Source organism: Peromyscus californicus, unplaced genomic scaffold, assembly GCF_007827085.1.
Source record: "Peromyscus californicus insignis strain IS unplaced genomic scaffold, ASM782708v3 Scaffold_9__1_contigs__length_137607984, whole genome shotgun sequence".
NCBI classification, from domain to species: Eukaryota; Metazoa; Chordata; class Mammalia; order Rodentia; family Cricetidae; genus Peromyscus; species Peromyscus californicus.
The window spans coordinates 104824906-104944823 of NW_026294617.1; the positions used below are offsets into that span (position 1 = coordinate 104824906).

Here is a 119918-nt window from a genome sequence, read left to right on the forward strand (position 1 = left end):
ACACTGGATCCAGCAAAGGGAGGAATGGGAAGTAGAGTCACAGTGGATTGGGGGATAGAACTGGTCCAGATCAGCATGGCTCTTGGCTATGTGCCCTGAGTAGAGACTCCATCTGCTTCCCTACAATGAGTCCCTGGGTTGGCAATTGAGGGATGTCTGGATCCCATCAGCAGCTGATAGTCCTGATGGCCTGGAGGCTTTGGGATAAAGTTGTGAAATAATCCTTTCGTACACTGTGAAGATGTGTCACTTGGATTGGTTTAATAAAAAGCTGACTGGCCAGTAGCTGGCTGGAAGTATAGGTGGGACAGCCAGACACAGAGGAGACTGGGAAGAAGGAAGGCAGAGTCAGAGAGAGAGAATCTTTAGCCAGACAAAAAGTAAACAAGGCATGCTGGAGAGGTAAATGTAAATGGATGTTTCCCATTCCAACTGCCTGGTCCCAAATAATTGACTCAGAGGCTGAATATGAACTATAAATGCTTGGTCGATAACTCAGGCCTATTACTAATTAGCTCTTACACTTAAACTAATTTATAATTCTTATATGTGTTTAACCATGTGACTTGGTACCTTTTCTCTGTATGGCATTCTCATGCTGGCGACTCTCTGTCTCCCCCTTCCTCTTCCCAGAATTCTCCTATCTGGCTCTTGAGCTCAATCTCTTCCTGCCCAACTATTGGCCAATCAGCTTTTCATTAGCAAATGAAAGTAATACACATTCATAGTGTAGAAAGGGATTGTTCCACAGCAAGTAAATGACATGAACCTTGGGGTAGCACACAGATTAATAGAAATGGGCTAATTTAAGTTGTAAGAGCTAGAAAGTAAGAAGCCTGAGCTATTGGCTGAGCATTTACAATTAATATGAAGTCTCTATGTTGGTTATTTGGGAACTAGTAGGCAGGAAATAAAATCTGCCTACAAATGGCACCCAATGTGGGACAACTACATCCACATAAAACCTGAGAGAACCTGGGAAAGGGTTCTAGAAACACAAAAATGGAGCCAAGAGTGGCTTCCTAGTCTTGTGTCTCTCATGCCAGCTGCAGTACATGGGTGAATCTCCTGGCTTAGCAGTTTAATGGTTCATTCAGTCAGAAAAAGATTATAGATACACAGTAAAGACAGATTCAGACCAAAAAAAAAAAAAAACCTCTGAATAGGTTACAGTGTGTTTAAAAATATACATAGGCTTGGGAGAGAGAAGAGAAAGAGTATATATATTATTAGATTAAATTTGTCAAATACAAATGAACTGGATCTTGTAACTGTAATTCTTACTTGATAATTTTTGTTATATACAATTTTATTATGTTAAAATTAAAACTTTCCTTTTTAATTAGACAAAAAGGAGGAAATGCTGTGGAATAATCCTTTTGTGCATTACAAAGATTTGTCACTTGGAGTGGTTTAATCAAAAGTTGACTGGCCAGTAGCTGGACAGGAAGGGTAGGTGGGACAGCCAGACACTGAGGAGGCTGGAAAGAAGGAGGGCAGAGTCAGAGAGAGAGTCACTAGCTAGCCAGAGAGTAAGCAAGACATGCCAGAGAGGTAAATCCCACAAGCCTTGGGGTAGCACATAGATTAATAGAAATGAGTTAATTAAGTTGTAAGAGCTAGTTATTAAGAAGCCTGAGCTACCAGCTGAGCATTTGCAATTAATATTAAGTCTCTGTGTTGGTTATTTGGGAACTGGTGGGTGGCAAAGAAAAGTCTGCCTACAGAAAGTAGCACATTTTATTCCAGAAGGAGTTGTTAGTGTGGAGGTTTTTAACAAGGCCTCAGTCTCACAGGTAGGGACAAAGTAGATTTCCTTGCCCTATATAGATGAATTGCTAAACAGTCTTATTAATAAAAAAAACCCAGAGCCAGATATTGGGGGTTAAAACCTGAAGGATCAGAAAAACAGAAAGAAGCCAGCCAGGTTCTCACCACTTGGAGATTTGGTGGAGGATCCAATCAATGGTATCTGTTCTTTCTCAGTGGCTGTCCATTTCCCTTCTCTGCTTGTCACTCTCGCTCACATCCCTCCAGTCTGTCACTTTCGCTTTCTCTGCTTGGTCTTCTTCCTAGGACATACAATTCTTTGTCCATCCCTCTACACAAATTCCATGGTACTCCTTGATGACCCCTCACCCCAGACATCCATATAACACTGTATGTGATGGTTGATATTGATGGTCAGTTTGACAAGATCATCTAGGAGATAAACCTCTAAGCATGTCCATGAGGGAGGGTCTAGATTATGTTAACCCAAGTGGGAAGACACACACTAAATGTGGGTGGTACTACTGAGGCATTCTCAGCCCTTCCTTTGTACAATTCTCTCAGCAGGAAATAAAACTACTAATCACGTGTGCATAAGATCTATGGGGCAAAGAGTAGGCTGTGGTGATCATGTGGTATGTTACCATTTCTCTATCACATCTTTCATAGATAGAACTGGAAAGAAACCCAGAACACGGAGTTATCTTGTATCACATACAAACATAAAATAAAGATTGGTGAATTCATCTCAATAAAACAATTCTCTGTTGTTGTTTTTGCTCTTTTTGAGGGTCTGCCACCGAGCTCCCAATTGAATCACACATGAAGGCTTATTCTTAATTATAAATGCTTGGCCTTAGCTTGGCTTGTTGCCAGCTAGCTTTTCTTAACTTAAATTATCCCATTTGTATTTTGCCTCTGGGGCTTTTATCTTTCTCTATTTCTGTATACCTTTTCTTTCTTACTCCATGTCTGGCTGTGTAGCTGGGTAGCTGGCCCCTGGTGTCCTCCTCCTTCTCTGGCGACTACTTCTTCCTCCTGTCCTCCCAGATTTCTCCTTCTATACATCCTCCCTGCCTGCCAGCCCTGCCTATTCCCTTCTTCTGCCTTGCTATTGGCTGTTCAGTTCTTTATTAGACCATCAGGTGCTTTAGACAGGTACAGTAACACAGTTTCATAGAGTTAAACAAATGCAACACAAACAAAACTAATGCACCTTAAAATAATATTCTACAACATGTGTGGATAACAGTTTTATGAAAAGTCAAATGTTAAAAGAAAAACAGAAATTGGAATCTTATCAGAAGAGTCTGGGCTTTTTAAATATACAAGGAACTCTCAAGTTAGGAAAACAGTAATATTGTCAGTTATAACAGGCAATGACCAAAAACCTCTAAACAAACAAACAAACAAACAAAACAAAAACCCCAACCCACCAAAAAAAACCCAAAAATAAAAACAAGACAAAAAACCCAAATCACAATGGCTTAAATGACAGAAGTTTTCAACTGAGTTTTTCTGTCCCTTATGTTGTCTTTACCATACAACTCAGGACCTCCGACATCACATACAGCTGTGAAACCCAGCACAGCCCCCCGGCATGTTCCTGTGTCAGAGGGAACAAGATCTGCAGGATTTTGTCCTGACGGGCAAGTGTAGGCCTGGAGCTGACACCTTTCAATTCCTCTTGTAAGTCAATGGCTGGAATCATCTAGTGGCTGAAAGGATCAATACATGCCATGCTGTGTGCCCTGAAGGAGGCAGATCTGATGCTGGGCTCCTGAAGGCCTGTCAAGCTGCCAACCTACAGCCTACATATTTCTTGGTTTCTCTAGTGAAGGTCTGGTCAGAGAAAGACGACGGCATATTTCATTACAGCTTGCATGCTGGTTATTAAAGAAGTAAAATATACCCCGCTTCCCAAAATTTGTAGTGACGTCTTTCTGATCAACTGAGTGAATTTGAGGGTCTGTAAGATAGATGAGGCCTTTTCCATTGCCAGTCACCCAACCTAAAAGAGAAAGAATACATCTGAGCACCACATACCCTAGAAATGTCAACACATACACACGTGCACACGCACACATGCAAGTTTACACACATGTGCACACACACATGCATGCTTAAAGAGATACAATTAAAACTTGATCATCCTGTGGTTTATATTTATTAAGTTTCTGCCAAGGAATTTGAGATGCATATCCTAATTATTAATTTAAAGAAGAGAACTAAATACTATATTGTTACATGTGTTAAGTATGACATACTGAGATAATGAATATTCACAGAATTATAGAGCATAAAGTTCATTCAGAATAATTATTAAGATCCCAATGTTGAGCATTTCTCTCTTGATTTAGAAGCTTCTTTATGCCTTATTCACTTATAGGTAAATACTGCTTACCCTACACTTATGTATTGAGCACAGATACTGTACAAAAAAGTTTTAAACACTAAGTCCACAGTATTGAACAAGATAAAAAAAAAGTTTGCACCAATTGAGCAAACATTCTCATAAAGACAGACAAATCAGGAAACTATGAATATGTAAAATATGCAGTGTGACAGTTATAAATGTTATGAAGGAAGAATGGTAGATTAAAGAATTCTTGCTAGACTATTCACTGACATGAATTATAGTGAACACAGTAACCAACAAACTGAAATATCAATATTAATGAAGATTTAAAGAAAAGTCAATTTTAAGTACACACAGCTTTCTGTTTCAAAATGATTCCAATTACAAAACTCAGTTATCAGCTTTCACTATGGATAAAGGGCTAGAGAAAAGAAAAAGTGGAGATAAATTCAATTAATTGATTATTAATTATTAATTTGCCTGTGGAGGTGTGGTGGTTTGAATGAAAATGTCCCCTATATACCCATAGGGAATGGCACTATTAGGAAGTGTTGCCTTGTTGGAGTAGTGTGGCCTTGTTGGAGGAAGTGTGCCACTGTGTGGGTGGGCTTTGAGGTCTCATATATGCTCAAGCCATGCCCAGTATGACAATTCATTTCCTCTCGCCTGTAGATCAAGATGTAGAACTCTCAGCTACCTCTCCAGCACCATGTCTGCCTGTACGCCACCATGAAGATAATGAACTGTAAGCCACCACAATTAAATGTTTTCTTTGATAAGATTTACCATCGTCATGGTGTCTCTTCACAGGAATAGAAACCCAAACTAAGACAGGAAGTCAGAAGGGGGTGTCAGGTAAGCTGGAACTAGAATCACAGACAGTTGTGAGCAGCTAGCCTTGTGGGTTCTTCGATTGAGCCCAGGCCCTCTATAAGAGCAACAAGGGCTCTTAACCACTGAGCCATCCTCTAGTCCCAAGAAAAACGTCAAGAAGATTCTGAAGTGAAAAGTAGTAATAAGAAACTGATTTTAAGCCGGGCGGTGGTGGCGCATGCCTTTAATCCCAGCACTCGGGAGGCAGAGCCAGGCGGATCTCTGTGAGTTCGAGGCCAGCCTGGACTACCAAGTGAGTTCCAGGAAAGGCGCAAAGCTACACAGAGAAACCCTGTCTCGAAAAACCAAAAAAAAAAAAAAAACTGATTTTATTCACATCCACTCAAGTGAGTAGAAGCTTCCAGGGACCACTCTGCAACTGAGCCCAAGAGACGACAGCATGGGTAATGAGATGCTTAAGTCACTCAAGAATCATCTACTACATGCATTACAATCAATTAACTTTAGTTCCAAATAGTACCCCGCACACAGAATGGTCAATGAAATATGATTAATGATTAGTGAAATCAGTTGCATTATTCAGAATAAAAAGTAAACCCCTGCTTTACATACCTTGCAAATCAACCACAACATCTCTGTGCTTAGAAAACTCATAAGAAAAATGGCCATAAGCCAAGCCATACTCTGTAGCTTTGTACTCAGTTTTGACTACTTTCGTGTTATTTGATAACTTGACGAATTCTCCCAGTATGTAAGGTTCCACACTGATGCATCCCTTTATAGTCTTGTCTTCCAAAATCTGAAACATAAAGATGGGAGGCAGTATGCACAATGGTGAAGGCCACAGTCGCTGCAGTAGGGTAGATCTCAGTTTGGACTGAGGCTTTGCTGTGTAGACATATTACTCTAGATTTCAGTTTCCTAAGAGGTAAGTCTAAGAGTAATAAAAATAACTCTTTAGTTTTGTTAAAAGGATTAAATGATAAAACATAAAGTACCTACCATTATCTGTAGCATAAAATAGAATCTAAAGTGATTATTCTTCATAGACTAAATTTCTCACTTAAAAGAGTAGGCCACAGGGGCTGGACAGATGGCTCAATGGTTAAGAGCACTGGCTGCTCTTCTAGAGGACCGGAGTTCATTTCCCAGCATCCATACGTTGGCTCATTTCTATAAATCCAGTTCCTGGATTCAGTGCCCTCTTCTGGCCTCCACAGGCACAAAGCACACAATGGTGCACAAACAATGCAGGCAAAATATTCATACATATAAAACAAATGAGGACACAGTGACCTCACCTCAAGCTGGCTTGCAAGAGCATATGAGTGGATCATGCCTTGGGACTAGAGGTTACTATCTCATGCATTTCCATGTGATGAGGTTGACTTACAGGTTAGTATCAGTGCCTGTTAAGATGCTTGAATACTTTCTGACATGAAGGTACAAATCAGATGATATCTATATTATAAACACTAAAAAATGAGTCAGTGTTTCTCCAGCCAATGAAAAAAATCATCACAAATGTAAATACAGGAAGGAGCCAGTCTATCTAGAGAAATAGGGTCCTCTTGATCCAAAAAGGAGAAAGTAGTAGGAAGATTTGCCTTCATCTTTCTAAAGTGATGTTTAGTGAATAAAGAATGGTTCCAATGTCCAGGATAGAGGAAGGCAGGTTAGGACAAATCTAAGAACTGCCTAAAAATTACTTGAAAGTGAAGTACTTATGTGTTTTTTTTTCTTGCTAAATGTGTTTAAGCTACACCTCAGTATCACTTAGTTGCAAGGATTTGGAGAAAGAATGCAAAACAAAGGGTTATGTATCATGCTGAAGGAATAATTTGTATAAAATACAACCTTGAGGGTCCCTTTGAGGAGAGACAACACAGAAAGAAAAGTCTAGTAAGAATGCTAACTTAACCAGATGTTAGGATCAATTGCTACTCTAATGGTCCCATTGGACTGTCTAGTCCAAATGAATGTGTTGGAGGGGGACAGAGGGTCATTTTTCTCCTCTTTAATAGGATGAAGTTGATGAAGCAGAAGAAGGAGCCAAGGAACTGGATGTGTAAAATCTTACCACGACCGTGCTAGAAGTAGACTTGTAATAGAAATACAACCTAATGTACTTTTGTAGGCTTGTGTAATCAGGCAAACTCGTGCTTTTTAAAGCCTTACCAGCAGCACTGTGGATGGGATGTAGAATATCTGCGTTGGGATCTGTTGTTCGTAGAGTCTCTTGTTAAATTCCGTCACGTAGTGCTGAGCTGTCATCTGCCGCTCCACGTCGGTGAAGTGGTGCCGGAGCCCTTTCCACTCTTTGTATTCTTTGCCTATGTATCTACGGACGGGCAGAACCCACAAAGCAGCGTGTGAAATGATCGTTACTGTAGAGTAAGTGACAGGCGAGAGGAGACATGCGGTTTAAAAGGTATTTTCTGGTCCTTATCGAATCAGTATCAATTGTCTTAACTTCGGATTTAAATAATTTTGTAAAAGCCATTTCTACAACAGAGCACAGTTCATGCTAGCTAGTCTGAAATGATATGGGAATATGGGGGGAAACTGACTTCTCATTGTAGCAGTTCTTCATACCTCTGTGTAAACCAGGGGTCAACACGGTGTACTCTGGAGCCCGATACTCTGTCAGCGGCAGTGTGGTCTTAAATATATCAGTTAGTCAGTGTGAAGTCCTCCTCTATCCCTTCCTTGTGTGATTTCATTCTTGCGAATACTAACTTTACCAACACCTATTATGAGCACACCAGTGTGCTATTTCTGAGGCTACCGAGACAAGTGTGAGATACAAGACATGTAACTTCCAAGAGCTCATAGTCTAATTGGACAGAGACTGTACAAGGTAGTAAGTAACTAAATTGATAGTAATTACAGTGCTGTATGCCACTGTAGTGATTTTTACTTGCTATCAGTTAGCATGAATTTATTAGTAATGTTCCATGTGCTTGGAGTAACCTACAAAAACCAGAGGGAGTGGTCAGCATCATAGACCATAATGAGAGCAACCTCCCCACCTAAAAATCTCTGAATATAGTATGTAACTGAATTCAAGGAGGCTACAGCTCTGAAATTCAGACTCCTGAGGATGACAGGGGGCCTGACAGTGAAAAGTGCACACAGAGGTGGAGCCTCTGCAGCATCAGAGAGCATTCCAATGAGAAAGTGTCCTGGGAGGGACACCCAGTGCTGAATGCAGGTCTGCAGAGGGTTTGAACCAATCCAGAGCGTTTCCTTTATTGACTGAGGCCAGAAGTGTGTACAAAAGGGCTGTCCCTGTGGGATGCCAGCACTGAAGCATTTCTGGAGCATTCTTCCAGAAGTGTGGATTGTCGCTCTATGAATAGGGAGACACTTTTCTTCCCATTTTATACTATTTTTCCTTAGCATGGTTTTGTTAGAATCAGACTCCTGTGGCCACTTTTATTTTAATACACAAATGTCTTCATTGTTTCTTCCATTAGATACCTTCACGTATGTGACTGCCATTGTTTATGATTTCTATTGCTGCTACTGGAAAGTCAGCTGTCTATCTAACTGACGTTTCTTTGTAAGTAAATAGTTTTGCTTTGCTTTTTTGATTATAAGATTTAAGTTTTCTTTGTTTTAGGGAGTCTGAAGTCTCTCCTTTCCTTCCTTCTTTCCTTCCTTCCTTCCTTCCTCCCTTCCTTCCTTCCTTCCTTCCTTCCTTCCTTCCTTCCTTCCTTCCTTCCTTCCTTCCTTGTTTCTTTCATTTCCTTCCACAGCCTGTTCGAATCCTATATGATTTATGTATTTGAAAATCGGTGTCTTTTGGCAATTCCGGAAAATAATGAGAAAATTTCTGCTCAAACACTGCTTCTGTTCTCCTTTCTCTGTTACATTCTCTCAATCAGACATGTCTTAAACCTCCTTACTCCATTCCCTATGCGGCTTATCGTCAACAAACTTCTCACTTCAGAGCATCCTGTGATACCTTGGTGCCTTAGCTTCCTGGGGTTGGCACAGGGAAGCACACAGAGGAATCAGATTCTGTCATAGTTCTGAAGCCTGGATGTCCCAGATCAAGAAGCAATAGGTTACTGTTTTCTCTGAAGGCCCTAAGGACAGATCTGCCCTGGGCCTTGCTTCTGGTTTGTGGGATCTCCTCGCCCTGCTTCAGCATAACTGTGATCTTCATATGCACTCTCACTGCGTACAGGCCTACCTCCATATTCCTTTTTCTAAAGGACAACAGCTGTGGTGGATGGAATAAGAATGACCCTCATAAGCTCAGATACTTGAACGCTTAGTCACCAAGGAATAGAACTGTTTGAAAGAATTAGAAGGATTAGGAGGCGCAGCCTTGTTGAAGGAAGTGTGTCACTGGGGGTGGGCTTTGAGGTTTCAAAAGCCTGTGCTAAGCCCAGTCTCTCTCTGCCTGTGAATCAGGATGTAAAGCTCTCAGCTCCAGGACCAGGCCTGCCTACATGCTGCTGTGCTTTCCTGCTATGATGATAATGGACGAGTCCTCTTAGACTGTAAGCCAACCTCCAATGAAATACTTTGCTTTGTTAAGTGTTGCCTCAGCTGTGGTGTCTCTTTATGCCAGCAGAACAGAGACTAAGATCTGACTGTACGGGGATGTGGGTTCATCCTACTCCAGTATGACTTCATCTTAACTATAGCTGGAATGGCTCTTGTTTCCCCAGTATGAATACTGAAACTTCCACCTATGAATTTGGGGTGATACAATTCAGCTCATAACACCTCATTCTACCACTTATACATGACTTGGGGCAAATTCTTAACATCACTGTGGCTTAATTTCCATCTCTCAAAATCAGGACAACAGTAACACGTGACTCACAGGGGTCTGAAGATTGGCTGAATTAGGATAAGGCATTTCAAATGGAGCCCGAGACCTAATATTATTATAACATTCAACTGTTCAAAAACTGTTCGGAGTCGTCCAATTTCTCTTTCTCCTTGATTTTGTACATTATTAGGGTGTACCAACAGTGACAACTTTAAAAGTTTGAGGTTATCCATTATTTATTTTTTATGGGTATTAAAAAAATACAAATGTAATGAAATTAGATCCTAAGCTTAATGAGGGTAGAGTTTTGTTCAGGAATAAAGCCAAATGGAAAAAGGACTGCCCAGACATTTGCATCCACGTAGGTTTTCAAAGATAACCTCTCCACCGATGATGTAGCCCTTCCTGAGTCAGCTCTGTGTACGGGGTCTCCAAACACGCTTCCTCTTCATGCAGCTTTTGCCTCCAACTATATCCTCACTCAATCACGCTCCAGACTTCTATGGCGGGTGACTAGAAGGCCCAGTGATCACTTATATCACTCTGGGTATACTCCATCCTTGAGCTCAGAGGATTCCCTTCCCTTTACTGTAGGAAGCACAGCTTAGAACACGCACTGGAGAAACCAGGATTGTCAATCATGCAGGACTGTTTTCTTCAGTGGAAGGAAATGAATGATACCTAGTCACCTGGAATGCCAGAGTGAAAAGTGGTCCATCAACCTGGTGATTCTTTGCCATTCTATTAGGAGCCAGCCTCCACCTGAATTCTCCCAATATCCTGAACATTGTTTAGATCCTAATCCTGCAGTGAACAGAACACATCCCTGTGAGAGAGGCCCCATGGACTTTGCATCCTCCACCAATAGAATCTATTCTTTCGCTTATCTCAGATCCTTCCTCTAGGACCTAGCAAGAGCTCTGTTTATCAGCCAATAGAACTCATTCTTATTGTAAAGGTCACAGGTCACAAGTTCTACTGTGCTTAGATGTAAGAAAAGTAAACCATGGGATCAGTTTCTGGAAGGCTACAACCTAGTGTCTGCAAAGACAGCACTGTCTTGAATTTCATTCATTACCTCTCATGGATCATCCCCACCTCTGCAGGCCATGATGCTTGTGTGTGTGTGTGTGTGTGTGTGTGTGTGTGTGTGTGTGTGTGTGTGTGTTGGGGGGGTACCCAACTATCTATAATATGGCTAAGATCTCTAATTTTCTTGTCTGTACAGTGGGTTTAAAAATGTTTTCCTGGTGAGTGCTGCGGGATGGTCTGTATGTCAAATGTGTTGCTCTGATTGGTCAATAAATAAAACACTGATTGGCCAGTGGCCAGGTAGGAAGTATAGACGGGACTAACAGAGAGGAGAATTGAGAGAACAGGAAGGCAGAGGGAGACACTTCCAGCCGCTGCCATGAAGCAGCACGTGAAGATGCTGGTAAGCCACAAGCCACGTGGCAAGGTATAGATTTATAAAAATGGATTAATTTAAAATATAAGAACAGTTAGCAAGAAGCCTGCGACAACCATACAGTTTGTAAGCAATATAAGTCTCTGTGTTTACTTGGTTGGGTCTGAGCGGCTGTGGGACTGGCAGATGACAGAGATTTGCCCTGACTGTGGGCCAGGCAGGAAAACTCTAGTTACAGGTGAGTTTGAGATCATGTATACACAGCATCCAGACACTCACATGGCGTAGTTCTATGATATATGGAAACTGTCATCAATTGACTAATGATGAAGAAGGAAGTCAATATAACTGAAAGCATATATTTGGCCACATCTCAACCCTTTCAAAATCTCATTAATGTCTACTTAAGCAAAAGGAAAATTAGCCGATCATGCTGACGACACACGTTTTCCAGTAATACCTTCCCAGAGTTTCCTCCTGATGAAGATAGTGGACCCAGAATGCGTTTCTCTGCTTGCCTTTCTTCTTCACTTTCAGGTAGTCCCCCAAATACACTACAGTTTCCTGGGCAGTCCACAACTCAGACTTTTTGGAATATTTCAGCAGAAGGGCATCTGGAAAAAAAAATAAGGTTAGACTTCTTTAAGTCATTTTGAACAGGGCTTGGCACCCAGTAAGTACACTTTGCATGCTCCCTGTAGGTTCCTGGCAGGAAATTCCATGGTTAGAAAAGCAATTTTCCCAGTGAATCACAAAATGCATCTTTCATGATCAGTGAGTGGTATACCCAGCAAGCTGTTCCAGGGGCTCACAACAGAAACGTCCAGAAGCCTGGAGCTATAGACTAAAAAGGTTGCACTTACTATGTGCTTGTTGGAGTTGACTGGGCTTTAAAACCCCCGTGTTCTCCAGTCTCTGAAGCAGCCAATCGTTTTTCACTCCTGCCAGAAGTTTTTCAAGGTCATCAGGCTGTAGGGTGCGAGCTTCAAGGATTTCTTGCCTGGTCTGCCCTGGCAATGAGACAAAAGAACTCCTACTGGAGTTCAGAGGAGACCATGAACACTCCCCCTCCACAGAACTGTTGGAAAAGGCAGGTGATTCCCGCCACCACTGTAAGGATGAGCTGGAGTTCTGGCTACACTTCAGCAGGCTTCCAACTTCCTTTTTTTCCTCTGTGGTGCTCAAGTCCTCCTCAAGGACTGAGAAGGGACTGTAGCCACTGACAGAGGAATTTGGCCTCTCATCTCTCTGACCTGGCCTCAAAGCACCTGGTCTGTGAGCGCCATCTTGGCCGGTGGAGTAGACCTCTGTGCTGTCAAGTAGTTGGCCCTCCTCGTTCTCTGTAGAGGCATTAGGATCCACACCTTGGTCTTTGACCGAACTGCCTGTCTTTGCTGAGTCAACATTCTGAACAGACCAATGAGGAGGGAAAGTCCTACATGTCAGCATTGAATGGTTGCCTTCTAAACATCCCAGTACTACCTGAGAGTGTGGCGGCTCATCTTCTTTGTTTTCTTCTGTTTCCCCTTCCGGGTCAACTGAGGAAGCGTCATCTGTAAAGGCAGGCCCTTGGAATCTTTCAGTGAGTTTTCCCCCATTCTTTCCTCTACACTGGTCTTTGACGTCATACTTGGTTTCTGGAAAATGACCGGGTATTTCACAGGTTTCTTTTTGTTGAACTGAAGGATACGTGGTCATGTCTGTGAACTTGCCAGAACCAGACAAGCATGAGGAAACAGAACCACATGAAGGGCTGGACTGAAGAGAAGTATTCCTAAGACCTTCATTCCTGATATCCTGGTTTCCTTCAGGGGCTTCTGACAGCGCTGTATCCAAGGCCAAGCAAGTGTCTGTTGTGTTGAGAGGAAGGATGGGTGTAAGAGATGTGTGTTTGTGCAGCTGACTTTGTGAAGACTCTAAGTTGTGATCTTCAGCTGCCTGAAGAGAGACACCATGCAGTTTTGAAAATAGCAAATATGTAGCTCTGCATCTTCTGTCACTCTCGGGCTCCTCAGACACAGCCGTGGAGCACTGAGTGTCCACAAGACGTTCTTCTTTGCTGGATTCTTTCTTTCCCGTATCCACAACACCACAGCTCACTTCCTCCCAGCTTGTAGAAGAGCTGAGCCCTGACAGTTTGCTCCAAGAACTGGAGCTACGGCTATCACTCAGAGATGTATGGGGAACATCTGCTCTGCCATTGCTGGAGCTTGGGGGCTCAATCTCAGTCCCCATATCTTGATCCAGGGAGACTCGAAATGCCTCGGAATGGGTCCAGCTTCTTCTCCTTCCTCTTCCGAGCTTCTCCTGGTCTTTCTCAGCCATCTGGGAGGAAGCTATACTCCTGCTCTCTTGAGAACACAGTTTCTCTAGACTAGCACCCATAGTATCCAGGGTGTTTGTTTCTGTTTTCAGAGCAGTGATACAGACCTCTGGTTTTGTGTCTCTCTGGTTGCTCTTGCTGTTCCCACAAGTGCTTTCAAATACCTCACACACTGAAGTATGGTGTTGGGAATAGGTTTCAAGAATTTGTTGGAAATCCATGTGCCCATGCAAGATAGGCTTATCCAAGTCACATTTAAAACTCTCTGGGACGTAAGATCTATCATCTAGAGTTGGGAAGCTTTGAACTTGTAGATGTCTCTTCACCTGGCTGACAAGAGACATGATTTCCTGAGACAGGGCTTCTCTATCCTGGCTTGCAGAGGACATGCTAAAGGTGTACAGCTTCCCCACAGCCTCCCTGCATAGCTGCCTTGCGGCACGGACTGCCTCTGTCTCCCCATGGAGTCTGCAGTGCACCGTGGCGAGGCCGAAAGCAGCTTTGATGAAGCTGTGCAGCTCCTGCTTCCCACTGACCAGCTCTCCATCTTTCTTGGTCAGGAGGCCGATCGCAAATGCCTCTTTGGCATCACACAGATACACACTTCTCATTCCCAGAGGACAGTCAGTAGAACAGCTGTATGACAGCAAGCAGGTGCCACGGATAGTCTGTGGAAAACAGCAAATGCAGGTCAGATGGTGCACTGGGTACTAGATGTGAATCAGAACAAACTTTTCTTCTTCTTTTCCCTTTACTTTACTTTTTTTTTTTTTTGAGACAGGGTCTCTCTATGTAGCCCCCCTGGCTCTTTTGGAACTCACTATGTAGGTCAGGCTGGCCTCATTCTCACAAAGATCTACCTGCCTCTGCCTCCCGAGGGCTGGGATTAAAGGCGTGCACCATCACCACCACCACCACCGCCAGCAACCCTTTCTATCCCCAGAGGATAATCACTTGAAATATTACAGAAACATAAGTACACACCACAGGCATTCTTAAAGAAGGTTCACAAACATTTAATGGAGGGCGTGAGTTTTGTTTTGGTGAGTGAAAAGGTATGGAAACATGAGTCATTGACTGGCATGGAGGGTAAGACATTATCTTTTCCTTCCATCCTGCCGTAACCCTGATGCTTGTGGGCTGAACATGGCCGACTTATGATCTTGGCTGTTGTTCATTTTAGCAAATGGTGTATGGTGGCTGGGCTGTCCACAGATTGGTTTGAGAAGTCTGTGAAGACTTACCAGAGACAATTACATAAGGGATGCAAGACCCCCCTTGAAGGTGGGTCGTACCCTCCAATAAGCAGAGGGAGTTGGAATAAAAGGGGAAGAAGGAGGATGGATGCCTGCGAGCACTGTCAGCCACGAGGCTGAACTGCTTGTTCTTGATAGCTCCTGGTACTATGATATTTTTCCTTACACCAGAGCCAAAGTAATAGAGCCAATGAACCACAGATGGAAACCCCTGAAAGTGTTAGCGAGAAGGCAAACAGCAACAACATCAAAGCAAAACAAAAAACAAAGAACAACCCTTTCCTCCCCATAGACTATTTCTCACAGTATCTGTGTTTGTCACAGTGACAAAAGTCTCACTAAAGTCTATACCCAGGATACAAACATAATGAATTTCTCCATGCAGTAAGGGTATTGATTTAATTATAACCAAAACAACAGAGTAGTCGGTTTTAAACCTCTCTGTGTATTGAATCTGTGTACTGGTTTCCCATATGGATACCAAAATCCGTGGGTGCTCAAGTCCCTTGGATAAAATGGTATGCAAATAAAATACGTACATACATCATCTGTAGATCACTTATAATATGTATCACAGTGTCAATACTGCGTTGTCTAGGAATGACAAGAGCAAAGGTCTGTCTGTCCATGTTCTCTACAGATGCAAACACTTTGATCCAAAGTGTCTGAAATAAAAATAAGGGTGTGGAACTTGCAGATACGGAGTTGACCATATCTATTTTTAAATTAATTGTTAAAAGTTACGTGCATGTGTGTCTGTGTGCGTGTTCATGCACATGCCCGCGGAGTCCAGAGAGGTTGTTGGATTGCTTGGAGCAAAGCCACCTGATGTGGGTGCTTGGAACCTGACTCAGGTGCTCTGCAGCAGCAGTACTTGCTCGTAACTGCTGAGCCATCTCTTTGGTCCCAAAGTTGACTATATTTCAAAATGAAAGATTTTGGAATGTTAATCCAGGAGATCTGCATTTAACGAGCATAGAGTAGATCCCAGGAACATGTGTTTTGAAGAGGCTCCTTGGGTGGTTCTGATTGGCTGCCAGCCTTAGGAACCCTTGCTCTGGAACGGGCAGCGTTATATGCCTGGACTGAAGTAAGCTGGCTGCCATCAGGGTATGGTCGTTCTGACTAACAGTACTTTCCTCTTGTGGGGTCTCAGCATAACTGCCAGTGAGCAGCCAGCACCTCCTTCAAGGTTAGACATTCCCCCCTGCACGGAGAACCTGTATTTACCATAGCTGTGAGCACAAACAGGGGTGTGTAGGCACTGAAGGCCGCTGCCAGTTTGCAGGCTTCCGCTGCCGACAGCAAATGGTGGTTGAACTCCTGGAGCAAGGCCTGCAGGGAAGGAGGAAGGAACGTGAAGCAGCAGGTACTGTTTCTCTATTAGTAAAGTAACACCTGTGGCATTCCAATGCTTTTCCTTCGAGATTCTGAGGGATCCCTGCCTTTATCATGAACCTGTCAGAACAGTGCCAAGAAAGTCTCAGTGGGCCTAAAGATCCCAGAGCATCAGGTGTCCTGTCCTCTAGCAATGCCCGTCCCTGTCCTGCATTCACAACTCAGAGGGGCTAGCAGGGACAACATTAGTAAACCAGATGAGCCTCTCTGGGAAATGGGGGCAGTTCCTTATTTACAGAAACTGCACATTCTGTATCCGGGCTGGCTGGTGATCTCTGTGCTGTTCTTGGCAGAGGCCCATTATGGCTTCACACCAATGAGGATTCATCCATTCACTCTGGAAACATAAACTGGGCACCTCCATGGGGCCAGACATCATTCTAGACTTGAGGAAACAGTGAACTGTAAGTCTGCAAGGAGCTCATTTTCTATTGAAGAAGTGATCAGTACACGAAGTTATTAAAAAGAACAGTAATATTAGGCTAAGAATACGGAGCAATGCTCTGATTTGAACAACAAAAAAACTTGCCCGTGGTTGTCTTTCTCAGAACCTGTCCACCCTTTATTTTTATTTTTATTTATTTATTTTTTTGGAGACAGGCCTCTCACTGGGACCTGGAACTCACAGATTCAGCTACAATGGCTGATTAGCAAGCTCCAAGGTTCTTCCTATGTCTCCAGCATTGGGACCACAGGCATGTGCCATCATGCCTGGCTTTTATGTGGGGGTTCAGAACAAACTCAGGTCCACATACTTACATGGAAACACTCTGCCAACATCTCCCTCTGCCACCCCCACAGTGGTTTTGTTTTCTTTTGTTTTTAAATTATTACCCCTTTATCACCAAGTTTGGACACTGAATTTTGTAATACACTGAAAGGAAATGTATGGGACTGAAAGTCACTCTGAAGATATCTCTCATTCATTCACTCGAACATTCCCAGTGCCCCTTGTATATTTGATCCAGTGCTAAAGACTGGGAAGACCAGGATAAAAAGGACTCATTAGAGCTGCTCCCACTAATTTAAGAGGGACTGTGCTCCCAACCCCTACCCTACTGGGAAAGAAGTGGGGTAACCAGCACCGAGAATTGGCAGCCAGAACCAGCATTGACAGGTGTCCAGGGGATGCCACTCCAAATCATGTTTTTGACAAATGACAATTACCAAGTTAACCTGTGGGCTGTTCTTAAACTTTTCATAATCTGTTTTGCTCATGGAAACAAAGATGTCTGCCAGTATACCCAGTGATGTGGAAATGCCCTGTAAGGAAAACAAATGAATCAGACTGGAATTCTCTCATCTTACGGCCTACAGTCAATGACTCCATTCCAAGTGAACTATCTGCTTGTTATTATTCTATGACTGTGATGTTGGAGATACTTTTTTTTTCAGAGCTGAGGACCGAACCCAGGGCCTTGTGCTTGCTAGGCAAGCGCTCTACCACTGAGCTAAATCCCCAACCCCTGGAGATACTTTTGAATTGAACATCACCAGGCTTGAGAGAGCACCACATCCCAAGGCATGAGGATGAATTGAAATATGGCTACTTTGAAGTTAGGCTTTACTGGGTTATCAGCATTAATTTATCTAATTAATAGCCCCAAATAATTGGCATGGGAAGAGATCTCATACGACTGTCTATCTGTGTTGCAAAAGAGGATAGGCCTCACATCAATGATAAACCAGAAAGATTTAGGAACTTCTTTGAGCTCCGTTTCCCAGAGCTCACTTGACTCTTGAAAAATGACTTTATCCGTAAGTATCGTGGCCATCTCAGTTTTGTCACAGAATCAAGTGAAGGCTAAATATGTGATAAGATGGACACAGTGGAGCAGAGAGCTAAATTTAGAGTTGGACGGTTAGGAATTATTACAGAAACCTGTCATAGGCTAAGACTGACTATAAGACACAAGGAAGGTCCTAAATCTTCCTGGTCCTGTGCTTGTGTAGAATAAATAAGACGGTGCAGATAGAATTGATAAATGATGAGGCTAAATGTGCTGTAAAGAGACAACTATCCAAAGACAAGCAGGGAGAGGAGATGTTGCATGTAGGCACACAACTTTTTTATCCGGCTGAGGGAGTGTCAAATAGCCTACGACCGAGGCCCATATCAACTCTGCTGCTTCATACCACATGCCTGAAAAACAAAGGAAGAATAGGGATGGGCTGTTAGCATCTGTGTCTTAGTGTACAGATAAATAATTAACAGGTAATTATTTACATTCACAAATAATAAATAAATAGGAAGAAATTAGAAAACCAATACATTGGCAACAGTCATTGACTTCTGTTAGGAAAACTTGGGTAAGATTAGACTGACATGCAATTTGTTTCTTCCCTTGGATTGTATATTGATAACTCCCACATCACCAAGAAACCATAAGAACTATCATACATTTGGTACCTGTCTTAATTAGGGTTACCATTGCTCTGATAAAACACCATGACCAAAGCAACTTGGGGAGGAAAGGGCTTGTTTGGCTTCCACTTCCACAGCACTGCTCACCATTGAAAGAAATCAGACAGGAACTCAAACAGGGCATGAATGAGGAGGCCGGAACGAGGAGGCAGGAGCTGATGCAGAAGCCATGGAGGAGTGCTGCTTACTGGCTTGCAGCTCACGGCTTGCTCAGCCTGCTTTCTTATAGAACCCAAGACCACTGGCTCAGGAATGACATCCTCCACAATAATCACTAATTAAGAAAAGGTCCTACAGGCTTGCCTACAGCTTGATCTTACGGAGGCATTTTCTCAATCAAGGCTCCCTCCTCTCTGATGACTCTAGCTTATGTCAAGTTGACATAAAATTATCCAGCACAGTCTGTAACATACACATACATACATATATAAGCTATGGTCATTTCCATTATTTATAAGAATAATAGTTACCATCTTCTATTAAAAATTTCAAAACCTTTGGTTTACCTTTCAGTCTAATTGAAAACTTTGCTTGAAAAATTTGTGAGTACTCCAAGGAATGAATGAGTAACCAAAGTCAGTGAGTAGTCACAATTCGCAACTATAAATTTTGCTAACAAAACAGAAAAAAAAAGTTTTCTTACTAATATTCTTTGTTTGTTTGTTTTGGTTTGGTTTTTGATTTTTCGAAAAAGGTTTTCTCTGTGTGGCCCTGGCTGTCCCAGAACTTGCTCTGTAGACTAGGCTGATCTCAAATTCAGAGATCTGCCTGCCTCTGCCTCCCAAGTACTGAGATTAAAGGTGTGTGCCACCACTGCCTGGCTCTTATTAATATTCCTTTTTTTTTTTTTTTTGGTTTTTCAAGACAGGGTTTCTCTGTGTAGCTTTGCGCCTTTCCTGGATCTCGCTTTGTAGGCCAGGCTGGCCTCGAACTCACAAATATCTGCCTGCCTCTGCCTCCTGAGTGCTGGGATTAAAGGCATGCGCCACCACCACCCGGCACTTCTTATTAATATTCTTAACAGTTATAATTGTTTTTTTTTTTAGTTTTTCAAGATAGGGTTTCTCTGTGTAACAGTCCTGGCTATCTTGGAACTCACTTTTGTAGACTAGGCTGGCCTCGAACTCACAGAGGTCTGCCTACCTCAGCCTCCCGAGTGCTCAGATTAAAAGCATGTGCCACCATCACCCGGCCAGTTACAGGATTTTTTTTTTTTTTTTTTTTTTTTTTTTTTTTTTTTTTTTGGTTTTTTCGAGACAGGGTTTCTCTGTGTAGCTTTGCGCCTTTCCTGGTACTCGCTTTGGAGACCAGGCTGGCCTCGAACTCACAGAGATCCGCCTGGCTCTGCCTCCCGAGTGCTGGGATTAAAGGCGTGCGCCACCACCGCCCGGCCAGGATTTTTTAAAATATGAAATCTCACTATTTTGCCCAGGCTTGCCTTAATCTCCTGGATTTTTTAAAATATGAAATCTCACTATTTTGCCCAGGCTTGCCTTAATCTCCTGGCTCAAGTGATCCTCCTGCCTCAGTCTACAGAGTTGGCTGCACAGGTGTAGCTCAGCTCTTAACATCTTAAATGTTGTTTTCTTCTCAACCAGACAACTAAGGGAAGTGGGATGTGACAGTCCTGACCAGATAGAGTAAGAAACCTCCATTGTAAATTCTTACAGCCAGCCTCTGTATGTGAGCCCTGAGAGGGATGATGATTGACGTCAGACAGTACCTAGCTTTTGCAGAATTTGCCCTCTGATCTGTATACAGACCGACTGCACCAGGACTTTGTCACTTTCGTTTCTGTACAGCCAGGTGCCTGAAATAAAAAGGAAGACATTGGCTGGAGTCAATAAGGAAAAGGTGTGGTAAAAATAAACCTATTTTCAAAGATGTCTTCATGAACACAAACAACTTAGATTTGAGAGATGGCTCCAATCCCCGTGACTCCACAGGGGCCAGCTTCTATATGCTCTGCAGGTGTTTTATCAACAGTTCTTGCTCCCTAGGGCCTTCATCTGTGTGTCTTGTTTCACACACCTACCTGTACTCACGTCATCCCAACCCAGGATCCTCTTCTCTGGCTTCTTTTTTTTTTTTAAAGATTTATTTATTTATTATGCACACAGAAGAGGCTGCCAGGTCTCATTACAGATGGTTGTGAGCCACCATGCCACCATGTGGGTGCTGGGAATTGAACTCAGGACCTCTGGAAGAGCAGTCGGTGCTCTTAACCTCTGAGCCATCTCTCCAGCCCTTCTCTGGCTTCTTAAGAGTTCATCTTCTTTCTCAGCTCCCAGACTCAGTGCTATTGTCTTGAAGGCTCTCGGGTTCCTGACCCCAGGTTGTCTTACCCACTGTGAGACCCTGCTGTCTGTGGCTGTCTCACAGACTGCAGCAGGGGCAGTTCCAACCACACAAGATTCATTTGGATAGTGAAGGCGATGACTCCACACAGACCAAAAACGTACGAGAGAATTCATTACCCATGTAATAAGACTTGCTAAGGAGGCCTAGGCTGGCACTCAGGCTGGCCATTTGACTGCATGAAGGGAATGGTGAGTGGCTTTGATTTTTTTATGGTGGTCATTGTGTGAGGTAGGTAAAGTTCTTTGAAGTTGGGCTGGAGTTTGTGAGCAAGCAGGCTGGGTTTTCAGTTTTGTATTAGCATATTGAATTCTGCAACACTGAGAGTTTGTTTTGACATTTCCCCACACGTACACACCGTACCATGTACTCCATTATCCTTTGTGTTCTGTTTTGTCAATTGGCCCAGGGGATCGCAAAGGGAAAAAGGAAGGATGCTAAATGTCAGTGGATAAACATGGAGTTGGGCCTTTCATTGTTCTGCCGCATTGTGCTGTTTTCTTCCTAGTTCCATTGTGTGCATGGATAGGGTGTGTGCTTGTGTGTGTGTGTGTGTGTGTGTGTGTGTGTGTGTGTGTGTGTGTGTGTGTGCGCGTGCACATATAGGGTGTATGTATGTGTGTATGTAGGGGGTTATGTGTTTGTGTGTGTACATGGGTTTTTCTGGTGTGTGTGCATAGTGTAGAAGACAGAAAATGTGAACACTGTGGCTTAGTGCTGGTGAGATACCACAAAAGAAAGGTGTGCCCTGAATATTTGCATCCCAGCCTGTCTTCCTTTGGAGCCGTCCACAAATTCCAAGAACCAAGAGCCCATGTGTCTCAGCCCATTGAACTCAAAGTTCACTGAGAACTGTCCTGACGTAAATGCTCAGAACTCCCAACAAACCCTCTGGAGGTTTAAATGACCTGTCAGGGAACTCTTAGCACTTTCTTTCATATGTCACTGAATACCAAAAGGAAAGTAACTTCCAAAATAACTTTATATGAAAGGTGTTACATAGCAAAGTGAATTTCCAAAACATTGAAACGCATGAAGCCATAGGAGCATTCTTCTGAACCAGAAGCTTCACCCCCATCCCCACCCCATGACTCTGTCCAGGGCTTCAACTGAGTCCTTGCTGGAGCTCACAGACTATCTGCATTAGCAGTTACCGTTGCTAGATGAGGTCCTTTATGACGAAGCAATGAAGCACCAAACCTCTTTTGCTTTGCGGTTGAATTCAGAGAAAATGGAAACAAATCAGGAAGAAGCTGACTGAAGCCTCCTCATTCCTCACTGCAGACCCAGGCCCGGGTAGTCCCATGAGTAGCCAGCACAGATGGAGTTGCTATAAATCAGGACCACGGTAGGGCCTGAGGGACACATTGCTCTAGAGATGTGAAACACTTACCGGTTGCTCCCTTGTTGCATATCAGGCTGCTCAGGATGTACTCTGCCTTCAACAGTTTCCCTGAGAAGAAGCAAGCAGACACCCATGAGTTGGTTCCAAACATCCACATATTTAATGGTAGTTTCTGCGCTAGGATTGATGTGCTGTTACAGGGACCATGCCCTCTTTTGGAAACACTCTGATTTAACATTTAAATCAATAACTACATCATAAATAAAACTGAAAAAAAGATATATTTCCAGAATTGGTAAACTGGGAAAATATATAGCATCTGAAGAGGCAATTAGATACACACACACACACACACACACACACACACACACACACACACAATTGATTGATATAGAGAAAGCAGGATAGCAGAGGCAAACCAGGTAAGAGGTGGCTTGTCTTCTCTCCGAGAAAGCTGTACCACAACAGGTTACAGTTGCCTAAGAACAGGACACTTTACACAACAGTCCCTCACCTATGCCTAGGGATTTGCAGTTATCTTAATTTTTTCAAAATGTTTTGTTTATTTTGCTTGCAACCACATGGAAGGGACCTTATCTACGGGTTGCTGCTTTTCATCAGCAGGAAATGCAACCACTTGTCCGTTTAATCATCCCCCCTTCCAATTAACTCGAAGCCCCACGTAATCTGGACTCTTCTACCTCTTTGTGGTCATGTTGGAGTTCTCCCTCCTCCCTCTCATTCTACTCTGTCACAGTCGCTTCCTGCGGCTCCTGGCTCTCTTTGCCTAGCTTTCACATCTACATTATCATACTCATAATTATTTTGGCCTGGAATGTCATTATTCCACATGTCTCCAAGACCTGTGCCTCTTCCTTCTCCTTCTTTTACCCTTCATTTAACTGTGACTGTCATGGGGCTGGGGAGATGATTTAGTGGTTAAAGGAACTTGCTGCTCTTGTGGATTTCAGATCCCAGCACTCATGCTGGGTAGCTCACAATCTCCTGCAACTCCAGCTCCCAGGAGATCTGATATCCAATTTTGGGCCCATGGGCACCTGCACTCACACACACACATAAATCTTAAAAATTAAACAAAAACCTCTAACTGCCATCATCGCCAATGGCTTTCCCCGATCTCATGGATTGGTTATGTCGGCATTTCCAAAGCTTGCAGCATCATCTTCCACCCACATGCTCCTCTGTCAGTCCAGAATTCATTTCCTCTCTCCCTGACCATGAGCTGGCCTTGTGACCTGTCTCAGCAATGACACTCGGTCTAATAGACACTGTGGACCTTGTCTAGTGTGTGCACCAAGAGGTCTATCTTTCTATGTTTAATTTTATCCTTAGGGAAATCTTCCAAAATGCCTATTTTGCTCACAGTTTTAAATGATATTTTTGCTGGTTATAAAATTCCAGGTAAATTCAAGTTATTGTCTCAGATTTGTGCTAATTCCATTACTTTTTTTTGAGTATTCCTTCTTTTTTTAAAGACTGTTTCTTATATTTTTGTTTGTTTTGATTTTATTTTTTGAGACAGGGTTTTACCACGTAGCCGTGGGTGGACTTGATTTCTGCATATACACCAGGCTAGCCTCAAACTCACAGAGATCTGTTGGTTTCTGCTGCCTGAGAGTTGGGATTAAAGGTGTATGTCACCATGCCTGTCAAAGATTTGTTTTGCTTCTAATTATGTTGAATGTGTGTGTGCGTTTAGGGGTCTGGGCTTTGGGGTGGGCAGGGTATATATATATATATATATATATATATATATATATATATATATATATATATATATATATATGTGTGTGTGTGTGTGTGTGTGTGTGCGCGCGCATGTGCAGGTACCCACAAAGGCCAGAAGAGGGCATCAGACATCCTGGAGCTGGAGTTATAGGCAGTTGTGAGCCATTTAACATGGGAGTGAGAACTGAACCCAGGTCCTTTGCAGGAGCAGTATGTAGTTTTAACCACTGAGCCATGCCTTCTTATCTAATGCTTTTAGTCAAGTCTATGTTAATGATTTGTCTTTTCTTCTTGTTTCTTTTAAGATTTTTTTCATTATTTATTTTTGAGTAGTTTTGCCACACTGGGTCCAGGAAGGGCTTAGGGCAGGATACACTCTTTCACTGTAAAGCTGTGCTTTGTCTCACTTCTGGATCTCCTCTGTCCTGAAAATCCTGTTATGCTCATGTGTGTGTGTGTGTGTGTGTATTTTTTTCTCTTTTAGCTTTCAGACTTCTTCTCTTTTTCATCACTCTTGTTTATTCTCACCGTGTTCTTTAAATTGATGTTCCATCCTGTGTCTTTCCCTCTTGCTGATAGTGTTGTTGCAGGAATATAGGTCAGGAGGTCAGGGTTGGAACACCTAGGGAACCTGCCCTACGAAATGCATCTTTGTTTCCAGGCTGTTACCAGTTTCATGGTGAGGGGCACAGGGGGCACATGGTCTTAGCTGGTCCCTGTCTCCCCAGTGAGCAGCATTGGCCCCAGACCTTCAGAAGCAGAATTCATCATTCATCACATTCCCAGGGTGTCACAGACATGTGGAAGGTGGGTAGCACTGCTCAGGAGCACCATTCACTGTGCCTTTTTATGAGTGGATGGAAGGGAGACTGAATGAAAATTAGAGAGAGCTTAGGAAACTCTATTGTCACATGTCAGGTAATTTCATAACTTTTGAAACTTGTTTTCTTTTAATATTTTTAATATTTTACTTCACTTTCCCAACCAGATATTTTTTTGCCATGTTCTCAGTGACAGTTTTCAGGAGTTAGGCAACCTTCTCAGCCATGAAATGCCAGAAGTTCAGTGTACACTTTGGGAGAGCTGCTGGGTATACTGGCTCTCTCTACACCAGTGGTTCTCAACTTTCCTAATGCTGCAACCCTTTAATACTGTTCTTCATGTTGTGGTGACCCCCAACCATTAAACCATTTTTGTTGCTACTTCGTAACTGTAGTTTTGCTGCTGTTATGAATTATAATGCAAATATCTGACCTATAGGATATCTAATACATGACCCCCGTGGTTGAATAAGCTTCCTTGCGACTTCTCCACAGTAGCTGGGGGGGGGGGTCACTATGTATCCTTTCACAGCCTGTGCAAAGCCTTAAGAATTCTACTTTTCTGCATCTATTTTTAATCATGTGACTCAGGGTCCTGTCTTTGGTCTCTGCAGAGATTCAAACCCTAGTCCCTTCCCTTAGGATCATGTCCAATGCAGACGCCATTGAATATGTGTTGTGAGCAGTAGTCTAATGCTCTGACCCTGAACATTGACTATGTTACAGGCACTTAAAAGCCTTCACTTCACAGTATTTCTGTGTTGGTAATGAGGGAAGGTTCTGTACTGACTTAGTTCTCCATCATTATGGAACCAGAAGTCTGTGCCTTTCTCTGCCACTGTGGTTTGAAATGTCTGCTTCCTGACTCAGAGTGAGCTGAGCAGCAGCCCCCTGGGGTCTTCTCTTGTCTCCCTGACACCTGCTCTTTTGATATCTGCAACATGTATCGGGTGGAAACCAGCAAGGACTTGATTGGAGGGGATTTCAGTTGTACTACTGTCTTCCCACCTTTATTGTCTTTCCTTACCCTGTTTATGAATACAGTCCCCAGCACTTCCTTCACATGGCCCAACTCTAAACACTCCACACCCAAACACACATACCCATTGTATTCGAGTGCTATGTAGGTGTACAGATGTTTTAGGGCAGGAGTTATAAGAACTAACCCTGAGGCTGTGTGCTTTAGCAGCACTCATGGAAATGCCTTTGAGCAAAAGACAAGCTCAACTGTCAAGAAATAAGACCCAGGACCTTTATTTTAGACTCAAGTGAGCCAAGCAATATACCTTCCACAATACCATTAAGGCTTCAGCAGAAGAAAAGCCCTCTATCACCTATGTTATAGGTACAAGGGTAATAATGGCAAAGCAAGGCAAAGGAACCACTGTGAGATGTCGCTCAGTGGTAGAGCACTTAACTAGCAAACATGAGGTCATGGGTTCTCTCCCCCAAGAGGCAAAGAGAGAGAGAGAGAGAGAGAGAGAGAGAGAGAGAGAGAGAGAGAGAGAGAGAGAGAGAGAGAGAGAAGAAACTATTAGTTGGCTGGGTGAGAAAGTAAGCTGCCACCACACCTGCCCATCATTTGGCCTCTATTTCCATACCATATCCCAGCAACTCTGTAGATGCAAAATATGCAACATAACTCTCTTGCAAGTGCAACTTGATGGGAACCTACGTGAAAGCTCTGCTGTGGCATGGAGCCCTCACTGGCTTGTTCCCCATAGCAAGCTCTTGGCATGCCACTGTCATTGGGGACCGCCAGAAGGTGCAGCTGTTGCTGGGTTTCCCTCATGCCTCCAACACCACTAATGCATTAGGGACACCTGAAGGAAGATATTTTCCCTGTGTTCAGCTTTCTCTAGAGTTGCTCTGAAGAAGTGAAGAGTGAGTCGCGGGCACAATTCCCTTACAGTTAGAAGAAGTTGCCAGAGTGAAGTTGAGCTTTTGCGGTGTTTGGACTGAATCTAGGCCTTCACGTGTGCCAGGCCAGCGGCCCTGTGCTGGGTTGTATTCCAGCCCTGACGGGCATACAAGTCCATTTTCTCGCGTGCTATTTTATCTGTCCCTTCTGCATTAACAATTGTCCCATTTAGAACAGTTACTGCAGCCCCCTTTCAAAAGTAAAGAGACTTCAGCCTCGTACAGACCAGAGTTACTCAAATAACAGCAACAGCTGAAGCCAAGCAAGAAAAAAAAGGGGCCGGGGGAGAGGTTGTCTCTGAGAGGGGCGATTCCACTTCTGTTTTCATCCTTTCGCTCCACGTTTCTAAATGTACAGATTATGAGTAACTGAAATAATTCTAGACCTGTGTGGGAGCGGGCTGCGCTGTCACACACCCAGCCCCCCCCCCACCCCTGCTCCCCTTCTACGTCTTAAGTCGGCCCGTCAGCCTCAGTTTTCATTTCATTCAAAGTGACAGGGGGAAAAAAGATACTTTCAGCCCTAATCAGGTACTGTACCGGTGTTCTCAATGATGAAAAACCCTCAAATTGCTTCAGTGGGCTGTCAGCTCCATTGTTGGCTTAGTCAAGTGGCCCTACAGAAAGGAGACAGGAGAGCTAAGAGAAAGGAGTCGATTTCTAATCAGCTTTTTAAAGGCTCTTGGTCAGAAGTATAGCAATTCAGATGCCCCTGTTTGAAAGCAGCGGGACAGATTTGTTAGCAGACAAAGGCTCCAATTAGTATTTTCCACACCCTTTCACAATTTTCTCTACTGCTTTTGGCTCTGAAACCCTTTACGCCAGGCCTTTGTGCCTGGCGAGAGGCGGGTGCAGGGGCGGCGTGGGGCTGGGGCGGCCGAGGTGGCACCCGCCGGTGCCCGCGAGCGCCCGTGAGAGGTCAAGTAGCGGGGAGCAAGCGGGCTGGGGACCAGCAGGCGCCCAGGGACGGAGCCCACCTGAGTTGACGGAGATCCGGGCTTGGCGGATGACCACCTGCGGGGCGATGGGCGTCGCGGGCTGCAACTTGTGCAGGCCTTTGGCGACCTGCAGGAGTTTCCCCGAGACGTCGAGTCCGTACAGGAACCGGTCCATCAAGAAGACAATAGCGGCGGCAGCAGCGCAGTCCTGGGCGAGGATGGAGGCCCGCAAGGCCGCCTGCAGAAGCAGCCACAGGACAGACACAATGAACCAGGCGACACCGCAGGCCCCCAAAGAAGGCCGCCCTCCACCGAGCCTAGTCATCTAGGTACTTTTAAATCAAAACAACAACCAAGCTTGTAGCTGGTGGGAGAAGCATACTTTAGTTAAGTGATAAAATCATAAGAAGGAAAAAGTAATGAAAAAGGAAAAAGTTCAGTTCTGTTGATTAAATAGTATGTTTTGATTGCATTTCCCTCCTTCAGTGTCTAAAAGCGTTAACAGTGGGAAGTGCGTATTTCTTGTGAAATTAAAACAATACAAAAGTGGGCATAGACTGAAAGTATGTCATTTCCCCACTCCTTAGTAGATTTATTTCCACTCTCCCCCTCTGTCTGCTCTCGTTCCTAGTCTCCCTGATAACAATTTAGGTCAAACTCCTTCTGAACAGGTGTGTCCCCCTTTTATTTGTATATAGACAGCAATTGATTCTTGGTCTTGCCTGGCCTCTTGCCCTCTCTGTCTGTCATCGATGAGATCACACTAGACACACTGGTTTTGGGCCTTCTTGGTTTAGGGATGATTGTATCAGGGAGAGCTTTTCACATTCTCTCTCTCTCTCTCTCTCTCTCTCTCTCTCTCTCTCTCTCACACACACACACACACACACACACAGAGGAGATTGAGAATTTCATACATGCATATAATGTGATTTGATCAAATCCGCTCCCTTACCCTCCTCAGTTTCTTGTTCTTTTTAAGCCACTGAGTGCGCTCGGTGTGCACGGGTGTAGGACAACCCAGTGGAGCATGGTCAGCGGCTACATCCCTGAAGAGAACTTAATCCCTCTCCCCCAACAGCCATCCATTGTCCATAGCTCCTCAGCTAGTGAGGTAACTTCCTGATTCACTTCGGCTCCATGCTGGGCGTATGGCTAGCCTGGGCTTATGGCTAGCCTGGGCTTATGGCTAGCCTGGGCTTATGGCTAGCCTGATGATGTGCATGTCTTGTATATGTAGGTAGAGTGGCTGTGAGCTCATATACGCAACAACACTGTCCAGCAAACACTGTATCACTGCAGATGTCCACTGCCTCTGGCTCTTACAATCTTTCTCTCTCCCTCTCCTGAAATGATCCCTGAGCCTTGGTGGTAGCTGTCCCATTTAGGGCTGAGCACATTGGCCTGGCATTCATTTCCACTGCCCTTTAGGGCAGGAAGGAGCTTTTTAAATGAAGGCGGAGTGACCCTACACCGATGGTCTGTGGCAGGAGCTGGTCCAAGAGGAAGAACATCTGGGCAGACTATGCATATGTATTTGACATAAGCTGGCTTGAATTCCTGCTCTTCTCTCCTGCTTCAGCTCCCTAAGTGTTTTGATTACTGACATATACCACCACATCCACCCCTATTACATACATTTTAATTAAGAAACAGTATGTAAGTTCAAAATTTAAATTTGATTTTTATTATCTTGTTAATATAAATCACAAGTTTACAAACAAAGGGGAAAAAAAGAAAATAAATATGACCTGAAAGTGTATCATGAGTGAGAAGTAAAAATAAAGTCTAGGACTCAGTTGGCAGAATGATTGCTTAGCACACTTGAAGCCCTGGGTTCGATCCCCAGCACCACATAAACCAGATGTGGTAGCAAATGTTCAATGTCATCCTGGGCTATGTGGTGAGCTAGAGGTCAACCTGGGCTAGAGGCTCTCTCTCTCTCTCTCTCTCTCTCTCTCTCTCTCTCTCTGTTGTTGTTGTTGTTGTTTTTGAGACAGAGTTTCTCTATGTAGCTTTGCAGCCTGTTCTGGAACTCGCTCTATAGATCAGACCAGGCTGGCCTCGAACTCACAGAGATCTGCTTGCCTCTGCCTCCTGAGTGCTGGGAGTAAAGGCGTTCGCCACCACTGCGCGACTTAGAGACTCTCTTTAAAAAAAAAATAAGGAAAGAGAAGAGAAGTAAAAATAAACAACGTGAATTTCTATGGAAAACACTGTCAGCCGTGTTGTCGGGGAGTTACAGTGAAGCCCTGTGATCTGGTGGTCAAACAACTCGGCTTAAGCAAACCTATCCCCTAACACTTTCTTCATCTTCTGATCCGAACCCACCTGAGTCTTTTCTAGGTCCCTTCACTCCTAGATGAAACCTGGAAAGCACTGTAAGGGATTTCTGCCCTCAGTAGGCTTCACACGTAGTCCTGCCCGCTTCACAACACCATCCTAAGTCTTCACCCTTGATGTACAAAACTAGGCTCAGGGCACAGCAGCACTAAGTGCATTCTGTGAATAACTCACCCGGTTGCCACAGCAACAACCCCCCTCCCGAGGGAAGCCTGGAGGCTCAAAGAGGTTAAGTTTACACCACCTGGGCCTAGGAGCTGCCTGGGGGTGAGGGCAGGAGAGGCAGGTGCAAGTCAACCAAGCTCCTACCTCTTAGGCTCACTCTACCTTAAGAAAGCTAGAGGAGTCTGACATGTCAATCACTTGATAACTATGCACATCAGCACCATAGACGTAGTTAGTATTGCTGCAGTTGCTGATCTAAGCATGGTGTGACAACACACTGAAAGAATTCAACCCAAATTCAAAGAGTGGGGCATCCTAGAGGATCTTGGTAGCAGCAGTTATAGATGCAAGGAAAAGGACCAGCTCTTCTGGCCAAGGGGCCACCCCTTTCACCAGGAAGTCTGGGTAGAAAATGTAGAGTCAGTGGACATGAGCTAAGACAATTCTCTACAGTGAAAACTTGGGGAAGCAAGGCACGTGTTAGTCACACAGGGCCTCCACACTGGCTGCGAAGAGAAAGGGTACAGAAGCACAGGAAGCACACGCTGGGAGAGCACGCTCTACCCGGGAGCAGGAACCCATGCTTCCAGGTTGATTGGGCTGTGAGTGAGGTCTGGTGTCACCTAGCGGTGGTGACATGATTGGAATTAGGTGTCAAAGAACATCCAAAAGGAAAAAAAAATACAGAATGGCTTTTTGTTCCTTCACACTCTGCTCTTCTTTCTGTCCATCCTCCAGTCCCTTTAATTAGATTTAGGACACACCAGGACTGGAGAGAGATGGTTCAGCAGTTAAGAGCATGTGTTGCTCTTGCGGAGGACTCAGGTTCCCAGCACCCACATTAGGCAGTTCACAATAGCCTGTAGCTCCAGTTGCAGGAGATCCAATGCCTACACACACACACACACACACACACACACACACACACACACACACACACACACACACACACACAGAATAATAAAAATGAATCTCTGCATTTAGAACACGTCAGAATTTTTCTCTTCTCAAACATAAGAAAAGATGCTGCGTTCTTGTTGAGAGAAAATGCTCTCTGCTTTTGAAACCCTCGCAGCAACGGCTCTGCAGAGTTTCAACACTTTGATCATTTCCCTTTTCTCTCTGGAACAAGCTGTCTAAAGGAAGCAGATCCTTTTCTGCTCTTCTATACCCCAAGTTTCACCTGGCAAGCCCCTATAGGGGATGCTCTGCTTGGCCAGGTAATTTCTGTGACTATGGAAATCTGTGTAATTGTGCGGGCCATATGGCGGATCTCCTCTGCTCTAATATGAAGCCTTATCATCCCACCTGGCCTTTGTCAGGGTCAAAGGTCACATTGAGTCTCTTGGACTGGGGAGACGGCCCAGCTACTAGAGCACTGGCTGTGTGAGCTGGAGGATCTGAATCTGGATCCACAGCCCCCACAGAAAGGCCAGACATGTCTGAGTTCACTTGTAACCCAGGCACAGAGAATAAGGAGGGTTGGGGAAACAGAGAGAGAGAGGTAGATTCTGGAGCTCACTAATTAACCAGCCGGGCTGAATGGCTAGCTCTAGGTTTAATGAGAGACTTTGTCTCAACATAAACTGTACATACACATACACACATACAATATTTAATATCTTGTTGGCCAAACTTTTGGGTTATTTCCTAGCTTTCTCAGAGTCCAAGAAAGGAAGAGATATGATTTATTGGATATTCTCAAAGACCATGGGATTAATACTACCTTTCTTTTAAAAGTCACCATAGTTGATGTCCTTGTCTTTGAAGCAACCATGTATTTTGCTACTTGATATCTTTCTACATCACTAGCCTCCACCAGATTGGGGTAAACCCAAGAGTAGCCATCTGACTACCAGCCTCGAACCACAGGAAAATGAACCTTCAATCTGAACTGAGACATGTAGAGATAAACTGCCTGTTGCTGCAGAATGGAAAAAAGTATTTATTTGTGTGTGTGTGTGTGTGTGTGTGTGTGTGTGTGTGTGTGTGTGTGTGTGTGTATGCACCACATGCATGTAGATGCTCACAGAAACTAGAAGAGGCACCAGATCCCTTGGGGCTGGAGCTACAGGCAGCAGTTGTGAGTCACCTGATGTGGGTGCTGGGAACCAAACCCAGGTTCTCTGCAGGAGCAGCACTCACTCTTGTTTTGTTTGTTTGTTTTTTCACAGGGTTTCTCTGTGTTGCAGCCCTGGCTGTCCTGGAACTGGCTTTGTAGACCAGGCTGGCCTCGAACTCACAGGGATCTGCCTGCCTCTGCCTCTTGAGTGAGTGCTGGGATTCAAAGGCATATGCTACCACTACCACCAGGCAATGCTCATTTTTTTTTTTTTAAGATTATTGAATCTACTTTAACCCAAAAAACAACTGTTAATCTTACATATTTTACATTGGTATGGATTTTAGTTTATTGATACAAATTTAAAGTTATTTCTGTTACTGTATGTACATTTCTATTCTTGTTTAAGGTATTGTTTTTATACAGTTCAATTAAAAATATAATGTATGATTAAGAAATACAAATTAATAGTTATCTACAATAGTCAAACTTATAGTCAGGTTAGGTATGTTTTCAAGGTTATACACAGATATATTTAGATAGATGGTCTTCAAACACTTCAAAGATCTACAGAATATGGCATTTAATATGTTTAATAACCTAAGGCTTTTCATGACAATGAGATGTCTGCTCCTGGCAGGACCAGTTTACTTCAGAGAAGGTGATGGGCATTGAAGAACCTCCATATGGAGTTTACTTTCTTTGTGGCAAAAGTTAGCCACTAGGTAAGAAACTGCCCTTGCCTTGACTGCTGACAGTATCCTGTCCAAATTGGGCAAGCAAGACAAAAAAGAAAGTGACTGCCAAGCTTTGCCAAGACAAGGCAGGATGTTCCATCAAAAACCCTGCTTCACAGAAAAGTCCACCAGATATTCTAGGCCTACAGGCTGACGATGGATGCCCTAATGTTACAGGGAAACTTTGGGTGACTGTCCACTCAGTCTGACCTCTGTCATTAGGTAATATTTCATCCTTCTGGGGTCTTTGATGGAGCTGAAGAAATTTGGACAATTTGGACAGGATACTGTCAGCAGTCAAGGCAAGGGCAGTTTCTTACCTAGTGGCTAACTTTTGCCACAAAGAAAGTACACTCCATATGGAGTATTTTGATGCCCATCACCTCCTCTGAAGTAAACTGGTCCTGCCAGGAGCAGACATCTCATAGTTACAATTTTTCTTAGTTATGATGAAAGGGTAAATTAGATATAAAGCTTCAGACTCACCAAGATAAGATGGATAATTTAATGTTTTCTCTAATTTTGTCAAATACAAATAGACTGGATATTGTAACTATAATTCTTTCTCTGTAACTGTTTTGTTGTATGTAATTTTATAACTATATATAAATTTATAACTGTTAAATTTAAAAACTTTCCTTTTTGATTAGACAGAAAGGGGAAAATGCTTTGGGATGATCCTTCTGTATGCTGAATGTGTGCTGCTCTAATTGGTTAATAATAAAGCTATTTTGGCCAACAGCCAGGCAGGATAAGGTTAGGTGGAAAAACTAAACTAAGGAGGGGATGAAGAAGGGTGGGGTCAAGAGAGTCTTGAGGTAGACGGTGAATAAGTCAGACATACAAAATGGGATAGAGATAAAGGCTATGAGCCTCGAGATTAATAGAAATGGGTTAAGTTGTAAGAGCTAGTTAGTAATAAGCCTGAGCTAATGGCCAAGCATTTATAATTAATATCAGCCTCTGTGTGGTACTTTGGGAAATGACTGCTGGGTATTTGGGAACAGGTGGGACAAAAAGCTCTGCCTCTGTTTACAGCTATGTATTAGTTTAATCTATAAAAGTTGATCATATGGTCTGGGCTTGGTGGTATATTACTATCAATCCATGTGAGTCTATTAAATGGGTAACAGAATTTATTAAGATATAAATTGAGGAAATACATTCATGACGACAGAATGGAGTAGACAGCAGAAGTCATCCTCTGATCTGACCTGGAGCGAATCTACCTCTCAAGCAGGAGCAGGGAGCTGGGCATGTGACCCTTCTCCAACTCCTTATAAGAGGTAATGTACAATGGCGGGAAGCACCACCTCCTTTGGGCTGTATAGCCCGAGGTCATAGGCGGAGCAAATACCACTACAGTGGTACAAGCCTTTAATCCCAGCACTTGGGAGACAGAGGCAAGAGGATCTCTTTGAGTTGGAGACCAGTCTGATCTACATAGTGAGTGCCAGGACAGCCAGGGTTACATAGAGACCCAATCTCAAAAACAACAGCAAACCCATCTGCAAACTAAAAAAACAAACAAAAAACCCAACAATACATAACAACAACAACAAAAAATTGATTACATGGGAAATCCAAGGCAAGTAAAGTTGGCTTTTACATTGTTCTCTTAAAGGTAGATTAAACAAACAGGCTGAGCACACAGTAGGATAGCAGTCTTAAGTGACCTCAAGGTGTATTATTAACTCTAGCTTATAAGGCCCAGCATAAGTTCTATTGTCTTAGAATATAAGATTTTTTTTTATCATAATGCATTGCCACAGTTCCTCCTTTTTGTTTTATTAAAGAAAAAACCATGTTGATTTAGGTGGTCACTGGAAAAGAACTGGTCATGGTGAACTGTAGGGACAGCCTGAATCTGCACCACTTCATTCATGTTTCCTTCTGAAAAGTTGGCAAAGGCACGACAAGACTTTGAGAAGGAAGACAAACAGAATGGCTGTACCTGTAAAAGATCACACCTTACTGAAGATTTAGTCCTTGTGTTAGTCAGGGTTCTCGAGAGTCGGAGAGCTTATGGAATGAATGAATCTCTCTCTCTCTCTCTCTCTCTCTCTCTCTCTCTCTCTCTCCATATATATATGTATGAATGACTTCAACTTGCAGTCCAGCTAACCCAACAATGGCTAGCTGTGAACAGAAAGTCCAAGAATTCAGTAGTTTCTCAGTCCCACAAGGTTGGATATCTCAGCTGGTGTTCTGCATATGCTGGAATCCTAAAGAAGTAGGTTCCAATGCAAGTAAAAGAATGCATGGGCTAGCAAGGTGAGGGCAAGCAGGTAAATAGCAAAAGCTTCCTTCTTCCATATCCTTATATAGACTTGCAGCAGAAGGTATGGCCCATATTAAAGGTGTGTCTTCCCACCTCAAAATCTGGATGGATCAGAGGTGTGTATTTCTACCTCAAAGGTTTGGACAAGAAATGGATTCATCCACTTCAAGCCAAGCAGAAAATCTCTCACAGGTGTGCCCTACATTTCTGGATTGTAGTTCATTCCAGATATAGTCAAGTTGACAACCAAGAACAGCCATTACAAGTCCACTTCTTGTCAACTCGACACACAATCATATCCCCTTATATCATGATTAATTTCAAATGAAAACAACAGCCAGGTCATAATAATGCCTAAACATTATTTCACATACAATCATTATGCATTGTGTATTTAGCAGGTCATAATAACTCCTAACTTGATAACACTATCTTTCATACAACCGAAAATATATTATAAATTTAGAATAGGTGGCAATGTCCCTTGGGGAACATCCTATTAATATTCTCTTAATTGATGTTACAACATATGATAAGGAAACTGAAAGGAAACACAAATATCTGTACATGTGTTCTTAAAATGCAGCAGAAACACTCATGTCAACTATAATCCTCATGTTTTTTTGTTTTTTCAGCTGGTCACATGGCCTTGGCTGGTATTTATAACTACCTTCCTTTACTATCTATTCACATTTCCTCCACCCTTGGCAAGCATGTCAGCAAGTCTTGACTCTTTCCTGGAGGAGTGACCCATACCTTCATTCCAGGACATGGTAGCACCAAGAGCTGCCCTAAAGGATCTCCTACACTACAGCTATAATCCTTCTCACCTCCATTGTGGAAAAGCAATCCAGTTTCCCCTTGGTCATCTGGATCAATCACCCATCCTAACACTGTTATTCCTTTCTTAGCCTGTTGGTTTAAGGACATCAGAAGGACAAAATGACCAGAGGGATGCTGGGCTTCCAGATCAACGGAATGTTTGTTGTGGTTCCTGGCAGGAGTACTCTCCCTCCTGGAACCAAAACCTCTAGGCCAGCAGAACTTAAGGTCACGGGAACAGGAAGCAAATTTTTTCCTAGTGGGTCACTAAGGGTGATGGCGAGTGGAACTATTCCCTTTTCTACCTCTTGATCCCTGGATCTATGGATCCTTGCTACGGGAGAAACTGTACCATATATTTGACGCTGATTCAAAGCATATACCACCTTTTGGAAACCCCGGCCCCAGCCCTCCAGGCTGCTGCCACCTAATTGGTGCTGTAACTGTGTCTTCAAAAGGCCATCCATCCACCAGGCCGGCTGCTTCAGGGCGGCAGGGAACATGGTAAGACTAGTGGATTCCATGATCTGGATTTCTCTGCCTGTGAAGTAGGTTCCCTGGTGAAGCAATACTGAGTGGAATACCATGTCAGTGGATCAGGCATTCTCTAAGTCCATGGTGGGCAACATTCATTCTTAACGGATGGTCCAGCTCTCCAGCTCCCCACCTCCCTGCATGCCATCTTGAGGCTACATTTCTCTTTGTTATCCCATCGCCATCTTTAGGATTATGTTGTACACTCTTTTGTGAGTTTACTTGATTGAGTCTCTCTTCCTTCCAACCAAAAATGGCAAGCTACCACTGAAACACTAGCGAGCTTTTATTTTTCAAGTGATCACTCTGAGGAACAAATTTCACAATGAGTGCCATCATCTCAACATCCTAAAGCATAGATTCAAAGAGAGAAAAGCAAGTTGACTGTTTTATGTGTGCCCAGGTCTGTCTGGTAAGGCCAGAGTCTGAGTGAGAGTCCTTCCTGTGGGCACCATGTAAGCACTGTCTTTGAGTTGGCAACTTCAGCTACTGTCTCTAGGCCATAGGGTTGGAAGACACTGCTGGCCCCTCATATTTTACCCAGAGCTGTATTCTTTCTCTCAGCTGGATCATTTCTCTGTACCTTGGAGGGTACTCAGTGATATACTCTAATGTAGCACTTGAGTGCACACGGCACACTGTACCTCTAGTTCGGTCCCCTTCTCCTTGGAGTCCATTTCTGCTTCAGGTAGTTGCAACAGCCCCTGGGAACCCAGGTTCAGGGGCAAGCTGCTTTCTAGGTGTGGGCCTCACATCTTTTCCTCATCAATAATGGTGGGTTTCATCTTTGTGGCAACATGTAGTTTCTGGAAAACCCTCATGTACTATTTCACTAGAACTCTGTAGTAGCCTTAAAATTTAAATTAAAAAGGAAGGTGATAGGTGGTTTTAAAGTTATAAATCAAATGCACCAGAGAAAATAGGAATCAGTTCCATTTCGATCTCTCTCAACATTTGCTATAACAATTTTAAAGTGTAAAATCCAGTTACGCTAAAGACATTTTTTTTTAATCTCAAGAATTTGAAAGCACAAATTTTTTTTTTTTTTTTTGGTTTTTTTGAGACAGGGTTTCTCTGTGTAGCTTTGCGCCTTTCCTGGGACTCACTTGGTAGCCCAGGCTGGCCTCGAACTCACAGAGATCCGCCTGCCTCTGCCTCCCAAGTGCTGGGATTAAAGGCGTGCGCCACCACCGCCCGGCGAAAGCACAAATTTAACAACTCTCTCATTGCTGAAAAGTACCATTCTGTTTCCTGTTTCTAAGATTTGATTGGTTTAGACATCTAGTGGAATCATACAGCACTGGCCCATTTGTGACATTATATTTAGTGTGATTCCTTCAAACCTCATCTTGGTAGGATATGACAGAATTCCCTCCCCTGTTAAGGGGGAGTAATATGCCACGCTACGCACATATCACATGTTGCTTATGCATTTGTGCATCAGCACATATCTAGGTTAATTCCTTCTCTGCTATTGTGAATGGCGCTGACATCAGCATAGACGTATGGCATCTCTTTGTGTGCACATGTGTGTGTCTGTACACATTTGCACGTGTATAGGTTCACGTGTGTACAGATGTACATGCATTCGTGTGCCTGTGTGTGTAGGGGCCAGAGATCAACATCCTAGATCAGTTATCTTCCTCCTTGTTCTCAATCTTATTTTTTGAGGCAGGATCTTCCCCTGAATCTGGAGCTCGGTGACTGGTTAGATGTATTGTTCAGTAAATCCCAGGGCCCCTGCTGGCTCCTGCTTCCTCCCTCCCTGTCCTCCCTCCCTTGTGCTGAGATCACAGACACACACCACTGTGCCTGGCTCTTTATGTGGGTGCTGGGGATCCAAACCAAGTCCTCTTTAGGTCTCAAACAGCTTGTCTTTTTGTAAGTCTTGCCCTTCTCAGAGCACAGGACAGCATGTTCTGGAAAATCTGGCTTTAGAGATGAGACAAAATTAGTCTTGGAAGAAGGGAAAAAAAAAAAAAAAGAAGGGATCTTTGTTAGAGTCTGGAGAGTTTTTAAGCTAGCTTCAAGAGAACGGCTACATAGACCAAAGCTTAAGAAATCCACAAAACATTTCCCATCCAATAAGATAAGACTTACATGGGCGGGAGAGATCGCTCAGAGGTTAAGAGCACTGACTGCTCTTCCAGAGAACAGGGGTTCAATTCCCAGCAGCCACATGACAGCTCACAATTGTCTGTAACTCCAGTCCCAGAGGATCTGACACCCTCACACGGACATATATATGTAGGGCAAAACACCAACGCACATGAAATAAAAATTTAAAAAAAAATTTACATTACTAACACGAAGTGAAGTTACCAGTTGCAGAAGAAGCTCATTCTACACCAACAATCTATAGAAAGTGATCCCCGAAGGACAGATAGTTATCACAGCTTTATTTGATAATGTTCCTGGAAGTGAGGTAAAAATTAGATATGCAAATGCAAGATACAAAAATCATTTAGATCAAAGGTTAAAAAAAGATAATTCCTGAGACGAAGCCACAGCTCTCCGGGACTCTTGTTTGCTGTGGCGTTGGAGATGGAAACTAGGGCCTCACTCATGCAAGGTGAGCCCTGCACCAACTGAGGGGTGTCTCTGCTTGGTTTGTTTCCGAGCTCCTGGTGGGCTGCCCTGGCAAGCATTTAACCTTTCCAACCTGATCTCGGAAATGTGGATAGTTGCTATTTGCAGTGCTATTTCAGAACCAAAGGAAATTCTTCAAGTTGTTCAGCAGAATGTGTCTTCTTAATAAGTGATGTGAAACACTATGAAGGAAAACAGAAACAAAACAAACGTCTGTCACTCGCCCCCATTCTCTTGTGTGACAAAATATGGAAAAGGCAGCGTTCCCAGCTCCCCTGGAATAAGCTGCAGAGGCATTTCCAATACTCAACAGAAATGCCGGTCGAATCTGTCCGTTTTCTCTAAGAAAATGGTAAAAACATCTCATGTCTTTTCATCTTTTTTTTCGTCCCTTCACCAACCCTGAGGGCTGATGCTTTCCGAAAGTGGGAAAGAAAAAGGAAGCTGCACGGTTTTGGTGTTCACGGAGAAAGTGGGGAGCTAGCTCTTCAAAGGGACCCTCCCAGCACTCTCCTGCGCATGCGCGTTGCCTTTGGCTGTGGCCAACGGGGGAACCCTCCCCCAGCACCTGTAGGCGCATTCTGCATCCCGCACGAACACGCCATATATTTGAGCAGGGAACATTGCCTCATCTATTTTCTCCCCTTCTACTCTTAATAGATTGGCGCACAAAAGCCCGGGAGAGGGTGACCTGCCAGACAAAAGGGCCTTTGAGTTCCTTAGAGAAGGAGACTTGGAGGAGGATGGAAGGAATCCAAGTGGCCCTATTATTTCCACTTGCACTAATTAGACATTTTTCTGTCAGCCATTGAGCACCGCTGAGAGGCCAAACTCACTGAATTCATTTCTAAAGTGTTTACAGAAGTTTGCATCTGTTTGTGTCTCTTCAGGAGGAAAATAAGCACTTCAATAGCATTGTGCAAAATCTAAACGAAGCATCCTATTCTGGAGGCCCTGGCGGCCCCGCAGCTGCATAATTTAGCTCCGCTGGGGCGGGGGGGGGGGGGGGGGGCGAACCTCTCGCATCTCCATCCAAAACCTATGATGCAAAGTACAGGGAAGTCAAGTCAGGGGATTCCTCTTCCCTTTCATTTTTCTCTGCCTCCCTCCTTTGAAGCGGTAGCGTGCTGCGTCCTACGTGCAGATTTGGGTGGTGTAGTTCTTGAAGCGCTGCTTTCTGTTTCTGCCTGCTCTTGGAGAAATTAATACCCACTTTCATTTGCTGCCAAGTGAGGGGACAGTGCATTCCTCAGCAGCGAGGCAGAATACATCACCCTTCTGGGAATCTCCCCACCCCAGAGGGCGGGGTGGGGGAGGGGAAGAGGGGGCTCTCTGACATGAGAAGGGGCGAATGAAAGAGGCCGGAGTGTGTGGTAGGGAAGGGACACTAAGGAATCTCCCTGCGTGGCAAAATGTGCCTGGGCTGTGCACAATTAGATTAACATGAAAGGGAGCCCCTTGCCCTCCCCACCCCCCAAAAAAGGAAAGAAAAAGAAAACAACACACACACACACACAAACCCCAACCCACAGCCCACAATAGGATAGTGCTTTTGAAACGCATATTGGTTCACAAAAATATGGATTTTTGTTATTGCTGTTGTTGTTGTTGTTGTTGCTTGGGTTTTTAGACCCATGACTGACCTGCCATCTCTGGGGACTCGACAATATGATTATATGCCGGAGCAACAGAATTTCCGTGTTGTTGGGAGCCCAGGGCTGTTACGTTCAGAAACAAATGAGAATTCCACTCCTCTATCTTTCCTCACAGGCTGACTTCAGGGGAGACAGAACAGACAGCAACTGTATTCTTCTTGCTGAGTGATCATGTTTAAATAAAGTACTTGGAGACCACGAAGAGAATTTACTAGATTCCTAAGGGGACAGGCTCACACTTGCGCACACAAAGATACACGTGCCAACAGCCTGCAAACAGAGAGTTGTGTTTCCACATCTGCTGGCAGGATGGGAAATACGGGATTCAAATTGAGTTTAAGGCACAAAGGGAACTTCATGGCTAGGAAGCTGAGTCAGGTGGCAAAGGAATTAAACTCCACAATGAGGTTTCGATAGATAGAAGATTAAAATAAAAAAATGCTAACGAGTCCTGTCTTTTAAAGGTCCGAGGCTGCAGAGCAGCGAGCTCCTCCCGGTGCTGTGCCTCAGGTTTGGGTTCCAGCTATGAGTTCAAAGCCAGGATGTGTTCACAGCGATGACAATGGCAGCTGTTCTCAAGGGGGCTGGGCGAGGAGCCTCCCGTGCCATCTGGCGCTGCAATTGGCCGGAGCTGTGTGAAGGGAAATTATTGTGGAAGATGGAGAAAGGGAAGGGGAAGGTGTAAGGGGGGGGGAGGGGAGGGGCATGTTCTGAGGTGAGGAATTAGCAAAAGAAACAAACGAAGAGCGATGAACGCTGGCCAAAGTGGACCACCGTAGGTCAAGTGAAGACCAAACATGGCATGCTCCACATTGGTCCACCTACTCCACAGGGGAGGAAAGAAAAACAGACATATCTTAAGATTTATGCCCAGGCCCTCTCAACATTTATGGACTGTCCATTCTACCAATGGAAAATGCAGATTGATGTGAAAACCAGTTGTGAGCCCTTCTGCATGTCTGTACTTAGAGAGAATCCACTGGTTTGCTCCTCTCCCCTGCTCAGATCTACCGTGGATGGAGTTGCTTATTCATAAAGGGAAAACCAAGTGTCAAAACAGGGAGTCCTGGTGTCACCTGTGGCTTCTGGCAACCGTGGAGAGGCTTGTTCGTCTCTGGACTCTAGGTGTCTTGACTCCCAGTATAAATCTAGGTCATTTCAATAACCACACTGATAATTCATCTGGCACATTGGTCCCACTTGCCCAAAACCTCTTTGTCTTTGACGATCTTGTTTTATGTCAACTTGGGACTCTACACCAAGTCTTCACTATCAAAAAAACTCTTGCCGTGCAATGTCTTGAGTTTGGAGCTCTAGAACCCTTGTTCTTTATACATTGCCTAGTCTGTAGTTGTTAGTTATAGCAACAGGAAATGGACTGAAACAAACTTGCCATTTTTGATAGGGAGGTGTCTTACGCCTATAGAGAGGGTGCTTTCTGGCCTGTTTTCCATGTTCTATCCATGGTTCCTAATTCAAGAGTCACCCAATCTTCTCCTCTTTCTTTCCTCACTTCCAACTTTTCTTTATTCCCTAACTCTCATCTTCAACACTCTCTCTTTTTTTTTTTTTTTTTTTTCGAGACAGGGTTTCTCTATGTAGTTAAGGTGCCTGTCCTGGATCTCGCTCTGTAGACCAGGCTGGCCTCGAACTCACAGAGATCTACCTGGCTCTGCCTCCTGAGTGCTGGGATTAAAGGCTGAACTCACTCTCTTAAGGTTGCCAATAAACTCCCAGTCCAACGATATCTACCCTTGTTCCATCTACTGTTTCCTGAGCCTCAGTGTCTTGGGTGCTTCTCTTCCTAGCTACCTCCACTTGGATCATCGCCTCCTCACACACCTCAGTTGGTGAACCACACATTTAAACCCGTCCAAGTCTCTTCTCTGAAATCCAGATTTGTATAGGAAGTTGTCCTGGAGAGCCTGGCTCAGGTGCTGGTCGCTGAAAGTTCATGTGCTTAAAACAGAACTTGTGTTTTCTCTCCCATCCATGCTTCACCGACTCAGAGACAACATTTCATTTGCTCATTCGTTGAGGAGAAAACCTCACAGTCAAAAAAAAAATTTTTTTTTTTAGTTTGACTACAAAATAATGGATTTCACTACGACATTTTCAAACATATTTTATAGATTGTACTTTGCACATACTCACACCTGCCACTACCCTCTCCCATCCCACACTGTCTCTTCTTGCTGATCACCTTTCTTTCCCTCACATAGGCTCTCTTTTGATTTCATATCACACACACACACACACACACACACACACACACACACACACACACACGCACACGCACACACACACACAAATACATGTGAAAAATTAGAATTTAAATCTATCAATGTAAATAGTTGTTATAAGAAAATGCCTCTAACTGTTTCACTGGCCTGGTTCCTCTGATAGGCATCCTTCTTTGTCTTCTCCAGCCTTCCTACTTTGCCTCCAGAACAGGCTGAATGGGCGTCTTTGAACGTTTGCCCTGGCTGCTCCCTGTCTTCATGGCTGCTGCTTTGACTGTCAGCAGGGCTCCCCCTTCAAGCCTCAGTGCCAGCCACTCTTTCTGGAAAGGCTTGGCTAAAGTTCCTCTTAAAAACATCCACAACACTCACTGTCCTGTGACTCAGCTGTTTTGATCTTCACAGCCCTGACTGCTCTCCAATATTCAATCATATAACATTGGTAATGACACATGCCTTTATAAGTGTTCATCTGTCTCTTGCCTGTCTTCCCACGGAAGCTTTTCATGTTCACTGACTGTAAACACCAGGCACTTTGGTTGTTCACGGCAGTATCTTCAATGCTTGAAGAGAAGTTGTAAGTGTGAGAGGTGAGTCAGTTGAGGGCTCTCTAGCTGTTTTTGTTGATTTTGTTGTGTGTATATATATATATATATATATATATATATATATATATATATATATATATATATATATATACATGTACGGTTAGCCAGTGGCACCTCAGATTTTAGATCACAGGCTCTTTGTTATATGAGACAAAAGTAAAAAATGCTGATGGATCAAAAATTTGGGGGATGGGGTGAAATCAAAAAATTAATGAAGATCAAAGCATACAATAAGGAAGACAGAAAATATTTGATTTTTCAAGGTAGATGCTGCTGTGGGATGTTCTGTATGTCAAATGTGCTGCTCTGATTGGTTAATAAATAAAACACTGACTGGCCAGTAGCCAAGCAAGAGGAAGTATAGGCGGGACAAGGAAGAGAAGAATTCTGGAAAGTGGAAGGCTGAGGCAGAGGGACACTGCCAGCCGCCGCTGCCGCCGCAGCCAGGACAAGGAAGATGTAAGGTACCAGTAAGCCACAAGACATGTGGCAGAGTATAGATTAATAAAAATGGGCTGAATATAAGAGTAAGAACTAGACAATGATAGGCCTGAGCTAATGGCCAAGCAGTTTAGATAATATGATAATATAAGCATCTGTATGTTTATTTTATAAGTGGGCTAAGGGACTGTCGGGGCTTAGTGGGACCCAGAGAGAAAAACTCTAGCTACAAGATACCTCTAAAAGCAGACTTTTGAGGGCTGGGGATATAGTTCCATGTGAGAGAGCCTGTCTAGCATGTGTGAGCCCTGGGTACAATCCCCCCCACACAAAACAAAAAGTACAAGAAATAAATAAGAAACACAAGGTGTAGTAGGACAGGCCCACAGGGTTGACGAAATTGGCTCAGACCAGTTGCCAAGGCATGCACATAACACACTTCCTTGTGAGTCAACCTGGAGTCCAGCAACAGGTGCTGTCAGAGTTCCTGATCAAGCCCAGCCCATGAGGTAAGACCAAGCATTGCCACCAGATTGTGACACAGACTGGGTGCTGGGAGGAGGGTGTATAAGGCCTTCCCTATTATTATTATTTTTTTAAGATTTATTTATTTATTATGTATACAGCATGTATGACTGCAGGTCAGAAGAGGGCACCAGATCTCATTACAAATGGTTGTGAGCCACCATGTGGTTGCTGGAAATTGAACTCAGGACCTCTGGAAGAGCAGTCAGTGCTCTTAACCTCTGAGCCATCTCTCCAGCCCCCCTTCCCTATTATTGAATAAATGAGCTTGTTGTTTGCCTTCAACTGACTCCCAGTGTCCATGCTGTTGATGCTGCGCCTTCTCATCCCCTCCACTGAGGGAGCCGTTAGGACCCAGCAACAACCAAAGTCACAGCTCAGCACTAGAGCTCTTTACCCAGCAAGCATGGGGCCCTGGCCTGGGTTCTGTCATAGTTTCTGTCTGAAAAAAACAAAACAAAACAAAACTAAATCTAAAAGTACTGGTTTTTATCATTGATTAGGGAGTCCCAAAATGCACTGAATTCTCAACCACAAGGAAGTACTATTTGTTGTAGTGTGCTCCATTACCATGGGCAAGCAGCACCAAAACCCAAGGATCTATCTAGTGATGCTTGGCAGAAGACAGCGGTAATTTCATTTATTTTTTTTTCACCAAAATACGTATTAAGCATCTCCCCTATTCATTTGATTGACTCTGGAGATGCAATAATAACTGGTATTACCTTATTTGTGAGCATTTAGAAAATAAAGATTTCTACCTGTTGACTGGTATGCTAAAAACATAAAATGCACTAACACCATAGTTTCAAACAATAATCTAATATTTTGGCTTCAAGTTTAGGTTTCTGACCTGACATTGGCTGTAAGCTAAGAGGAAACTTCTGAGAGGCTTACAGGAAAGAAGCATCCTACATAATAAGAAATCCAGTGTGGCTGAGGAAGGGATGGTGGCTTTTTCTGTCTCTTAGGAACTAAGTCCACTCCACATGTATCTCCATCAGGGTCAAGACAAGGAAGGGTCAGGCTTTCCTCACAGGCAGTCGAGCAGACAGTCCAGGGCACTGGATCAAACAGACTCAGCTATCTCAGTGGCTGTCAGTGCGCTGCTGCAGAAGGGCCTCTCTGACAAGGAGAATCTTGCCACCCGAGGGTCTCCATAGATTAGTGCATCAGTGATAAGCGCTTGGTATTGGAAGAACCATGGCCTCCCACCATCAGGTTCACAGACACCATCCTGAATGTTCAGTTGCTTGCCATCTTTAGAAGATGGACTGCATATGCTAATTCATAATTTTGAGAATACATCACAGTCATATTTTCACTCCTTACACCATGATTCCATTAGAGGATTGATTACTCTGATCTTAGCTTCTGTATGTCTTGCCTCTTGACTATAAAAATCCCATCTAGAGGGTAGGAGAGATGGCTCAGCAGTTCAGGGCACTGGCTGCTCTTCTAGAGGACCCTGATTTGATTCCCAGCACCTACATTGTGGCTCACAACCAAATGTAACTGTAGTTCCAGGGACTCTGACGCCATCTTCTGTCCTCTGCAGGTATTGCATGCACATGGTGCCCAGACACACACGCAGGCAAACACCCAGACACATAAAAATGAAAAATGGAAAACATTCCATTTGACTCTAAGCTGTGCCCTCTTGTCAGTCAACTAGAGCTGATTCCATGGTTCTAAGCACTCCTCGTTATCCACTCAGTTGATCTTTGTTCGTTTGTTTGTTTTTCGAGACAGGGTTTCTCTGTGCAACAGCTCTCGCTGTCCTGGAGCTCACTCTGTAGACCAGGCTGGCCTCGAACTCACAGAGATCCGCCTGCTTCTGCCTCCTAAGTGCTGGGATTTAAGGACGTGTGCCACCACCACCTCCCATTTAATCTTCTAAACAACCCGCAGAGTGGTTCTGTGGTTGCTGCTCTATAGGGAAGAGAAAGCCACAGGGTCCTCCATGCCAACAACAGGCATCGCTGGATTCAAGTAGTCAAGGTCCTAAGTCCCCTCGGCTGTCGTGAATTATCCAGACTAGCTTTTGCCCCGAACATGTACAAACACAGCAGCAGGTGTATAGCACAAGAGAATGCATGAGCCTTCCCCTGTGAACTCTTTTTTGTAGCTGTTTTTTTTTTTTTTCATTTCTATGGCACTGGAGATTGATTTCTCATAACTATGGAATAGATTGAGCTGATCATTCCCGACTGTTTCTACCTATCCTTGAATATAGTTTTTATGATGACAGCAATTAAAATCAAATTACACTAAAACAAATTGTACTAGCTACATTTTCTGAGTAGAATGCCAATCAAGATTTTTGTAACTAAACATATCCAACCACAGTGATGATGTAAACAAAAAGATTCTCGTGCAGGTAATACAGCCATAAAAACTGTTTTTAAATACCAGTTTAATCCTCATCTCAGCTTTAACTTTCTAGCCTATAGAAATCTATGTGACGAAATGAACAGGGCATGCGTGTAATTAAATAAATAAACCAATCACTCATTCAATATCTGGGAGGCAGAAGGATTACAAGTTTAAGGCCATTGTGTGTGACATTGGGCAATTTTCTCTCAAAATGTTTATATTATAATGTATCACATATAAGAGTTTTAGGCCTACTGTTTGTTCACAAGTTTTACTGATGGAAGCCAGACACAGCAGTGCAATCCTAGAATTCCATCATTAGCAGGCAATAAAGTGAGATTTCACTTTAAAAACAAAACCAAAACACACACACACACACACACACACACACACACACATACACATACACACACACACACACACACACACACACACACACACACACACGGTAGGGGGATGGCAGGGAGAGAGAAGTAAGATTTTATTAATAGGATGAGAAATAAATAAGAACAGGTCATTGATTCGCCATGAATCCCTCAATGGGAAAATGGAAATCTCTGTTGTGCTGAATAAACTTCCTGAAAAGTAGTCATGCAAGTTTCTACGAACTCATTAACATAAAGAACATGTGTTGTCCTCTCTCTGTGTGAGACAAGCTTGCTTTATCAATAGGCAGGGAACAGGACATGAGGAGTGGGGACCAGGGCGCACGGCACCAGGGGAAAGATAGGGTGAGCTTCCATCTTGAAGACACTTAACATTTTGCTTAGAGCATCTCTATAACTCGTGAAGCCAATCACCTCACCTCATCTGCAAAATGGGCCTAAGCCCCACTCTGCAGGGTTGCCACCAGGAAGACACGTTGTAAAGAATCTGTCAGCTTGATCCTATGAAATCCAGTTGTTGATATCCGTTGATATACAAAGGAGATGTTTTCATTTGCTTCAACCTAACGTAAACATGCTAGATAAATGGAGATGATATTATTGCGTAAGCTCCTTGTTTAGTCACCATATAAACTCTGAGAGGCGACGTTGCTTGGCTCGTCCACAAGGGTAGGTGAACACGCCCCTAGGATGATGTATTTTCTGAAGGTCGCCTCTTTGTCTGACACTAGACCTTGCTCATTTTCTGCTAGCACTCTAAGCTGTGTTGTTCTGCCCACAGGTCTCAGCTGCGTCAATCCCTCCAGGACTTGGCTCAGTTTCTGCCCTCATTATGAGGACATGAAATTCACACTGTAGGGTTAGCCCTCATCAAAGGGATAACTGGCATGCCTGATTCTGTGGCAACCAGGGTTTCGCTGGTAGAATACTAAGGACAAGCCACGCCATTTTAATTTACCTTCCATTGAAACTTAAGAGTACTTTATTAAAAGCCCTCTCATTTTGGCAGAGTTTTAGAGCAGGGTTTAAATCCTCAGTGGATTTCGTCATACTCTTTTTCTAAGTTCTGAAAATACATAGGCCTTCAGTCTGTTATTTCTCTTTCTCAGCCCCATTCCCTTGGCAGCTAATTTTCACTTATTAAATAACATTTAGTTCTTCTCTGACTTTTTTCAAAGCAAGAACCGGAATATTTAGTAGAAGAAATTAAAGTTTAAAAAACGTTAAGTTTAATTTGTTCTTCTTAGTGTGTATGTATGTGTAGGGCCCTTGGAAAGCACATGCTGCTGTGCATATGTGGAGAGAGAGAGAGAGAGAGAGAGAGAGAGAGAGAGAGAGAGAGAGAGAGAGAGAACGTACTACTGTACATATGTGGAGGTGAGAGGGTATTTTGTGGGAGCTTGGGACTGAAAATCCAGGTCATCAGGCTTGGACAGCAAGCATCTTTATAGGCTAAACCATCCCATTGGCCCAGAAATCATAGTTTGAAATGCTGATGGTTAGCTTTTATGGATTTCTTTTAAAATCAAGTCTGTTTGAATAACAGAAGGACAGAAGACCCTGTTACCAGCAATGGAGAGAACAGGAGTTGCTGTGGGAAGTCTTTCTGTATGCTGTGAATATGTGTTGCTCTGATTGGTTGATAAATAAAATGCTGATTGGCCAGTAGCCAGGCAGGAAGTAAAGGCGGGTAAGCAGAGAGGAGAATTCTGGGAAGAGGAGGAGGGCTGAGTGAAGAGTCACCAGCCAGACTCAGAGGAAGCAAGATGACAAGGCAGAACTGAGAAAAGGTACCAAGCCACATGGCTAAACATAAATAAGAATTATGGGTTAATTTAAGTGTAAGAGCTAGTCAGTAATAAGCCTGAGCTAATGGTTGAGCAGTTATTATTAATATAAGCCTCTATGTGTTCACTTGGGGGGCGAGTGGGAGAGATTTGTCCTGACTACCAGCCGCCTGGGACACAGAAAAGCTTCCAGCTACAAGGAGTATATTTTAAAAAATTAAAAATAACAACAGCAACAAAAACAAAAACAAGCCAGGTGGTGATGATGCACACCTTTAATCTCAGCACTCAGGAGGCAGAGGCAGGCAGATCTCTGTGAGTTCCAGGCCAGCCTGGTCTACAGATCTAGTTCCAGGACAGCCAGGGCTGCTACAAAGAGAAATCCTGTCTCAAAAAACCAACCAACCAACCAACCAACCAAATAAATAAATAATAAGAGAAAGTATGCAAGTATGCCCCAGGCCAACAACAGCTCTGTCTGTGTAGGCAGAGAAATGCCAGGCTCTAGTAGGAAACCTGATGTGGCTGCTGCTCTGTCGCTTTTAGCAGTTGGCTTCATGACAATGAGAACTTAATCTTTCCAGGTTTCATTTTCCTCAGCTATCCAACAATAGACTTGAAATAGAGGGCCTCCAACCCCCTTCTTGAAAAGGAAATGATGGATAAAGTATTCAACACCTATGCTTGTTCACAGTAGGTGTGAGTACACGTGGTGGCACAAACGATCTCTGAAGGCACACAGGCGAATAATGATCCTTTACCTGTAGCAAGCCACCTACTATGAAGAAAAAGAAAATGCAGAAATTAAAATGCTATGTTAAGAATAATTCTTGTTGTATTTGGTGACAGATGCATTGCCTGAGTCACTTAAGACCTTGGTGTCTGCATTGCTAGGACAGTTCACAGCTCAGTGTTTCATTTAACTGTTAATTAAGTGGGGGAAAGTGTGTTTATGTACATTTGACCCTATCTAGCTTTAAAGATACCTGATTGATAAGTCCCCATCCCCTTTCTTTTCTCTTCTCTTTCCATCTTTTACTACAGTAAGAGATGCTTGTTGAGGGGGAATCAAAGAAATCTAAGTAACCGATAATTCCACCATGTAAATGAAATGTCCATTTGCATGTTTTTAGAAGATCTTTCTCATTCAGGATTAGTATTAGATACTGTTGTGAGATCTGCATAGTTGGGAGGGAGATGCTTTTAAAAGATTAGTAAGATTTCTGCTCACTTTCTAAATTCATGTTGAAAAGCTATGAGAACGATGCTGTGGCTGTAAGGAAAGCTGGCAGTCCTGAATGTTCTGTCTGCCATCCCATCTTCAGATTTGTCTTTAAAAAAAAATTCCCATTTTTTGATTGTTTGTTGTATGTACACACACACACACACACACACACACACACACACACACACACACACACACACATACATTGTATGTGCAGAGGACAGAGGACAAATTTTGGGGATATGTTCTCTTTCCTCCACCACCATGTCTGTCCCAGAAATAGAACTGAGACCCTAGGGCTTAGCAGAAATTGGCTTTACTCTCTGGGCCATCTCTCCAGCCCTACAAGATTTCCTTCTACACACAGTAGGATTATGCTTCTGTGGAAGAAATACATATTCATGCGCTTTCTCTTGGCCAATGATCGTATCAGGATAGAGGTATTTAAGATGCAGTATGGAATTCCTAATTTCTGCCCCCACCCCGCCCTTCAATGGCAGCCAGTGATATTCTAGGATGATGGTGACATAGATACGGGTCCCTAGGGAGAGAAGCTTAAAGTATGGCCTCCCACTGGTCCCATATGGACATGGAGTAAAAGGAAGGAGTAGGTTTGTAGTGTAGTATCCCCTAAGCTTTTTGTTTCTTCTGCAGCATAATCTTTCTGTTTTTACTGATATAGGAAACATGGATACAATTCATGAGAAAAGCTGGACATAACATAGGAAAGAGATGATGTGGTGAAACCATTGTAACCACGGTAGGATGGGAGGAAAGAAAACCTGATCAAGAGACAGTGTGAGGAAAATCAGCAGGGGAGGCTGAAGGGTGCGGAGGTCTTCGAAGGTGACCTCCAGGTCTTCATTGACTTGTGGTCAATCCATACAGCCCACCGCACTTCAGTAACCCACGACTTTATGTTTCATAGCCTCCAGCAACACAGCTCTTCGATTGCTGTACATATCTCATATTAGCTATAGCCTGCGTTACACATCTAGACCCTAGACTTCTCCTTATGTGTCTGGCTCTTTCCGAGATGCAGGCAGAAGAAGTGGTCCTATTTTCTTCATTAAAGGAAAGAAAATTTCTATTAATGGGTTCAAGATCAGCTAAGGTTACACAGAAAGATCCTATTTCAGGAATAACAAAAAATTAAAATTCCACCACCACCAAAAGCCCTGCTAACTCCTAATTGCTGAACCAGTCCAATGGTTCACAGATCTGCTTTGTATGGTGCGTTGTGGCACTTCGTTTGCCTCTTTGTTTCTTCCTCTTCCTCCTTTTTTTTTGTTCTGGGATTGAACCCATTGTCTTGCACATACTAAGCAAATGCTATATCACTAAGCTGCATTCCTAGTTCTTAGAGGTCTGTTGAGACAGAGTATACCCATATCCCTTAGTCTGGCATTGAATTACCAGGTAGTTCGGACTGGCCTCAAACCCTCAGGCCTCCTCACTCCCACATATGTGATTCCAAGTGTGCCCCCCACCTTGCCCAGCTCCCAAGCACAAACACAAACTCCCTCCATTTCAATTTATAATACACACAGTGACTAAGACTACCTTCTTCAACTGTTTAATCCCTGTCATGAAGCCTGTGAAGCGTTTACACAAGCTCGTCCCATTTCTGAAAAGAGATGGAGCCATTATACTCTTGTCGACTTCTCAGCCAGTTGTGTGGGGCCTGTATTTGTATGCTACCATACACACATGGCAAACACCATGTTTTATGAGTAAATGCCATATTTCATTCATTCATGTACGCACGCCTTCATTCAAGCGTTTATAGCCAAGGACTAGTGAGATGTCCCAGTGTTTAAAGGTACTTGCTACCAAGTCTGAAGACTAGAGTTTGACCCATAGTATACACACGATGGGAGAAGAGAATCAAGGGTGTTTAGTGTGAACATGTCAGAGATATAAATGTCAGGAAAAGAAAGGCATGGCAGCCAGGGCTCCTGTTGTCATGGAGCTGATGATCAGTAGGAGACAGAGAGAGAACAATAAAAGAAGTTCCTCCCCAACAAATGTAAACACGTAGTGGCGCATGCGTAGAGTATGTGACTGGGGAGTGTTAATCCAACCATGCAAGTGAGAGACAGGTTTCTTGAAGAATAGAAACTCAAGCTGACATACAAGGCATGCGTAGAAACTCATCAAAAGGAGAGAGAGTTGCAGGAATGGAGAGCAGCCCTGTGCATGCAATAATCAGTGTAAGAGTGAGGACTGAAAGGAGGCCTGTAGGCCCCCACAGCAGAGGCGAGGCCTTCAGCTAGTGAGGCTGCAGACCTTGCCATACAGCTGAGAATTCGCTTGATATACTGAGGTTGACTAGGGTTTTAGCCTGCATACTGCTCTCTTCATAGGAAAAGATGTGGAGCCAGAAGACACGAGGGGTAACCCGGGAAGCAGTGGCAGGGGCCCGTCAAGACACAACTGCAGCTTGGGCAGGGTGGTGCTAGAGTCTGAACGTTTCCCTTTCATTTTGTTGTGGGACACAAACTTAGTGCAACAGTGTTGGGACATGGGGCTAGTGGGGCCTGATTAGACGGTGAGGACTGGGTTATCACTGTGAGAATGAGTTAGTTATGAGAGTGGATTTACTATGAAAGCCAGTGTGGTCCTTCCTCACTCTCAACCTCTCTTGCCCTTTCACTTCTGCCAAGAGGTGACAGAGCATGGTGGCCCTCTTGGGAGTCTACGCTCTTGGATGTCCCAGCCTCCAGAACTATGAGCCACACCAAACCCCTGCTCTTTATGAATTATCCAGCCCCAGGGATTCCATTGTGTTACAAGAGCCGAAAGCAGCCTGAGACAGATAAAGACAGTGGTGCCAAAGCTACTGGCAGGCGAGAGAGGGGAAAAACGACAAGAATGACGGAAGTCCCCAGTGTGTTAGTGAATGGCTGGAGGTGCCGTTCAGTGGAGCCAAGAAGAGGACTGTGTCTGGGAGGTGAGCAGAGCAGGCCTGAGATGTCTATAAGACGTCCACGAGAAGACACTGAGGAAGAGCACACAGCTCTGTCTCCAACACCCTTCCCTCAGGAAACCATGTCAATCCCTTCACAGCTGAGGCTGCAAACCTATCAGCAGTGCTCACCACCCACATGTAACTGGCTCGAATATGCTATTGTGATGGCTAGTCTTGGTTGTCAACTTGACTGCATCTGGAATTAACTAAACCCTCAAAATAGAGGGGCGCGCCTGTGGGAGACTTTTGCTTCATTTGAAGTGGGATTATCTACTTCAAGGTGGGAAGACACACCTTTAATCTGGATCTTTGAGATGGGAAGACATATCTTTAATCTAGATCTCTCAAGGTGGGAAAAAAACCCTACCTCTAATCTGGGCCATGCCTTCTGCTCTAAGCCTGTCTAAGACCATGGAAGAAGGCAGCTTTTGTTCTTTGCCTGCTTGCTTTCACCTCACTAGCAAGTCCTTTCCTTTAATGGCATTAGAATTTATTTCTTCCAGATTCCAGTATATGCTGAAGACCAGTTGAAACATCCAGCCTCATGGAATGAACAACTACTGGATTCTTGGACCTTATGTTCATAGGCAGCCATTGTTAGATCAGCTGGACCACAGCCTGTAAGCCATTCTAGTAATAAATTCCATATATATGTATATCTGTTATAAAGGTTTGGTTACTCTAGAGAACCCTGACTATTGTCTATACTTCTGTACATTTTTTTGAGGTTCCGAGGGTTAGACCTAGAGCTTTCTGCATCATAGGCAAGTGCCCAGTCTATATGAACCCCACATCTAACACTCCACTTCTGAGATGTGTGCCCTTCCTATCAGACCTAACCAAAATAGTTACCAGTTGTTGAAATCTTGGACACATCATTTAGCTGAGCAGGTTCTTTCTGAGATCACCCTCTAGTTTTCAGATTATGGAGATGACCGGGAGGTCCTGAGTCACTGAGGGTATGTGGGACAGTGGTTTCTGGGTAATAGCTACTTTCAGTCCCTGGTATCTCAACATCTAAAAAGCCAATCTAGGTCTGCAGTAAACCTTGATTGGAAAGAGCAGAGATGTTCATATAGTGAGGGCAAGTCATAACCTTGGGCAAGGGCCACCTTCTCAGTTCATTCTTTTTTTCTTTTTCCTTTTTTGGTTTTTTGAGACAGGGTTTCTCTGTGTGGCTTTGGAGCCTTGCCTGGAACTCACTCTGTAGCCCAGGCTGGCCTCGAACTCACGAAGATCTGCCTGCCTCCGCCTCCTGCATGCTGGGATTATAGGCATGCTCCACCATCACCCGGCTTCAGTTCATTCTTAGAGAAAAACTACTTGGCTTTATCCATTCTTCACCTTACTTTTTTCAATCAATAATTTATTTTTATTTATATGTATTTTATGTGCATTGGTGTTTTGCCTGCATGTCGTCTGTGTGAGACCTGGAGCTGCAGTTACAGACAGTTGTGAGCTGGCGTGTGGGCACTGGGAATTGAACCCAGGTCCTCTGGAAGAGCAGCCAGTGTTCTTAACTGCTGAGTCACCTTTCCAGCATCCATCCTTCATCTTTCAACCGATGTTCGATACCAAGTGTTCAGCACATGGTGACATGCTGAGGTTTGGTTGAGTAGGTGGGTGAATTTACAGTTTATGGTCACTTGTTTTACTCCCTGTACAGATGAAGAAGGCTTCCCTTATTAGAGCTCCAAACCACATAGCTGAAGTTGGAAAGCTTGTTTGGGAAAATCATTACTGGAAGGTCAATAACCTAAATGGTATCCATTAATAGGAAAGTCAGCAGCAGGAACAAATGAGTTGGGTTAGTTTTAAGATCATCTTTTAAACACCAGTATATTTATGGGGTGAAGTTCTCTTGTTTTCACAGATAGTATCTAACCCCTTAAGTTGGTGCCTATGCCACACAACTGTCTTTCTTGAACCTGACATTTCATTTTCTAATCAATTTATATTTTGGTTTCTTTTATCTACCTCATTTCTAAATACCCGCCTCCATACTCTTTGGTCCCAAGTTGGTTACAACAGACATGTTTTTACATGTATTTGTGTGTGTGTGTGTGTGTGTGTGTGTGTGTGTGTGTGTGTGTGTGTGTGTGTGTCGGGTTTTGGGCACGTGGAGATAAGAGGACAACTTTCTAGAATTGGTTTTCTCCTTCCGCTAGGTTCCAGGAATGGAACTCCAGACCTGAGGTGTTACGAAAAGTACCTTGACCCTGTGCCGTCTTGCCCAACCTACACTAGAAATTTTCAAAGCAGTTCAAAGCATGGACTTACAATGACCAACTCATATTTATTCATGTTTATGTTTTAACTCTTGTTTCTTTAGTATCTCAAGTATTTAAAAAATACAAATAACAAGTTAAAGGCACTAAGGCTATCTGAAGAGACATCTTAGAACAGCACTCTAGATGCTAAATGTACCAATATTCAACCACTAAGATAGTTTTCATTCGAAGTAACATTAAGAAACATTGAAGCCGGGCGGTGGTGGCGCACGCCTTTAATCCCAGTACTCGGGAGGCAGAGCCAGGTGGATCTTTGTGAGTTCGAGGCCAGCCTGGACTACCAAGTGAGTTCCAGGAAAAGGCGCAAAGCTACACAGAGAAACCCTGTCTCGAAAAACCAAAAAAAAAAAAAAAAAAAGAAAAAAAAAAGAAACATTTATGGTGAAGGAGGGCCTTTCCAAATTACTCCTATGCAGCATAAATTTTTCAAAAAATTTTTCTGTGGCGTAATAGCTACAGACTACTCATATCGAAGCCAAAAAAAAAAAAAAAAAAAAAAAGAGGGGGGGAAGAATCCACCCTGAGCCTACTTTATTTTCTCAGACTGGTTTTGTGTCACACCATGACACATCACCACTGTCTCCTGCATGGGGCGGGGGCATGCTAGAGGCTGGAGTGACTAAGGACAGGATCCCCCCCTTTCTGAGACAAGTGGGATTACCTAGTCCAGTACCACCAACTAGACCTCAACTTCCAGTACAGGGTCTAACAAACAATTCTGTGCCCAACTGCCAGAGACATGCAAAATCCAGCCCTCCCCCTTTCTCCTTTTTTAAAAGCTTGATTTCCAGATTTCTCTTTCAGTGGTGACCATTCCTTTTAGAAAAATGAAAGTTCCTGGAAACATTTCCCAAAGAGGCATCCACATAGCGACTCGGACCCCATCTTCCTCCCATGCTTCAGGATCAGGGACAGACTTTCCTCAGTGCCAGCCGCTGCAACCAACCCAGAGCCGAGCTCCCCAGAAGCCGGCGCCAAATGCCTTCACTGGGTTTTGAAAACTCCATCAAAGGTTTCACTGAATGATATCTATAAGGGCTGTACTGTTCCCTTTCAGAAGCGGCAGCGCCCTTCTCCGGCCCTTGAAAAAGGGCTGCTCTTGCTTTTCATCTTCTCCTCTTAGAGTGTAAACATTGTTTTGAGTGAAAAGGGCTGAAGGAGCGCTTACTTTCCCTTGAAATTTCATTTTTAAATAAGAGGGAGAGAAAATCCTTTTTCTGACTGATACTAATAATACAGGTCAAAGTGTCAGGCGATCTACAATTAAATGGAAAACAAAAAGGTTCTCCCTCCTCTCTTTCCCACAGCACAATGGCGCTGGAATATAAATTACCGATGAAGATGAAATAATGCTTCAAAGCTTCCAGGGCAGGGGCAGTGCGGTGTTTACAAAGTGTTTTCCATGGCATGATGAGACATTAAAGATGACGGTAACCCATGGACTTGGGGTGATCCTGAATAGACCAAAGCTAGCATGAGGTAGGGTTTTAGGTCCCTGTAGCCTGTGACCCCACGATAGGCTTTTGTTTTACAAGGGCAGCTGCAGTTATCAACAGATGTTTCAGCTATAAATAATTGGTATCATCTCAGAAAAGACCCATCTACCTGGGGAGAGGGCATAATACCCAAACCCCTGCCCGGCTATTACAGCCACATTAATCTCCCATCTCGCCAGGTTTCTCAGAGAGTGTCCTGCAGGTGTTTTTTCTGCGACAGCGCTGACAAAGTCTCTCCGGTCAACAAGCTTTGTGTGGACTGTAAAGGAGGCTAGCCCCTGTCATAAATTTCTGTCGGTGGCCACACACCAAAGGGGAGAGGATTGGAGAGTGGGGGAGAGGGGAAAGGAGGGGGGGGAGTGAAGGGGGCAGTGTCCAGAGAGCAGAGCACAAGATATACAAGATATTCTCGATGAAGTGGGGATGGAGAGAGCACCAGGCTAAAGGAGCCTTGGTTTCATCAGCTCAGAAATGGCGGAAGAGCAGTCTGGAGTTCCCCCCTTTTCTCTAGCACTTTAGATTTTGCTTTGCTCTCTCGGTTGTGGGATTAGTAAAGACGAAGTGCTTACATCCACGCTGAGAAAAATGCTGCTTTTGAAGACTGAAGGGGAAGATTTCTATGGGAAGAATTCATGTTAAGACTGCGTAGGAAACCTAAGAAGAAATAATAACTGAAAAAGACAGATATAGACGTTTAACTACATTTCCTGCCCGCAGAATCGGACAGTTCATCGGTTATTAAAATATTAAATACTTAATATTAAAATATTAAAATTCAGCTCCTTGGACTGTGACACTGCAATGGGTAGCATACTTGACTAAAATAAGTCACAGGATTTTCTGGGTCCACTCTTAACAAGCCACAATCTCAAAAGCATTAAGAGTTCCAGAGAGCCTGGCCCATGGAGAGCTATAGTTCTCTCTATACATACGCAGGGAGGTTTAGAGAAAAGCATCCTAAAAGTCTGACAAGGTGCGGCTGCTGAATTTACAGCTTGCTGGGTAAGCTGAAGAAAAACGACGCTCGGAGTTAGAAAGCTCCCAGATTAAACACATCAGGGACTAAAGGAAGCCTAGTGGGCTGATTCTTAGGGCTGCCACTGAGTGGCCTTGTGAGGGGAACAAAGTCTTTCGAATCTCAGTGCCTCTGTTTCCACAGGTGGGAATCCATATGACTTACAGAGTTACATGGATTATAGAGTACCGAAGGAGGAAAGGTAAGTGTGCTCTTCAAATGGTTTGGACAACCCCGAACAGCTTCCCTCCCAATTCATGTTGCAAATCCAAATCCAGAGGCTGCAACTTCCAGCAGCTTCCGCCCTCAACACTAGGATGGTGATGCCTCTGCCAGCTTTGGATGCGGGGAGGGGAACTGCATCCTGCCCCCTGATCCGGTAAAGATTATTGATTGGGGGTCAAGAATTTGAATCCCTAGGTCCCTACATGATACTAATACTGTCATGTGGGGTGTGTGTGTGTGTGTGGGGGGGGTCTCACTGTAAGAGCCACTGCTGTAGGTATTAGCAGCATGATTCTAATACTGTCATATGCCTCGCAGGGATGTATTAACCAGTAGAATGACAATGCCAACCCCTGCTATTTCTGGTACTTCCCTAAGATGTTGGGGTGCTCATATATTAAAGACATTTCAAATCAACAGACAAAGGTAGTGTCTGTTGACATCCTGTACATAGAGAAAGACATAAAATGTCTACAAAACTACAAATACAGTTCTTTAGTCACACTGGCCATTTTGGGTATCAGGAGCCCCATGTGGCTAGTGGCTGCCACACTGGAGAGCACACATGTTGATGCTTCCATTGCTGTGCAGAGTTCTGTGGACAGCTCATGGTCATTGGCGTCACAGTTAGCAGTCTGAGGATCTGCTTCGGCTTTCAGGTTCTTCTCCTTAGACTCCCTGGAAAACCGAAGGAAAACAGGAGGAGGCTACTCTCTGGTCCCCTGTGTGAGAGGACGATAATCACTACAGGGCTATTTTGACAAGTAACATCTAATGCAGATGTAAATTCCACACTATACAAATTATAGTTATTATTTCACTCTACTTTTATGTTGATATCAACCATAGCTATTAAAATTCCCCACTTAAAATAGGTTTGCTAGCATACACCTATAATTCCACTGTGGGAAAATTTGGAGGGAGTATACGGAGTTCAAGGCCAGCCTAGGCTACCTACTGAGACCTTGTCTCAAAGACACAACCCAGCTCAAATCAAACAAACTAAAATCTCTAGGTCAACACTTCACTCTTCACAAGGATTTACTTTCCTCTGCCAATAATCTCCATTCTGCTTAACCTATTTTACCCTGTCTAGGAACTCCTGAAGATGCTCTTTCTGAAAGTTTTTTCCTACAACAAGAGAAAAACTGTGTCTATGTATTCATTGGGAATAATCCCTAAACATAAAACATTTTGTAAACAATGCAAAAATTCTAGGATTTTGATGCCCGATATCCATACAAATATATTTTTATGTGAGGAAAAACACATTTCAGTTACTAAATTTCCCTGATGGTCACCCGAGAAATTAAAAGTAAAAGCAATGTTACCATGAGGCTGGAGAGATGGCTTAGTGGTTAAGAGCACATACCACTCTTGCATAGGACCTAGGTGCTGTTCCCGACACCTATATGGTATCTCACAATGACCTTTAACTAGTTCAGGGGATCTGACACCCTCTTCTGGCCTCCTCAGGCACCAGGAATACATGTGGTACACATACATAGATACACATACAAGCAAAGCATACATACACATGAAAGAAAAATAAATAAATCTTTTTTAAAAAGTAATGCTGCCACAAAGGAAAAGGATACTCCTTTAACTCCCCTAGAACTCAAGTCTGGGTCTTCAGCGTTATCTGGCTTCATATACTCTTCTTAAAAATACAAAGTTTTTATTAGTTCTTTGAAAACTAATTCATATATTCCATTTTGATCATGTTCACCTCCCCTTTCCTCTCCATCACTCCTCCTAGATCCCCTGAACTTCATGCCCTCTTTATTTTTAATAGCCCCTACACTCTGCTTGATGTTCCTTCTTATGGGATGGTGGTATCAGTTTAGCTCAGCAGTTCTCAACCTTCCTAATGCTGTGGCCCTTTACTACGGCTCCTCATGTTGTGGTGACCTCCAACCATAAAATTGTTTCATTGCTACTTCACAACTGTAATTTTGTTACTGTTATGAATCGCAATGCAAATATCTGATATGCAAACCCCAAAGAGGTTGAGACCCATGGGGTTGAGAACTTCTGGTTTAGTTGGTTTCTTTTGTGTGTGTGTGGGTGCTGATATAACTTTCATTAGTAAAGAAAAGCACTGATATTTGTATCCAAAGTATACACATAAGTCTTAACAGACATAAATCATTTCTTGTGTCCCATCAGATCATAATTGACCAAAACTTGACATAGATAGCAAGAACAACTACAGACTGTAGCTGGAGTTTTCCTGCCTGGCCCACAGTCAGGACAAATCTCTCTCACCCGCCAGTCCCACAGCCGCTCAAACCCCACCAAGTAAGCACAGAGACTTATATTGGTTACAAACTGTATGGCCATGGCAGGCTTCTTGCTAACTGTTCTTACAGCTTAAATTAATCCATTTCCATTAATCTATACCTTGCCACATGGCTCGTGGCTTACCGGTACTTTACATCTTCCTTGTCCTGATGGCGGCTGGCAGTGTCTCTCTCACCCAGCTTCCTGTTCTCTCCATTCTCCTCTCTGTTAGTCCCGCCTATACTTCCTGCCTGGCCACTGACCAATCAGTGATTTATTCATTGACCAACCAGCAATACATTTGACATACAGACCATCCCACAGCAACAGAGTCTATAAAAACATTAAGATCTATACACACACACACACACACACACACACACACACACACACACACACACTTCTGAATGATCAGTGAGTAATTGAGTCAATCAGGGAGTAAATTCAAAAAGTTATAGAAACCAATGAAAGCCATCAAAACTACAGATTACTGGAATTCTTTGGGCATAGCAAGGGCAATTATAAGAGATAAATTTAGATATAAATTTAGGTATGATAGAGATATGAATACCCTTTTAAAAAAGCAAAGAGATTTCAAATAATCCAATGATGTATTCAAATTGTCTGAAAACAAGTTAAACTTCAAACAAATAGGAAGAAACAATAACCATTAGGGTATAAACCAACGAAATGGAAATTAAAAGAATAATACAAAAACTAATGAAAGAAACAGTTCTTTGGAAAGATAATGAGGTAGGCAAATGTCTAGCCAAACTAAGAAAAAAGTAATGAAAACTGAAGTTAATGAAATTGGAGATTTCAGAGTGATTAGAACAAACGCTGGTGAAATCTAGACGGTCATTAAGGACTATTTTAAAGCCTTACATTACAACACATTGAAAAACGGGAGTTGAAGACTAGATGAGTCCATGACCTTGACTTGATGCTTCTGGAACGACCTTAGTCATGAGGAGCCAAGAGAGTGACCAGGACTGCCAGGGTGGGCAGAAATGGCATGACATGCATCAGTAGCTTAGCTATCCACATGAGATGGTGGGGAGATTGTTTTTTAATTATCCGACTTCCAGAAAGTATCATTTCAAAATAAAAGTGTTTTAAAGCACAGTAGAACCAAAACAACTCAGGTCCACCAAAAAGATGGGATTCTTTCAAGACAGCAGATTTCAGGCTGTGCCCTCCATCCAGCCTTCTTCACTCACATTAGGTTTGTCTTCCCAACACAGGAGGTTACAGGAAAATGATGCTTTTTAAATAGCTATTTTCCCCACATTAGTCAATCTGGCAGAGCTGACCATAAGAGTGGGAACTGCCTTGTACTTCAGAGAAATTTAATCTGTTAGACCACTTAGAGTCTAAATGCCTCATTTGGGGGTGTCAGAGGGACAGGTGGTGTGACTTTTCCTACCAGTAACTGCTGCAGCCTGGCGCCGATCACGTCCTGCAGGTTTGTTTTGTCCTCTGGGCTCACAGCTTGTTTGTACTGCCACTTTTCAGGCACGAAGGGCCACTTCATTTCCTTTGCCTCCTGAATCAGGGTCCTTAACTCGCTGGGGAGGGAAGCTGGAAAGGTCAGAGTTCAGGTAAGGAAATTGCAGTCAAAGAAAGGGCTGTTGAGCTCCCCGTGTTATGATGAAGCACCGCAGTGGCTAAAACCCTCTTCCTATCTGTTGCTGGCTGGTCCAAGCTGTTGGGGCTGCCTTGAAGAATAATAGCGAGAAGCTATCTGTCATGGGTGGCCTGAGTCTCCTGTGCCCTACAGGTAAATTGGGGTAGTCAGGCATTAAGAAAGGTTTTTAACAGGAAGTAAAGCACTTGAGTGACTGTCTCTGCATGAAGAATCAGAGAAAGGCGCGAAGGAAATATTCTTTTCCCTGTAAAGTGAGAACAGGGCCAGAGTGGAATGGTATCTTGAGCTTCTGGTACCTGAGAAGGGAATCAATTTGCTCGGCCTCTTTTTGCTTCTCTAAGACCTTGGCCCGTCTTACCCTTTAATCGTGGACAATGCTTAGTTAAATACAGACACAAAGCACAAATCCACAAATGGGATTTCTGATCATACCAATTAATCGTGAAGTGGACCCGTTTCATATTTGTAACTGTGTTAAGTCTCTCAGTGGGTACCAATCCTAGTAATTCAGGTTGACAGTCTCTTGTCTAAACTTCAGAAACACACACACAAAAAGCCCTGGAAACTGCAAGTGTTTCCCCTAGTTTTGACATCCAAACCACACCAGAGTTGAGTAGGGCTCACTGTCCTACTTGACACTCAAAATTCCACAGCAAGAAGTTCTACACTGATGAGGCCCATTGTCTGTTTCACTCTGAATGCAACAGATGGTACACACTCCATACAACCTTCCTCATAATGGAAACAGACTCAATTTTGAGTGTATGTGATGAACAAGGTTGTTTACAGACCTCTGTTTGTCTTGGGTCTCATATTGAACATATCCCACACTGAGTTCATCAGATGTTTTCTAATTCCATTTCCCGCTATATTTTCTTTTGATGAGTGGGACCATCACACACTGTGACATCCAAATCAGAAGCCCAGTCATCCTAGATGTTTGCTTTCTTTCCCTCCCTGAATCAAGCTAACTATCTAATCCCATAGATCTTAAACCCATCTTTTTCTTTTCGGTATTTTCAGCCCATCCTCACAATCTTTTACAATGCTGACCCCCTTCCCATTTTCTAGCAAGGTAGACTAGGACAACACTTTTCATAACATGTTTTAGTTCTTCAGTTTTACACATTCTGTTCTGTTTGTAACTGCCCTACTCCCAAAGCCTGATGACCAAGCTCAGGCCCACTGCCTTTGGTATTCAAAACAAACATCGACACTCCCTGTTAGTCTATCAAGACCTCTCAGTGGAACTGAAAAGCCTCTTCCATGTACTTCCAAACCCATAGACGCATGTTCACTTCAGCCTGCAACCCACTGTTCTGTGACCACATCTCCCTGTCTTCCTGGGCTGAAAGCATCCTTGACACAGCTATCATGTTTCATATCCCATCCCTTCTGTAATCACATCACTACGGTAGCATACTGTCATGGTTAAAACACCAAGATAGCATCATATCTAACTGAGACGTACTAAACAGAGAAAATAGAATGTGACGGACGAGCAGAATAAGAAGGAAGAAAACCTGTCTCGGTCCTGGACATCTTTATGTGAACTGCCACCAGCGGAGCAAAGGTAAGGATGTTTCTAGGTGGTGAAAGACTGCTTGGCATTGAGAGGACCATACCAATGAGTGACTAGTGTTGATGACCAGAGATGACTCTGTTGTAACCCATTGAAATTATGACTCCAAGTTCAGTGCCCCCTGGGCCCTTACTCTGCAGTAGCATCCCCATGGAAGCAGAGTCCTAGAACTATACAATCCCATTTGGCTGCAAAATATGTCTGTGTAACTGCTAGCCAAGGAATTTCTGTTTCTAAAAATGCAACATATGTGCAGAGTAAATTTCTTCAAGCGTACTTCTAGATGGCGATGAGTAAGATGACTGTTGGAGGGGATGGTCCCGTGGTCCAGTGGACTTACAGATAATGTCCCTTTCCATTCTCACTGTCTTAATTTGACTGTAAATAATCTAGACACAAAGAATGAAGAATAGTCACTTGACAATGGAAATCCCATTTCTGGGTTCACAGACTTCCATCGTGCTGTGGATTGAGTACTTTCTTCACAATATTGGAGAATGTTTCTTCTTCTGCCTCTTCTATTACTATTATTGAAACAGGGTATGGCTGTGAAGCCTAGGCTGGTCTCAAACTCTTGATCCCCCTGTGCTGGGATGATAGGCACAAACCACCATGCCCAGCCTAGAGAAAGCTTATTCTTTATCAACCGTTTTTGTCTCCTCCACAACGCTTCTCCAAGCCAAACTGCAAACAGACGCCACCACAAACAGGCTGACGGAGCACACTGAAATATAAGATACCCCTAAAAGACAGGTTTGAAAGCTATACTACATTTCAGTTTGCATTACACTTCTTGCTCCATTTCCCCAGGCTAGCAGAAACAAGGGGGAGAGAGACAGAGTTGAAGGCAAAGATCAGTGACTATGCTGTGTCAGCGTTCCCAAGTTTACCAGCTGCTGTGCCCATAAGTGGCTCTGTACTGTGGTGATATATTGTGTCCCCCAATATATTGTGCATCCTAATAAACTTCTCTGGGGTCAGAGGACAGAACAGCCACTAGATAGAGAGGCCAGAAAATGGTGGCACACACACACCTTTAATCCTATCACTTGGGAGGCAGAGATCCATCCGGATCTCTGTGAGTTCAAAGCCACCCTGGAAACAGCCAGGCATGGTGACTCACGCCTTTAATCCCAGGAAGTGATGGCAGAAAGCAGAAATGTATATAAGGCATGAAAACCAGGAACTAGGCTGGTTAAGCTTTTAGGCTTTTGAGCAGCACAGTTCAGCTGAGATTCATTTGGATGAGGACTCAGAAGCTTCCAGTCTGAGGAAACAGGATCAGATGAGGAATTAGCGAGGTGAGGAAGCTGTGGCTTGTAAAAATGCAACATATGTGCAGAGTAAATTTCTTCAAGCGTACTTCTAGATGGCGATGAGTAAGATGACTGTTGGAGGGGATGGTCCCGTGGTCCAGTGGACTTACAGATAATGTCCCTTTCCATTCTCACTGTCTTAATTTGACTGTAAATAATCTAGACACAAAGAATGAAGAATAGTCACTTGACAATGGAAATCCCATTTCTGGGTTCACAGACTTCCATCGTGCTGTGGATTGAGTACTTTCTTCACAATATTGGAGAATGTTTCTTCTTCTGCCTCTTCTATTACTATTATTGAAACAGGGTATGGCTGTGAAGCCTAGGCTGGTCTCAAACTCTTGATCCCCCTGTGCTGGGATGATAGGCACAAACCACCATGCCCAGCCTAGAGAAAGCTTATTCTTTATCAACCGTTTTTGTCTCCTCCACAACGCTTCTCCAAGCCAAACTGCAAACAGACGCCACCACAAACAGGCTGACGGAGCACACTGAAATATAAGATACCCCTAAAAGACAGGTTTGAAAGCTATACTACATTTCAGTTTGCATTACACTTCTTGCTCCATTTCCCCAGGCTAGCAGAAACAAGGGGGAGAGAGACAGAGTTGAAGGCAAAGATCAGTGACTATGCTGTGTCAGCGTTCCCAAGTTTACCAGCTGCTGTGCCCATAAGTGGCTCTGTACTGTGGTGATATATTGTGTCCCCCAATATATTGTGCATCCTAATAAACTTCTCTGGGGTCAGAGGACAGAACAGCCACTAGATAGAGAGGCCAGAAAATGGTGGCACACACACACCTTTAATCCTATCACTTGGGAGGCAGAGATCCATCCGGATCTCTGTGAGTTCAAAGCCACCCTGGAAACAGCCAGGCATGGTGACTCACGCCTTTAATCCCAGGAAGTGATGGCAGAAAGCAGAAATGTATATAAGGCATGAAAACCAGGAACTAGGCTGGTTAAGCTTTTAGGCTTTTGAGCAGCACAGTTCAGCTGAGATTCATTTGGATGAGGACTCAGAAGCTTCCAGTCTGAGGAAACAGGATCAGATGAGGAATTAGCGAGGTGAGGAAGCTGTGGCTTGTTCTGCTTCTCTGATCTTCCAGCATTCACCCCAATACCAGGCCCTGGGTTTGTTTTTATTAATGAGACCTTCTAACAATTCATGCTACACTGTACTAATGTCTTTCTCTATGATTCTAGGCAATAACAACATCCGTAGTGGCACAACCAGTAGACCAAAGCTGCTCACAGCCACTGGCCCTCCTGAGCAGGAAGGGTCCTGCACAGATGCAGGCCACAGGACCAGTGAGGGTTGTGCAAGTACACCACTCTGCATGTGAGAATTCCTTCCTCACGGGCTATCTGGCCCTAGTCTTAGAAGCTTACCTGAAGGGCCATGTCTAATTGAATGATTTTACAGCCCTGCTTTGCCTTATCTGAAACTCAATTCATTATTTCTCCTCTTCTGGGTCACTTGGCCAGAAAATGGCATCTGCCTGAGGCCTTGGACTTCAACAGGGAGAATGTGAAGCTTAAGTGAGGACACACACTAGATACTGAAAGAGGAAAGTAGGCAAACTCTAGGAAAAAACAAGAAAAACACCTCGCCCCACACACAGCCCCAGGGAGCCAGAAAACCAGCTATCCCTTATTGCCCGGGTACCTAGAACCTGTAGTTGATGGCCAGGCACGGACAGGAGGAGCCCGGGATCCCAGGGTGACAAGCACATGCAGCTAGCAGGCCATCACACCCTTGTCAGTCCAGCTAGTAAAGAATGGAAGCACACACTGAGGCCTGTTTCAGGAACTGACTGCGTGTTCAGAGCTTCATCCAGAAGGCAGGAGAATGACAGGTTACATAGCTGAGACATGCCCTGTTAGACATGCATGTGCCTGTCGACCATAACTGGGGGAAAGCCCATCCCACGACCTTCCCATTACAGAGTATATTTTATTCCGGCATCCTATTTCTAAATGAAACACCAAAACACTAAAAGTACACAGGAAAACTATTAAATGCACAGACGAAGAACAGACTTAAACAAATGAAGGGTAAATTATTTGAACAATTAAAAAGGACCAGAATAAAGAGGTTGCCTCTCCAAAGCTGGGGAAAGAAGAAGAAATGAATCTTTTGTAGGTTTCTAGATTTTGTGACTGAACCTTCTCAAACAGTATCTGTAACTATAAATAGCATGAACCAGGAAGCAAGGGAAAAATCCAGACCATGATTACGATGTAAACAGTCTCTCTTGAATCATTGGGTGTATTTTAAAAATGGCATAAGGAGTTTGTTGGTGACAAAGAAAACAGAGACTGTCCGTACTGGTGAGGTGACCTACTTATGGAAGCCTTGGAAGTCTATGGAAATTGATGAGGCACAAAATCCTTGTTTGAGAAAAAGTGTGTGCCACCATTCAGAAGTTGCTTCAATTTTTTAATAATTGAAATTTGCGGGCACCAGCCAACTTGGACCCTTTGTTCTTCCTGAACTAAACAGTTTCTTGTAGCCTCATGTTTACTGAAGCCTAAAATTAGAACTGACAGCAATTCTCCGCAACAAAGTGGGCTTCTTCCCTGCCCTTCAGCCTGCAGCCCGTCCCATTCATATCCTGGAACTCCACTCATCTCTCGGTGGTCATCTGCCAGGAGAAGAAAAATAGGGCAGAGGGGAGAATGTGTCATTCGGGCAAGGGTGCAGGCTCGGAACCTGTTGGCCCAACCCCTGGTGGTGTCTCCCATCAGAACCTCACCTCTGCACCGCTGGTCCTCACTCTTGTCCTCTGTAGACACATCTGGCGTTTCCAACAAGAGACGATCCAGCACTTGCTTACATTCATGCAATATCGAGGCCACAGCATCTTGACTATTCATGATGATTACCCGCCCTCCAGGATGAATTGAGTGTCCCTGGGTCTACGGTGATCAATTACCTAGGAGAGGCATTGATTCTCAATAAAGCAGCCCCTTGAAGGCTGAGGTACCTGGTGAACAAAAGAGAGAGAAGGATGATTAACTCAAGCGTCATCAATTATCTGTGAGTCTCAAGCAGGGAGGGATAATAGAGCAAACACATGAAAATACATGACAGGCCCTAAGGATGCTGTTAGGGGAGTGTGTGAAATGTTTGCCGGGTCTGATCTAGATGGGCGGTACCTTGAAGGCACAGAGTGCAGAAGGGAGAGAGTCTGGGTACAGAGCTTGGTCACCCACGGTGAGGCTGGTGAACTCACATGGGCTGAATAAAATGAATGTGCCCCATGATTTATGTACTTTCTGCATACTTCCCTCAGTGCCTCTGGGTCCCTGTAGCACTGAGTTTTCCGCCTTTCTGGAAGTCTACAGGAAGCATCTGGCTGACAGTTATAATAGCCATGCTCAAGCACATGGTAATATGAAGTTCGCTACTTTCACAGCCCACTACTGATTTCCCCTGTGCAGTATTCTTCATGGTATTTAGCACTATGTAATTTGGATCAAGATAAGCAATGACAGATGCCAAGTTTAAAGCTCTTCACTGCCAGGCATATCGCCAAATAAAATAGAGAAATGGTATTCCAGAAAACCCAATTTCCCAGAGCTTTGACTCGGATGGATCCATCATGCAGATGGATGGATGGACCGGCGCTGGCAGACGACATGTAAGCAGTAGACTCCTTATGCAGATATGGAGATCGAAGGAGCTAACGCACTCAAGGTAAGTTTGAGAATAAAATAACTTACTAGCACGGTGAAAATGCCTAGCCAATAAACGAAAAGCAATTCCTGGTTAACAGATATTTTGGTCTGTCTTCCTTTTGATGAGGTAGTACCTTGTAAACAAAAGACATTATCCTCTTTGCCCTTGATGGAATAAGGAGTGGCATTTCTCTGGTTTAGACACTTGGTGTATGTGTGTGTGTGGGGGCATGTAGCAGTGCATTATCAGGCCAAGAGTCTGACTGGGAAGATGGTAACGGTTACAACGTGATGGCGTCAGTGTCTCTGCCTCAGAGCTCATCCACACAATGACAAAATCACCGAGAATGTTAAAGCCAAGAACTGTTGGGTTGGTATTAAATGTGCCCTTCTATCCCATGGTCTTGATTTTAAAGCGTGCCTTTAAATGAAGCCTTCAGGGTATCATAGGCTTATTTCACTCAAAATGATAATGTATTTATTGGTGAACACAACAGAGTTCTCAAGTTAAAATTTTGTCACATTTGAAGAGCATTCGCGTAAATGAGGTAGTGAGAAATTAGTCACGAAATTATCTAAGGCTCAGTGTAAATTTACCCCCTCTTTCAACTAGTGTGTTTCAGAAAGGATTCCTGCACAGATGGGGTTGTTGCACTAAACAGTGCCCAAAGTCCCTTTTAACTCGTGTCTACAAGTCACAGTGTTCTGTGCAATAAGATGGCCATGAGTGTGTCTAGCTATGAAGAGAACAGAACTCAAGGGCTAGTCAGAATTTTATCCTCAGACTTCGGTTACAAATAAATGAGGACTCACTCAACCCTCTGAGTATTGCAAGGAGCAAGCAAGACATAGTGGACTAGAGTGGTGAGCCAGAGACCCTGTAACAGTAGCATCCTGTTCCCAGCACTCCACTGAAGAGGAAGGTGTCGGCTACGGTGTGAGCTTGGTGCGGAGACAGGTAGAAAGGGAAAAACAAGCTGCTGGTCAGGACCTGCAGGTAAATCAGGTCATCACTTCAAGCCCCGAATTAAAGCCGGAAGTGGACTATCTTTCCTAGAATCCTTTTTCGGGGTGGAAAGGCTGCATAACAACAGAGTGGGAAGAACTAGTCATGCACAGAGGAAGAACAGTGTGTTACAATATGGTCCCAAAAGGAAGGCCATCGTCTTGTAGAGCTCACAGAAGAGAGAATAGAAAGGAGATTCTCAGGGGCCTACAGGGGAGAGACATTGGGAAACACTGTGACTCTGAGGAAATGTGTTTAGATCTTTAACATGAAACATGAAGAGCAAAATCCCTGTCTGCAACCATACCACCCCAAAAGTGTAAGATAAGCAGAGTCAGGCCTGGTTAGAAGTGGGATGGGACACTGCGGGGAATACTAGATCATTATAGGCATTGACAGTGACAATCTAGCCTCCAACCATTTCACCTTCCCTTATTGAAAATATGAGTAAAGGCACAGGCTGTGACCGCATGAAGAGGAATCAGAATGAGGAAAAATAGGCTCTATTTCAACGAAAGAAATGGGAGGAAACCCAGAAGCCCTCAAAATAGTGGCAGTGAACAACAAAAGTGTGGAGAAAAAGATGGGTAGAATTCATATAACTGAAACATAAAATTATTAAAAATATTAAGTTCAACCCATGGAAGAATTTGATGTTATTAGCTCAAGCATAAGATAGAATATCTGAACTGGATGATAAATCAGAACACACTACCCTAAATGTGTCAGAAAAGGAGAACAACAGCTAAACTCCCGAAGAGAGGAGTACAGGAAAACAATTAGGTGGAAACCTTGAGTCCTGGATGGGAATAAGAGGGAGAAAAGGAAGAAGTGTTTTGAGAAATAAAACGTGCTCGAGAGCTTTCTGAACAGAAGAAGGAAACCATGAAGACAGCCGTGACCCTCAAGCAAGACAATGAAAGAGTACAACTCCACACCTTGAGATACCACAGTGAAATGAGAGACCATCAAAGGCATAGCAGACCCGGCAGCAGCCAGAGAAAAAGAACTGCCTTCAAAGAAACACATAGATTTGTAGGTGTCTGACGAAAACCAACAATGGCAACAAGAAGGTACAGAATGAAAACCTTCTATATGTTGGTACATGGATGCCTTGTAACATGAAAAGGTTCTGAAACAAAAACCTGGGGATCATTACTAAACGAACCTCTAAAGTATAAATAGATCCTTAGCTAAATCTGAACAACACTAGCTGTATAAAGCTGCCACAGGAATCCCATAGTGCTCTTCATCGCAGCATCACTCACAAGATGCAAGACAAGCAGTCAACCCAAGCATCCAGCAAGGAATTTTCAAGAAGCAATAAACACAATGAAATCAAACTTAACTTTAAAAGAGAAAGAAACCCTACCATCTGCGACAGTATAGCTGAACCCAGAGGACATAGATTTCAATGAAATGGACCAGATAGAGAAGGGCAAGTACCATATCACCTCCTTTGTGTGTGCAATCTAAAGACATCAAGTCCATCGAGGCAGAGGGAAGAGGGAAGGTTGTCGGGAATGGCACTGGGGGAGGAGTAGAAGGAGATGTTGGTCAAAGAATACCAATTTTCAAGAGATTTACTGTATAGCATGATGATTATAATCAATGACATATTAAGTGCTTGAAAATTACTGAGTACACATAAATTATCTCACCATGAAATTCATATGTAAGGTAATACATGTCACGTAACTTTCTTTAGTCATGCCGCAGTATATACATATTTGAAAACATTATGCCCTGTACTTTGTCAATTGAGAAAGAGTAGATTCGGGGCTGGAAAGATGGTTCAGTGATTAAGAGTACTGGTTTCTCTTGCAGAGGTCCGGGGTTCAGTTTCCAGCACCCACATGACAGCTCACAACCACCTGTGACTGCAGTTCCAGAGGCTCTGATGCCTTCTTCTGACCTCCCCGGGCACCAGGCACACACATGGCGCACCTGCATACATGAAGGCATAACACTCATACTTATGAAAAGAAAACCATGTTAATCTTATCAAAAGGATAAGTCAAAAATGCAACGCATATAAGGAAATGCACAAGTGAAAATACAAACATTATATAATCATGAGATGAACTGATATTAACAAGTTCTTAGATCTGTAATTGGGCCAGGTGGAAGGGAGATTTTAATTTGGACTGTAATAAAATGTCTAAGACAATCCTTAAAAATTGAGATAAAACGTAAAACTCTGAAACTAGCAGAAAAAAATAAATATTACAATAGAAAGTGAAATCAACAAGGATGAGGAAGAAGGAACACAAAGGACAAACCAAGATGGCTGAAATAACTTTCAAATACATTAACATTTCTAAAAATTGCTTCAGCTACAAGTTAAAGATAAGAGTGCATAAACAGTCATTATATAGAGATTGGAGGGATGCCTCAGCAGTGAGAACACTGGCTATTCTTCCAGAGAACACAAGTTCAATTCCCAGCACCCCCATGGCAGCCCACAATAGTCTGTAACCCCAGGTCTAGGAGACCCAACACCTTCTTCTGACCTCCATGGTTACCGGATTCCCTCTTCTGGCCTCCATGGGTACTATGCAAGCAACTGATCTACATACATGCATTCAGACAGAACACTCATACACATGTAATAAATACTAATTTGAAAATTTCCAAAGTAGTTATATGCATTTTTTTAAAGCATGAAAGTGTAGAAAAATATAGAAAGAACACAGAAAGGCAGGGAAAGATACATTAGAAAAATAACAAAAAGGAAGCAAATGCAGCTATGTTAATATCATATTAAAAAAACAAAAACTGAGAGGCACAAACTGTTACTACAGATAAAAAGATCACTTCGTCAGATGCCTGGCCAGGTCACCAGGAAGGTCCAGCACTTCTAACCTTGTGTGCGTGATTCACAGGCAAAAAGCTAGGGGCTGGGCATACACCTAGTGCCAGGGTGTTCACTCAGCATGCACAAAGTTTGAGTTGATTCGATCCCCAGCATCACACACACACACACACACACACACACACACGCACACGCACACGCACACGCACACGCACACACACACACACACACACACACACACACACACACACACACACACACGGCTTCACAGAGCGGGCTGCCGGAGAAGCCCCGTTGGTAGGGTGCTTACTGAGCATAGGTGAGACCCTAGGTTCAACCCCCAGCATGGCATAACAGGAAACAGAAAAGGTGGAAAAGAACAAAATAAACAACAGAAATTTCCATAAAATATTCCTTTTGGGGGACTGGACATTGCTGATGGGTAAAGCACAAGCATGGGGACTTGAGGTCGGCTCCCCAGAACCCAGCCAGAACCCCAGAGTTCCCGTTGTGAGCTGAGGAGAGACAGCCAGCCCAGCACACAGCAGGGAAGGAGCCTCATCTCAAACCAAGTGGAAAGTGAGGATAGACACCGGAGGTTGTCCTCTGACCTCCACAAGTGTGCCATAGCAGGCACGCGCTGGCTCCCATACGTACAAACGTGCATGCACGCACACACACACGCACACGCACACGCACACGCACGTACACACATGCGCACACACATATAGACAGAAACACAGATTAAAAGAATTCAATGGGAATAACAACAAAATAATTTATTGACTGTTTCAGAAGTAGAATGAAAGCGACAAACAGCTGGCAAAGTTGTTTGAGAAGCAGACAAAAAAAAACTAGACTAGGAATAAAAAAATTGGAGACAGAACAATATATTCTTTTACAAAGCTAAAAAAAAATTAGAAATACTGTATACTAATGACTTTGAAAGTTCCAACAAAGTGAATTAATTTTATAAAATGTAACTCAAAAGAAATCAAGGAGAAATAATAAAATTTATATGATTCTATAATCTTAAAGAAACTTAGTGAGGAAAAAAAATCTTCCTACGAAGAGAACAATAGGAACACCATACAATGTTAGCAACAGTGAACAAACCAAAAATCCAATGCTGAAGCAAGAAACTATTAGAAACAAAATGTGAGAAAAGTAAACAGTTGTCATGGCGTTAAAAATATACAATGTATCATAAAAATCATATATATGATTTTATAAATTTTATGTAAATTATTTAATATAACTATTTTAATTATAACGTCTAAATATTTATATAAATTATTTATATTAATTTTATTGTTTACTTATTAAAATTATTTCTATAACTTATTTATATAAATTGTATAATTACTATATAAAATTAAAATTTTTATATAAATATATACAATGAAACAAATGTATACACAAATATATGTAAGTATATTCAAGTACATAAAAATAAAAATGTTTGTAATAAATAGATTATATTATATAAAAATAAAATTATATAGTGTCTAGGAACAATTTAAGTGACAAATGTGTGGGGCTTTTAGAAGAGAAGTTATAAAGGTCCATGGGAAGGTAGTCCATATTTATGTCCTGAAAAACTCACTATTGTTAAGACATCATATTTTTTTCCAAATTAATCTATAACTTTAATGCAACACCAATAGAAATCTCCACATCTTTGTATGTGTATCTGTGTGTGACCTCAAAGGTCACCCTGAAATTCATATGGGAGAATAAAGAATCACGAAGGGCTAGACATACATCTCAGTAATGGACTGTGCTGGGTTAAAGCAAAACCAAACAAAGCAGAATCTAGATACACAAGATTAGGAAAAAAAGAAGGAAAGAAACTGAAACATCAAATGCTGATAGTTAATATTAAATGATATTAGATTACATGAATTATTACCCTGGGAGAAATCAACCTAGGAAACACACAAGGAGCCCAGCAAAGACCCACACCTGTGCGGAAACTCGATCATTACAGAGCAGGGTGTGGCATTGGGCTAAAATGTTACTTTCTGAGAATCAGTACTACAAGTTTCCATGTGAGAAATAAAGTTTTATGCATCCTCCAAAGGATCTCACGAAAGGAGGAACAGGGTGTGCACAACAAATTGTATTTAATTCCAAAGCAAAGATAAATTTCAAGATAAATTCATGTATCAAATACTGCCATATTGATGTGGGTGATTTAGTGGTTTTTCGTGTTTTCACAACACATTTACAACCACCTTTAACTCCAGAATAGTCTACAGCCTCAAAAAGGAAGCACACATGTGCTAAGTCGTCACTGGAACCTCTCCTCACATCTTGGCATCTGCCAACCTGCTTTCTACCTCCATGGATCTGCCTGTTATGGTCATGGAAATGGGGCCACACCACAGCACCCTCCTCTCACGTAGTACCAGGTTATTATCACACTAGTGTTGTACAATAAATCAGTCTTTCACTTCTTTGGGTTGCTGACATTTTGCTTTCTTTCTTCTTCCTTCCTTCCTTCCTTCCTTCCTTCCTTCCTTCCTTCCTTCCTTCCTTCCTTCCTTCCTTCCTTCCTCCCTCCCTCCCTCCTCCTCTCTCTCTCTCTCTCTCTCTCTCTCTCTCTCTCTCTCTCTCTCTCTCTTTCTGCCTTTCTTTCTATTTTGACATCATTTCTTGTATTTCAGGTTGACTTGTAACTCCCTTTGCAGCCAAGGATGACCTTGAACCTCTGATCCTCCTCCCTCTACCTCCCAAGTGCTTGGTATCACTATTCCTGGTACATATAGTGCTGAAGGCCAAACCCAGGGTTTTGTTCATATTAGTCTCATGCACCTTACCAACTGAGCTACATCCCTAGCCCAGAATTCATTTCCTTTTTTTTTTTTAATTTTTATTTTTCAAGACAGGGTTTCTCTGTGCAGCTTTGCGCCTTTCCTGGAACTCACTCGGTAGCCCAGGCTGGCCTCAAAGCCACAGAGATCCACCTGCCTCTGCCTCCTGAGTGCTGGGATTAAAGGTGTGCGCCACCACTGCCCAGCCCAGAATTCATTTCTTTTTATGGCTGAATAACCAACCACCCTTGTTCATTCATTGGTTGCATTTCAATTGTCCTAATGTTTCTATTACTGTGAATGTAGTTGGTATTCACACTACAATACAAGGCATTGTGGGTAAGATGTCAAGTCTGAAAAGAGGGTTTCTTTTAAATCACCTTTGGTTGAGGAAGAAGTTTTCAACACTTGCAAAAAAAAAAGGTAGAAATTATAATGGATATATTTAATTAATTACAAAAGACAAATTTCTGATTTACAAAACCACAACATAAAGCAAATAAAATGAGAAATCACAAACTAGAAGAAAGCATTTGTTTTTGAGACAGAGTTGCACTATGTATACCTAGCTGACTTCAAACTCTATGTAGACCAGGCTGGCCTTGAACTCACAAAGATTCACCTGCCTCTGCCTCCTAGGTGCTGGGGTTAAAGGATTGTATCATCATGCCTTTTGGAAGGAAGTATTTGTAAGTTTAAGTTTGGTTGGTAACTGAAAGATTTCTACCCAGAATACATAAAGAAGCCAACAAGAAAAGAACTAACTATGTGGCAAGAAAAGAATATGCAAAAGACTTGGACACGTCACACAAGAGAAAACACAACATCTAATAAATGTGAAAAGTGTTCAACTTCATTATCCATTAAGAAAAATGAGTTTCTGTTGTGTGAGAAACTATTTACTCCTTGATTAGAAAACTCTTTTAAAAAGCAATAATAGGGGCTGGGCGGTGGTGGCGCACACCTTTAATCCCAGCACTTGGGAGGCAGAGGCAGGCGGATCTCTGTGAGTTCGAGGCCAGCCTGGTCTCCAAAGCGAGTTCCAGGAAAGGTGCAAAGCTACACAGAGAAACCCTGTCTCGAAAAACCAAAAAAAAAAAAAAAAAAAAAAAAAAGCAATAACAGGAATTGTTATAGAGAATAGTGTTGTATATTCCTTGCTCCACTGTATGCCCCAACCATATATAGACATTATACTGCCCATGCTTAGGTATAAACTCAACTTAGAGAAATTCTCCAATCTGAGCCTTGCTGACATATATAATGTCCACAGTGATGAAATCTGTACCAGCCAAAAAGCCAAATATTCTTACACTATAACAGAATAAGCAAAGGAATGCCTAACAGTTCCAGCAAACACCATGGCAAAGTTCAGAAATATGAACAACAAGTCACATGTGGGTGTGGACATGAATCTATTAAACGCTGGTGTCTAAGTAATATATTGTGATGGCTTACAAATACATACGGTGAAGTCACAAAGGAAAACAAGGAAATCATCTACATTTATCAAATTACTACTAGGTACTGAAAATGTGTGTAGCTAAAATAATTTAAAAATTTTAAAAGAAAGAAAGCTAAAGTAGAAATCTAAAACGTCAATTTTAGGGGAAAAGGGAGAAGATGGGATGGAGTTGAGCACAGGGGACTAAACTTGTAGGCAGTATACTCTTTTACTTAAACCAAATTATTCCCATGCTCATTGTGTTCCACACATATGGTGCCAGCCTTAGAAGTCTGTATATCTATTTGACAATCAAAAACCCCAAAGGATAAAGTTGTCCTGCAGCCTAGGTGTATTGAACAGCTAATAAACATCAGTTACTGCCCCGAGGGCTGGAACCCGTGACTCCAGGCAGAAATGGTCAGAGCTAAAGCCTTTCAGAACGGAGGGGGCTCTTAGGCAGGGAACTGCAGGAAAGGTGGGATTTGGACAGTGGCGTGGACAAAGAATGTGAGTCAGAGACTCTCATGTGGCTGATGAGTAAGTTCCAGAAAGCCTTGACAGGCAGCTTGAATCACTAGGTAAACAAGCTGCAGATTGAAAAGACATCTCATTCATCCTTACATGTTCTTTGAGTAGAAAACAAAAACAAAAGTATGTTTTTTTTTTAAGGACGAATAGATCTTATAAAATTTTGTAAATGAAAATATTTCTTCACATCTCTTTCTTATTTAGTTTCCAACCTATGGGCCATACCTTACTGAAACAGGAGACTGAATGGTGAAGCTGCCTCCTGCCTTGGCCTCTCTGGTCCTGTGTCCACCCTCTCCAGTTCCCTGCCACTGAGTATGTTTACCAAACTTGCTGTGCGAGAAAGTGCAGTAAGAGTGTTCTGGGTCACAAATGGGCTAGGTGGTGGCCTCAGGAAGGAAGAAGAGGACAAGTAAAAGACCACACTTGCAGGGGCTGTGGTGGCGGCTCCCGGCTACAGTTACCTGCTCCATCAGCCATGGTGACATCTGAAGAATTATTAACCTGGCCCCATGACTGACGAGCCGCAGCTCAGGTCAAGGTGAGTCACACCTGCCATCCGGTCCTGGCTCCAGGCTCCTAAGCGGATGGCTCCTTCCAGGAGCTCTTTCTCTGCACATTTGCATGTGACAAGAGAGCGCTCACTCACATAAATGTGCTCCATATGTCTCCTAATCCAGAGACACCATGAGGCGAGGAGCCTTCATGAAGCAGGAAGATATTTAATAAACTTTAAAGGCTTTCATTTGAGGTGTGCTCCCTGGGAGGCAGACACCATCTACCCAAACTTTAGGCCAAAAAATTTGAAGAGGAGAGAAAGCTGAGAAGGTTGAGATTAAAAAAAAAAAATGTTCAGGACTCTGACCTCAAAACACACGGCTACTTCACTTCCTATTAAATAGTACTAGAGATGGGAGAAAAACCCAACAAGAAAAAATTTATGGAAGACAGTTAATTTTCAGGAGGAGAAATGAAGTAGCCTGAGTATATATTGTGTGCTGCAGTGGGTGAGGTGTGGAAATGTCCAATTTATATTAATAGTCAGATGGCAAAATGCTGTATATCTGTGGGGGCTGGAAGAGGAAAGCCAGGTGATGGTGTCATACATATATGGAAATGGCACACAGGGTACTCTGGTATGAACTTGCCAGGGATGTGTAGGAATGCACACGTTTAAATGGATTACTTTTATTCTATGTGTATGTAGGTGTTCCTGATGAATGTATGTGCACCATGTGCTTGCAGTACCTGCAGAGGCCAGAAGAGGGCATTGAGTCTCCTGAAACTTGAGTTATAGGTGGTTGGTAGTGACTCAATACCAGGTGCTGGGTCCTCTGGAAGAGCAGCCAGTGCTCTTTGTTGCTGGGCCATCTCTCCAGCCCAGCAATGCACACTTTTGATGAGAGTAATAGATGTGGCAGTAAAAGTTCAGTATTCAACAAAATACTTCCACATCTGCAATTATAATTCTCACAGTCAGAATAGTTCATTAATGTTTCAGAGAACATCTAGACTTTGATATGAGCAGTAGCACACAAAGGAACAGTTTAAGGAGAGAGGGCATGAGTGGGCTTTGAAATTATAGGGGCAAAAAAACCAAAAAAACAACAACAAAAAAAGAAGAATGATGTGAAAACAAATCATTACAATTTCACTCTTAGTTATCAACCAACAGCCAAGACAGGTACCTGCAGGTTACAACCAGGACTCCAAGGCTGAAATTATACTAGCATTAGGCAAATCACATCTCAGTTTCTTCATCTCCAAGAGGCATATTAGGACAAATCTCACAGTGTTAAGAGATCAGTTGAATTATATATGTAAATATATATAAAACATATATCTTTGCCCATTAAGTAATAAATGCTTTGTAGACTTCAATGATAGCTTTCAATAAAATTTCATGGAGTAAAATTTTAAAGTTTTAAAAGCTCACCCAATTTTTCACATTTACCTCATCAAGATATTATTGAGCTACCGTCTATCCACCCAACCCTTCAGTTCCACATTACTTTTCTAAAGAGACAGACAATTTTTCCACATTTACCCAAGCAGAGCATTACTTCCTGGTTGACTTCCTTACCATTTAAGATTTTGAGGAAGAAAATTGCTCAGCCATTCAAATGTTTAAGTTCTTGATATTTTCAAACCGATATTAAGCTACATGATAATGAAATTGCCCTCTAAATAATTCCTCGGGCCAGGCAGTGGTGGTGCACACCTTTAATCCCAGCACTCGGGAGGCAGAGGCAGGCAGATCTCTGTGAGTTCGAGGACAACCTGGTCTACAGAGTGAGATCCAGGACAGGCACCAAAACTACATGGAGAAGTCCTGTCTCAATAATAATAATAATAATAATAATAATAATAATAATAATAATTCCTCAAGACCATATTTGATTAGCAGATAGAAATTCTGTTAGCAAACTGCAGAAGTATGGGCAGTTAGACATTTTTAAAGAGGAAGATGTGTTGCTTAAAAAGGAAAAAAAATCCAAGCCCAGCCAACTTGGTATAATCAGCTGTTTGCCTTTAGGCACTCAACCCCCTCTGTCAGGGTGTTGGAAAGGGGGCGGGGCTGAAATGACTGACAGGAAAGAAGAGTGTCCAAGGCTTGTAGCTCAGACAGTAGCAACCAGACCCTCACCTTCTCTTTCTCTCCAACATATGCACAAGCACATACACCAATTCTATTTATTTTATACTTAAAATGTCAAAGGCACCAGGCATGGGCCCCTGGACTGGCGATGGGCAGGACCATAGTTCTGAGCTGACGTAGAATCTACCATGTGGCTGTGAAATTCGCAAAGTGTGTGCATGTCACCAGCAAATGACGGTTCTTGGCAAGCAGCCTTCTGTTGGCTTGGGAGCAAGTATGGACTTGCATGTCCGGAATAGCGGCAGACCGCTGGCACCATGGAGAGCTACTTGTGTTGCTGAGCACATAGGCAGAAGTATGGTCTTTCTACCCGCCGAACCCCTTCAGTCCACTGGCAGCTCAGCAGGCTTGGCACTCCGGGATTCTTCAGGACAAGGAACTGAGTAGGATTTTATAGCTCTTGAGTGACCTGAAGGAAGAACCCTTAAAAAAGGTCTACAGAGAAATGAGAGCACATTTAATTGTTATTGTCCCTAAGCATCCTATATTATAGACAAAGGGTCTTTAATATGGTTCATTGTTAAGCCCCAGCCTTTCTTAAAAACTATAGCTCATCCTGTAGCCCATAGCTCTGGGCCCTCAAGTCATTAGGCTCATTTGAAAAATGAGTATAGTTTGAGAATGACAGAATTCTGGTATGTGTGTGTGTGTGTGTTCATGCACACATGCTAACATTAGAGGTAAATAAAAGAAACACATTAACTTTTACACAATTTGATGAAAATACTCACTTCCTAGACTTTTCTTTTTTGCTGTTGTTTTGTTTTTGTTTTTCAACAGAGTTTCTCTGTGTAGCCCCAGCTATCCTGGAACTCGTTCTGTAGACCAGGCTAGCCTCAAACTCAAAGATCTGTCTGCCTCTGCCTCCTGAGTGCTGGGATCAAAGATGTGCACCACCACCACCACCACCACTGGTTCCTAGACTTTTCTTATTGCTTGGCTTTGAAGCCAGCTTAGAAGTTTCAGACAGACTATTTGTAAACTCCTCCATGACATTTAGCATTAACTGACTGGCACACAGTATCTTGCACACAGTAATGTGGTGATTGTGAAGCCTACCAAGAGAATCAAAATAAACATTTTCAACCTCAATGACAAATATCTGAAAGTAGGCACATACATAATCCAACTTCTGAGTAAGTCTCCCTAGAGCAATAGTCTGGCTCACAGGACCGGTTTGTGCAAACTGAGACAAGCTCTATGTTCATACCATCCTTCTTACCATTACCTGACTCAGAAGGAAAGGCACAGATGCTCAGATCCTGACAAAGAAAATAGAAGGATTGGGTTTGTAATCCGACGGTTATGAAATTGTGATGATAGCATTAATTGGGATTCATTATAATGTTGGCAGCAAGAAATACGGTCTTTGTGTGAAAACAGAGGGGTCAAAGTCTGGGGAATGGAGAGGCAGCTCAGTGGTCAAGAACACCCGATGCTCAGTCATGAGGACTGGAGTTCAGATCCCAGCACCCAGAACTGCCCCTGTAACTCTAGCTCTGAGGGATCTGGTGCCCTCTTCTGACATCCTAGGGCACCTGCACACACATCTGTATCCACTCACATAGGCACACATAAGCACATGCACACACATATACACATAATAAACAAAACCTTTAAAAAGTGTTGGAAGTTTTAACGATGGTCTAAGTTTACACAGTTTTGCCAAGTTACAGGGCAGGAGCTAGATCCGTGCTTTTAAAGATCCAGTCCACTGCGGCTTAACATGAGATTGCTCTATGTCTATTTTTTTTTTTCTGGAGAAGAAAGTAACAATCCCACCCCAAAGTAGAAGAATTGATTAGTGATTCTATGATATACATTGCAGTCTCCTTAAGGCAGAAGTGTTCATACTCAGCCCTCCAATCTGAAGGCACTGAAGTACTAAATGATGTATTTTCCTTGGGAAACAGGATCCTAATTTTCACCTGATACAAGTGACAATATGACTCCAAAGGGACCAATGAAGAAGATTAGCAAAGACTAATGGGGTCTAAGCACTGGAGGTGTTTATAGATTAACCCTGATAGGAAGCAATATATCTCCTCCCGTGAGGCCTCAATATAGGCAGTTGAGAGCAGGGTCCTTATTTATGAGCATAGTGGATTTCTCCCCTTGCAATAAATCCAGTAATAACTTTAAGTGAAACATTTTGCTTAGGAGGAAGCTGACCATGCCCTGCAGATCATTTCATCCACACTGCTGTGTGTGCAGCCCACACTGCGTCCCCTGCCGTTTATCTTGTGAAATCACAATGGGAAAAAACAGTGTACATCTATGAAAAGCATTTTGCACTCTAAAACCTGCACGTTTAAGAGAGGGAAGATGGAACAGATGAATGGTTGGCAGCAAGGCCCCAGAGCTGGCTCATTTCTGGCTGCTTTATATAGTGGTCTCCCACATCAAATTTCATTTGAAGCCAATAGGTTAGAAAAGAATTCATAGTCTATATTATATACAATATATTTATAACAGCTTTTAGTGCAACATGCCTGAGGTTTTTTTTTTTTTTTTTTTTTGATTTTTCGAGACAGGGTTTCTCTGTGTAGCTTTGCGCCTTTCCTGGAACTCACTTGGTAGCCCAGGCTGGCCTCGAACTCACAGAGATCCGCCTGGCTCTGCCTCCCGAGTGCTGGGATTAAAGGTGTGTGCCACCACTGCCCGGCTCTGAGTTTTTTATGTGGGTGCTGTGGATTCCAACTCAGACCCTCCTGCTTGTACAGTGAACATTCGCCGAGGCATCCCCCCCCCCCATTCTGAAGTTATATTGTTTTTTTTTTCCTGGTCCCTGGTTTTGGCAGTAAACAACCTTGGACATCAGCCTCTATAGTGTGACCATTAGCCTGCAAAATGCAGTTCCTGCTTCATCCAGTTCTGCAATTAAGCCCACACAGTGCACACTTGGATTATCTACTCCATGTGTGATGAACAACACATTGTATTTTCAATCAGGGCCCAACCGCCTCCAGCCCTGCCAACAGAACATTCTCAGGTTCCTCTGCTGCAAGGTCCTGTTCATGTGTGCTTGGAAATCACAACTGAGATTTAATATTACCTTAAGCAAAAGGTTAAATGCCCCAAAATAATCATACCGCATACTTCAAAGCTATCAGCAGAAGCAAATGAGTGTGATCTCTAACGCTCATGAAGCACATTGCCTAGTAACACTGCCCTGGGAAATCAGAGACTGTGGCTGAATGAGGAGAGGAGCCAGGCTTTCTCTGACCCAAACTTGCGCCATTTCCACAGGGGGGAAAAATAAACAGCTGAGAACAAAAATTATGAATTGTGGAAAAGAAAACCTCTCATTTTATCTCCCTTTAACAGGTGGCTTTTTCAAATGTGGAAAAGCATTGTAGTGATCAAAACGATGAGAAATTTTGTGCCATCTTAACGCTTTCAATTTACTATTTGCCGTCCCAGGCAAAGGAGAAGGGATAACTGCCAGAGGGTAAGAACTTTCTGTGGCTTAGATACTGTGCTGCCCACCGCAGGTCAGAAACTGTAAAATGTGGGCTTTAGCCCCACTCTAGAGATGAGAAAGTTGAGGGTAATGAAGGTTAAGTAACCTGCCAAGGTCATCCACTCTAAAAGGGGTGTATTCAGAATCCCAAGAGCACTTTGACCCCGAGGATATTTTCAAACCCATTTGCCTACCAGCCTATGGCCACAACCCTGAATATTTTTAAATGTATCAAGGCAGAAAGACGGGATCCACGGAAGTTCACTGAAATACTCTCAGACATTCACTGAAATCCTCCCTAGACTCTCTTCCCCTTTCCTGACGAATTTCTACCTATCTTTCGGTCTTAATAAAATTAATCAAATCCCCCCATCCCCTCCGTCCATTCTAAAGAGGGACAGCTGAAAATTCAGGAGACTAATCAACGGGACAGTCCCACCGTTTTCACACTGGAAGATAACTGCTCACAACCGAATCCTCTCTAGACCTCCATCCACTCCAATAATTCAAGCCAGAACAGCTCTCCTGCCAGACTCTAGGAAAGGGCGGGGGCATCCTGTCTCCTACCGGATAATTACAGATGAGGTACTGCCTCTTGCTGGGGTTTTTCTCCTTTGCTTTCACCCCTTATAAAAGAAGAAACTTTAAAGATTAGGGTTTTTTTTTTCCCTTCTTCTTTTTTTCCTCTAAAGCTGGGTGCACCAACTGGCATGGGCTGTATTAAAATCAGGAGAAAGCTCAGTCAAAAAGCCTTTCGGAAGGCAGGCGTTCTGGTTAATATGCACCAACATGAAAGGCTTTCTTTTCATCCCATACAACTACAGTGTGTGTAAATTGCGGGGGGCTCATTGGCATAAATCTCGCCGCGACCTCTGAGGTAAACTGGATTTACATTACTTTCTGACAAGAATTAAATGAAGGCCTTGTGGATATATGAACAGCCTTGTAGGCGGCAACAGATGGGCATGAATGTGTTCCCTAGGAAAACTATCAGTGACATCTGTGTCCTCCAAATTCTGGTGGTCTCAGCCAATTAACAGGGGGTGGGGGGAGGTGGGGGTTGGGAGGCCAGTGCACAGCCCCCAGCCAAAACCAAGGCAGAAGTGTTTGTGTTTGGAGATGGGATCAGGCCGGCCTGCAGCCTCGAGGTTAGCACTCATTGTCACCATTCAAAACGGGGAATGTGGCTTACAAGCTATTTGTACACCACAGTGAGGATAGTATGATTTTTTTCTCATTTGACCGGAGGAGACGGTCCTCTCTTGCAGCTGATATCATATTTCAGTGCAATCTCTTTGAGGGTGTTTACTTTGGTCTCCTCTGAGGCAGGCTGATGGTGTTGCTGTCTGCCAGCTTCTGTCGCTCATTTACATGTCACAGAGCAGGTGAACTCTGAGACAATACAGAGACCCTTCCCTTTAAAAAAAAAGTGCTTCTGTAAACCCCACTACATGCCCCATCCTCCATTTACCGATTCCACAAGGAAAGCAAAAATCAAGGTTTCCGGGTTTAAATGCCCGTCAAGAGAAATCACATCAGAGTTCTGTAACGAAGGGGTTGTTTATTACAGAGCTGTGAATCCTGAATCCCACTGTCCCCACTGAGCAGACCTCAGTCTCTGTCTATTTGTTGGGAGCAGGTAGGAAAGGAGGCTGGAACTGGGGAGCCGAAGGAATTGGAGCTGAAGAGAGGACACGCTTTCACAGGAGCAGTCAGGACAGGTCCATTCATGAATTGTAAGCCCTGTGCCTTCTGACCCTGCATTAACAACAGGGCTTGAGATCCCAAGTTCTCAAGTCTGAATTCTGGTTGTACCATTGACTGAATGTGAGAAATGGGCCCTTAGAACCTCAATTTCCTCGTGGGTGAACCAGAGCAACCCTAGTGTCGCCCTCTCAGTCAGAATAAACGAACATAACACAGGGCGTCTGGCATTGCAGAGAAAGCTATGGAAATCCTGGTGTCTGGGAAGCGCTGAAGGCCTCTGGTTCCCTGGTACCAGACTAGCTTGTCAAAACAATGGTACTGTTATACTAGATGCATTTTTGGAAATTCAAAGAACTAATTTTCCAAAAGAAGCAATTTCCACTATGTTCAGGAACCTAAGGATATGCTTTAGACACATTTTAACATGTTTACAAATTGGGGGGGGGCAATAATTTGGTAGCAGATATGAGACCCTAGGTTTGATTCCCAGCATTGGGAGAAGAAATTACATATTTTCCGAATGTATGAGACTTTGAAATATGACATGCCAAAATTAATTTCCTAATCATTCAAACCATTTAGGTATTCTGAAATTGCAAGCAATCGAGTCCTTGGGATAAGAAAACTCGGATTAAGCTGTTTAAAGTTTTCTTAATTGCAGGAGTGAACACCAGTGGTTTGCTCAGTCCAAAACTGATTATTATATGTGATATGTTTTAGAAGTAAATGGTTGATTGTGATCCTTTTCATGGAAACTATTTTACCCTTCATTCTAGATGTTGTTTAAAACACAGTGATCTCCTGTAACCGTGGTTCAGAACAGCAACAGCAAAAGGAAAGGTAGAGAGGCAGAGGGTCCAGAAAGAGGGCCTGCTCCCCAAGTCAAAAATGCTCCTGGGCTCAAGCTTTTGTTCTCTCCCTTCTCATATTTTAATTTAAAATTTTTTGTATTATGAAAAACTTAAATGTACAGTAAAGTTCAAAGAATAATGAAGTCTAATTACCCGATTATGCATAGTTTTTGCCATTATTTACATATTATTTACATATGCATGTATGTGTATGGATTGGAACTACTTGAAAGTAAATTAAAGACAACCACAAAACATTCTGCTTAAATCATTCAGACTATTTCTCCTATGAGTAATGACGTTTTTTGCATTAAAGTATTTTTTATTAATTCTCTGAGAATTTCATACGATGCATTTTGACCATATCACCCCCTCGTTCCTCCCTGCTTTTCTCCCAGACCAACTCTGCGCTATTATTTTAAAGTCACTTTTCATGTAGTTCCATAGAGATTTTTATCCTCTTGTTTGCCGCTTTGTATAATCTTCCATCGATCCAATTAGAGGAACTTAATCAAGCTAACCCTCAGCCCAGGGGAAGAGTGTTCCTGGTGGAAGCCAAATTGTTCATCAACAAAGAAGTCGTGCCATCCCCGCGCGGTCCCTGTGAGCTGGCCTTCGAAATCACGGGCACGATGGGGGCGGGGGGGGGTGGAAGGAGACAACTGTTGGCCCAATCTGTGTAGAGAATGTTTCTTTCCCTTTATGGAGCTGCGATATCAAACGTCGTTTTGTCTTATCCCGTTGGTACCGCTGTCCCCGTGCATCCGTAAGCAGCAGCGGGGCTCCGTGGCTCAGGGGTTCAGAAGACGGTGGGAACAAAAGCACCTGTTGTTAGCTTCCTGTAGTGACCTTAGAGGTGGCCAGTTGGCTGCAGCCCCCAGCCCCTCCTTAGGCTCTCCCAACACTGCGTCTCACACATCCTTACTGGATGTAAAAGGAGAATAATTGAGGAGAAGATCAATAAATTTAAAAGCTCTTTAAGGAAAGACATAATGAATTTGGTACAGCACATATTTTTAGATCAAAGTTGCCTTTGAAGTGACAAAACCCTGATCCCCGAACTACGGAAGTACTTCCTCTCTCTCGCCCACAGTGCTTGTGGTCAAATAAAATGGAAGTTAAGGAAATTATCTTTATCTGAAAATGGCCAAAAGAAGCCATCACCTAGTGACAGCCTTGTCACAAGCGACAATTGGGGAAATTGTCAGGAAGGGGAGGCCTAACAAGCAGAGGAGTGGGCTCGGTGTTTGCACTAATCTGGCCATGCAGCTCCCCCCACACAACCCCAGTCAGCTTGCTGTGTGAAACAGCTAAGTCTTTGTCAGAGCTAACAGGGAGTGGAGAGTGCATTCTTTCATGAATATGGATCACCGTCCCTCTGTGTCCACAGACAAACCCTTCAAAAGTTCGATAAACACACACACACACACACACACACACACACACACACACACCATTTCTAACCAAGAAAGCCTAAGCTCTGCAGTCAAGTGCAGTGAAATGATAATAACCAATGAAAGCTCACACATTAGAAATGGAGCCAGGGGCACTGGGTTCCATGTGTTTGCTGGATCTGTATTTCCCAGCCATTGAGATGAAGTCTTCAGGGGGTTTTCAATCTCTAGGAACCATGTGCAAGGATGCTCTATGTGGCTACACGGCTTGCAATCACAGCCTTACAATGAATTCACCTTGACCATGCCAAATAGGCTCTGAAACTGAAATACTAAGTTGAAAGTGACTTATGTATCATCACCCAAGCACACAGCAAGTTTTAAAAAACAGCAAATCTCGCCGGGCGGTGGTGGTGCAAGCCTTTAATCCCAGCACTCAGGAGGCAGAGCCAGGCGGATCTCTGTGAGTTCAAGGCCAGCCTGGGCTACCAAGTGAGTCCCAGGAAAGGCGCAAAGCTACACAGAGAAACCCTGTCTCGAAAAACCAAAAATAAAATAAAATAAAATAAAACAAAAAAAAAAAACCAGCAAATCTCAAATCTGAAAGAGCAGAGACATGATCTGGGAAGTTATGATGCAGCATTTTCCAACACTTAGCAAAAGGACAGTGTACTGGCAAAAAAAGAGAATCACAAAAAGAAATTCTAAAGTGAAGTTGGATATATATATATACATATATATGTATATATATCTTTCTACAAGGATAAGTAGTTTTATATTCATCCCTTCGGGCAGATAAACCTAGTAAAAATATTTTTGAATGACTGTCTATAAACAGGCTTTGATTTTCTGCTTACATTGGAGTTGAATTTAGCTTAAAAGTGAATGTACATGTACTTAACTTCATCTTTTATCCAGGCAGATATTCAAGGCAGAAAAACTAGTCCTTCTGATATGATAAAGTTTGGTTTCCCACTGTGGGAGGGACAAAGCTGCGTTTGGAAGGGATTTGATATTACGAAATGTTTGCCGTACACATTACCATTTCATTAGCATATTCAGCTCGACATGAAATCCAGCTTTGAATGCTCTCAGCACGCTGGGCTAATCCTCTTTAAAGAGCTACAGGCGATATTACATGTGGCCCCAGCAGCAACCATGCCATCGCTGCCTCACTTTGAAGACCACGAACAGAGTCCTCTTGTGCGGCTGTCTGTCCCGGCCTCATAAACCGCTGCTTTCTGTGTTGTGAGACCCTTCTGTTTGCTTCAAGGAGAATTACGAGGCTGAAATCCAGGCCGCGTTCTGAAGGCTGCACAGCACTTGAAGGGGAGATATTATTCTGCCTTCACTTTCCCCTAAGTGTCCATCTACACTCTTTTTCAACCAAGATTAAAATGAACTGGATCCAAGTGTTTGGGGTCCTTTGATTAGGATCAAGTGCCAACCACATGTCCTGACTGGGGGATCTGTTCCTGAATAAGCAGGGGAGCCAGGCTCAGCCATGTCACCAGCCTCTCCCCTGGACGCGCACACGTGGGACAGCACTAAACTTTTCATGCAGTTCGTAGGCAGCTCGCTTTCCCAAAAAGACAGTTGAGCTGATCACATCCTGCTAAGCAGTAGATAAATTCTGCAGGGATTGAAAGTGAACAAATGGAACACACTAGAAACTAAATGTACAACATTGTAGAAAATACAGTGTGTGTGTGTGTGTGTGTGTGTGTGTGTGTGTGTGTGTGTGTGTGTGTGGTTGTGTGTGTGAGTCAAAAGAAAAGAAAGAAGACTAGTAAGATGGATAAGCAAAAGGTATTAGCTGCCAAGTTTAAGGACCAGAGTTTGAAGGAGAGAACTGACTCTCCCAAGATGCCCTCTGACCTCCACATGGGCACACACACACACACACACACACACACATACACACCACACACACACACCACATACACAGACACACTTTCACACCACACACACACACACACACACACACACACACACACACACACACACACTAAAGGTATTCCCTTAATATTTAGACTCTATAAAAACAAGAGAGTTCTGTGTCCAAGCAAGGCTGGCTGTGCTTTTCTTGCATTTTGGTAACTCACTTACAAATATATAATTGGTTATAGAGTTATTCGTTTGTAAAAACTGATACAGAAGATCTGTTATAATGATCATGTGATTTTGCTTAAAGCCCACCCAGTAAATTCTATGACTGCAAAGCAAGTGCCCCTTGAATTTCCGTGCCAAAGGATATAGTTCTTTGCAGCTGATTACAAACCCCAAACCCTCCTCATCGCTTTTGCCCAGGAAACTCGGAACTGGATTTTGTGCTCATTTCCAAGCATCTCTGATTTGGATAGTCTTCTATAAAACATTTTTCCCTGACCCTACCTTCTTCCCCTTGGCTCAGTCCTTCTAAACACATCTGTGTCTTCCAGTGAGGGGAATTTGAAATACGTTTGAAAGTGTATGCAGCTTACAGCACATTTTTTTCAGTAGTATTCTTTATTGAATGTGGTTATCTGCTTTATGAGCAAAGCTCTCGGGACTAGGATTCAACAGATTCACTGTGAGATAGGCACTTACCACCCACTCTGCTGAGGTGACCCAGATTCAGGTCACCATTGAGAACTCTATTACTGATCATTGACTCCACTCTGTGCCTTGAGAAATGCACCAGAAACTCGCCCTTTGTAGCATGAAAGCTGCCTCCCATGATGAGGCGGAAGTCTCCTTTCTAGTAGATGCAATTCTGTGTCTGCATGAAGCTCACTTTGGTGAGGTTCTGTGAGAGGAACCCAGCTAACAAGTCACCGCCCCTGCTGGGAGCCTCTCCTGAGTCTGAACTGCTCAGAAAGTACCAGCCAGTGCTTCCAAGGGCGATCCCATTCTCTCAGGCCTTGCCTGATTATGTGTGTGCGCCAACTTCCTCTCACACTCAGCAGAAGAAGTGAACTTGCCGGGCGGTGGTGGCGCACGCCTTTAATCCCAGCACTCAGGAGGCAGAGCCAGGCGGATCTCTGTGAGTTCAAGGCCAGCCTGGGCTACCAAGTGAGTCCCAGGAAAGGCGCAAAGCTACACAGAGAAACCCTGTCTCGATAAACCAAAAAAAAAAAAACAAAAAAAAAAAAAAAAGAAGAAGTGAACTTGAGCTGAGCATGTATATAAGAAAATTTATTGAAAAAATGGCCTTCATAGTCACAAAACACTGGGGATAGTTATAGGAATAAAAATGACATAGTCCACTAATTAAAATTATTTTTAAAGTGTATCTCTACAATATTATCTGAATACATACGTGTGTGTGTGTGTGTGTGTGTGTGTGTGTGTGTGTGTGTGAGTGTGTGATATGCAACTAGTGAACTGTATTGAAATCAATACTGTAGGAGGCTCAAAAGAAATTTCATGAGTCCATATTCTGCCCGAATGTGTAAAAGCATTATGATATTTATGGGAAACCAAAATTTTATAATCAAGTCAGTTGGAAATTTCAGTAGCCCCTAGATACAATCCTATCACTTTTCAGTATCCTTCTGAACTAAAAATTTTTACCAGACCATGTTCAGATGAAAATTCAGAGCTGTATAGTCTCTAATGAGGAAAACGGAGAAGTTACAAATCCTCCTTTGCTGCAAAGCAGGAGAAAGAGAGCAACAAGCTGGACCAGCCAGGGCTGGGAATGGCCCCGACCACAAAATAATGACACGAAGCAATCGACAAAGACAACTGCCGTGGGCTGGAATGCAGAGCTGCCCGCAGCGGCGGAGTGCTAGCCTAGCACGCCGCACGCCCAGGCCTGGCCCTGGATAAACGGGGTATGTGTGCACATCTACAGCCCCAGCTCTCACACCGGGAAGCCTGCGGACCAAAGGCTCCAAGTCATCCTTGGCTCCACAACATGTTCAAGGAAGGTCAGCCCAAGCGGCACGAGAGCATGCTGTGTCAAAAAAGGGAAAGAGTACTATGGAAAAAAAATCAAATCTAAAAAACAGTTAAAGTCTCATGAAGTGTATGTGTGTTTTCTAGGACAATTTTGATAGACTATTAAAACTGGTTGAAGAAAAACCAATGAAGAATTAGTTCATCATTTGTTGGAACGCTGTCAGGCTAAAGCTCCACGTCACGTTTCAGAAACGTTATTTTCAAGATATTTGGATAAGATTATGTATTCAGATATTTAGATTTAGACAGACAATATGAGTTTATTCCTCACTTGTGAGAGTGATAACGTACTGCTATTAATACCTGAACCTGACTAAAAAACAAGATGCCTGCAGGTCACACTGCTGTTGCCCACCCATATCTCCAAAATACAAACTGCCAACTGTATAGTTAGTAAAACCTTAATCTCAGGTTAATCTAGCGAGATGGCTCGGTGGTTAGGAGCATCTGCTGCTCTTCCAGAGGACCCCCTTTTGGTGCCCAGCACCCACCTTGGGTGGCCCACAGCTGCCTCTAATTTCGGCTCCAGGGGATCTGGCACCTTCTTCTGGCTTCCATTGGTGCCCACACATCTGACATACACACACATACCCATAAACTAAAACCCCCAAACTTTAAAAGTAAATCTTAATTTGAGGTTTCTGTTTTTAAAAAGTATTGCTAAGGTAAACAACGGTCAATCTGATGATATTCCTGGGTTTAACACATTAGTATTTTTAAGATATGATTCTTTTTGATAAGCATTAGTGAACTTCACAAAAGTAAAAGACATTTTTAATAAACTTTAAAAAATTAGTATATGGGCAGTGGTGGTGCACGCCTTTCGTCCCAGCACTCGGGAGGCAGAGGCAGGCAGACATCTAGGAGCTAGAGGGCAGCCTGGTCCACAAAGCCAGTTCCAGGGCGGCACACTGAAACTCTGTCTCAAAAAACAAAAACAAAACAACAAGCAAGCAAACAAAACAAAACAAAAAAACTACCCAAAAGTGTAGAGTGACAGGTGTTTAGCAAACAGTTCTCCTGAAGGAAAGTCTGGTTTGCAGTATGTGCCCAGGCCGTGGTGAAAAGACATCCGCGTGGTGGAGTCTCAGTAGTAGAACAACAAAAACCGAGTTGGGGAGAGACGCGCAGCAGTCCATCATTGTCCTGCAGGCCCCTACACAGACACAGTAGACACACCCACTGCTAAAACGCAGACACCAAGGAAAGGTCACGAAACAGCTGGGAGACACGGTTCATCTCTCTCTCTAAGTCATTTATTTAATTTTTGTTTATATTTGCGTTATTTACCTGTCTGTAACCCCAGGACTTGGGAGATGGAGGCAGGAGAATCAGAAGTTCAAGGTCATCCTTGGCTACAGAGGGAGGCCAGCCTGGGTTACACAGAACCCTGCCTCAAGTAAACACTTCAATCTCCTAAATCGTATCTTAGCTGGTTATTTAATTCTTGATAAAGCTGACATTAATATTTAATATGATCATTTCTTTCATCGAGATAAAATTATATTCACTACAGTAAAAAAGACAAAAAATTCACAAAACTAGGCAAGGATGGGAGAAACGGTGCTCCTGTTTTTTGTTGGTAGAAATGTGAAATGGTACGGTCTCTTTGGAAGATAGTTGGACAGTTTGTTAAAAGTTAAGTATCAGTTGTCAAAAATCATCATTCCCGAAGATGAACCCAGCAGAAATGCAAACACGTGAAGCCCAGGTGTGGCCCACAATTGCTCACAGCAGCATTAATCACGTTGACTACACAGCAGAAGCCCATTGTCTACTTACTGATTAGATAGCTAAACAAAATGTGGACTGTCCATACACTGGGGTATTACTCGGGAATGAAAAGACTCTTTCTGCAAAGTAGTAGATCTCATGGTAAATACGCTCAGTAAATGCCAGAGGCTTCCTGAACTACCTTTCTTATACCTCCCAAGACCACCTGACCCGGGGTGGCACTGCCCACAATGGGTTGGGCCCTCCCCCATCAATCATCAATCAAGAAAATGCCTTGCAGACTTGTCTACAGGCCAAAGAGAGGAAGGCATTTTCTCAATTCAGGTTCCCTCTTCCCAGATGACTCTAGTTTATGTCAAGTTCATGGAAAACTAACCAAAATAGTTTCTATCAGCACAAACTGTGGAGTATATGTGAAAAGGATACTAAAGCACCAGACTAAAGAGGAGCACAGGACCACTGTTACTGTTGTTCAAACTTGCTAACTCCAAGTCATCTACCTGAGGTTCTGGATTCTCTGCACTAGTGTGTGTGTGTGTGTGGGGGGGGGTGGTACAGGGGTCTCTTAGTTTCTTAGTTTCTTTTTCTGTTTCTGTGATAAAATAACTGAACAAAAGCCAACTTGAGGGATAAAGAGTTTTCTGACTCACAGTTCAAGGTATAACTCATTGTGGTGGGGAAGTCAAGACATGTGGAGCTAGAAGCTGCTGCCTACATTGGATGCACAGTCAAGAACCAGAAAGCAATGAATGTTTGCTAGAGCTAAGTGTGCCTTCTCCACTGATACATAGAGACCCAGATCCTCTGCCCAGGGAATGGTCTTGCCTACAATTGAGATGGGTCTTCCCACATCATTGAATGTGATCAGGCTAATCCTTGCCATATATGTCCAGAGGTCTTCTAGAGTCTGTCAAATTGACTAACCATCACAGGTGTCTGCACCTTGAACTCAGCAGTGACCCACACTTAATGAAGTCAAGATGCTAAAAATGTAGTAGCATGTAGAAGAAATATACACACATAGGAGACAGGATGTGGGAATAGATGTTTTCAGAATGGTCTGCTCACTCAGTCTGTCACTAACCCACTACAGCATCATTCCTTATATCCCCACCATCACCATAAAGCAAGATGGCAGCTGGGCTTTCAAATCTCGGAATGAAAGTGAACGATGTCGCTATTGTGATATGCTGCAGCATAGACTCTCTTTGGAATTGAGAGGCTATCAAAGAGGCAGAAGCCAGGAGCCTGGTCAATAATCAGGACGGTTTGACCTGCAGAGATCTTCAGCTTCAGCTAGAATGTGTAGGCGGACACTAAAGTCTTACTTGGAACTGAAAGTCCCTGGCAGAACTAAAAAGCCTGGCAGACATTCGTGTGACTTGAGTGTGTGCGGTGAAGATTCGGAACCTCTTACTTTCTTCCAGAGCTGATGTGGTTGACAGACCCTGGGCAGCCTTGAGCAAGAAGCTTGAAGAGGTAGGTAGTGATTTTTTGAAGTGAATATGGAGTGGAAAAACAAAACATTGAGATTTGTTAGCTATTATTGGAATTGTTTCTACCCTACCCAATAACCAGACTAAAAACATAAGGGAAGGTAGGTGTAGCTCTGTGACTTATTTGCCTAGTACGTACAAGTCCCAGAACCACAAGGAAAAAAAAAAAAGACAAAACAGTAAATGCTTGATTTTAAGGGGTGGTCTTTCTGGCTCCAAACTGTTTATTTTCCAAATCCCAGATATGAAACTATAGGTGACCTATCAAGCAGCTGATAGAATTCCTGCATTGGCTCCCTGACGGTTCTGTTCATCATTTAGTGTGTGCAGACCCTGAGCATCACTACTCTTCCACGGGACATCACTGAAATCATGTCACTGGTGCTAACACATCAATGAGCACATGCTAGTGGACAATCCCGATGATGCATTGGTAAAGAATATGCTAGCATCAGAGAGGAACCCCACAAGTGATCAGAGATTTACAAATCCATCTGGCAGTTATGGGTCTAGAGATCTGAGACATGCTGAGATAGGTAATTTGCTGCACTTTGTATTGCAGTTTGGGGAAGAATGGGTACATACACTTGGTAAGTTTCCACCAAAACAATACAGCCAAGATAATACTGCACAGATGGCTACCTATTCAGTAAACCACGTGCCTTCTACATGTGAGGAAGGCCCCGAACAAAGATTATTCTTCATTTGGTTCAGTTCAAAGGATAAACCACTTAGATTTTGTGAAGTAGGAAATACAATGTAGGCGCAATGCTTGTGGCAGACTGGGACATTATATGAAGCTGACGAAATTCTGATATAAGGAAACTATAGTGCTGCCCCCAGAGTTGAGAGCAAATCCTTAGCTCTTTGAAAAATAACTGCTTTCCTCGAGAAATACCCCTCAGTGTTTGTTCCTGGGTTTTGATAAGTCCTGAACATCTGGTCTCGGGAAACAACTGCCAGTGCATGGAAGCTGGAAGCTCTTCTGTAAGAGAGCTTTGACACAGCACCTCTACACCATCACATTAAGTGACATTACAAAACCAGGCTGAAGAGTACTAAAGGCACACAGTAGTTTCTGAGATATTGGCTAATTCCCATGACATCCAATATTGTGACACTTCTGCCCACATAAATAGCCTCCTGGTGGTTGCTTTATGGTCAGGGAAGATCTCAGACTGATTTGCTGATGATTGTACATAAAAACTGATACAACATAAAAGTTTTTCCTACAGCTCTCAGAGAAGGACAAATAGGAAGCTGCTTTCCCAGCAACAGGAATTTTGATCCATTAACCTAATTGCATATTTTGCCCCAAAGGAAAAATGCCCACAGTGCTGATGCATACAAACAAATCCCTAGGTTTTGATGACAGGATAAAGAAGCTGGGGCTGGGGTGGGGGGTGGAACAAGACAGAAACGCTGATGACAAGAAGCCTTAAGGTAGGCATGCATGGACCCTTCTGTTCCTTGGCAAGAACACTGAATTTAGTAGTTTTCATTGGTGCTGGTAATAGGGTTTCAACTCAGGGCCTCATGCTTATTAGACAAACGTTGTTACCACTGAGTAAAACTCCCACTTTATAATTTGTGATTTAGTAGATTACAAATCCAGCCTCATGAGCAGTTGCAAAATCGTGAACTATTACCAGAGCTTACACTTCCTTGTTCATGCGGTATCATGTAGTTTCATACATGAGTTCCATTTTCCTCTCTCCCTGATGTCTGTTGCTGTATGTGGGCCATGCTGGTGCTGAACCCATAGTTCGGTCCATAGTAACACATATGTAGTATTCACATAACTGTTATCAAACATCTTCTTCTTCTTCTTTAAGTATTCTATAGTAAATTCTTGCTAGAGATAACTTCTAAGAGCATGTGTGCGGCTCAGACACACTGACATGCTTCCTTGGCAGGTTGATGAGAGCTACGTGCTCCAGCTTGCTTCCCTTGTGACTTAGTTATCAGGGAGCTCGGCACCTACAGTTATTCCTGCTGTGTGGATCCATTCACCTCACCTCCCAGGGCATTGTTTCTTTTTTTTTCCTAAGTAGCCCACTGTACAAGTTTCTTTTCCTCTCTGGTGTGTGTGGTGCTCATACATGTGTGTGAGTATACAGACGTGTGATGGCTGGTTGTTTCTCTACCTTATTCATCAAGGTAGGGTCTCTCAGTTGAACCCAGGGCTCATCAATTCAGCTAGTCCAGCTAGTCAGCTTGCTCTGGAGATGCCTTGTCTCTATCTTCTGAGAGCGGGATTTATGGGTGGGCAACTGTACCCACTCGCTATTTATTTGGGGTCTGGGGATCTGAACTCAGGTCCTCACGCTTGTGCAGGAAACACTTTATAAACACAGAACCATCTCCCCAGCTCCTTCCATTCGAGTTTTTCAGGTTAATTTCTCCTCTACTTGTTGACGTACATTTTAACAATGCATGCCATTCCACTTCCTGAATCTCAGTGCCTAAGTAACTACATAAGCAAATAAATGCCTTGCCTTTAGTGGGAGTGAGTCCATAGCTCCTCTTAGCAGTTACGCCACACAATTACTTACTTGTCTAGTTAACTCGTCTTTATTGGGTGTTTGCCGTGGCAGAGACAGCAGTCCTGTGCTCCATCAGTGTGTGTGTGTCCTTGTGTCCTTGAACATTGCTGTTATTTCATGTCAGATGCCCACTGTCTGCTCCAGGGGTACTACGTGGGAGTGACATGGGCACCGCTTCTATTTGGATTGTCAATCATTCCCCTCAACCACCCCCTCCCTGGTCTGCCTTCCCCTGACAGTATTTTCAAATCCAAATCCAATCTTCAAAAAACAATCTTTAAAATACCTATTTTACTTTAATTGGTGTATGTATGTGTGTGTCAAGGTGTATTTACAGGGGTGTAGGTGCCTGTGGAAGACATAGGCATCAGATCTCCTGGAGCTGGAGTCACAGGTCATTGTGAGCTGCCTGAAGTGGGTGCTGAGGATGGATGCTGGGTCCTCTGTAGGGTCAGGACCTGCTCTTACCTCCTGAGCTATCTCTCCGTCCCCTAAATCCATTCTGACAAAACATCATTTCCCGGTTTTCTGGTAGTTTCTAGTTTACCATATCAGAGGTGAGCTGCCACCTCATGATTTAAAAGCTGTCGGCAAACCCAAATTGCCTCATGCTGACAGCTAAGGAGCCTGCTCTGAAGACATGAAACTCGATTTAGGAAAGGGCAAAAGCAAGCAAACACTAAGGTCTCTGGAGACATAAGCTTTTCCGGGGAATAGTCATCAAAATTCAGTTGTACCTTGGCTTCTTGAGAGCATAAAAATAAATGGAGTAGATTAAACACTCCCTTTTGCTGTTGTTGTTTATTTGCTTGTTTATTTATTTATTTATTTATTTATTTATTTATTTATTTATCTATCAAGACAGAGTTTCTCTGTGTAGTCCTAAAACTCACTCTGTAGACTAGGCTGAACCCAAACTCAGAGATCCACCTGCTTCGCCTCCCAAGTGCAGGGGTTAGAGACATTGGCCCCCACAGACGGCTCTGTTCCTTAGGAATGGTACTGTCTAATATTCGGTACATTGCTCCATAAGCCGCTGGCTTGTGTTTCCTCTTCTAGACTGGTCTTCACCTTGCTCCGTCTTATCATCATCTCCAAGCACAAGGATTTAGTCTTCAACAGAGCATTTTCCAGTGTACATGCCAGACATAAGCAAAGAGTTAACAGATGACTGTGGACTCCAGAAGCGCTCATTGGTGGGAAGCCCAGGGTGTGGAGGTAATAATTACAGCCCTGTGATAAATGGCAGGGCAGAGAGCCATGGAAGCCTAGAGATGTCCCTTCACCTGACCCACAAGCCAAGAGGCTCTTTGGAAACAGTGACCCTGATTCGTAATGCAGTAAAAGGTCACCCATCTATCATGTTGGGGGAGTTTCTGGGCTTTCACAGCTGAAAAGACCAACAAAACCTCTCGGGCCACTGCATGAACAGGCACAGTTTGGAAAGTCACACCGATTTACCCCCACAAACTCACAAATATTGTCTTTGTGGCCTGGGATGGTAAAAATTCCCACCTTACTTCATGGTAGAATTTTTTAAGAGAGAAAAATGTTTCTCAAGTAGAACAAATAGATTTTATGAGAGTATTAAAGAGGTCCCTTAGGAGTCCTGAATGCCTGCTGTGTCACTTGGGAAATCTCTGTCAGCCAGCAAAACGATGTCAATAAAGGATGATAACTGGTCTCTAAAGGGTTACCGTGGGGAGTAGGAAGAACAAACACTCAACTGTGGCCACAAGCAAGCACCAGAGTGCAGAATTATTTCTCTCGATAAAAAGGTAGAGACACTGTAGACACAGCCTGGACTTGGGTTATCGAGTGCTGGTGTGTCCACATATTGGAGAGGCAGCACTTTGTACCACTCAGGGACTGCTGGGAAAGCTGCTCATGGTCTCTGCATGATGTGCCCTCCTGTCACCTCAGACACTACAGCCAGTGCGGACTCTCAGACTGAAGCAAACCTTCCTACCAGCCCCTCGACAGTGTGTCACAGAGTAACATCACTTCCCCAGACAGACAAACAGTCCCATCAGAGAAGGTTTCCTCACATCCTAAGCAATCCTTTTGTCACAGAACCACAGTCAACCTTTATTAGTTAACCAGGGTTTTTTGTTCGTTTGTTTGTTTTTTTAAACACAAACACCAGCTTTCTGTGGCCAGGCAGGCGTGGCTCAGTGTTTCCATTATCCAAGTTCGCCATCTGCAGGTCGCACAGCTTATAAAGTGCTTTTAAGGTCTTCAGAAGACGGAGTCTAAGAGTTTACACATGGCTTCTTTACTTGGAAAGTTTATTATCTATCTATCTATCTATCTATCTATCTATCTATCTATCTATCTATCGATTGACTGATACCCATGACTGTTGAGTATTTGCCTTGTAGCTGACATCTTGTTAGAAATTTATTTTGCCCCCTTTTATTCCTTACTATTTAGGGAGTTATGTTAGGATGGTAATAGTGAGGAAGCCTTGAACGTAAGCTTCAGCACCACATTTCTACACTTAAAGCAATTCATTGCCTTTTCTTTTGACTAACAAATCTTCTTTTCATTAATGCTTGCATTTACAAAAGCACCGACAACTTACATAATGTCTCCCCACCCCAGTACTGACCACTCAGCGGCTAGCACTGGTCTAAGAGTTTACAGGCATTATCTGATTTGGCACTTCAGGTACATCCAGGAAGTAGTGTTATTCTCAATTACTAGAGGTTTGGTGCCTTGACCAAGGCCGTAGAGCTAGTTCAAGGGTGTAGAGTTGGTGTTAGAACCTACAAGGGAGCAACCTCCTAGCTGCCTTCAAGTATTTTGTTTATCTATTTTTCAGACCTATGATAATTGTTCATGGCTTTTAAACTACAAAGTCCCCCTCTTTTTTAAGTTAACAAAGTTCTCCAGGGCAGGGGTGCTGCCCTACTGCTTGGTGGGCAGGAAAAAAATGATTCTCCTCTGTCTGCTGCACAAGAACTGAGTATAGAGGCAGAACCTGCAAAGAAGTCCCCCGCACTACCACAAACACAGCTCATTGGTATTCCAGAAGTCTAATGTAGGCCTGCCCTGCTCCTGTCTCCAGAGCTCAGGTTGGCAAATGCCTCCCAACCCAGCCTGATCCTTCCTGTGGGCACTAAATGACACCATGTTCCACCAACACGCCTGGATCTACGGTTGCTGCTTTCCAAGAGTGTACGGCGTACCTGTGTCACTGGAGATTTGTGGGACAATGAGTGATGGGGCTCCCGAGTTAAGACATTCTTGGGTTTAATTTGATCGTGGAACTAGATGCACTTGACTAGCTTCAGCACAGACAGGGTTTGCTAGACAGACACAAGCATATCTCTTAGAAATAAGGATGGGAAAACTTTTTCTTTGTGTGTGTGTCGGGGGGGGGGGGGGGGGGCGAGGTTAAAACCAGGAAATGGAAGCTGTGAGAGCAGCTGTCTGTCTGTCTTCCCTGTGACTGTGTTTCATAGGGCCTACTATGTGCCAGGTGCCACGCTAGTTGGTAAGGGAGCAGAGTTGAAGCTAGCAGGCATTTCCGGGCATCCCTTTCTAGCCACGCTTCTGATGAGATCGACATACATGATTCTTCCCTGATTCAGGCCCTCAACAAACGGTGACTCAGTTACAGCATCCATAACTCAGACATAAAATCTTAGCAAATTCATGACTTCAGCAACTTCTAGACTTAGCTGTCCACCCCTATTCAATCAGAAAGAGTAACCAAAGGATTGCTCTTGCTGGCGGGCAGGCATGGAGCAATCTCAGTAGCCGGAAAGATCACAGCTAACACATGAAAATGGGATGTGAGGATTATTGATTATTGGTGTGGCAGGGCCCAGTTCACTGGGAGTAGTGTCACCTCTGGGCAGGTGGTCCTCGGTACTACAAGAAAACAAACTGAGCAAGCCACGGGGAGCAAGCCAATGTTCCTCCACGGTCTCTGCTTCAGTTCCTGCCTCCAGGTTCTAAACCTTGAGTTCCTGCCCTGACATCCCTTTATGATGGACGGTGACTCTGATGTCTCAGCCAAATAAATCCTCTCCCCTCTCCCCAAGTTGCGTTCGGTCCTTGTCTGTCACAGGAACAGAAACCAAACCAGGACAGAGACAACACCAAAAGTGTCAACTGTACTGACCCAAGGTACTTTTAAAGACGTTTCTGTATCTTTCACGCTGTACCCTGTCTACTACAAATTCTGTGCTCTTCCAGAACACCAACTCATTTCTTTTCTTTTCATTTTTGTTTTTGGTTTTTGAGACAGAGTTTCTCTGTGTATCCCTGGCTGTCCTGGAACTTGATCTGTAGATCAGGCTGGCTTCAAACTCACAGAGATCCTCCTGTCTCTGCCTCTCAAGTGCTGGGATTAAAACCGTGCGCCATCACCGCCCAGCAAGAACACCAATTCTTAAAAATTAAAGTCTGTGGCAACTTTCTTCCACCAATATAAATTAATAAAAATTTTCTGAGCACTTGATACGTGCCAGGGTCTGGATTGGCTACAAGGACGAAAAAGACATCAGACCTTTAGGGCTCAGGGTTCACAGATGTATATCAAGACTTCTGTGATCACAAATGGCTGAATGTCTGGGGAAGGAGGGATTTCATTACATAAGGCTTTGTTTTGAAGACCAGTGGAGGCTCTTCACAGAAGGGCAGGATGACGTCAGGGAGTGATGGGTGGCAGGCTGGATCTGAGGAGCAAAGTGGCAGTGTGGAGAGGTGCACACCGGCCTGAGGGAGGTGGGGGGGGGGGGTTGCAGCAAGGACAGAGGTGCAGGATTCTACGGACCATGTCGGCTGTCGTGAGTTCAGGCTCGGTTGGTTGGAAGTTCCCACAGCAGCCTGAAGATTGATGGAGCGTTTCATAGAAGGTGGGAACTGTGAAGTAAATTCACGAGAGATTCAAACTAGAGATATTTGGGCATCATCCACATGGGGAAGACACCCGAGTCTTCAGTGCAGGCAAAGATAAACTGTGAACTGCTGGCTGATGTAGCTCAGATGTCGCGTACTTGAATAGCAAGCAGAAGGTCCTAAGTTCAATCGGTGTGTGGCGGGAGGATAAACTATGAAGGAGAGCCAGAATTTGAGAGGATGGCTCCACTCAATGAGGCCAGACAGTAGGAAAGCAGACTAAAAAGCAAGATCTAGGAACTTGAAATACCAGAGCCCTCAGAGTGCAGGAGACAGGATGCTGTGCCCACTACACTCTCTATAGAAGTCCAGGGAGAGGTGAGAGGCCCAGGCAACTGAAGCTCTTGTGATTTAATGGGCAGCTATTCCCCTGCAAGGGCAGACTGCAAGGGGCTGATGGGAGAATGGCAAAGAAGTAAAAGGGATAAATGGACATCCATACACTGTTTTTAGAAGCACTTCTGTTAAGAGGAGGAGGAGGATGAGAAGGAGGAGGGGGCAGTTAACAGTCTCAAGAGAAATAAATTTTTCATAAGACTTATTCTGTTGCCCATTATCTGCCCAGTAGCTAAGGAAAAGATGTCAGAAGCAGAAGTAAAGTCAAACTAGAAGAGGGAACTGGAACAATGAGAAGAATCATAAAGGAGGTCCAAGAGGTTGGCTTAAGAGAAGTGGAGCAAGCTCGGGTACAAAGCAGAACATGTTTCTCCAAGGCAGAGGGCAGGATAAAATAATGGCTGATGATTTACAGGCAACTCAAGAGTTCTTCCTGGATGGTCAGGTCTCTAACTGCAGAGAGGGAAGGCTGGGCATTAGGAAGCAGGAGTGAGTAAAGCTGGGTTTGGGGTTGAAATGGGTGCTCTGGAGACAGAGACGGGGCGGGGGGGGAGTGGGGAAATGAAAGAACCAAGATGTGTGATGGAAAAGCCAACTGAGGGTCATCCAGAACCAGTCAGAGCCAGCTGGGGACTGTCAGATTTAACTCCAATTGCTCCTTCAACCCCAGTCCAGGAAGGGATGTGATGGAAACCAAAGGGAGAGAACAAAAGTCTACGGGGCTTGTAATAACACAAGCAACCTATGTGGCCAGCACAATGCAGCCAGACTCAGCAGATCGGGGCTTGGGGAAGGTGGATCTGCCTGTAAAGATGGTTACATTAGCTGGTGGCTAACTTGGAGTTGAATCATACAGACGGTCAAGGAGGCTTGTGGTGTTTTATAACTTTGGAAGTTGGCAAAGTTGGTGCAACAATTAATCAATACTTTCTGATTTTCAGGAATCTGTAAATTTTACCTTTATAGTTAAAACAAAACAAAAGAGTATAAACAGGCCTTAAAATCACAAGCAGGGAATTGCTCCACACTGGCTGTGATCTCAGCTACCCAGGACTTGGAAGCAAGGGCATCAGGAGTCCAGCCCTCCCACCACGCCCTTCTCCCCCACCTAAAACTAACTTAAAATAATTTCTCCTGGAGTCCTGTTTGCAATTCCACTCTCTTCCGTATCAACTCTTATTCGTAGGCCTTCAGGAGGCTGCTTTCCTTTTTTTCTTGTTAAGACAAAATTCTCTCAATTTGTAACTAGGAAATTGCTCGGTTTTATCAAACATCTTTCTTCCTCACAATAATATAATACTCTAAGACAGCTAAGAATGATCTGTCTCGTTTCCTATATGGAGCTGATGCTAGTATTTCTTAGTATTAGTACTAATGTCTAGTAAACACCCCTCCATTGTTGTTCAGCGTTTGCAACAGCTGTGTGGGCCCCATCTGGGAAGCCACTGTTAGTGCCACCGCCTGCGCCTTTCTCGCTGGTGGTAACTTGGAACCATTTCCTTTTATTTCAAGGACATCTGCAATGTTCCAAAAAAATAAGATGCTTTTTGCTAGGTTTCAATTATTGTAGTTTTCCTCCATGGACCCAGCACGACACAAAAGGCTTAATTTTAAGTCATTCTCTAACCTTTTTGTACAAAGAAGTGCAAGTTTTTCAGAATACCTCTTAGTATCAATCCTCATCGGTATTAACAGAAATCTCCACAAATGTTACCTCGTCACACTACAGTATTTCATATGATTTTTCTGAAATTTTAGTGAATGTGTTTCTGGAATTGAAAATGAGTTAGTTCTTAATACCAACTAGGATATCAGCAGTGGCTCTTTGTGCCTTCCCTATTCACTACCCTTGATCTACCCGTTTTAAAGCCATTTTCAGAGCTGATTAAATCCATTATTCTTGGAGTATCACTGCTGCCCTCTTCTGGTGGAAGAAGCACAGATACACTTGAACTTCCTGCTTATTTTACTTATTAATGAAAGCAAATAGTGCACTCTGAAGAGCAAAAAAAAAAAAAAAAAAAAAAAAAGGCTCACGTGATTTACAAAACAGGTGATGACCCAGAGGAAAATTTACGGGGCATTAAAACAGCTATGTATACTGTTAGCCTGATTAATAATCTTTATGAGCTTCATTTTAGTGACAATTACTACTCTGTCCAAATTTCATATGGAAAACAACTACTCATCAGTTGTCTCAAAAATCTATAGAGCTTCAGTGTGGTTTGCTACCAGATCTGTGGACAGCATCGCAAGGCATGTTTAAACTACTTGGGTGTATGTTGGGTGTGTGTGTGGGGGGGAGGTCTATTAAATGAATATTTTAGAATGGCTGAGCATAAACACCAACAAGGCAAAGAGCCTTATACATTGATCAAGTGCTCCAGAGACCCCCCATGGGCTGAAACTCCAGGGTGCTTCTGACCACGCACTGCTCCAAGGCATTTGTTGCTGTTATCTTCCCTCTCCTTGGCCTTAATGCAGCTTGTTAGCTGATGAAGTCGGCCAACTGTGCCTCATAAACGTGGTTTTCATGTCTCCTGTGCTGGACTCTGTGCATCTCCAGTTTGGACCATGAACTTCCATACTGGTCTTCCTGCCCATCCCTCCCAGCTCTTACAGCACACACATCCTTTACACACTGTCAGGTAACTTCTTGAAAAGAAGAAACTGTTGCTTTGTTACTTAAAACCAGCTTGTGCTGCCTGGAGAATGAATTCCAAACTCCTCAGCTCCAATCTGCTGGTTTAGGATGACCTGCTGTTTATGTAGCTTCTGCCATATTGAACTTGACAGTATTACCCTGGAAATTCGTTCTTGATGCTTGTTTCCTATTCTATTATCACTAGTAGTAGTAGTAGTAGTAGTAGTAGTAGTAGTAGTAGTAGTAGCAGCAGCAGCAGCAGCAGCAGCAGCAGTAGCAGTATAAATAAATGGGCTTTCACATGATATTTCTTACATGTATAACCTTGTACCTTGCTCATATTCACTCTACCCCTTTATCCATTTGCTTTCTATGCTTTGTTCCCCACTCTGCTACAGGGTTCGACGCCACCTTCTACCAGAAGTCAATCATCTAACTGCCTCCCAGTAGACAGTGCTTCCTGCTGGTACAGCAGCATCTCACGGGTTCTCTACTGTATCCCCGTGTCTAACACTGTGACCAGCATTGAAGAAGTTCAATGTAGGGTGGTGAGTAGATAAACGGATGGATTCTCTTCTCTCTGTCTTAATCAGCTTTTCTCTAACTCTTGTCATGGCCTCTAATGGAGGAGACTTTACTGCTCAGCATATGTGCGTTCACTTTACAGATAATTGTCTTCTAAGTGCATAGAGAAACCCTGAGTCATGAAAGGCTATGAGGGCTGACAGCAGACAACCTTGAACTTGTCTCTGAGCCTTACCACAAATCACTGTGCAACCTTCAGTGATATAGTCAGGCTTTCTGAAATAACCTTTAGTTTCATCAATCTCTATTATTTTTTTAAATTTAATCATTTATTTGGTGGCACTGAAGGTTGAATCTTAGCGTCATGCTCTGCTACTAAAGCTACACTCCCAAACCTAGCTTCATCGGTGTCTAAATGAGGCTAACACTATTCCTCCATAGTCTGACACAAAGATTAAATGTGAGAGAGAAAATCCATGACACAGTTAGACTTGAATTAAATTGTCGGTGAGGTAAGGTCATCTGTGGCTTGTCCTATTTCTCTGATCTCTCAGTTTTTCACCCCAATATCTGGCTCTGAGTTTTATTAATAAGACCATTTAGTGACTTGTCTTACATCTGGTGCCCAACGTGGGGCATGAACCCACGACCCTGAGATTAAGAGTCTCATGCTGTACTGACTGAGCTAATCCCAGCACTAACCATGAAGGTCTGGAGGTCTGTATAGAAAAACAGGAGGGCTGGAGAGATGGCTCAGAGGTTAAGAGCACCGACTGTTCTTCCAGAGGTCTTGAGTTCAATTCCCAGCAACCACATGGTGGCTCACAACCATCCGTAATGAGATCTGGCGCCCTCTCCTGTGTACATAATAAATAAATCTTTAAAAAAAAAAAAAGAAAAACAGGAAGTGACAGATCTGGGCAGGAAGAGGAAGTGATGAAGCTGGGCAGAGAGAGCAAATGAGAGAACAGAACAGAAAGGCATATAGGTGTGGGTATACAGGAAGTAGGTCCCTTTGGAGACTGAGGTGTGGTGAGGTGAGGTTGGCTGTGGCTTGTCCTATTCCTTTGATTTCTCAGTTTTTCACCCCAATATCTGGCTCCAGGCTTTTATTAATAAGACCATTTGGCAATTCATCTTACATTAAATTATAATATTACTTAGTATTTACTTCCTCCAAAAGCAAAGATTCTGTGTAATCCATGTTCTCCTGGTTTAAAAAAAAAACCTCAGTAAATATTTGTTGAGTAAGTAAATAAATCCCAGAATTGTAGTTACTCAAACTTAATAGGTCAATACTTTAATAAAACTCTTTCATTATTTCCTACTTCATATAAATGCTGTATTCTAAAGCTGACCTCATCAGTCAGATTTTTCTCATATAGTATCTAAAATATACAAAGCATGTGATTTGAGAAAAAATATGGACATGTTTCATTGTACTTTTATTTGTGCACTACCCTGTACTTAACCACTGAAAAATATGTTTCTCTATTGTTGTTTTAATGGCATAAATACATAGCAAGTAGCCAAAATAAATACAAATTTGTTCATATAGGGTGGCAGCAGCTATTTTTGTTTAAAATGAATGAAAGGGGATGAACTAGAACAAAGTATAACGATACATGTGTGTGAAAATGGCATAGCAAGACCCATTACTTTGCATGTTAACTTAATAAAACATTAAAAAGTATTGAAGACTGAAAGGACCACGCAGACGCCATAACAGGCTGCTCAGTCTTCTCTCAGAGATCAGGCCTCAATTTCAGTTTCCTGAGACTTGAACGAGCAGTTTTTGGGAGGGCCATGAACAAAAGTCATAGTCCTTGCAGTAGCTCCCTTTCTGCATGGACTCTGACAGCTTAAGGTTCAGCCAGTTGTTTACTATCTGGGACCCCTCACCAACTTAGAGCTACATGCATAAGTCAAGGACAGAGGCTGGGTCACTAAGTCAACCCCCACAGTCAGTACATGCTAGGCCAGCCAACCTCAATGGCAGCTCAAGAACAGAGCCTGGGACTTGTCCAGGCCTGCCCAAAAATGGTAACTGTAACCACAACCAGTACATTCAAAGGTTACACACCCTCACCCAATCATATGACGAAAATGCTTGTACCACCCAGTTTTTCCCTTTAAAAAACCTCTCACCCTGAGAGCTCAGGGCCTTCCTCCTCCACTCACTGTGTCAGAGTGTTGGACACGGACCAAGCCTGGGCTTGCTTGTTATCAATAAACCCCTGTGTGTTTTGCATTAGATATTGGCTCTGTGGTGGTCTTGCTCCGGTTGGGGGTAGGGGGAGGGTCTCACAACGTGGGCACAACAAAGACCACCAATAATTTTTTTGAAATTAAAAAATCCAGCAAAACACTCGTATAGAAAGTGAAGTATCCCTGAATGAACAGCTAAAATAATATTTTAAAAGAAGAATAAAGTTAGAAGACTTTTTAAAACTTGTTACAGAGGCTGGGCAGATGGCCGAGGGGTTAAGAGCACTGGCTGCCCTTTCCAGATGTCCTGGTTCAGTCCCTAGCATCAACATGGCTGCTCACAACAGCCTGTAACTCTAGTTTTTTCTTTTCTGGCCTCCTGGGGCACCTGCATGCATTTGGTGCACAGTCATACACATAGGCAAAGCATTTGTACACATAAAATAATAAATAAATAAAACTTACCACAAAGCTATAGCAATCAAAAACCATAATATACATCTGTCCAGACCAATGACAGACTGCAGAACAGACCACCGTGCTTGTGGTTAAATGATTTCGGCAAGACTGATGCAAGCTTTCAGTGAGAAAAGTACAGTTCTTCTTCTGTAACTGATGCTGAGAAAACCAGTCGTACACACACACACACACACACACAAAAAAAAAAAATGAAGTTAGACCTTTACTTTATGCAAAAAAAAAAATTACCTCAAAGTGACTCAAAGGTTCAAATGTAAGACCTAAATTATAAAACTCTTAGAAGACAACACAGAAGTTGAGCTTCATGACCTTGGTCTTGGAAACAATTGCATCAAAATCACAAGCAATAGAATAAGAAGATAAATTCAATGTTAAAACCGTCTGTGTACCAAAAGATACTATCAGCAGAATGGAGACTTGCAAAATGGGAAAGTTGTTTATAAATCATATCCCTGCTGAAGAGTTAATATCCATAATACACGAAGAGCACCTATTATTTGATAACACACAAGAAACAACCTAACTTAAAAATACTGGGTAAGTCTTTAAATAGACATGGAAGATACATAAATGACCAACGAGAACACAAAGAGATCCTCATTGTCATTAACCATCACAGGAATCCAAACCCAAACCACAATGAGACGTCATCTCACATCCATTAGGATATTCCCTATGAGGAGAAAGTCCTAAGTGTTGAGGAAGGTGCAGAGAAGTTAGAACCCTTGTATTCCTTAAGAAAATTAAAAAAAAAAAAAAAAAGAATTCCCATCTGATCTAACCACCCCACTTCTGAATATACTGAAAGAACTGAAAACAGTGTCTCAGAGAGAGACCTGCATAATCATGTGCACATCAGCAGTATTTGTAATAGGCAAACAGTGGAAGCAACATATGCATCCACTGATCATCAACAGATGGACAGATGTGTGTGCATGTGTGGAGTGAGCACGAGAAGGAAGCACATGTGCTACAGCGTGGATGAACTTAGATGGCTTATAGGGAGTGAAACACACAAACCACAAAAGGACAAAAGCTGCTTAAGTCCACTTCTCTGAGGTACTCTGAAGAGTCAGGTTCCTTGAGAAGTAGGACTGTGATGGCCGGGGCTCAGGCGAGGGAAAAAGAGAGGTCAGCATAAGTGGGAATAGAGCTGCAGCTATAAGGGTTTCTGTGAGATAATGTATTATTTAATGATATCAAACTGTGCACCTAGAGTGGTCAAGATGACACGTGGTATGCTATGTGGAACTCATGTGGGTTTCTCTGTGTAGCCCTGGCTGTCCTGAAACTCACTATGTAGACCAGGCTGGCCTCGAACTCACAGAGATCCTCCTGCCCATGCCTCTCAAGTGTTGGGATTAAGGGCATATGCTACCACATCTGCCCTACAACTACATATTTAAACACCATGAATTTGCTGAGAACTTCCTATTCCCATCTCCAGCCCAAACCTCTCTCTTGAACTTCAGAGGTATGCTTCCCTTGATAGTTATTTTATCTACATATGAGTATTTTGTCTGCATATTTGTATGTATACCAGAATGTGTACAATTCCCTGGAACGGATAACTGTGAGCCACCATGTGGGTACTGGGAACTGAAATCAGGTCCCCCCGAAGAGCAGCCAGTGCTCCTAACCGCTGAGCCACTTCTCCAGCTACAAGCATGATGTTCTTAACATGTTCACTTGCAGCTCGGTCAGTGACTCCATGCTTCCTGCTTATGGCTGCTCCTGCTCTCAGAAGTAGATGCAAGGACCTGAAGGCGCATGCCCTGTAGAAAAAACTCAGAGGGGCCTCCTAGATGCTCTGCATCACATGCAACTTCAGGAATGTGCAGTTCCCGTCCGGGAAGGCTATCTCTTATCTACTGTTACTGGGGAATAGCGGTGTTGAGACACTGTGGAACTTCTGCAGCGTGTTGTGTAATAGTTAAGCTTTTCCCTCTCTTGTCTTTAGCTCTGACTTCCGTTTTCACAGACTGCAGCTGCCTGGTAGGAGAACACACTGAATGCCCCCTGATTTCTGAGAGGGGTTAAGTCATAAAAGTCTTGAAAAGTCATCATTATCTTTGTTTTTTTTTTTTTTTTTTTTTTTGGTTTTTCGAGACAGGGTTTCTCTGTGTAGCTTTGCGCCTTTCCTGGAACTCGCTTTGGAGACCAGGCTGGCCTTGAACTCACAGAGATCCGCCTGCCTCTGCCTCCCGAGTGCTGGGATTAAAGGCGTGCGCCACCACCGCCCGGCTGTTTTGTTTTTTTTTAAGCTATAGACTTTTAAAAGCATTGTATTCTTGGACTGGAGAGATGGCTCAGTGGTTAGGAGCACTTGCTGCTCTTGCAGAGGACCTATGTTCAGTTCCCAACACCCACATGGCAACTTATAACCATCCATAACTCCAGCCGCAGGGGATCCAAATGTCCTCTTCTGGTGTCCTCCAGTACCAGGCATGCATGTGGAGCACATACGTATGTGTAGGTAAGCATCCATACACATTTCAATAAAATAAATAAATCTAAAAAAAAAATTAAAAACGTTGTATTCTTAGCGCAAAAAGTGATACCACAGAAAGTTTGGCATTAAAGAAAACAATTAATTATGGTTCCACCAAGAAATAAAAATCACAAATATTTTATATCCTCATTTCTCTGCATAGCTATAGTAATTATAGTGAGGTTTTATAAAGTATAAGCCTTTAAAGTTTGATGTGATGCTCCTTGATTGAGGGTCACCAAGCAGTCTGACTTGGGCCTCTCAGTTAAAATGTGTAGTTGTGTCTGGAAATGATTCTTGGCTTTTGATTGTCGCTTCCTCTCATTTGTATCCTAACTAACTCAGCCATGAATTTGGCATGTACCAACTTCTATTTTTCTTTCGGATTTTCTTTGAAACTTGTCATTCCACCCCGACCCCCGCCACACACACACTCTTCTGGGCCCTCGTCTCCAAACACAACCAGGGGGACTGAACAGTCGTCAACCATCATCGACACTCGTCAGCCTTTATCAAAACCTTCCCCTGGGAACAGACCCTTTACATCCTAATACAGTGCCCGCGTGGCGCCATCGGTGGGATGGAAGTGAGTGGATAGGGCCAGGACCAGTGGTAGAAGGGCAAAGAAGCCGTGGATTCTGGGAAATGTCTGGTCTGGAGAGAATGCCAGCTCTGTCAAAGCAGGTTCAGACAACTGACAAAGTTCCGGCAGATGGCTGGACTTAGAGATTGAGTATACAGCATGGGGAAGAGGAACGGAGTGGTGCTAACAGTCAGTGAAGAGGAAGGTGTAGTAATCACTCCCAAGAAGAGTGCCTGACTCATAAATTTGCAGTGACTATTGAACAAGATAAAGTGTGTACACTATGGAGCAGAAAGTCTGACCCACAGGACACATTCAACAAATCTTTCTCAATGCCTTCTACTTGCAATGATCACAACCTTCTCATCGACAGTCTGATTTTTTTTTCTATCTGAATTAAACAGCTAACTGTGTTCAAAAACATTCAGTGTAAACTTCCAGAAACAAGCGGCACACAGTTTTAAGAACGATGTGTTGTTATGAGTAATGCAATGAAATCTGAGCTACTTTGTTCTGCTTGGGGACATTGAATCATTCCATTGACCAGTGGAGAGCGACAGAATAAGAAACATAAATTCTACCTCTGTCTTCCATGGGTGCATGTATGGGTGTGTCCACATGCACACACACACACACACACACACACACATACACACACACACACACACACACACACACACACACACACACATTAGTTGAACAATAGCAGTAGGGTGATGGTATTGGTTGTGACTGTTGTAATATTAACATTTATTTAACTAAGTCCTTCTGTAAAGTTGGCTAGAACCTGGATGTCTTATCAGATACAATAACAAGTAACAGGTCAAGAACAGGAGGGTTTTTGTGTTTAGAGAGTGGGTATGAAAGAGTGAAATTGAGAGCTAGGGTGTATCGTAGTGATCGCCAACTCCAGAATCTGAATCCAGAAGAAAGTGGGGGTAGGGGTGAGGTAACATACTGGAGCGGAAAACCTCAAGACACAAAGGAAATACTGTCTACAGAGACAGTAGAAGAGAACAGTGGGAGAGCTTGGGGAAGTGAGGTTCACATTAGTACCTACGTCCTCCATGAAGTTGGTATCTGCTCGGGCATAACACAATGAGAGCTCATTTTACTGGGTGGAAATAGATTGAGAGAGGTGTTCTCAGAGGCTGTCACCATATAGCACAGAGTGGGCGTGCCAAGGGTTTTTCTGGTGGCTGCTGAGAGGTTCTGCAAACTGTGCTCCTAACCCCATAGCCCTACATCCTCATGCTTGTCTCTCTTGCCCACCAGAGAGGGAGAGGGGATAGAAAATCTGGGCACAGAGAAATTATTAAAGCCATCTGAAAACCACAGAAATAACCATCAAAACTGATTCATCAGCATGCACCCACGGTGTTTCATTCCTTATTATTGGAGGACGTGAGTCATGGGAGAAAACTTCTGGGTAGTGACATGGTTATCTTGGAAAAGGACGACCTGCAGTGTGGAAACCTTAAATATAGGCTATGTTAGCAGAACAACATGAGGTAGAAAAAGGAACTGTGCTAAAGTCCTAAAATGTTTTTATAGAAAAGAAGGGCGGGGATGAACTGGCAGGATGTCCTTGCAATTTGACAGATGTCATATTACTTATGAACCAGGGGGACGCACCAGAGTAAACAGCCGAACTGGGGTTAGGGAAGATCCTAAGCAGGGCCTTCTGGGCCAGCCAAAGGCACACTCTGGGGTGCAAGAGACAGCCATTAAATACAGATGCAACATTAACAGTCATAAATGAATGCGTCCAGGGTATGGCAGTCTATAAGGACAGAGAGTCTGGCTAGGATGCTGTCGATACACACAGCACTTTAAGTCTGTGTTTCTCCCTTTTTTCCTTGTCTACAAACGAGTGCTAGTTAGACTTCAGTGCAAACTATGAAGGGTAGCTATGGAAACAACCAGCCATGAGAAAAGTCAACTGCAAGTCAAAGTTTCCTAACTTGAGAATCTGAAATCCAAAAGGATCCAGAACTCGATAATTTTTTTTTGAGTGGTGATGTAATGTCACAAAATTCCATACCTGACCTCACATGATAGGCCATAGCCAAAATGCAGGTACAGTAAATATATAAATAAAAAAATATATAATTACCTTCATGCTATGAGTATATATAGAGGAAATATAAGTAGACTTTGTTACTTGGTTATCTTTGCCAAAATATCTTATTCTGCATATGCAAATGTTTTGTTTTTAAATCCAAACTTCAGCTGGGTGGTGGTGATGCACACCTTTAATCCCAGCACTTGGGAGGCAGAGGCAGAGGGGTCTCTGAGTTTGAGGCCAACCTGGTCTACCGAGCAAGGTCTAGGACAGCTAGGGCTACAAAGAAAAACCCTGTCTCAAAAAAACAAAAACCAAACAAACAAAAAAGCTGAACTCCAAAATACATCAAGTCCAAGTATTTCAGGTCAGGGACACTCAATGTGTAGCAGTCTCAGCTGCCACTGCCGTTCACAGCCCACATGGAGGCCAGGAGACAACCTGTGAGGATTGTATCTGTCTGTCCATCATGCAGGTCCCAGGGACTGAACCCAGGTCATCAGTTTTGACAACAAGCACCTTTTCCCACAGAGCCACATCTCCCGAACCGGTAGTTACAATTTTGATGCAGGTTAAACTAAGACTGTAATCTAATGCTTCCATGGTAAGGGCTTGACAGGTGTGATCTAAAATCAGAAGTAGGGAAAGTGTGACTCGGGTGTGCAGGGTCTATGGTACAATCACCAATGCTCTCGATCATTCAGTAACATTGAGAAGAAAGAAAGAACCATGAAGACGTGTGCAGACTTGGGCAGAAGCAATAAATACACGTAGGGAATTTTAAAATATTTTTAGCTATGAGGTCTCAGCCAAGCAAAAGTCAATAATGTCTTTTTTAGGAGAATTAGAAGGACAACGTTTTTTCAAATGCCAAGAAGCAAGTATTAGGATGGAGATGTCATTACATTGTGACATAAAATTCTTTCATCTGTTCCTGCCTTAGTGCTGGTATGCACTGTAAATCCTAACAACTTCAAAGGTTTTAATTTGTGACTTTCAAGACTAGAGTTCTATTTCCATGGTTAAAATTCTTAATGAAAGGATTATTCTACCCAGACACGCAAAGGAATTTAATTTTCATTCGTGCTTTCTTTTTTTTTAACAAAAACCTTGCCCATACCCAGAATTCCTGTCACTTCTTCCCAAATGTGCAGAGGGATTTTCATCCAGCTGTGTCCTGGCAAAATTACTGGTTCCATCATACAAGCGGCAGCTTCTACCACGGCTTCCTTACGTGCTTCAAATCCAGTTTCAAATAAATAATCCCAACAACCCTCTAATGCCTTCATCCAACACTTATTTACTGAGCAACAAGGTTAGCTGTTCACTAGCAGGTCTGACAAGTTTTGTGACAAAGTGCATTGCTATGAATCCTTATATTTTTAAAAAAAGTTCATCCCCCGCTCCCCCCCTCGCCGGGCGCCCTCCCCCCACAACTGAAACTTACTATTGTAGGGTGGGTAACCCTATCCTCCCTGTCCCCGCTAAAATAACGCAAACATTTCTAAGAGCTCCATAGTTATTTAAATGCAGTCGAGACTAGGAAGTGGAACCGGCTGAGTCTCCCGCAGTCACCTCGAAGGAAAAACTGCCGCCTCCACCCTGCATCTGCACCCGCATCTCCTGCAAGTTCTCATGTGAAGGCTGGTACTCACTTTGATCCCAGAGAAGAAGAGAAACTTAAGACCAGCAATGCGACTCTGAAAATCCTTAATTCCAGTACAACCTTCCTGGAAATACAGCGTTTCTCCTCAATGGTTTTGGTTTCAGGAAGTGGGAATGTGAAAGGAAAAGCCCTCGCTTGCACAGAACCTGCTTGTGTAACTCCACCACGGGACACGCCCCTTTGGTGACTGCTACCGGGAAAGGTATTCTGGGAGTGTTGCCACGCTGGCACCTTCTGCCAGAAAGAACTCCAGCTTCTTTCTCCCGTGCAAATAAACAAGCTGATACACGAGCTTTTATGGCACCTAGTCCTCTGAGCAGTCCGAGATAGATCCCAGAAATGAGACTGAGAGCTTGTCTTTTGATGACGTCAGAACAATGACATCAATCATGATATCTCATTGGTGATCTCTTCTTTCACTCTTGGATGACCCCATTCTGCCCTAGTCCAAATAAGGAGTTCTCTTCCAGCTTCACAGAAGGACCGTGTGTGCTGATTTGTCCTTCAATGAAGCAAATGAAATTTGTGACTCAAGTTTTGACAAAAGCATGTCAAAATACACGAGAAGACATTAAAATGTTTACCAAGTTCATTTTATTGAAAAAGATTAAGAGGTCAACAACATTTTAACTTTCTAAAGCCTTTCTGTGCCTGCTTTGGTGAAGAAGTTTAGAGGGAATGAAGAATGGATTAATAGCAACCTGATAGGTTTGGGTAAAGCTTTTGGCACACAACCCCCCAAATGAGAAAATGAATGGCTCCACACTTTGGGAAACAAATGCTGTGGCCGGTTGGATAGATTCCAACTCTTCTACCCAACACAGAGGAAGGAAAGAATCAAATAATCAAAAGCTAGGTTGACTAAAAACCAACTTATGATAGACAATAATTCTTCATATATGACTTTAGAAGTTGTTCAAGCATCCAGGCAGCGCAGGTGCATACCTTTAATCCCAACACTCCAGATGCAGAATCCAGCAGATCTCTGTGAGTTCAACCTGGTCTACATGGTGAGTTCAAGATCAGCCTGGTCCACACGGTGCGTTCCAGGACAGCCAGGACTACATAATGAGAGTCTGTCTTGCAAAACAAAAACTAACAAACAGAAAAGAAGTCGCTCAAGCCAAGTACATAGAATTGCTATAACAAAACTCTCTATTTATTTATTTATTTAGAGAGTTTCCTTTTTATGTATGCACTTTCATGGAATGTTGCTTTATTGTAGCTATATGTAATATGTATCTGTTAACTAATATTTAAATGCCATAAATCATATTGAAATGCACTCTTAAATATTACTCTATTATTTAATATTGATCAAATATGTAACCTTGTACTGTCATTTAAATCAATTACAAATTTAAAATACAGGTATTGTAAGTATTGTAAATATATGTCAGTCTTTAAATGTTTATTCAATAGTGTCTGTAGCAAAGAAGAGAAATAATTTTGATATATACATGTTTTCATTGTATATGAATGATGAAAACTTAAAGATATATAGTTTTATATTACAAGAAAAGTCTGTGAGGGAAATGGAATGGAAATAGAAACTTAGAGAGATAAAAGAATAATATAAAGTTTTCCAATCCTTGAAAACAGACTTTATGCCTTTATAGAGAGATGTTGAGGAGTCCCAAATCATTTGATATGTAATTTTGTTTGTCCTTTAAAAGAATTTGCACAGGCCTGGTGGCACACACCTTTAATCTCAGAGCTTGAGAGGCAGATGTGAGCGAATATCTGTAAGTTCAAGGCAAGCCTGATACCCTGATATACAGAGGGAGTTCCAGGTCAATGAGGGCTACTTAGTGAGACCTTTTCTCAAGAAGAGGGAGAGGGAGGAAGGGAAGAAGAATATAAAGAGTTTTGTTTAGGAAAACCACACAGAAATCTTTTGCAATTATTTAAAGTCATAATAAAAGATGAACATCAGCTTCAATATATGTTACTTTTTTGTAGAACCCTGTTTGGGGACAGACAAGTAAAAAAAAAAGTTAAGAATTATTTGGGGAGAAGGAGTGAAATTTAGTGCCTAAAAGAAGGCAGTGGACACCTGGAAAAGACAGACAGAAGAGAAGAATCCAACAGTTGAGTCATTTATCTTCATAGAGTTTGGACAAGAGTCACATCTGTCTCTGATAAGGATTCCTGGCAAAAGTCCCAGAGCCATAGAAACATGAGATGGGATGTTTTAGTTTTAATCACAATGTTGAGTTCCAGAAAGCTTTCCAGGACAACAGTTCCTAGCAGAAATGTAAAAGCTAACGCTTCACTTTCAGTAACTGTCTGCGGTGAACACTATAAAGGAAGCACATTATGATATACTTAGAAAAACTGGCTACCTTACCGTACTCATTTAGGTTTTATAATTTTGGATATAAAATGCTGAAGCAAACTGATGTCACTCATCCATTTGTATTACATGATGGAGGTGTATGGTCTGTGCCACGTGCTGCCTTGGAACTGGGGGAGCTGACAGTGCACACAAGCAATGCCCTCAAGGACCCATGGTGGCAGGTGGGTAGAGGAGGAGGAGCCCAAGAATTAGCTGGGTATATGGGCAGGGGTTAGCGTACACAATGAGTGCTTTGTGCTTCGTTCTAATTAGTGTGCACTTTTGTCTTGAAAACACTGGCAGATCTTGGAAAACCTTCAGATATATGATAATAAAAGAATTAATTAATTAATCTTAGAAAGAAAACTTTGAGTAGGAAGATTGGATTGTGGGATATGGTAGAATCAAGAACGATGAATTCCAAAGTTATTGTGATATTCTAGGCATAACTGATGGCTGGGCTCAATTAATCTTGATGATGGAGGAAATAAACAGGTTTGGGTGAGAAGACACGCAAACAAGAGAAAATGACTTAGAGGTGATTTTAAAAAGAGCTGGAGTTAGAGATGAGCGGGGACAGACTGCAGAAGAGAAAGACACTCAGTGATATAAATATGATGTCAATATGTAGATGACTGTTCTTTCTCCTTCTCCAACTCTTTGTTCTGGGAATCAAATCCAGCGCTTGACACATATCTAACAAACCACTACCACTGAACCAGACCATAAACCAGGATTTATGGGGAAAAAGAGGGATTTGATCTACAAAGAACTCGGGGAAAGAATGTCCAAAAACAGCAAAGGAGAAAAACCAAAATTATGTACCTTGAATTAGACAAAACCAGCAACATTATATGTAGTTCCTCTTCAAAAGTGGTTTGGTTGAGGATTTCTTTTCTTTTCCTTTTTTTAAAAGTTTTTTTTCAAGACAAGGTTTCTCTGTGTAACGTCCCTGCCTGTCCTGGATCTCGCTCTGTAAACCAGGCTGGCCTCTAACTCACAGAGATCCGCCTGCCTCTGTGTCCTGAGCGGTAGGGTCAAAGGCATGCATCATCACTGCCTGGCCAAGGATTTCAACAAGGTGACATTAGAGTCAATCAGGGTCATGCACTTGATATGCACTATGAATGCCAGGCAGGTAGGAGAGGTGACGGCAGACATATGTCTGGAGAAGTAGAGAGTTCTATATCTGGATCTGCAGGCAGCAGAAAGAAAGAGACATTGGGACTGGCTTGGGCTTCTGAAACCCCAAAGCGCACCCCCAGTGACATACTCCCTCCAACAAGGCCACACCTGTTACGTGAACCCACGAGAGTCTGTTAAAGGATCTCAAGAATTTACTAAGGTATAAAATGGGGATAATATACTCATTGATACAAAACAAAGTAGACACTGTTGCTTATCCAGCTGTTGTCCTCTGTTCTGCCCAGGGGTGATGGGAACCAACCGTCCTGATCTGTCTATCCAAGACAGCCCATGACCGCTATTCCTCTGCTCTTAAGCAGTACATACACAGGTAAGACCACATCCTTGGACTTTCTACCTCAAAGCCATTGGCTGAAAGGAATGAATTCCCACAACATACAACTACTCTAGCAAGGCCACACCTCCTTATCCTTCTCAAGTAGTGTCACTCCCTGATGACCAAGGACTTAAATATTTAAATGAGCCCATGTGGGTCATTCTTGTTCAAACCACCACATTCCACTCCTTAGTCCCCAGAGGCTTATAGCCATATCATAATGCAAAAATGCATTCAGTCCAACTTCAAAAGTCCCCAAGTCTATTATAATGGCTTCAACACTGTTTAAAAGCACTAAGCTCAAAGTCTCCTCTGAGACACAGGTTAAAAAAATAAAAAAAAAAGAAAAGAAAAAATAAAAAACCGGTAACCCCCTACATAATCAAAATAAAAAAGGAGACCACATATTTCCAATATACAGTGGACATATATTACCATTCCAAAAGCAGGGAAAAGGAGAGTAATGAGGAAACACTGGACTAAAGCAAGACCAAAAAACAGCAAGGCGAACTCCAAACTCTGTGTTTCTGTGTCTGATGTCAAAGTGCTCTTTAGATCTCCAGCTCTTTTCAACTTTTTGACTGCCACATACTTCTCTCTCTTGGGCTGATTTTAACTGGGTATGCAGCTCTCTTTGGTAGATATCTCACAATTCTGGCATCTCCAACATCTTAGAGTCTCTAACACTATCCAGGCTTCACCTTCACAGCTTCACACACACAATGGCCTCTCTGGGCTTCCATTCAAGGACACTCC

At 43.1% G+C, this 119918-nt stretch overlaps 1 protein-coding gene across 3 annotated transcripts; it reads right to left on the reverse strand.

The window, feature by feature from the left end:
- Positions 1–3010: 3010 nt before the first annotated feature.
- Positions 3011–115636, reverse strand: Alpk1 (alpha kinase 1). 3 transcript variants are annotated; one of them, XM_052731393.1, is made up of 14 exons: positions 115292–115634; positions 68062–68292; positions 62180–62334; positions 27736–27934; positions 22317–22376; positions 20289–20375; positions 18207–18283; positions 17308–17403; positions 15973–16077; positions 12027–14154; positions 11624–11777; positions 7142–7304; positions 5576–5762; positions 3011–3781 (listed from the first exon to the last, which is right to left on the reverse strand). In XM_052731393.1, exons 2-14 carry the CDS (start codon positions 68180–68182, stop codon positions 3582–3584), a joined length of 3732 nt encoding a protein of 1243 aa, XP_052587353.1. In that variant the 5' UTR covers positions 68183–68292; positions 115292–115634; the 3' UTR covers positions 3011–3581. The 3 variants fall into 3 exon arrangements, with proteins under 3 accessions (XP_052587353.1, XP_052587355.1, XP_052587354.1); XM_052731394.1 differs by lacking the exons at positions 3011–3781; positions 5576–5762; positions 7142–7304 and adding an exon at positions 10451–10559 and having other exon boundaries at positions 115292–115636; XM_052731395.1 differs by lacking the exons at positions 27736–27934; positions 62180–62334; positions 68062–68292; positions 115292–115634 and adding an exon at positions 27299–27372.
- Positions 115637–119918: the final 4282 nt, after the last annotated feature.

Excerpts from the sequence above, each read along its gene's own strand:
- Alpk1 (XM_052731393.1), bottom strand. The coding sequence starts at position 68,182 with ATGAATAGTCAAGATGCTGTGGCCTCGATATTGCATGAATGTAAGCAA. Across the intron at positions 62,335-68,061 it reads TGAGGACCAGCGGTGCAGAG|CTTCCCTCCCCAGCGAGTTA; the intron begins GTGAGGTTCTGA and ends TGACCTTTCCAG. Across the intron at positions 7,305-11,623 it reads CAGGAGGAAACTCTGGGAAG|ATACATAGGCAAAGAATACA; the intron begins GTATTACTGGAA and ends GCCCGTCCGTAG.